General features: G+C 43.4%; 1 protein-coding gene across 1 annotated transcript; it reads left to right on the forward strand.

Annotated features, from left to right (window-relative positions):
- Nucleotides 1-13,085: 13,085 nt before the first annotated feature.
- LOC124619794 lies at nt 13,086-70,676 on the forward strand. The gene is made up of 6 exons (XM_047146421.1): nt 13,086-13,094; nt 18,906-19,000; nt 27,701-27,818; nt 41,654-41,828; nt 60,869-61,067; nt 70,442-70,676. The coding sequence occupies exons 1-6, from the start codon at nt 13,086-13,088 to the stop codon at nt 70,641-70,643; spliced, it is 798 nt and encodes a 265-aa protein (XP_047002377.1). The 3' UTR covers nt 70,644-70,676.
- Nucleotides 70,677-144,179: the final 73,503 nt, after the last annotated feature.

Below are 144,179 nucleotides of genomic sequence, written 5' to 3' on the forward strand. Positions count from 1 at the left end.
ATACTAACCAAAACGGCTGTGCTGTGCTGGTACTGCGAAAGCCTGAAAGCAAAGGGAAACTACAACCGTAATTTTTCCCGAGGGCATGCAGCTTTACTGTATGGTTAAAATAAATGGTTCAAATGGCTCTGAGCACTATGGGACTTAACATCTCTGGTCATCAGTCCCCTAGAACTTAGAACTACTTAAACATAACTAACCTAAGGACATCACACACATCCATGCCCGAGGCAGGATTCGAACCTGCGACCGTAGCAGTCGCGCGCTTCCGGACTGAGCGCCTGAACCGCTAGACCACCGCGGCCGGCTACTGTATGGTTAAATGATGATGGCGTCCTCTTGGGTAAAATATTCCGGAGGTAAAATAGTCCCCCATTCGGATCTCCGGGCAGGGAACCGCTCAGGAGGACGTTGTTATCAGGAAAAAGAAAACTGGTGTTCTACGGGTCGGAGCGTGGAACGTCAGATCCCTTAATCGGGCAGGTAAGTTAGAGAATTTAAAAAGGGAAATGGATAGGTTAAAGTTAGATATAGTGGGAATTAGTGAAGTTCGGTGGCAGGAGGAACAAGACTTCTGGTCAGGTGAATAAAGGTTTATAAATACAAAATCAAATAGGGGTAATGCAGGAGTAGGTTTAATAATGAATAAAAAATAGGTTTGCGGGTAAGCTACTTTAAACACCATAGTGAACGCATTATTGTGTCCAAGATAGATACGAAGCCCATGCCTACCACAGTAGTACAAGTTTATAAGCCGACTAGCTCCGCAGATGGCGAAGAGATTGATGAAATGTATGATGAGATACAAGAAATTATTCAGATAGTGAAGGGAGACGAAAATTTAATAGTCATGAGTGACTGGAATTCGATAGTAGGAAAAGGAAGAGAAGGAAACGTAGTAGGTGAATATGGAATGGGGGTAAAGAATAAAAGAGGAAGCCGCCTGGTAGAATTTTGCACAGAGCATAGCTTAATCACAGCTAACACTTGGTTCAAGAATCATAAAAGAAGGTTGTATACATGGAAGAAGCCTGGAGATACCGAAAGGTTTCAGATAGATTATATAATGGTAAGGCAGAGATTTAGGAACCAGGTTTTAAATTGTAAGACATTTCCAGAGGCAGATGTGAACTCTGACCACAATCTATTGGTTATGAACTGCAGATTAAAACTGAAGAAGCTGCAAAAAGGTGGGAATTTAAGGAGATGGGACCTGGATAAACTGAAAGAACCAGAGGTTGTAGTGAGTTTCAGGGAGAGCATTAGGGAACGATTGAGAGGAATGGGGGAAAGAAGTACAGTAGAAGAAGAATGGGTGAAGGCAGCAGAGGATCAAGTCGGTAAAAAGACGAGGGCTAATAGAAATCCTCGGGTAACAGAAGAGATACTGAATTTAATTGCTCAAAGGAGAAAATACAAAAATGCAGTAAATGAAGCAGGCAAAAAGGAATACAAACGTCTCAAAAATGAGATCGACAGGAAGTGCAAAATGGCTAAGCAGGGATGGCTAGAGGACAAACGTAAGGATGGAGAGGCGTATATCACTAGGGGTAAGATAGATACTGCCTACAGGAAAATTAAAGAGACCTTTGGAGAAAAGTGAACCACTTGCATGAATATCAAGAGCTCAGATGGTAACCCAGTTCTAAGCAAAGAAGGGAAAGCAGAAAGGTGGAAGGAGTATATAAAGGGTCTATACCAGGGCATTGTACTTGAGGACAATATTATGGAAATGGAAGAGGATGAAGATGAAATGGGAGCTATGATACTGCGTGAAGATTTTGACAGAGCACTGAAAGTCGAAACAAGGCCCTGGGAGTAGACAAGAAATATTCCATTAGAGCTATTGATAGCTCTGGGAGAGCCAGCCATGACAAAACTCTTCCATCTGGTGAGCAAGATGTATGAGGCAGGCAAAATACCTTCAGACTTCGAGAAGAATATAATAATCCCAATCCCAAAGGAAGCAGGTGTTGACAGATGTGAAAATTACCGAACTATCAGTTTAATAAGCCACGGCTGTAAAATACTAACACGAATCCTTTACAGACGAATTGAAAAACTGATAGAAGCCGACCTCGGGGAAGATCAGGTTGGATTCAGTAGAAATGTTGGAACACGTGAGACAATACTTACCCTATGACTTATCTTAGAAAATAGATTAAGGAAAGGCAAACCTACGTTTCTAGCATTTCTAGGCTTAGAGAAAGTTTTTGACAATCTTGACTGGAATACTCTCTTTCGAATTCTGAAGGTGGTAGGGGTAAAATACAGGGAGCGAAAGGCTATTTACAATTTGTACAGAAACCAGATGGCAGTTATAGGAGTCGAGGGGCATGAAAGGGAAGCAGTGGTTGAGTGAGACAGGGTTGTAGCCTATCCCCGATGTTATTCGATCTCTATATTGAGCAAGCAGTAAAGGAAACAAAAGAAAAATTCGGAGCAGGAATTAAAATCCATGAAGAATAAATAAAAACTTTGAGGTTCGCTGACGACATTGTAATTCTATCAGAGACAGCTAAGGACCTGGAAGAGCAGTTGAACGGAATGGACAGTGTCTTGAAAGGAGGATATAAGATGAACATCAACAAAAGCAAAACGAGGATAATGGAATGTAGGCAAAGTAAATCGGGTGATGCTGAGGGCATTAGATTAGGAAATGAGGCGCTTAAAGTAGTAAATGAGTTTTGCAATTTGGGGGGGCAAAATAACTGATGATGGTCGAAGTAGAGATTATATAAAACGTAGAGTGGCAATGGCAAGGAAAGCGTTTCTGAAGAAGAGAAATTTGTTAACATCGAATATAGATTTAAGTGTCAGGAAGTCTTTTGTGAAAGTATTTGTATGGAGTGTAGCCATATATGGAAGTGAAACATGGACGGTAAATAGTTTAGACTAGGAGAGAGTAGAAGCTTTCGAAATGTCGTGCTACAGAAAAATGCTGAAGATTAGATGGGTAGATCACATAACTAATGAGGAGGTATTGAACAGAATTGGAGAGAAGAGAAATTTGTGGCACAACTTGACTAGAAAAAGGGATCGGTTGGTAGGGAATATTCTGAGCCATCAAGGGATCACCAATTTGGTATTGGAGGGCAGTGTGGAGGGTAAAAATCGTAGAAGGAGACTAAGAGATGAATACACTAAACAAATTCAGAAGGATGTAGGTTGCAGTAGGTACTGGGAGATGAAGATGCTTGCACAGAATAGAGTAGCATGGAGCGCTGCATTAAACCAGTCTCTGGACTGAAGACCATAACAACAACAACAATAATTCAAGTGCACCAGCGGAATTTTCTGCCTTGTGGCCGTTTGTGTTCCGGTTACCTGCCCTGGCCACTAACGTAATTTCACGCAGTGTCCTTTCCTTACCTGTTATCGCCGTCCAACACGGTGCGTAGTTTTCACAGCTTAATACATATACATATTTGATTGTGGATAATCACGCCCGTAACATTTTGTGTTTGAATTCTCATGTACCGTTTGGTGGCAAGCAAGTCGTTTGTCGGTCGGTCCGTGGCTGTCCCTTGGTTGGGTTCCGACAGATCAAGTGAAGTTGGGCTCATCACCTGTCTCACCTAAGTGAGCGGGGACAGACCGATCACCTGGGGGCTTCTGAGAGCTGTCTTTACTGTCTTTCTCACCGGTGTTTAATTGTCTGTTTATAATCTATTATAGCCAATGATAAAAGAAAAATTCTTGGTTTTACTGTGTTTTATGTAAGTAAGTTTGAATTCCGGCGAGTGGATATTTGCTAAAAGGTTATTGCCATTGTGTTATCTTTTCTTTTAGTCCGCTTTGAGCTACTTAAAACTTAAGGCTTATGGTTATATTTTTTTAAAATTTTGGAAAATTAATTGTGGGCCTTCAGCCTTGGAACCTTATTCACAAAATTTCCTTTCAAGCTTAAACATTGCGGCTTGGAACCTTATTCTTAAAATTACCTTCCAAGTTTAAACATTGCGACCCTCTGCCTTTGAAAGGCTATGGTAAATTATTTTAAAAGCTTGAAAATTTTATTGTGGGCCTTCAGCCCTTTTGTATTGCATCTTGTTTATTTTTGTCTAACCATCCTTGCCTTGAGGCATATATATATATATAATTGTAACTGCCTGTTTTCAGTCACTTGAAACTTACCTTGTTGATTTTTAAGATTTCGTGTATGGAGGCCTTCAGCCGTGAAAGATTTGGTGTTTGAAACTCGTAGTTGTATAGGTTCGGCTATGTGCTGCTTTGGTTGTAAATGTGTTATTAAATTACAATAAATTACAATTTTAAGGTGAAACTGACCCCAACCTTTTTTGGCCCTTTCCAAAATCCTAATCACCTGTTCTGCCCAGCGGGTTTCCAGGCAGTGCATTGGTGGAACTGTTATTTTTCTCAGATGATTCATGTGAAAAGGTTTTCGACATAATTATGGCAGCACGACGGGAATTAAAAGTCTCTGAACACGGAATGGCAGCTGGACTAGACGTATGAGACATTCCATTATAGAAATCGTTAGGGAATTCAATATTCCGAGATCTACAGTGCCAAGAGTATATCGAGAATACTAAACGTCAGGCTTACCTCTTATCACGGACTACACAGTGGCCGACGTCCTTCACTTAACGACCGAGAGCAGTGGCGTTCGTGTAGAGTTGTCATTGCTAACCGATAAGCAACACTGCGTGAAACGACCGCAGAAATCAATGTGCGACTACGACGAACGTATTCGTTAGGACAGTGCGGCGAAATTTGACGTTAATGGGCTGTGGCAGCAGACGACTGACGCGAATGCCTTTGCTAACAGCACGACATCGCCTACAGTGTCTCTCCTGGGCTCGTGAACATGTCAGTTGGATCATAGACGGCTGGAGAGTCGCAGCGTGGTCGGTTGTGTCCCGATTTCAGTTGGTGGGAGCTGTTGGTAGGGTTCAACTGTGGCGCAGACCCCACAAGACCATGGACCCAAGTTGTCAACAAGGCATTGTGCAAGCTAGTGGTGGCTCCATAATGTTGTGGGCTGTGTTTACATGGAATGGACTGTGTCCTTTGGTACAACTGAGTTGGTTGGAGAACATTTGCAATCTCTCATGGACATGTTCCCAAACAATGATGGAATCTTTATGGATTAAATTGTGCCATGTCACCAGGCCACATTTGTTCGCGACTTGTTTGAAGAACATTCTGGACAACTCGAGCGAATGAGCACACTACCTAGCTCTCTCGAGATGAATCCCATCGAATATTTATGGGACATTATGGAGAGGTCAGTTCGTGCACAAAATCCTGCACCGGCAACACAATCGCAATTATAGCCGGCTATAGAGGATCAATATTTGTGCAGGGGCTTCCAACAACTCGAAGTCTGTGTAAAGTAAGGATATTTGCGCGTCATGGATTACACTAGTTTTCACTCCCACCCCCATCCCTTTGATAAATAGGTGGTTCTTACCCCCTACAGTGATTCTTTCCAGACATCACATGATATGTGTACTAATTTTGGCTGAAATCGAGTCTGTGGTTTAGTAGGATATGTGGTAGAAATATACATACACATGTACTCGTACATACATAAATAATTATATACGTCCATCCATATTTATAATACGTATCGCTCCTTCCAATGAATCCTAGCCTGTCGTCTGTTTTTCGTACTATAGGTCTTATGTGTCCTTTCCACTGTAGGTCATTCCGGAGGGGATACTCCTCAGTGTTGTAAGGTAGTTGCTGTTTCGGGCGATTTGGCGCCAATAGTGTGATGGGACAGTAATGGAGTTCTTCGCCTATTAATGCCCAGTACGTTACATCTACTTCTTCAGGATCAACTGCCGGACGCCGCACCAAGTCAGTCCTCTGTAGGCCTTCCTGCATTTCGCTACGATCTTCTGGCGTTTGAGCCTTCGTAAGGGCAACACAACTGCCTGGGAACAGCCTCGCGTCACTTCCGACGCTATTCCCTGCAAAACAAACGTATATTGTAAACAGTAGCGCCGCTACAGCACTCCTCTGGAGTAATCTCTAAATTACCTGTCGTCGACTGATTTTGTCCCATTAACGACGACTCCATTATTGGCCGCCGAGTTTTTCGCTTGATTTAAGATCCATAGTTTTTTTTTATATATACTTCGTGGCATCTATAAAGTGTTGTCAAATGAAAACCAGAGAGATAGGAAAAAGTAAGTAAACTTTTTATTATTTCAAAACTATTCGCCATAACTGTTAATACATTTATCCCAGTGTGAGACAAGACTGTCAATGCCCAGGCATGCACCTCGACGTCCAAAGAAAATCGACGGCCTCAAATGTCTTTCTTCAGGTCTCCAAAAATACGGAAATCACGTGGGGAAGGATGGGCACTGTATGGAGAATGTGTAAGGGCTTCCCAGCGAAACTTCCGCATCGTAGTCGAAACAAAAAGCATGCCATCTCCTGGATGGAAAATCATGATAACCTTTTCTTTGACTGCAAGAGCCCGCTGCTCACTGGCTTTCTGGAGCACGCCATCACAATGAACGCACAGTAGTACGTGAACACGTTGCAAAAATTGAAGTCCGAACACCCAGATATGTTGACGGTCGGCGTCATTCTGTTGCAGGATAATGCCCGCTCACATGGTGACATCATTGTTTCGAGTATGCTGCACGCTGGTAAGGCCTTGCACGTCCTCCATACATTCCTGATCTCTCCCCATGCAACTGCCATACTTTTGGAGCCCCGGAGGAAGACATTCTTGTCCGTCGGTTTGCTTCGGACGAAGAGATGTAAGTCTGGGTACAGTCACGGTTCCCTAGGTAACCCCAGACATTTTTCCACGAAGGCATTGACCTTCTTGTGTCACAGTAGAATAAACGTATTAATAGCATTATGAACAACAAAATGTTTCCAGAATGAGATTTTCACTCCGCAGCGGAGTGTGCGCTGATATGAAACTTCCTGGCAGATTAAACTGTGTGCCGGGCCGAGACTCCAACACGGGACTTTTGCCTTTCGCGGGCAAGTGCTCTACCAACTGAGCTACCCAAGCACAACTCACGCCCTGTCCTCACAGATTCACTTCTGCCAGTATCTCGTCTCCTACCTTCCAAACTTTACAGAAGCTCTCCTGTGAACCTTGCAGAACTAGCACCCCTGAAAGAAAGGATATTGCGGATACATGGCTTAGCCAGAGCCTCGGGGAGGTTTCCAGAATGAGATTTTCAGTCTGCAGCGGAGTGTGCGCTGATATGAAACTTCCTGGCAGATTAAAACTGTGTACCTGACCGAGAATCCAACTCGGGGCCTTTGCCTTTCGCGGGCAAGTGCTCTACCATCTGAGCAACCCAAGTACGACTCACGCCCCGTCCTCACAGCTTTGCTTGTGCCAATATCTCGTCTACTTTCCAAACCTTACAGAAGCTCTCCTGCAAACCTTGCAGAGTCTCGGTCCGGCACACAGTTTTAATCTGCCAGGAAGTTTCAACAAAAAGTTTACTTACTTTTTTCCATCTGTCTTGTTTTCATTTGACTGCCCCTTATACGTTACTGAACGACTAAAACGGTCACCTGATCACACGTACAAGTTGCAGGATGCCTATCTAGCGTCATTCAGGGGCAACAGAAATTTAATTTTCAGTATTTCATATAGTTATTGAACGAATAAAAAAATCCAAGGTGCTGTCATAAACTACTCATTAAGAGGTGTACTCTTACGTTAAACGTTTAACGCAGTAAGTCAAGTATTAAAGTTAAAAACTGTGTATAGGTGTCGAGGCAGTCTAAACTCGGAGTACACAAATTATTGAGTCTAAATTCATCCTTTATTTGAGAATGAGAGCATTAGAGACCTCCAGTATACCTTACACATAATTTCAAACTTTTTCGAAACATTTCTCTCTGATACCGTCCAAAATAAATTTAAAGGAAAAAAGTTTATCGCTTACTACATCTTCGCTGATCGTGCAAGCATTACAAACTATTCACTACTAACTCTCGTCGTAATAAATTTTACGTGCAGTATCCATGTATAACATTGAATCTATCTGCAATGTTATATCATTGTACGACACACAGTTCAGGAGACGAAAAACTATCTTTCTTAAAACGGAGCGGAAATTATCCCAAACTGATCTAATTCAGTGACGGATAATAAGAGCACTTACCGACCTCCAACAAACTTTTAACATTATTTCAAAGCTTTTCTAAACTTTTTCTCTCGTACAGCCGCGCAAAATAATGAAAGGAAATTAGGTTTTCGCTTTTATTGCGTTTTTCGCGAGGTAAAACTTCAGCATCAAGTTTGATGTTCTAGTTTATTATGTCTTTACTTCTAGCTCTATTCGCTACACATTTCGGAGACAGTATCCACTTATATCATTGAAGCGGGTTTGCATCTTCAACCATAAACGTTAAATATTTAAGACATTAACTTACTTCTAAACTAATCAGACGTTTGATGCTGTGTTATGCGTGAGAGTTCGAGTCTTTAGAGCCCCCTCCCCTCCCCAATTCCCTCCCCCTCCGGCTTACTAGTGTACTGAAAAAAAACAACATAAAAGACACTTCTCGCAACCAGACAAACATTATTTTTATGAAATTTATTTTCAGTTGCAGAATCTTCCTGCCATTCCCAGAATGAAGTTTTTACACTACAGAGGAGAGTGCGCTGATATGAATCTTTCTGGCTGATTAAAATTGTGGGCAGGCCATGAATCGATGACTCGATTTTGGAGCCAACTTCTTTTTTTTTTTGCATTTCGTTCGTTGTGTTTGGTCGTAGCGGACGTCACATGACATCCGTTGAAGTTCGTTGTTGATCCCTTCACTCAGTTTTTTATTACAGAGAGCAGCCAAATCTCCGACCGAAGCGACTGAGCTACCCAAGCAGGGCTCGCGACCCGTTCTTACAGCTCTACTTCTGTCAGTACCTTATCTCCTACCTTCCACATGTCACAGAAGCTCTCCTGCGAAACTTGCAGGTCTAACACTCCTATAAGGAAGGACTGGCTAAGCCATGTCTCCGCAATATCCTTTCTTCCAGGAGAGCTAGTCTTGTAAATTTCGCAGGATAACTTCTGTGAAGTTTGGAAGGTAGAAAATGGGGTAATGGCAGAAGTAAAGCTGTGACGACGAGTCGTGAGTCGTACTCGGTCGCGAATCGCGCTTAAGTACCTCAGTCGGTAGAACACTTGCCTGCGAAATGCAAAAGTCCCGAGTTCGAGTCATGGCCCGGCACACAGTTACATTCTGACATTAGCCGCAGCACGTGTGAAGATGTTACCCATCGATGACGCATGAAAATTTGTGTCGGACCGGGAGTCAAACCCAGATTTGCCACTCGACACCAGTGCTCGCCTTTGCAACTTCGGCTATTCGATCATGTTTCCACGACCGACTCCAACTTCCGCGCGTCATACTGCCTACGACCCCATCGTTCGCAACTTTATTTGCTTTCCCGCCACAGGGTTTGAAGGAGACAAACATATTCAACGGTAGTATTACAATTGTCATTTAACCTATCCAGGCTTCTAAATTTAGTACAGATGCAAGATTGTCGCCAATGACTGTTTCTTCAGATTTCGTTAACAATAAAACATTATTTTATTTTGTAAGATACACATGATGCAGTGTGGGGCGATATGTACGGTTGGCAGTGAAGAACGCATTTCGTAAGCCCTGATCGCTGTGTTGACATTTTTATTGTTCAGAGGAGACCAGTTTAAACAGTCTAATGCTACCATCGACTGATCGCATGGAATGTGTTATAAAATTATCATGTTACATTACATGAAGTCAGAGCACAAAAGACACTCCATTGGTGCACATACGAGAGGCGTTTGAACGTGCAAAGTCCCAGAGATGGCACCACCGACGCGTATCGAGATCATGCTTAGTTAGTAGCATCTCTGGAAAGAACGCACACCAAGTTTCAGCCATATTGATCTATTTATTTGTGTTTGGCATTCGTGTGAATCAAGGAAGTCGAATGATTGTCAAAGAATGGACGAAAAAGAATTTAGTGTGGTGATTAAATATTACTTTATGAAAGGCAAATCGCCTCAGGCGACTAAAGAGAAACTTGATAAACATTACGGTGACTCTGCACCTTCGATTAGAACAGTTTATAAGTGGTTTCAAAATTTTCAGAGTGGCCATATGGACACAAGTGATGCTGAACGTTCCGGACGCCCTGTGGAGGTTACGACTCCAGAAATCATTGATAAAATCCATGGTATGGTGATGGGTGACAGAAGAGTTAAGGTGCGTGAGATTGCTAGTGCTGTGGGCATCTCGAATGCCAGGGTACATAATATTTTGCATAAACATCTGGACATGAAAACGCTATCCGCAAGATGGGTTCCGCGATTGCTGACGACCAAGAACGGAATCATGTGAAGTGTTGCAAGGATGGTTTACAGCTGTTCAGGAAGAATCCGCAGGACTTTAAGCGTCGTTTCGTCACTGTGGATGAAACATTGATACATTACTATACTCCTGAGACCAAACAACAATCTGAACAATGGGTTACCAAGGGAGAATCTGCACCAAAAAAGGCGAAAACCATTCCTTCGGCCGGAAAGGTTATGGCGACTGCCTGTTGGGATTCGCAAGGGATAATCCTCACCGACTATCTGGAAATGGGTAAAACTATTACAGGTGCATATTATTCATCGTTATTGGACCGTTTGAAAACCGAGCTGCAAGAAAAACGCCGACGATTGGACCGCAAAAAAGTCCTTTTCCATCACGACAATCCACCAGCACACACCTCAGCAGTTGTGGTCGCAAAATTAATGGAAATAGGATTCCAACTCGTTTCACATCCCCCCTATTCTCCAGACTTGGCTCCCTCGGACTGCTATTTGTTCCCCAATTTGAAGAAACGGCTGGCGGGATAATGATTTTTTTCAAACGAGGAGGTGATTGCAGCAACTAATAGCTATTTTGCAGACTTGGACAATTCCTAATATTTGGAAGGGAACAACAAATTAGAACAGCGTTGGACGTAGCGTATAAGTGTAAAAGGAGACTGTGGAAAAATAAAAAAAGGTTTACCCCAGACACGTAAGTAGTTTTTATTTTTGCACGGGCTTTTCAAACGCCCCTCATATTTGGACAAAAATGCAGTTGTTAAAATGCACGCATTTTGTAAAATGGACACAGTTCATAACATGCGCGTAACATGCATGCATACCAGCGACGAACATGACACTCCAAAACTCGCCTCACGCCTGTAACCACAGAAAATGATCAGTTCGCTTGTACTAGTGCATTACGCCATCCAGCACCGAGATAGGTAACTTTGTAGCGGGTCCGACTTTGTGTTAACACTCGCCAGCAGCTGAGTGCCGTGCGGCAAGCATGGGACCGAGCATTTTATCAACTGTGTCCATTTTAACAACTGGGACACTTTTATAAGAAATCAGATGATGGCAGCAGAAGAGTGTTGAAACCGGTCATCTTTGAACAACAAAAGTACACTACTGGCCATTAAAATTGCTACACCACGAAGGTGACGGTTACAGACGCGAAATTTAGCCGACAAGAAGAAGATGCTGCGATATGCAAATGATTAGCTTTTCAGAGCATTCACACAAGGTTGGCGCCGGTGGCGACATCTACAACGTGCTGACATGAGGAAAGTTTCCAACCGATTTCTCATACACAAACAGCAGTTGACCGGCGTTGCCTGGTGAAACGTTGTAGTGATGCCTCGTGTAAGGAGGAGAAATGCGTACCATCACGTTTACGTTTCCGACTTTAATAAAGGTCGGATTGTAGCCTATCGCGATTGCGGTTTATCGTATCGCGACATTGCGCTCGCGTTGGTCGAGATCCAATGACTGTTAGCAGAATATGGAATCGGTGGGTTCAGGAAGGTAATACGGAACGGCCTCGTGCCACTAGCAGTCGAGATGACAGGCATCTAATCCGCATGACTGTAACTGATCGTGCAGCAACGTCTCGATCGCTGAGTCAACAGATGGGGACGTTTGCAAGACAACAACCATCTGCACGAACAGTTCGACAACGTTTGCAGCAGCATGGGCTATAAGCTCGGAGACCATGGCTTGGTTACCCTTAACGCTGCATCACAGACAGGAGCGCCTGCGATGGTGTACTCAACGACGAACCTGGGTGCACGAATGGCCAAACGTCATTTTTTCGGATGAATCCAGGTTCTGTTTACAGCATCATGATGGTCGCATCCGTGTTTGGCGACATCGCGGGGAAGCGTGTATTCGTCATCGCCATATTGGCGTATCACCTGGCGTGATGGTATGGGGTGCCATTGGTTACACGTCTTGGTCACCTCTTGTTCGCATTGACGGCACTTTGAACAGTGGACGTTACATTTCAGATGTGTTACGACCCGTGGCTCTACCCTTCATTCGATCCCTGCGAAACCCGACATTACAGCAGGATAAATCACGACCGCATGTTGCAGGTCCTGTACGGGCCTTTCTGGATACAGAAAATGTTCGGCTGCTGCCCTGGCCAGTACATTCTCCAGATCAATTGAAAACGTCTGGTCAATGGTGGCCGAGCAAGTGGGCGTCACAATACGCCAGTCACTACTCTTGATGAACTGTGGTATCGTGTTGAAGCTGCATGGGCAGCTGTACGTGTACACGCCATCCATGCTCTGTTTGACTCAATGCCCAGGCGTATCAAGGCCGTTATTACGGCCAGTGGTGGTTGTTCTGGGTACTGATTTCTCAGGATCTATGCACCCAAATTGCGTGAAAATGTAATCACATGTCAGTTCTAGTATAATATATTTTTCTAATGAGTACCCGTTTGTCATCTGCATTTCTTCTTGGTGTAGCAATTTTAATGGCCAGTAGTGTATTTAGATTAGTGACATCCTTTAGCTATGACTGTGGCGTTATTTAACCACGGCCGTTGGACGGGCGCGTTGCGTGACGCGGAGAGGCGTTTGGCCTTTCTCCTCCCCCGGCAGAGAGCAGCATCCGCTACGCAGGAGCACGCGTGCGTAAAAGAACGCAAGACAAGAGGAGGCGGCGTGACGCGTCCCGCGACAGCCGCGGCTATAAGTGGGGGCCCACGTCCTGCAGCCGAGCACTCACACACCGCACCACGGCACCTCAGGACGGCGCGATATGGCACAGGTGAGTCACACAGCTTGCGCGGCCTTGACAGTAGGATCACCTTGCTAAAACACAATTTATATTTATTCCATTTTTGACCTTTGATGTAATCGCAACACCAAAAAATAATTAATGTAGAGTAATGTGTGGTGCCACCGCCAGACAGCACACTTGCTAGGTGGTAGCCTTTAAATCGACCGCGGTCCGTTAGTATACGTCGGACCCGCGTGTCGCGACTATCAGTAACTGCAGCCCGAGCGCCGCCACACGGCAGGTGTAGTCTAGAGAGACTCCCTAGCACTCGCCCCAGTTGTACAGCCGACTTTGCTAGCGATGGTTCACTGACTACAGACGCTCTCATTTGCAGAGACGACAGTTTAGCATAGCCTTCAGCTACGTCATTTGCTACGACCTAGCAAGGCGCCATATTCAGTAACTATGAATGTTTTCTGAACAGATAATATTGTGAATCATGTACCGTCAAGAGCGACGTTCATCATTAATGGATTATAGTTAAGTATGAAACTAATTACGTCCGCTTTCTGAATTCTAATTCCTTGTCATGTTCCAGACCTCACGTCAGTATAGTCCTTCCCTCCTCACGCCTGCCTGCGTGAGCTAAAACGCGTGCATTTCAGCCTCCTCTAGTAACACGGTGTTGGCTCTTCTGCCAATACAACATAATGAAATTTGGGGAATAATTTGTCTAACAAGGGAACCTCCCCATAGCACCCCCCTCAGATTTAGTTATAAGTTGGCACAGTGGATAGGCCTTGAAAAACTTAACACATATCAATCGAGAAAACAAGAAGAAGTTGTGTGGAACTACGAAAAAAATAACCAAACTATACAAACTGAGTAGTCCATGCGGAAGATAGGCAACATCAAGGAGAACGTGAGCTCAGGAGCGCCGTAGTCCCGTGGTTAGCGTGAGCAGCTGCGGAACGAAAGCTCCTTGATTCAAGTCTTCCCTCGAGTGAAGAGTTTAATTTATTTTATGTTATTTATGATTATCACATCCACAAGAACACCTAAATCGGAAAGGTAGAAGAATCTTTTTACCCATTCGCCAAGTGTACAAGTTAGGTGGGTCGACAACATATTCCTGTCATGTGACGCACATGCCGTCACCAGTGTCGTATAGAATATATCAGACGCGTTTTCCTGTGGAGGAATCGGTTGACCTATGACCTTGCGATCAAATGTTTTCGGTTCCCATTGAAGAGGCACGTCCTTTCGTCTACTAATCGCACGGTTTTGCGATGCGGTCACAAAACACAGACACTAAACTTATTACAGTGAACGGATACGCCCACGAACGAACGGACCGATCATAACTTTGCGAAAATAAAGAAAGTAAACTTTTCACTCGAGGGAAGACTTGGACCAGGGACCTCCCGTTCCGCAGCTGCTCACGCCAACCACGGGACCACGGCGTTCCTGACCTCTTATTATCCTTGATGTTGCCTATCTTGCGCATGGACTACTCAGTTTGTATATTTTACTTATTTTTTTCATAGTTCCTGTTTTCTCGATTTATATGTGTTCAGATTTCAAGGCCTATCTACTGTGCCAACTTACAACAAAATCTGAGGGGAGTGCGATGGGGAGGTTCCCTTGTAAGTAACACATTTAAATCATTTACATTGCAAGATCGCAGGTTAATGTGATCGAGAGATGAGCCACTGCAATTGTGAAATGCTGATACATTAATAACAGATGTAACCGCCAGGATGTTGAATGCGAACGTGCATGCATTGTGTTGTGCAGTTGTCGTATGTCAGTTTGTGGGATGGAGTTCCGTGCTTGTTGCACTTCTTGGTCAATACAGGGACCGTTAATGCTGTTTGTGGATGACGCTGGAGTTGTCGTCCGACGACTGGAGACAAATCTGGTGATGGAGCACGCTAAGGCAACATGTCGACGCTCCGTAGGGTATGTTGCTTTACAAGAGCGGCGTGTGGGCGAGAGTTACTTTGTTTGAAAACGTCCTCTGGAATGCTGTTCATCAATGGCAGCACAACAGGTCGAATCACCAGAGTGACGTACAAATTCGCAGTCAAGGTGCATGGGATAACAATGAGAGTGCTGCTGCTGTCATAGAAAATCAAACCCCAGATCATAAAACAAGGTGTAGGTCCATTGTGTCTAACACGCAGACTGGTTGGGTACTGAAACTTCCTGGTGGATTAAAACTGTGTGCCGGACCGAGACTCGAACTCGGGACCTTTGCCTTTCGCGGGAAAGTGCTCTACCAACTGAGCTAGCGAAGCACGACTCACGCCCCGTCCTCATAGCTTTGCTTCTGCCAGTAAAGTTGCCTATAAGATGTGCGACTATGAGCCGCAGACATTATTCAAACCAGTTTCTTTTGAGCAGTGAATATTTTTTGTCTAAGTGTTGAGTTACCCCAAAATATTATTCTGTGTGACAGCAAAGAGTGAAAGTATGCAAAGTATGTTATCTTGCTAATTTCTATATCCTCAGAATTAGCAATTATTCTGATTGCAAAAGTTGCTGAGCCTAGTCACATTAGGAGATCCAAAATACGAATTTTCCAATCAAGATTTTCATCTATATGTACACCCAAAAACTTAGTATGCTCTACTCTGGCTTGCGACTTCTGTTGATGTGTTATATTTACTCAAGGAACTGTACTCCTTGCAGTAGAAAATTGGATGTAGTGTGTTTCTTCAAAGTTCGGAGCAAGCCCATTCGCAGAAAACCAACCAATAACTTTTCCAAAGACATTATTTGTATCATTTTGTATTGGAGTTTCTTTTACTGGATTAATAATGATGCTTGTATCATCAGCAAACCAGTGTCAGTTTAGCTCCTTGTTTAAGACAAGAAGGGAGATCATTCACATATATCAAGAACAGAAGGGGACCCATGATCGAACCCTGTTTGATGCCTAACGTAATATCAACCCAATCAGATGAAATGTACTGTGGAGTACGAATATGAATATGAATGGTGAGTTCCATGTGGTTCCCAAGTCGTGCAGCGACCGTAAACCATAAAATTACCAAATATGCAGCAACCAGTCGCAAAATCATCTTTTATTCATTCGCTTTTGGAAATCGATTTCAGCTGATTAACAGCCATCATCGGTACTTTAACCTGTATGTCCCGTGAGTAGTAATACTGTCTTAAACAGAGGTCAAACATAAAGTCAATAAAAGTGAATAAATAAAACATGATTTTGCTACTGGTTGCTGCATATTTGGTAATTTTATGAATATGAATATGTTGACATCTGAATTTTGTTGTTGTTTAGATTACTTATTGTGGCTGTACTTTTCCTTTTGTTACATTATATGTAACCTGTGGCTTTCAAATGAAATGAGTCACAAGTCTGCATCAATACGAGATGTCATCTGCAACACAGATATGTCTATACTCCATTTTTTTCCTAGAATATAACCTCAAAACTATGTTGTTGTAATGTTCAGTTCGAAGATTGGGTTGATGCAGCTCTTCACGCTAGTCTACCCTGTACAAGCCTCTTCATCTCTCAATAACTACCGAAGCTCACATCCAGTTTAGCCTGCTTCAGGCCTAGATATCCCTCCACAATTCTCACTTCCCATACTTCCCTCCTTTATCAAACTGACCATACCTTGATATCTCAGGATGCGCCCTATGGACCCATCGCTTCTTTTAGTCAAGCTGTGACATAATTTTTTTTCCTCAATTCGATTCAATACCTCCTAATTAGTTGTTAAATATGCCCGTCCAGTCTTCAGAAATCTTCTGTAACACAACATTTCAAAAACTTCTGTTGTCTTCATATCTAAACTGCTAATCGACCACGGTTCATTTCTGTTCAAGACTACGCTCCAGACAAATACTTTCAGAGAAGACTTCCTAATAACGTAAGGTAAATTATATACTGATGTAAGAAATCTGGCATATGCTCCATTTTAAACTTACCAATGTTCCAGTTAATATATTCCGAACCGTACTTGATTTGTATTTGGCTGCTAAATGAATTGTTATTGTTAATCTTCTATATAAAGTTACCTGCGACCGTCAGAAAAAAATGATTAGTTTTTGTTATGGAACACTGTCTAGTATGCTGTGCTATTTTAGACAGAGTTGTGGATTTGTAACTTCATTTACTTACGTTTTCTCGTGCTGACTGGCGAATTGCGGTTCATTTCTCTCTGTGTGGCTTACTCGAACTCTCACTACATATCTACAAATAAGCTATTGGCAGTCATCTGTTTCCCCGTTTTGTTTACGACCGTCGCCAGTGTAGTTCACTTGTCTCTTGACAGCTAAACGATGCAAGGTCCAAGTGCCGATTGTGAATGTTGAAGGCGCCTTTTGACAACGTTCCAGCTAGGACTCTACATCACTAGATCGAGAAACATGTGTTTTGTCTAACTGGCAAATCAATACCTTAATAATGTAATGATCACTCGCTTCCTTCTTCACCCCGATTATTATCACGTCCTGAATAGCACGCACCTACGAATCATTAATTCATTAATGTTCTCTGTACGTTTCATACACTTGACGGAGGCAGTCCACTATAGTCAGCTCCGCGCTTTAAAAAATCGAATCCCGTGGCCATTTCGAATCTGTATAAAGGTTTTACAGGAAAATACCTGAAACTGTTATAATGTTGTGCGGGACGGCATATTAATCCTTTTACAAGAGGGGACCTCTGACAGGAAATGCATTCTTTGAGCCCTGCGGGGCGTCAAAATTTGAGAACGATTCTTTCAAATTTTCTTTCGCTTTTTTTTGTCGTACCATAGTTGGTTATGCAGTCCAGTAGCCATCGGTATAAGGTGGACGCATTGAGAGGGTCTAATAGCCATCCTGCACCTGTTTTGCATGTTTCCATAGACCACTGTTCTCATTATAATTTGGTAGTTGTAGCAATGATCTTACAGGCATCAGCAAGACATGCACTATTGCATTTTTTTGTTTGTCCTCTTTATCAGGTGCCATCGATGGTGGCCTGTATGCCCAAATACCGGTCTTACAATTAACTGTTTTTCATGCAGCTCATCGTGTACAGCAATACGTCTTTTAACAAACACTTAGAAGCTGCGGACCACCGAGCACACAAGATTTTCAAACAGGTGGTTCTCCATACCGCAGTGAGACCACTAGAGGACCGAACATGATGCAGGATAGGGGTCTGCCCTGCCACAACGGATATATACCGATTGAAATGAATCACTGACAAGTAGGTAGAGCTAATGGGAATGAAATCAATGCATACGCGAAAGATATGAAATGATGACAATAAAATAATGATAATAAAACCTTACTGCCAATGTAATGAATATTTCGTGATAGGCGGAAGCAATGATAATGAATGCTGAATCCGGCCTGGAGGAGTGCGTTTAGGCGACTGGTCATGATACGAGGGTTCAAGTCCTGGTCATTAGCCACAACAAATTCATTTCCAGCATCTGCTTACAACTGGACTAGCGGCTTATCAGACGTCACTTGATTGTTGTGAAGCTCACAATCCTCAGATTGTGAGCGCGCTTGCATAGTTCGAACTGCCTGATTGTCAAAGAATCTTCATACAGAAACTTGTATTTCGACCCGACTATTCGTTGCATCAATTAGTGCGAAACCTTTTAAATCTGCTTGTATACGCTCGCGGCAAACCTGAACGAAGTCTGAGATGAGCCTACATTTCATTCAGCTGCAAGTTCTGCGCGATCACTTACAGACTGCTGCGTACATAGTTTCATTGGGATTTTTGAAAGTTTGACGTTCTCCAAGCTCCCAGAATTCTCGAACTTAGCTGCGAATGAAATTTAAGACTGATATGCCCGGTGTGCTTGCGTTTTTTTGCAGAATAAGGCGTTCGCCTCGGTGGCATTAACGGCCATTGTGCTGGCGCTTCTTACTCAGGGAAGCAGCGCAGGGCCCAAGAAGTACGACTCCCACAGGTAAGTCTGCAAATCAAGCAAGCTGGTTTTTTATAACAATAAGTTCTGACATGAAATCACTTTTAATCGCAGATTAATAGCATACCCGTGTAAAAAAATGGTTCAAATGGCTCTGAGCACTATGGGACTGAACTTCTGTGGTCATCAGTCCCCTAGAACTTAGAACTACTTAAACCTAACTAACCTAAGGACATCACACACATCCATGCCCGAGGCAGGAATCGAACCTGCGACCGTAGCAGTCGCGCGGTTCCGGACCGAGTACCCGTGTAAAACATTCATCCAAACCGTATACGAGGGAGAAGAACTGTTACACTGCATAGCAGAATTACAGAAAGAGGTGGACGTGGAATGTACAGGAGGAAACGTTGTTTAACGTCCATTCGACAGTAATGTCATTAGAGACAGAGAACAAGCGCGGATTTCGAAAGGCCGTGCCGTTTTCAAAGGAACTGTGGTGGGCGTACTGTAAGACCTTCAGTACACACCCTATCAGATTATTTGACTTGTCGCTCTAACGAAGTAGGCGAGTGTCAGCAACATGTCTCGTGGTCTTATCGTGGCGTGTTTATCTTCTGCTGTTAGGTCAGACGGTAGAAAAGCCACTTGCACGCTTAGAGTAGCAGATTGACGGTGACCAACTTTACACAGAACTTGATTAATTTTCGCACACATTTATTACAATAATACCAAGCCTAAAAATTACTTAACTTGGTTCTGGGTGCTATTTACTTTGGTGTCGGTACGTTAATCTTAGTCTCACATATATCTCCGATACTTGACAAAAGTGTCTATACATTTATCTTCATGGCTATGTACCGGAATATGGTAATCTTATTAGGCGCAGACTGAAACTTGACAATAGACTGGTACAGACAAATGTAGAACTCGTACAAACTGGTACAGACTAATGCTGACTGACTAATCGGAGATCTGTACAGTCGTTATAATACCTGGCGCATTCATGTATCACTGCGCAAGTGTGATCCGCGAGGAGAAAATGTTCTACGTGAGCAGCAATCTCATTGGCTGCGTTACATGTTAATACGCGGATTGGCGGAAGCAGAATTTGGTCCGTCTGTATAGCAGCGCCATCTCGTAGTGCGGAGACGGACGATCGCTGCGCCTGCGCTGTTGTGCTTAGCGGGGTGCGCTCTATTGGGAAAGTTGTGTACGCGCTGACTACGCGGAACTATGTACACAACAGGAACCGTCCCGGCATTTTGCTGGAGTGATTTAGGAAAATCACAGAACACTTAATTCTGCATGGCCGGACAGGAATTTGAAACGTCGTCCTCCCAAATGCGAATCCAGTGTGCTAACCACTCGGCCAATTTGCTCCGTTGGAATGTTTATATGATCTACAGCGGTCTCTAAAATGTGACATGACACTGAAATACGTAAGCTCAAACGAAGAGGTATCGATAAAACACTTCCGAAATTACTAAATCTAAAACATATTTAAGGTTAACAGGTACTAGAAAATTTAGGCCTGGAATTCAAATTGTGAGGAGAACGTCACGCTGTTGAAGCAAGCATAGGCGGATAATGGCGAGAACTGAGGTGCGGTTGGTTAATATGGCATTGATGTGACTACAAAGCACATTTGGGAATTCACATTGGAAAAATAAGTCAAACCTTCGATAATAAAAGTGTTGAAGTGCAAAGGTAGAGGAGTGACGACAAGTATCTAAAATAATTTAAGTGAGAAGTCTGATGAAACGTCCCCTTAGAAAAATTATTGAATTTCTGTGCTGGTAAACCCCTTAATACGTTATTTGATTTTCAAACAGCTGAGCAGAACTGAACGTACTCAGACATTTCTGTCTTTACATATTCTGATCATCACTAAATTGACACACAATATTTTTAGCGCAACGCAATCTGACTTTCAATAATCCCTACAAAAGAATGGCCCTGACTAGCAATAACCTATACCTTTCATGAATCACTTGCCTCACAAAAATCTTCGTTACTCGAACTACTGCAATACAGCGACCGCCACTACTGCCAGCTAAATAAGAGATTCTAACTACTGAAGGGACTAACTACTGATAGGCATAGTTAGCAAATGAAAGATTTTGATAAAGAACAAACAATGTATTTACCTTAATAGTGTTCAAAAGTCACAATATATATATATCAGTTCATGACATCAAGTCTTACAAATTTACTGTCTCTGATGGACACACGTCCAGATCATCCACTCTCAAAACTCCGCCATCTCTCTCCCCACATTACCACTGCTGGCGGCTCACCTCCAACTGCGCAACGCTACGCGCTGTTAACAGCCGACTGCCCAACACTACAATAGCAAATGCCAACAATGCAAACCAGCCACAGACTGCACACAGCACAGCCAGTGATTTTCACACAGAGCGCTACGTGGCGGTACCAACATAAAAACCTAAACAGCCTACTCACAAGTCGGTCGGTAAGAATAACTAGCAGCACGTCTAAATGCATCAACGGCCACCTACCAGTTGTCAACCACGCTGGTGAAGGAATGGAACGGCCTGCCACAATAACTCCTTACCAAACTCGTGACCTGCTTGGCAACAAGTTGCAGAGCATTCACTGAGATGACAAAAGTCATGAGATACCTCGATACCTCCTAATATCGTGTAGGACCTCCTTTTGGCCGATGTAGTAGAGCTACTGGACGTGGCATGAACTCAATTACTCGTTGGAAGTCCACTATTGAAATATTGAGCCGTGCTGCCCCTATAGCTGTCCATAATTGCGAAACTGTTACCTGTCCAGGATGTTGTGCACGAACTGACCTCTAGATTATGTCCCACAAATGTTCCATGGAATTCACGCTGGGCGATCTGAGTGGCCAAATTCATTCGCTCCAATTGCTCAGAAAGATATTCAAACCAATCGCGAACAATTTTGCCCCAGTGACATGACGACGTTGTTTGCGAAGATACAATCAATTGATGGCTGCAATTGGTCTCCAGGTAACCGAACATAACCATTTCCAGTCAGTGATTGCTTCAGTTGGACCAGAGGACCCAGTCCATTTCATGTGAACACAGTCCACACCATTATGGAGCAACCAGCAGCTTGCCTAGTGCCTTGTTGACAACTCGGGCGTCCATGACTTTTTGGGGTCTGCGCCACGCTCGAAGCCTACCATCAGCTCTTACCAACTGAAATCAGGTTTTCCAGTCCTCCAGGGTCCGATTAATATGGTTACGAGCCAGAAGCAGTGTCGTGCTGTTAGCGAAGGTACTCGCGTCGGTCGTCTGGTGCCAGAGCCCATTGACGCCAAATTCTGCCTCTCTGACTTAACGGATACGTTCGTTGTGCGTCACACGTGGATTTCTGCGGTTATTTCACACAGTGTTACTTGTCTGTTAGCACTGACAACTCTGCGGAAACGCCGCTGCTCTCAGTCGTTAAGTGAACGCCGTCGGCCACTGCGTTGTCCGTGATGAGAGGTAATGCTTGAAATGCGGTATTCTCGGCACACCTCTGACACTGTGGATTTCGGAGTATTGCATTCCGTAATGATTTCAGAAATGGAATGTCCCATGGATCTAGCTCCAACAGCTATTCCGCTTTCAAAGTCTGTTAATTCCCGTCTTGCAGACACATTTTCACATGAATCACCTGAGCACAAATGACAGCTCCACCAATGCACTGCCATTTTATGTCTTGTGTAAGTGACACTAATTCATCGGAGGTGAGGGTATCATCTGGAGTGCCCCAGGGAAGTATGGTAGGTCCGCTGTTGTTTTCTATCTAAATAAATGGTCTTTTGGATAGCGTGGATAGCAATGTGGGGCTGTTTGCTGATGATGCTGTAGTGTACGGGAAGGTGTCGTCGTTGAGTGAGTGTAGGAGGATACAAGATGACTTGGACAGGATTTGTGATTGGTGTAAAGAATGGCAGCTAATTCTAAATATAGATAAATGTATATTAATGCAGATGAAAAGGAAAAAGAATCCCGTAATGTTTGAATACTCCCTTAGTAGTGTAGCGCTTGACACAGTCACGTCGATTAAATATTTGGGCGCAACATTGCAGAGCGATATGAAGTGGGACAAGCCTGTAATGGCAGTTGTGGGGAAGGCGGATAGTCGCCTTCGGTTCATTGGTAGAATTTTGGAAAGATGTGGTTCACCTTTAAAGGAGACCGCTTATAAAACACTAATATGACCTATTCTTGAGTACTGCTCGAGCGTTTGGGATCCCTATCGGGTCGGATTGAGGGAGGACATAGAAGCAATTCAGAGGCGGGCTGCTAGATTTGTTGCTGGTAGGTTTGATCATCACGCGAGTGTTACGGAAATGCTTCAGGAACTCGGGTGGGAGTCTCTGGAGGAAAGGAGGCGTTCTTTTCGTGAATCGCTACTGAGGAAATTTAGAGAACCAGCATTTGAGGCTGACTGCAGTACAATTTTACTCCCGCCAACTTATATTTCGCGGAAAGACCACAAAGATAAGAGAAGAGAGATTAGGGCATATAGGCAGTCATTTTTCCCTCGTTCTGTTTTGGAGTGGAACGGGGAGGGAAGACGCTAGTTGTGGTACGAGGTACCCTCCGCCACGCACCGTATGGTGGATTGCGCAGTATGTATGTAGATGTAGATCTGTACATGTGCATGTCTCTGTCCCGCGATTTCTGTCTCCTCGGTGTACATTGCCGTCCGTGGGAAACACACACCGTACTAAAAACCACATCCCGCCATATGTAATGTGCAGGGGACCATCATAACTCGTGGTGACTTCAGTGTAATTGTTGTCTTTGAACAGAAGTGTAATTTCTGTTTGTCTCATGGCGTATTTCTTTCAGTTATGTTCTGTAGCAGATCTTTCTATCTTCTGTAGCAGATCTTTCTATGTATAGCTGAAGTTTCGTCGAGCTATGTTACTCGGCAGTGACACCTCACGCGAAAGTTAGTTTCGTCACTGAGTTTTGGGCACCAGTGTACATCGCGACTGAATGTTTTATAGTGTGACTGGACTGTAGCCGCGCGGGGTAGCCGCACGATTCGCGTGGATCCCTCCGTCGGAGGTTCAAGTCCTCACTCGGGCATGGGTGTGTACGTTGTCCTTAGCGTAAGTTAGTTTAAGTTAGATTAAGTAGTGTGTAAGCCTAGTGTGACGTCCCTTTCCTCCTTCTTCACTCGCCGGAAGGAGACGCGACTCGTAACAGTGTTCGTCCCCGTCGGGGTGACGTGGAACAGCACCTGTGACTCTCGTAAGAACACAACTCCTCGCGTAGTTTAGAAACGTTCTGTTATCTGTTAGCAACAGTCTGTGCGAACTGGTAAACTGCTTCCGTTTATTTTTATTTTTATGCCCGGTTAGTTCCGTGATGAAATAAAATATTGATTCTTGATTTCATCATTACGGTCGTTTTTCACATCATACATAGCGAGGATAAAAATTTGCTGTCTACTATTCCGTTGCTATGCCGTTGCTATGTCCAGTTATTAACAACGGTCCGACGTAACTCCAGAGATAACTTACGTTGGAGTAAATGTTCCTTTCTTATGCGCCGTAATACTGGTTAAACTACTCACTCTTCACTGTCCATTATTCATGTATTCACTTAGTCACTTAAAATGTTTAAAGAATTAGGCGACACGTATGATTTACCTTTTGACTCAGATTTTATTGTTCTTCCTGTAATTAATTGTTTGTCCCTACAACATACGCACACCGATATGTCATTCAAGATTAACTTCAGTTCAGGAATCGTGACGCTGACGACAACTTTTGACTAATCGGCGTACTTGTCTTTCTTCGTGCCTTCGTTTTATTGTGTCCTACTCAAGATTAGGAATTGTTTTTCTGCCCTTGATCCATTGCTCTCAAAGTTTGTAACTGTTCATCAGTACGAAGGCTAAGTCCGATAAACTAATATCACTCAATATCGTAGCGTTGAGAACGGTAAAGATTAACTTTCATCAGTCGAATGACTGAGGAATACTTCAGCTCTACCTCACGAATTATTAAACTTCCAAAACTGAAACAATCTAACAGCGTTTGCGTCCAGACAACTATCATAAAAGTACTCTAGAGCGACTCAAGAGCAACTAACTAACTAACAATTCCATATCCGAGTTGCACTGTAGTCACATTGCATTTCCTTTTCGATGCGGTTACAACTCTCTTCCGTGGTAAATGTTATCTTTGACTGAATTACTTTCTTGCATTTAACCTTCGTTCATATGATTATGAATTTATTCTATAGATGTTTAATAAAGAATCTATGATAATCTTTTCCTTTTATCTCCCCTTTTTGTATTCTATTCTCAGTATTTGAATAATATAGGTGTCAACATATTAGCAGTGTAGATTTTATCGTCAATAGTTACCGTCACTGTGTGGTGTGCGTACTGTAAGACCTTCCGTACACACACCATCAGATTACTTGACTTGTCGCTCTAACGAAGTAGGCGAGTGTCAGCAATATGTCGCGTGGTCTTATCGTGGCGTGTTTATCTTCTGCCGTTAGGTCAGAAGAATTCATTGTCCCAGGAAGGGGAAACTTTATTGACACATTCCTGGGGTCAGATACATCACATGATCACACTGACAGAACCACAGGCACATAGACACAGGCAACAGAGCATGCACAATGTCGGCACTAGTACAGTGTATATCCACCTTTCGCAGCAATGCAGGCTGCTATTCTCCCATGGAGACGATCGTAGAGATGCTGGATGTAGTCCTGTGGAACGGCTTGCCATGCCATTTCCACCTGGCGCCTCAGTTGGACCAGCGTTCGTGCTGGACGTGCAGACCGCGTGAGACGACGCTTCATCCAGTCCCAAACATGCTCAATGGGGGACAGATCCGGAGATCTTGCTGGCCAGAGTAGTTGACTTACACCTTCTAGAGCACGTTGGGTGGCACGGGATACATGCGGACGTGCATTGTCCTGTTGGAACAGCAAGTTCCCTTGCCGGTCTAGGAATGGTAGAACGATGGGTTCGATGACGGTTTGGATGTACCGTGCACTATTCAGTGTCCCCTCGACGATCACCAGTGGTGTACGGCCAGTGTAGGAGATCGCTCCCCACACCATGATGCCGGGTGTTGGCCCTGTGTGCCTCGGTCGTATGCAGTCCTGATTGTGGCGCTCACCTGCACGGCGCCAAACACGCATACGACCATCATTGGCACCAAGGCAGAAGCGACTCTCATCGCTGAAGACGACACGTCTCCATTCGTCCCTCCATTCACGCCTGTCGCGACACCACTGGAGGCGGGCTGCACGATGTTGGGGCGTGAGCGGAAGACGGCCTAACGGTGTGCGGGACCGTAGCCCAGCTTCATGGAGACGGTTGCGAATGGTCCTCGCCGATACCCCAGGAGCAACAGTGTCCCTAATTTGCTGGGAAGTGGCGGTGCGGTCGCCTACGACACTGCGTAGGATCCTACGGTCTTGGCGTGCATCCGTGCGTCGCTGCGGTCCGGTCCCAGGTCGACGGGCACGTGCACCTTCCGCCGACCACTGGCGACAACATCAATGTACTGTGGAGACCTCACGCCTCACGTGTTGAGCAATTCGGCGGTACGTCCACCCGGCCTCCCGCATGCCCACTATACGCCCTCGCTCAAAGTCCGTCAACTGCACATACGGTTCACGTCCACGCTGTCGCGGCATGCTACCAGTGTTAAAGACTGCGATGGAGCTCCGTATGCCACGGCAAACTGGCTGACACTGACGGCGGCGGTGCACAAATGCTGCGCAGCTAGCGCCATTCGACGGCCAACACCGCGGTTCCTGGTGTGTCCGCTGTGCCGTGCGTGTGATCATTGCTTGTACAGCCCTCTCGCAGTGTCCGGAGCAAGTATGGTGGGTCTGACACACCGGTGTCAATGTGTTCTTTTTTCCATTTCCAGGAGTGTAGAAATGCCACTTGCACGCTTAGAGTAGCAGATTGACGGTGACCAACTTTAAACAGAACTTGATTAATTTTCACACACATTTATTAAAATAATAAAAAGGATAGACATTACGTAACTTGATTCTGGATGCTGTTTACAACTGACAATCTTAAGTCCCTTTGGTCTTGGTATATTAATCTTATTCTCACATATCTCTGATACTTGATAAAGTGTCTATACATTTCTCTTCATGGCTATGTACAGGAGTATGATAATCTTATTAGGCGCAGACTGAAACTTGACTATAGACTAATGCAGACTGATGCAGACTGACTAATCGGAGGTCTGTACACTCGTTATAATACCTCGCGCGTTCATGTATCATTGCGCGAGTGTGATCCGCGAGGAGAAAAGGTTCTACGTTAGCAGCAATCTCATTGGCTGCGTTACATATTAATACGCGGATCGGCGGAAGCAGAATTTGGTCCGTCTTTACGGCAGCGCCATCTCGTAAGCGGAGGCGGACGACCGCTGCGCCTGCGCTGTTGTGCTTAGCGGGGCGCGCTCTAGTGGGAAATTTGCGTACGCGCTGACTACGCGGAACCATGTACACAACACACTGTCAAGATGACTCACTTCCCTACTATACGTTTCCACAAAGTTTTTTTAAATCGGGGTTTTCTGTCCTTGGGGCGTTACACAAGGGACCGATTAGCTCAGCAGTTCGGTCACATAGGAACTTACTACAAATTTCCCCAAAGTGTGACTGTATTTTGATCTACTACATTTGAACCCGTCCCCAATATTTTCCAAGCGCCGTGCCTCAGCGAGTTGTTTGTGCGCAGCACGAAGCAGCCGGTGGAGCAGGTGGACCAGCAGGCGATGGAGAGCCAGGGCGTGGCCTCAGTGTCAGCACAGGACCCAGAAGCGCGCTTCGGCTTCGCCACCACCGGGCTGGGAGCGGTGAGTACACCAGCCAAACACTTTGTCCGCTGCAGCCACACACTCTGTAAATTACATTCTTTACAATGCGCTGTATCTTGCGTGCCACGGACAAGGGCGACCGAAACTGCTTGCCGCTGGTGCACGTGGAAAACTCGTGTGCGATTACACCGGCAGTCTGCCGACCTTACAAGCCTGTAATATTTATTTTTCCCAGTAACAGATCTGCTACGGTTAACTAGAATGAATGCTTATATTGCTGTACCCCGTGTATGACAATCAACTTCGAAATCTGACACTGCTCACGTGAGCAGGTTTAATCACATAATTGCCATGCACGCATGCCCTGGATCGTGCCAAACGAGCAACGAAATACTAGCAACTAGACAATTCTCGAGATTTCCTAATAAATTTCGGCTCACACGTCAGCACGTGAATGAGTCGAAAATGGCTCTTCTGGGGACTATCCCTCTAGAAGACTACGACGTTAGTAAAGTTAAATGCCAACTGTTGCATTAGATCTTGTATTGTATAGTATTGTATGTTAACCGGGGGACCTAGAAACGACGGAGAGGCTCCGTCCCCGCCGCAGCCGCAGAGGTCCTCAACCCCACGACGATCACCGCGGTCCACTTCACCCCTCCGCCACCCCACACCGAACCACTCTTTCAGGGTTATTGTGCGGTTCGGCCCCCGGTGGAGCCCCCCCCTCCCCCCCCTCCCCCCCCCCCCCCCCCCGCAGGGAACGTCTCACACCAGACGAGTGTAACCTCTATATTTGCGTGGTAGAGTAATGGTGGTGTACGCGTACGTGCAGAACTTGTTTGCGCAGCAATCGCCGACATAGTGTAGCTGAGGCGGAATAAGGGGAACCAGCCCGCATTCGCCTAGGCAGATGGAAAACCGCCTAAAAACCATCCACAGACTGGGCGGCTCACCGGACCTCGACACAAGTCCGCCAGGCGGATTCGTGCCGGGGACCAGGCGCTCCTTCCCAATCTGGAGAGCCGTGCGTTAGACCGAACGGCTAACCTGGCAGGCCGCATAAGATCTTAGTTGACAACAAAACTGATTTAGTTGAAATCCAGGAAAACAATGAAGCTAACGAAGCTCAACTCAGTCCAAGAGGACTATTACCCGAACATTACTTATGCCTGCTACCTATGACAAGGTTTAAGGTGTGCGAATACACATGTAATTCTATATTTTGATACAGTAAACTCACACCTTACTCTTGAAGATGTCACAGGAGTAGGCGATATGACTGTACTTGATATTTATGAGCCTCAGTTGGCCTTCTAAAGTGCTTCGAACTCTGGATCAGCCTACAACATCTCTGAGGGACTTTAATAGCCATTATGAGCTGTGGAAATGCAGGGACGGTAATGAAAAGGGAAACGCTTCGGTGGACTGGCCCGAAGAGCATGATATTCATCTTATCTGCGATGCTAAGGGTCAGGGAACTTTCAATTGAGATGCCCGGAAAATGGATCATACTTCTGATCTTTGCTTTGTCTCATTTAACAGGAAAAGCTAACCACTTTTAATATCAAGAAAAGTCATTCACGATTTCCCATACAGCGCTCAATTTTTATTGAAATAAGGTTAGTACACATTTAACAGCAGCATTTCCTAGGCCAAGAGAGAATTTTCAAGAGGCCGATTGGGACACTTTCTCAGAAAATCTGGATAAATGTGTAGGATGGATCCCACCAGTAAGTTCAAGCTACACTACTGGCCATTAAAACTGCTACACCACGAAGATGACGTACTCAGACGCGAAATTTAACAGACAGGAAGAAGATGCTGTGATATGCAAAAGATTAGCTTTTCAGAGCATTCACACAAGGTCGGCGCCGGTGGCGACACCTACAACGTGCTAACATGAGGAAAGCTTCCAACCGATTTCTCATACAAAAACAGCAGTTGACCGGCGTTGCCTGGCGAAACGTTGTTGTGATGACTCGTGTAAGGAGGAGAAATGCGTACCATCACGTTTACGACTTTGATAAAGGTCGGATTGTAGCCTGTCGCGATTGCGGTTTATGGTATCGCGGCATTGCTGCTCGCGTTGGTCGAGATCCAATGACTGTTAGCAGAATGCCGGCCAGAGTGGCCGAGCGGTTCTAAGCGCTACAGACTGGAACCGCGCGACCGCTACGGTCGCAGGTTCGAATCCTGCCTCGGGCATGGATGTGTGTGATGTCCTTAGGTTAGTTAAGTTTAAGTAGTTCCATGTTCTAGGGCACTGATGACCTCAGAAGTTAAGTCCCATAGTGCTCAGAGCTATTTAAATTTTTTTGTTAGCAGAATATGGAATCGGTGGGTTCAGGAGGGTAATACGGAACGCCGTGCTGGATCCCAACGGTCTCGTATCACTAGCAGTCGAGATGACAGGCATCTTATCCGCATGGCTGTAACGGATCGTGCAGCCACGTCTCGATCCTTGAGTCAACAGGTGGGGAAGTTTGCAAGACAACAACCATCTGTACGAACAGTTCGACGACGTTTGCAGCAGCATGGACTATCAGCTCGGAACCATGGCTGCGGTTACTCTTGACGCTGCATCACAGACAGGAGCGCCTGCGATGGTGTACTCAACGACGAACCTGGGTGCACGAATGGCAAAACGTCATTTTTTCGGATGAATCCAGGTTCTGTTTACAGCATCATGATGGTCACATGCGTGTTTGGCGATATCGCGGTGATCGCACTTCGCAAGCGTGTATTCGTCATCGCCATAGTGGCGTATCACCCGGCGTGATGGTATGGGGTGCCATTGGTTACACGTCTCGGTCACCTCTTGTTCGCGTTGACGACACTTTGAACAGTGGACGTTTCATTTCTGATGTGTTACGACCCGTGGCTCTACCCTTCATTCGATCGCTGCGAACCCTACATTTCAGCAGGATAATGCACGACCACATGTTGCAGGTCCTGTACGGGCTTTTCTGGATACAGAAAATGTTCGTCTGCTGCCCTGGCCAGTACATTCACCAGATCTCTCACCAACTGAAAAAGTCTGGTCAATTGAGGCCGAGAAACTGGCTCGTCACAGTACGCCAGTCACTACTCTTGATGAACTGTGGTATTGTGTTCAAGCTGCATGGGCAGCTGTACCTGTACACGCTATCCAAGCTCTGTTTGACTCAATGCCCAGGCGTATCAAGGCCGCCAGAGATGGTTGTTGTGGGTACTGATTTCTCAGGATCTATGCACCCAAACTGCGTGAAAATGTAATCACATATCAATTCTAGTATAATATATTTGTCCAATGAATACCTGTTTATCATCTGCATTTCTTCTTGATGTAGCAATTTTAATGGTCAGTAGTGTACAAGTGGTTCTTTGAAGTTCAAATTAGCACAGAAAAGAAGTGTACTCCAAGAGTTATATATTCTTGGGTGGAAAGAAGAGTGTGGAAATCTATGCAATGAAACAGCAGATAAGCTGCGGAGTGACATCGGTACAGCTACACGTATAACATGGACTGAGACCGTTGAATCCGTTGACATCCGCAAGTCTAGTAGAAAAATTTGGTTCCTGCTCAGAAAACTACGTCGAGGCACTCCACGAGATCACACCTATGATTCTGCTACCACCAACCAAGCTGCAGCCATCATCGTATCCATCTCCAAATCTTCTCAAGTCCGAACACACACTATTGCTGCTAAGAAGAAATCAAATGCATTTAAAGCAACTTTATAAAGTTGAAACTGAATATTCTCTGTCACTCGGCATTGAAGAAGTAACGACTGCCTTAAAGGAAATGAAAGCAGGGAAAGCATCGTGCTTTGATGTCATTCAGGCACTTTTGCACTGTGGCAAGTATGTCAAAAAGTAGCTGGGTTAGGTCTTCACAAATATTCTGCAAATGGGTAACATGCCATTTGAATTGAAAGCACCTAAACCACATGACAAGCCAGAAAGTTATAGCGTTATTTAGTATGTTATATAAGCTCCTGGAAAGAATGATTTGCGATACAGTATGCCACAAGATCTTTGAAAGTAAACGGGTTGAGCGGTCAGGATTCAGACCTAACCGCAACCGTGCAGGTGAAGTTCTCTACCTAACAACTGTCACGGAAGCTGCCTTCCAGGGTCAAGAGAAGTCATATGTGGTATTCATCCCACAGCTGCACATGTTCCTGTGTGCAGGCAAGGTGTCAAACTGAAACCTCCACAAGTCATCCGTCATCCCAAACCTAACAATTAATGAAATGCCCAGTAACCGATGTTTTCAAGCACTAACTTTCAACAAGATGAGTTCACAGATGAAGGTAAAATAATGGGCTGCCAGAAGGATTAGTATTGGCTTCTTTGCTGTTCAGTTTCTACACATCAGATGCGCCTGAAACCACATCGGGAATTTTTGGGTATACTGACGATTGGGCATTCACAATGAGGCATACAGATCTTGAAGTTACCGAGTGCGAATTGATCAAGGATTTGGCAATTACTGGTAAATTTTCCCGCAGCTAGAAGTTACAGCCAAATGTGGATAACACAGAAGTGCCAACGTTTCACCTAAACAACAAGTTGGCCAACAAAGACCTGAGGGTCTACTGTGAAGGGAAGCTACTGAGACATAACAGAAGTCCCAATTACCTACTAGTCACGCTTGATAGAATGCTCAGTTACAAACAACGTCTTTAAAGAGCAGCTTCCAAAATCAAAACTCGAAATAACGTTCTTCAGAACCTTCGTGACCCATCATGAGGATCCTTTGCATCAACACTGCGTATTTCAGCTCTGAGATTTCTCTACCCATTTGTGGACTATTGCTTCCTAGCTTGGATGAATAGTGCTCACACAAGACTTGTTGACACACAGCTCAACCATACCACAAGTCTTGTAACTGGCGCTGTCAATCCTACATCTGCTTTCTGGCTACTCATACTTAGCTACAGACTGGAGCTCGGCAACTGGAAACTGCACTAGTATGGGAGCACAGTAAACCACAGAAAAATATTTACCTCTCTGTTCACGCAGACATTCCAAATATCAGTAAAGGGAGGCTTTGCTTTCATCAGGCCCTTGGAAATTGCAAGGATGTTAATTGGCAATGGCTTTAATGCTGATGACTGCTCTAGACACTCACGGCAGATTAAAGCTACGACAGAACATCTTAAAATGTCGTGCACATCGACAAAGCCACCTGCTTTTGAATCTGGTCGGTTCTTTGCCGAATAAGAACTAGCACTGACAGATATGCCGAACAGAGTTGCTGATGATGACAGAGGGATCAATAGAGTACATTCGTGGCCTAGATATTTATTTGTAGTCTGAGGTAATTGTCGGTCTTACTTTTTAGAGATGTAGCCACACGCTAAATAAATAAATTGACACGGATGAAAGTATGCGATGGTAGAAGCAAAAACGGGTCTCCAAACGTGTCGTTTACAAAATAATTGCAGATGTGCAGTGAAGAGCCTCCACTGACTTTAGTAAGTAATATTATCCTACTTAGTACAAATGTAACAAACACAGGCATGCCGTTGTAGGCAATGTACGGTTTTCATCAGACGCAAGTCTGGTGTCTTGCTCCCTGTGAACACTGGTATCGAACCGTGCTTTTACCCCCTAATGTGTTGCTACCAGAACAAAGGTTCTCTGACAATGGTCGCGTCTGATGGGCGACACAGGTGATAAAATCATGCGAATTGTGGTTGTTCTATCTGTATCTTAGTAAACACGTGTTTTAAATGTAAACTCTTCAAACAATTGACCCTCATCGATGTGTTAGGCAGTCTTTTTTCTATGAAACATAAACAGTTGATAACCATGAGTCTCACGTGGATTGTTCGTTCAAGGTCTCATACTGCCTGAACTACTCAATTCCAATAACTGATTACTTATCTCAAAATATTGAATTTAGAAAACTCTGCCTGTAATTTTGTCCCTACTGTTTTGGGGACACCGTACATATCATTTTAGGTGAAAAATAGAAATTACACTATTAAAATTAGCATAGTTGCAGCTAGACTGTAATAATAGTTATAAAAAGAATGATACACGTAGAGACTGATATACAAAAATGTGAAAATCACCGAAGAAAAATTCTAATTTTTTAGCTTCTTAGAATTAGAACGTTAGAAAACGACTAATCTCTGGGTGGTGCACTACAACTTTAGAAACTGCTATTCATTTTAATGTCTTCAAAAGTTTATCCCAACAACAGTGGTCAAAAATTTCAGAGAGAAATCACTGTTATTCAATTGTAAAGCGCAGTAGATCTTCATTGTTTTCAGTACGAGTTTCGTTTAGGCAGAAAATCATCTTCATGTCCCATTGCAAGTAGTGTTGAGATGGCAATATTACCCATATCTAGTTTTGATCAAACTAACCACATGATTTTATCCATTCCAATAGACTACATAGAATTTTTGAGCACATCGTCTAAGAATTGTGAGAATTATTCTGAAAGCTAATAAACAATTTTTTTTTCATTCAAACTCTGTTCCAAAATTTTTTATTGTCATATGTTTTTAATAGTTCCTAAAGATTTATAGAAAATTTGTAGTGAGATTATGTTGTTATTAATGCGAATAGAAAGCATTTATAATTTTCAATGCAATGGATCTGCAGCTGCGATGAATTTTTTGAAAGATTTCGCGATGCCTTCAGCGGCCAGTCTCTTTATTTCATGTACGGTTGTACAATTTCGGCCTTAGGTCATTTTCAAGTATGGTATGAATGATTTTAGTAGTAAATAATGCCATGTATCTCGTTGCTCCTATGACTCCATGTTATGCCCATAAAATAAATCCGATATGTTTTATGCTATTTTAGGAGCACGTTACTTTCGAGCAGTTGTTGCAAAGCTCCTCCAGGAGCTTCATCGAGAATTTTAAAAATGTGTGTCAGGAAGTCGTTTCTGAAAGTACTTGTATGGAATGTAGCCATGTATGGAAGTGAAACATGGACGATAAGGAGTTTAGACAAGAAGAGAATAGAAGCTTTCCAAATGTGGTGCTACAGAAGAATGCTGAAGATTAGATGGGTAGATACAATAAATAATGAGGAGGTATTGAGTATAATTGGGGAGAAGAGGAGTTTGCGGCACAACCTGACCAGAAGAAGGGATCGGTTGGTAGGACATGTTCTGAGGCATCAAGGGATTACCAATTTAATACTGGAGGGCAGCGTGGAGGGTAAAAATCGTAGAGGGAGACCAAGAGATGAATATACTAAGCAGATTCAGAAGGATGTAGGCTGCAGTAGGTACTGGGAGATGAAGAAGCTTGCACAGGATAGAGTAGCATGGAGAGCTGCATCAAACCAGTCTCAGCAACACCCGACTTATTTCGACTACATTCCCTAATCCTCGTTTTGCTTTTGTTGATGTTCACCTTAGAACCTCCTTTCAAGACACTGTCTATTCCGTTCAACTGCTCTTCCAAGTCCTATGCTGTCTCTGACAGAATTACAATGTCATCGGCAAACCTCAAAGTTTTTATTTCTTCTCCAAGGATTTTAATTCATACTCCGAATTTTTCTTTTGTTTCCTTTACAGCTTGCTCAATATACAGATTGAATAACATCGGGGAGAGGCTACAACCCTGTCTCACACCTTTCCCAACCACTGCTTCCCTTTCGTGCCCCTCGACTCTTATAACTGCCATCTGGTTTCTGTACAAATTGTAAATAGCCTTTCGCTCCCTGTATTTTACCCCTGCCACCTTCAGAATTTGAAAGAGAGTATTCCAATCAACATTGTCAAAAGCTTTCTCTAAGTCTACAAATGCTAGAAACGTAGGTTTGTCTTTCCTCAATCTTTCTTCTAAGATAAGTCGTATTGCCTCACAGGTTCGAACATTTCTACGGAATCCAAACTGATCTTCCCTGAGGTCGGCTTCTATCAGTTTTTCCCTTCGTCTGTGAAGAATTCGTGTTAGTATTTTGCAGCTGTGACTTATTAAACTGATAGTTCGGTAATTTTCACATCTGTCAACACCTGCTTTCTTTGGGATTGGAATTATTATATTCTTCTTGAAGTCTGAGGGTATTTCGCCTGTCTCATACATCTTGCCCACCAGATGGTAGAGTTTTGTCAGGACTGGCTCTCGCAAGGCTGTCAGTAGTTCTAATGGAATGTTGTCTACTCCGGGGACCTTTCTGCTTTCCCTTCTTTGCTTGCAAGTGGCTCTCCTTTCTCCAAAGCTCTCTTTAGTTTCCTGTAGGCAGTATCTATCTTACCCCTAGTGAGATAAGCCTCTACATCCTTACCTTTGTCCTCTAGCCATCCCTGCTTAGCCATTTTGCACTTCCTGTCGATATCATTTTTGAGATGTTTGTATTCCTTTTTGCCTGCTTTATTTGCTGCATTTTTATATTTTCTCCTTTCATCAATTAAATTCAATATTTCTTCTGTTACCCAAGGGTTTCTACTAGCCCTCGTCTTTTTACCTATTTGATCCTCTGCTGCCTTCACTATTTCATCCCTCAAAGCTACCCATTCTTCTTCTACTGTATTTCTTTCCCCCATTCTTGTCAATTGTTCCCTTATGCTCTCCCTGAAACTCTGTACAACCTCTGGTTTAGTCAGTTTATCCAGGTCCCATCTCCTTAAATTCCCACCTTTTTGAAGTTTCTTCAGTTTCAACCTAGAGTTCATAACCAATAGATTGTGGCCAGAGTCCACATCTGCCCATGGAAATGTCTTACAATTTAAAACCTGGTTCCTAAATCTCTGTCTTACCATTATATAATCTATCTGAAACCTGTCAGTATCTCCAGGCTTCTTCCATGTATACAACCTTCTTTTATGATTCTTGAACCAAGTGTTAGCTATGATTAAGTTATGCTCTGTGCAAAATTCTACCAGGCGGCTTCCTCTTTCATTTCTTAGCCCCAATCCATATTCACCTACTACGTTTCCTTCTCTCCCTTTTCCTACTCTCGAATTCCAGTCACCCATGACTATTAAATTTTCGTCTCCCTTCACTACCTGAATAATTTCTTTTATATCATACATTTCATCTGCAGAGCTAGTTGGCATATAAACTTGTACTACTGTAGTAGACGTGGGCTTCGTGTCTATCTTGGCCACAATACTACGTTCACTATGCTGTTTGTAGTGGCTTACCCGTACTCCTATTTTTTATTCATTATTAAACCTACTCCTACATTACCCCTATTTGATTTTGTATTTATAACCCTGTATTCACCTGACCAAAAGTCTTGTTCCTCCTGTCACCGAACTTCTCTAATTCCCACTATAACTTTAACCTATCCATTTCCCTTTCTAAATTTTCTAACCTACCTGCTCGATTAAGGGATCTGACATTCCACGCTCCGATCCGTAGAACGCCAGTTTTCTTTCTCCTGATAACGACGTCCTCTTCAGCAGTCCCCGCCCGGAGATCCGAATGGGGGACTATTTTACCTCCGGAATATTTTACCCAAGAGGATGCCATCATCATTTAAACATACAGTAAAGCTGCATGCCCTCGGGTGGCTCCAAACTGTACACAACACAAAAATAGCTGGCGCGCTGCACTCCAAAGGGATGCGATTAGGTTCGATTAGGAAGGAGCTCCACACGGTCCTTAGAGAAGGGTTAAAACTTCCGGTGATATTAGCAGTGTCAAATGTCGTCAAGAACGTTGTCCTACTGCTCGTCGTACGATAAGCTGTCGTTTTCGACCGCGAAATCTGTCAAATCAACGCCCCAAGAAAAGGGGAGATCAGACTGATGCCATTTATGCCACCCCCTGAGGCTCTGCTGTGTCGATTCCGAGCGGCGGTATGTGTGAAATGTTTTCCTCGGCCGCCCACAAGAAAACGGAGTGACTCCAATGCTGAGCGTTGCGGTTCTGACCTCCATCGCAGAGGCGTCAAAAGAAGGTTTGAAATGTGCGTAAGAGGCCACTGACGACCTTCCCATCGTGTGGCTTGGAGCAGAATTGATGCGAAATTTGTTGTCAAGTGACGTCATTAACCCACTCTCTGGCACTCTTTTTCGCAAATGTCGACACCTTGTTTGAAGCGTCTCCTTGGTCGACTGTGAGGTCTCTGGGCGCCATGCTTTTGCCCCGATACAGAGATAGGATGTAGGCATCTTTGAGCCAAATTTCAAACTTCTGAGACAATTTCAGAGTTTCAAAAGCTGATCCTTTAACTCTGTTGCACAATAGTTGCCTGATATGTCGTATCTACATCTACATCCACGTCTACATCCGTACTCCGCAAGGCACCTGACGGTGTGTGGCGGAGGGTACCTTGAGTATCTCTATCAGTTCTCCCTTCTATTCCAGTCTCGTATTATTCGTGGAAAGAAAGATTGTCGGTATGCCTCTGTGTGGGCTCTAATCTCTCTTTTATCCTCATGGTCTTTTCGCGAGATATACGCAGGAGGGAGCAATATACTGCTTGACTCCTCGGTGAAGGTATGTTCTCGAAACTTCAACAAAAGCCCGTACCGAGCTACTGAGCGTCTCTCCTGCGGAGTCTTCCACTGGAGTTTATTTATCGTCTCCGAAATGCTTTCGCTATTACTAAATGATCCTGTAACGAAGCGCGCTGCTCTCCGTTGGATCTTCTCTATCTCTTCTATCAACCCTATCTGGTACGGATGCCACACTGGTGAGCAATATTCAAGCGGTTGGCGAATAAGTATACTGTAACCTACTTCCTTTGTTTTCGGATTGCATTTCCTTAGGATTCTTCCAATGAATCTCAGTCTGGCATCTGCTTTACCGTCGATCAACTTTATATGATCATTCCATTTTAAATCACTCCTAATGCCTACTCCCAGATAATTTATGGAATTAACTGCTTCCACTTGCTGACCTGCTACATTGTAGCTAAATGATAAGGGATCTTTCTTTCTGTATATTCGCAGCACATTACACTTGTCTACACTGAGATTCAATTGCCATTCCCTGCACCATGCGTCAGTTCGTTGCAGATCCTTCTCCATTTCAGTACAATTTTCCATTGTTACAACCTCTCGATATACTACAGCATCATCCGCAAAAAGCCTCAGTGAACTTCCGATGTTATCCACAAGGTCATTTATGTATATTGTGAATAGCAACGGTCCTACGACACTCCTCTGCTGCACACCTGAAATCACACTTATTTCGGAAGACTTCTCTCCATTGAGAATGACATGCTGCGTTCTATTTACAGCATCGTGATGGTCGCATCCGTGTTTGGCGACATCGCGGTGAACGCACATTGGAAGGGTGTATTCGTCATCGCCATACTGGCATATGACCCGGCGTGATCGTGTGGGGTGCCATTGGTTACACGTCTCGGTCACCTCTTGCTCGCATTGACAGCACTTTGAACAGTGGACGTTACATTTCAGATGTGTTACGACCCGTGGCTCTACCCTTCATTCGATCCCTGCGAAACCCTACATTTCAGCAGGATAATTCACGACCGCATGTTGCAGGTCCTGTACGAGCCTTTCTGGATACAGAAAATGTTCGACTGCTGCCCTGGCCAGCACATTCTCCAGATCTCTCACCAACTGAAAACGTCTGGTCAACGGTGGCCGAGCAACTTGCTCGTTACAATACGCCAGTCACTACTCTTTATGAACTGTGGTATCGTGTTGAAGCTGCATGGACAACTGTACCAGTACACGCCATCCAAGCTCTGTTTGACTCAATGCCCAGGCGTATCAAGGCCGTTATTACGGCCATAGGTGGTTGTTCTGGGTACTGACTTCTCAGGATATATGCACCCAAATTGCGCGAAAATGTAATCACATGTCAGTTCTAGTATAATATATTTGTTCAATGAATACGTGTTTATCATCTTCATTTCTTCTTGGTGTAGCAATTTTAATGGCCAGTAGTGTAATACTAACTAGAGTTTAACGTTTTGGCGCCCTTGCTCCTAACACAGCAGCCAATCACAGAGCAGTAGCATTATGCAGGCGGTCTTTCTCACGGGAATGGTACCGAATCTAAGATCTGTCACAGGTGCCTCACACCACATTTAGTCATCTATACAGGGTGTTACAAAAAGGTACGGCCAATCTTTCAGGAGACATTCCTCACACACAAAGAAAGAAGATATGTTATATGGACATGTGTCCGGAAACGCTTAATTTCCATGTTAGAGCTCATTTTAGTTTCGTCAGTATGTACTGTACTTCCTCGATTCACCGCCAGTTGGCCCAATTGAAGGAAGGTAATGTTGACTTCGGTGCTTGTGTTGACATGCGACTCATTGCTCTACAGTACTAGCATCAAGCACATCAGTACGTAGCATCAACAGGTTAGTGTTCATCACGAACGTGGTTTTGCAGTCAGTGCAATGTTTACAAATGCGGAGTTGGCAGATGCCAATCTGATGTATGGATTAGCACGAGACAATAGCCGCGGCGCGGTACGTTTGTATCGAGACAGATTTCCAGAACGAAGGTGTCCCGACAGGAAGACGTTCGAAGCAATTGATCGGCATCTTAGGGAGCACGGAACCTTCCAGCCTATGACTCGCGACTGGGGAAGACTTAGAACGACGAGGACACCTGCAATGGACGAGGCAGTTGACGATAACCCTAATGTCAGCGTCAGAGAAGTTGCTGCTGTACAAGGTAACGTTGACCACGTCACTGTATGGAGAGTGCTACGGGAGAACCAGTTGTTTCCGTCCCATGTATAGCGTGTGCAGGCACTATCAGCAGCTGATTGGCCTCCACGGGTACACTTCTGCGAATGGTTCATCCAACAATGTGTCAATCCTCATTTCAGTGCAAATGTTCTCTTTAAGGATGAGGCTTCATTCCAACGTGGTCAAATTGTAAATTTTCACAATCAACATGTTGGGCTGACGAGAATCCGCACGCAATTGTGCAATCACGTCATCAACACAGATTTTCTGCGAACGTTTGGGCAGGCATTGTTGGTGATGTCTTGATTGGGCCCCATGTTCTTCCACCTACGCTCAATGGAGCACGTTATCACGATTTCATACGGGATACTCTACCTGTGCTGCTAGAACATGTGCGTTTACAAGTACGACACAACATGTGGTTCATGCACGATGGAGCTCCTGCACATTTCAGTCGAAGTGTTCGTACGCTTCTCAACAACAGATTCGGTGACCGATGGATTGGTAGAGACGGACCAATTCCATGGCCTCCACGCCGGCCGAAGTGGCCGTGCGGTTAAAGGCGCTGCAGTCTGGAACCGCAAGACCGCTACGGTCGCAGGTTCGAATCCTGCCTCGGGCATGGATGTTTGTGATGCTCTTAGGTTAGTTAGGTTTAACTAGCTCTAAGTTCTAGGGGACTAATAACCTCAGCAGTTGAGTCCCATAGTGCTCAGAGCCATTTGAACCATGGCCTCCACGCTCTCCTGACCTCAACCCTCTTGACTTTCATTTATGAGGGCATTTGAAAGGTCTTATCTACGCAACCCCGGTACCAAATGTAGGGACTCTTCGTGCTCGTATTGTGGACGGCTGTGATACAATACGCAATTCTCCAGGGCTGCATCAGCGCATCAGGGATTCCATGCGACGGAGGGTGGATGCATGTATCCTCGCTAACGGAGGACATTTTGAACATTTACGCTGGTACGTTCTGTTGCTGTGTGTTTCCATTCCATGATTAATGTGATTTGAAGAGAAGTAATAAAATGAGCTCTAACATGGAAAGTAAGCGTTACCGGACACATGTCCACATAACAGATTTTCTTTCTTTGTGTGTGAGGAATGTTTCCTGAAAGTTTGGCCGTACCTTTTTGTAACACCCTGTATACTTCTTGCATCTCCACTGCTCTGGGAACAGCTTCTTGGAGCCTAATGTGGTAGCTGACTAAGCCAGAAATATTACATGCTTCTGAGATGTGTTGACTGGCATTGAGTTCCTGGAGCTGGCTGGGTTCTTGCAGGTGGGTGCCACTAGTCTCCTACCTACGGTTGGCAGCACGCTGCGACTCGACCTGGGCGGCGTGCTCCTGGGGGCGGCGCTGGGCTTCGGCGTGGTGCTGTTGCTGCCCAAGCTGCTGCACGTGCTCGACGTCCAGCCGCACTCCTACCACGGCTACGACGGCGGCTACCACAGGAGTGAGTAGCCAGCCCGCCACCGTCTCCCACAATGTCACTGCCCTCACTGCCCGTGGGCTGGGCTCACGCCTCTACACTCTCTTTAAGAACTTCTTGTTCTTCGACCGTTTATCGTGGGTCAGTGCTGCATTGTGTAGCGACCCTATTTTCTATCCCGACTTCCGTACCTTGCATGAAAGGAATGCTAATTTATCTATACATTGACTGGTATTGAGGGGTTTTGTTTTATCCCGGCTAGTTCTTAAATTAACCCCAGTGAGTCACTACACGTATTGTCTTTCCAGTTCTGAAGGAAAAAGCCAAAAGTAAATTAATACTAGTGTTTTCAATCGATTCTCTTTCACTTGTTTCAGTTACTAGTCTGCAGTTTATTCTTGGTGAAAATCACGTAACCTAATTATTTATGAACCTAAATCGAAGTAAAGTTCAAGACGAATAGTCAGTTTCAAATTAACACGTTATTTTATTTAACAATAATTATTAATAAATCAGTTCATTCACACGATCGCATTCAAAGGGTTTCTTTGAATATGCATCTAATCTGGAATCCCGTCAATATCAGAGATACTAAACAATGTTCTGTCACTTTCGATAAAAAGATAGTTCCCGTTTAATACCCATAAACTGTCGCGTGAAGTAAAGCTTTTCCACTATCACAATACAAAGTCCGAATCTGTCCAAAAATCGTTAATTCCGTAAAATATTTAAATCTTCACACTAAGTGACGTTAAAGTCAGAGAGATTATTGATCACCTCTCCGTTCCTCTCTTATGACAAAAGTTCTAATTATGATCTGAAATTAATGCTTCCCAAAAAAAACAATCTCGTCGCGATTTATTCTTGCGCCCTGGTTTAATAAAGCTCCTATTGTTGCTTCCTAAAGCTGTACGTCCTAATTGACTTCGAACAGACTAGAGGATAGAGACTGGAGTATCATAATTGCATTGTATGTCTATTTATACTTTAGTAAACGCTATCTTTAATGTTCAAGACCTATGTTCTGTGACTATAATATTGATTTTATCATATATAAGAATAACTAATAATTTAACCATTTCTATCGTTTTTCCCCCCTCTCATGCTTCCAAAATTTATGATTAAAATTCTTTTCTTTTTCTATTATTTTTCTACTATAGATTTCCCTCTATTTGTCTCTTATTTCTATTTCGTAAATTACTACTTCTGGAGGGACTTTTGACATTTTCTGAATTTATATTTTGAGGACATGGGAGCTAATTTGGGAGGTATTTTGGTTTATTAACACCGAGACGCGTTGTAGGTGTTACAATTGCCACAATAGATGTCAGGTGCCTTTCTTTTTCCTTTTTTGTTATTTTATCCCTCTTCGCCCCAAATGGGCTTTCTGTTGGATGAACAGCCAGTGAGGTTTCCACGTTAGCAGCCGATCAACTATTAGTACAGTCAACCTGCTCTTCAGTCAACTGACAAGTAAACTAAATGGAATGATAAACACTAAACGGAAAGGTGAGATACTGACAGTGAATTTAAAAAATTGTTTAAAGTGAAAAGAAATTAAAAGTTTTTATGCACACACCAAAAAAAAGTTTTGCATTTCCTCGATTCCGAGAGTTTCGGAATCTGTACACAAAACTAGAATAGAGATCAATATAAACATCATTTCCACCCTCTTTATTGCTCATGAAAACCACACATTGCACGTTGACCCACCAAAAAATGTTCAAATGTGGGTGAAATCTTATAGTACTTAACTACTAAGGTCATCAGTCCCTAAGCTTACACACTACTTAACCTAAATTATCCTAAGGACAAACACACACACCTATGCCTGAGGGAGGACTCGAACCTCCGCCGGGACCAGTCGCACAGTCCATGACTGCAGCGCCCAAGACCGCTCGGCTAATCCCGCGCGGCGTTGTACCACCATACAGCGAGACCTTCAGAGGTGCTGGTACAGATTGCTGTACACACTGGTACCTCTAATACCCAGTAGCACGTCCTCTTGCATTGATGAATGCCTGTATTTGTCGTGGCATACTATTCACAAGTTCATCAAAGCACTGTTGGTCAAAATTGTCCCACTCCTCAACGGCGATTCGGCGTATCCTTCAGAGTGGTTGGTGGATCACGTAGTCCATAAATAGCCTTTCTCAATCTATCCCAGGCGTGTTCGATAGGGTTCATGTCTGGAGAACATGATAGCCACTCTAGTCAAGCGATGTCGTTATTCTAAAGGAAGTCATTCACAAGATTTACACAATTGGGGCGCGAATTGTCGTCCATGAAGACGAATACCCGCCAGTATTCTGCCGATATGGTTACACTATCGGTCGGAGAATGGCATTCACGCAATGTACAGCCGTTACAGCGCCTTGTATGACCACCAGCGGCGTACGTCGGCCCCATATAATGCTACCCCAAAGCAGCAGGGAACCTTGCTGCACTCGCTGTACAGTGTGTTTAAGGCGTTCAGGCTAACCGGGTTCCTTCCCTCCAAACACGTCTCCGACGATTGCCTGGTTGAAGGCATATGCGAAACTCATCGGTGAAGAGAACGTGACGCCAGTCCTGAGCGGTCCATTCGGCATGTTGTTGGGTCCATCTGTACCGCGCTGCGTCGTGTCGTGTTCGCAAAGATGGACCTCGCCATGGACGTCGGAAGTGAAGTTGCGCATCATGCAGCCCATTGCGCACAGTTTGGGTCGTAACACGATGTCCTGCGACTGCACGAAAAGCATTATTCAGCATGGTGGCGTTGCTGCCAGGGTTCCTCCATGCCATAATCCATAGGTAGCGTTCATCCACTGCAGTACTAGCCCTTGGATGGCCTGAGCGAGGCATGCCATCGACAGTTCCTGTCTCTCTGTATCTCCTCCATGTCCGAACAACATCGCTTTGGTTCATTCCGGGAAGCCTGGACACTTCCCTTGTTGAGAGCCCTTCCTGGCTCAAAGTAACAATGCGGACGAAATCGAACCGCAGTATTGACCGTCTAGGCATAGTCGAACTACAGATAACACGAGCCGTGTACCTCCTTCCTGGTGGAATGACTGGAACTGATCGGCTGTCGGACGCCCTCCGTCTAGTAGACGCTGCTTATGCATGGTTGTTTACATCTTTGGGCGGGTTTAGTGACATCTCTGAACACTTAAAGGGACTGTGCCTGTAATACAATATCTACAGTCAACGTCTGTCTTCAGGAGTTCTGGGAACTGGGGTGATGCAAAACTTTTTTTGATGTGTGTAGTAAGAGACATGACTTCCTTCGCTTTTAGTTAAAAACAATAGTAACAAAAGGTAAAAGCTGAACACAATAAGAGTACATTTAAAAATATGATGCAGAACACTGATGTAACATGAAGCACTTCAATGGCACTAAAAGTTGAAGGACCCGCCCTAGAATAGGTAGTCTGTTGGTGAAGGGGGAAAGGTTGGTCATTGAGGATGGCAGAGGGGTGGTCGTATAAGGATGGAGGACTAGTGCGTAGTACCAATGGGACAGGAGTGGCTCCTTCGATACAAGAGCAGTTGGAATAGAGGGAATATCGGTGAGGCTAAAATCTAGTGGGAAAAATGGAGGTAGGGAAGTAAGGGTGAAAGGGAAAAAAGAGGGTAGGGAAATATGGGGAACACAGAGAGAGGAAACGAGACCTTTAGAGTTGGAAAGCTTCGAATTTGTTTAAATTTGATAGGATGGATAACTGTAGGAACAGATTTCATGTTCTGGGAGGGGAAGACATTTGAAGTGTCTTTGGGAGAGTATGTGGAGGGTGCATTTGTGTAGGGTAGGTGGAAGGTACTGGTAGAGCGGTGGCAGCATACAACGATTGGAAAATAGAGAGCAAACTATGGGATTATTGAAATTATTTGCAGATGGTATAGGTTGTTCAGAGGTGTTCAGTGTGAGTGGGGAGAAGCGAGAATTTAATGATTTGCTAAAGGATCCTTGTGGGGGCAGGTAATCGGATGTGGAAAGCGAGACAAAGTTCTCTGCGTTCAAGGATATGGAGGGACTTAACTTGGGGGGGGGGGGGGGGGGGGGGTCTGATATCAGTACAACATTTGCATAGCAAAGGATGGGCTGATCAAGGTTCTGTAGGTGTGAAGGACAGTCGAGCGATGCAATCCCCAAGTTCGACCAGTTAGTAGTTTTAGAAGTTCTGCGCTTTCTGTTAGAAAATTAGTAGGTGAAGTTTCAACATTAGTTCCAGACCGAGCGAGGTGGCGCAGTGGCTAGCACACTGGGCTCACATTAGGGAGGACGACGGTTCAATCCCGCGTCTGGCCACTCTGATTTAGGTTTTCCGTGATTTCTCTAAATCACCCCAGGCAGATGCCAGGATGGTTCCTTTGCAAGGGCACGACCGAATTCCTTCCCCGTTCTTCCCTAACACGTTGAGATTGATGACCTCGCTGCCTGGTCTCCTTCCCCAAAAACAACACAACAACATTAGGTCCAGGTCGATGCTTAGTCCAAGTAGGATGGTCATAAATCCGAAGTTAGAAGCCACGGAGACAGAATGTGTGGATGGTGGATCCTATAATTGGAATGGTTGGAACGCCACACGTCAAGAGTGTCAGCACTGTGCAGTCTATAACCTCCTAGCTCCAATAGAATTGGAGATACGGGAAAAAACATGTTATCCAGCCTCTGTCATGTGGAATGTCTTACATAATAAGCATCTTGTATGGGAACAGTATTGGTGTGCCACATCAACCTGATTTGCAGGACAGCCTAAATTTCAGGGTCAAAAAATTGGTTTTCTGGCTCCAACATGTAGTGTGGCCTGCGTTACAAATGTGTTGTTTCAGAGTACTACGGGCCTGCTCTGTATGGTGGCCTTTACATCAGAGACAAATAAATAATTTTCAGGCCCCTGATGTGCAGCATGCCCTCTCTCACAAGCATGTTGTGGGAAAAGTTCTGACCGACTTTAGCCAACTGTATTGTGGGGGCAATCAAATGAACGCAGTTTATCAGTTTGTAATTTGTGCTTTACTTGTAGCGTTTCGAAATAAACATACTCTTAGACATTAGCAGCGTTGTAACATTGGCATGTCTGCACTTGTTCATAAGTCGTATCAGAGAAATTATTGTTTTCCTGGTTACACACGGAGGTAAACTGATTGAAGTGAATTTGGAGAGATTGTTGTGATTTCTGTAATATAGGATAGAGGGTAAGGAAAGCGATGTCATGAGCCTACTGAAGGAGGTGGATTGATTTAGTTGGTTTGGCCATATCAGGAGTGTAGAGGAGATAAAGGAGAGGAGGATGGAGTTTTGGGCCACGCCTGCAATAGGATGGTGTTGTTGTTGATGATAAAGGATGGGTCATTTGAGAGGAAGGATGCAATAAGGCTGATAAGTTAATTATAACTGTATATGTCTGGAGTTTGAAGAGGAGACCAGAATGTCATACACATTTGTAGGCTTTTTCTAGGTCAGGGGAGATGAAGATAGTGGATTTTGAGGTGCAGGAGCTGCTCATCACAGGAGAAGGTGGGAGAAAGCCACACTGTTTATTGAGAAAGGGGCGGTGTAGGTTCAGGTGTTGGTTAATGCATCTGGGTAGGATGGATTCGAAGACCTCGGTAATAGTGAGGTAAGACAGATGGGACGGTAGGAGGAGGTATCAGTATGGGGTTTGTACAGCTTGAGGAAAAGTACGATTTTGGAGGTTTTCCATAGTTAGGATAGTATCCTGTGGAGAGGATAGTGGTTTAAAGGGTTGCAAGGGTGACTGGAAAGGAGATACGGCATTCTTTAAGATGTTGATATGTAATGCAGTCGTTGCTAGGGAATGTTTTGTGTTTTCTGTAAAGTATTTGTTTTATGTTGTGAGCTGTTGGGTGTTCAATTCAGTTTGTGGTATGTTGCCCAAGTACTGGAAGCGGGGAGCCAGAGATAGGATTGTAGTATCTGTGTTGGTATTTCTGTATTCATGGATGGTAGGGAAGGGGGAGTAATCAAAGTGAGGGTCGTTGGGGATTGAGAAGATGTCAAAAAGAGAGTATGAAAAGTGGTTAGCTTTGCTCAAGTTGTCAGGAAAGGGACAATTGTTGTGGAGGAATGGGCAGTAGCCGGCCGGCGTGGCCGTGCGGTTCTAGGCGCTACAGTCTGGAACCGAGCGACCGCTACGGTCGCAAGTTCGAATCCTGCCTCGGGGATGGATGTGTGTGATGTCCTTAGGTTAGTTAGGTTTAATTATAAGTTCTAGGCGACTGATGACCTCAGAAGTTAAGTCGCATAGTGCTCAGAGCCATTTTGAATGGGTAGTGAAGGATGGAGTGACTGTCAGATAGTTAATGGAATGTTTTGCAGTACTTGGAAGAGTTAATGGGGAATGTGGCGTTGAATTTAGTGCACGTCAGGCGCCAGTCCCGGTGATTTTCAGCGTTGAGTAAATTACTGAAGTGTCTCTGTATTTGCCACTGGAGTACGAGTGTATCCCAGTCAGAAGCTGCAGGCTTCTCAGAGAAGGAATAGGACTTGTGGGCAGGAGACTGGGATAAAAAGATATATGATCTTAGTAGGGATGTGGGCAGTCATAATGCCCGACAAGGAGTGCTGCAGGAAGTTCGTGGCATGGGGAGCATAGTCATGTTGCTGGAAGATTAGGGGGTGGCTTCCAATCTGGGCATCTATGGATTCTCGGTAGGCATTTCAGTTGGTGCAGGAGTAGTGGTGGATAACTACAGGACAAAAATGGGATGGGTGCTTGGGCATAAGGTAGTGTGTACGAGGTAGTGATTAGGATAGGTAGGTGTCACTTCCAGTGGTATGGAGGACTTCTACACTGAGCCATTCAAGGAGGTTGGAGATGCTGGGATGACACGTGGGGTGGTGTTGCTTTCAGAATAGTTGTGCTGTAAGATGGAGACAGTGTCATCTTGGAGGGGGTGGTAAATTGACGCCACCGCTGGAGTTCTGCAGGAGATCGATTTTGAAATCAGTGACAATAATATAGGTGGAAAAGGTACAATATATGTGGGTGAGAAAATCGTAGGGGATGGGATGTTTTTGCTTACTTTGGCTGCCAAAGTGAAATGGGTTGCTAGCAGTGCTCAATAATGATTATAGGCGTGGATAGCAATATGTGAGTACTAAAAGAAACCCCTTGGCTTCATAATAGATACATAATTATTTTAGAATTGACTATATTCAACAAAGACAGCACTCTAAATATAATTTTTGTTTCAGTTTTTACAATGTTTTGGAGAAACACTGCAATTTTACTGGTGGGTCTGCTTCTTGTGACATCTCGTGGTCAGTTTCACATTGCAGAGGGTTGTCCAGGTGCTTTTAGTCACTTAGTGTTCAGTGAGTGGCCAAAGCTCATAGGAAGGCGATAAATTTGATGTTAATAGCGTGTCTCTCCTCGGTGAGCCTTCAAAACTGCAATAAGACGTCGATATACGGGCTCTACGAGGTATTGAACTTGTTTTGGAGAGATCTTGCAGTTCCACCTAGAATCGTTCTTGTGTAACTGATGCTGAATTCATCGAGCATACACAGGCATCGGCAACAAGAAATAAAAGCTCAATTGGGATCAGACAGGGTCACCTGCAGGTCCAAACTAACCATGATCGTAAGTTCAATGGACTGTTCATGATGCAATCTTCGTGAAGCCAAAGAGCGACGACATGTCGCATTATTCTGTCGAAATGTGACATATTACTAGCTACTCTAATGCAAGAAAGGGATGCAAATGGTCAGCAATAATGTCCATATAACGTGCGCCTGTGTGTGGTTCCTACAGCCAAATAGTGATGCCTAACTGCGACCATGTGAACGTAGCTGACCCCATAATTGAGCCACTTTCTGCGTAGAGAACAGAAGTCGTAAAGTAATGCAGCACGTGATACATTCTTGTGTGCACAGCAACTGGATCCAAACGAAACTGAGATTAATTGCAAGTGCAGGATTTGCTTCTGTGGGGTCACAGTCTGCCATTCCCTCTCTCTGCCCAGATATAACTCGCCGTCACCCCCCCCCCCCCCTTTAAAAAAGTACAGATTTGTACGATTTCCGTAACAATAATGTCCACAGCTAGTACGATAGAAGGGAAAAAAATAGTGATCAGCCTTGCTGCCTCTATATTGCAGGGTCTTGGGTTCGATTCCCAGCTGGGGTAGAAATTTTTCATGCGAACATTTCATTTTATCATGTGATAATTAAATATAATAACACAGTAGAGCCCCGTTAAATCGAGCTTATTGGGGGATGAGGCTACCATGAATTACTAAAAACTCGGATAATACGGAAATATCACTAAATCAATGGGCAAATCATGAATAAATGTTTATTGAGCACAATAATGATTAAAAAATAAATAAAAACAATGTAATATATACCTGGGTTATGTGTACATATATGGCTACACATTTACAAGTTGCAAAAATATAATATACATTTTAAAAATTGTCCGTAGCTTTTTGTTTTAAAAAAGAATCTCGCTTTTTAGCAGCAATGTCGCGCCATCTTCTAAGAAGCATGGTCTCAGTTGAAGTAGCTTCCGTTTGCTGCTCTATATAACGTAAGGCCATACCTAGCGCTGCCAAACCCTCGGCGTGAGTGGTCACTGGTACAGTTTCTCCAGGCAATTCCTCGTCGTCACTGTCTTCAGCGGATTTCGCTAACCGTTTCAACAATTGCAAAATCGGTCACTTCAAATTGTTCATCACTGTTCATTCATTCTGAAACATCACTCGCGTTCGCATTTTCACATTCAGTAAGCTTTTTCATCAGTTCTGCCAACTTCATCTATACCATAGGTGTCCCTTTCATTCCGTAAAATCTGGTTCCAAGACTTTTTTAGTGTCTCCGCCTTTATATCAGACCACAAAACGGCTCTCCAGTAAACTACATCTTTTATCGTAGCTTTTTAGAAATTCTTTGATGGTTCCTTCACTTTCTGTTGTTTGTAGAAGCGTGTGAAGCAAACGACGACAATTCCTTTTTTTTTTCAAGCACTGTAAAACGCCTTGGTCCATAGGCTGTATTAAACTCGTCAAGTTAGGGGGTAACAACAATGCACGAATACCACACATAAAAATTATTCCTCATCAGGGTGTGAAGCAGCGTTGTCAAGCGCTAAGATTGCTTTGGAAGGCAAGTACTTTTTCTTTACTTATCCCATGGTCTCTGGAACAAAACCGTTGAAAATCCACTTCTTAAAAATATTTTTGTCCATCCAAGCAGATTTTTGGTGGACTTGTGTAACAGCCAGTGCAGAAGCAGTGATATTTTTTAAATCTCTAGGCTTAGCAGACTTCCCTATTACCAGCAATTTCAGTTTATGGTCTCTTCTTGCATTCGATGCAGCAAGAAGGGGTAACCTCTTTTTACATTTTTTGTAGCCTGGAGCAGCCTTTTCTTCTTTTGAATCTAGAGTTTACACAAGCACAAGTTAGCCCTGTTTCATCGTAGTTATACCATTGGTCAGCAGTAAGGATTTCTTCTTGTATAATTTTTATTTAATTTCTCACAAAATTATGTAACAGTTTGAGAATCCACAGAAAGTTTTTCACCGCAAATTTCAAGCTGCCTTACGCCGTATCACTTCTTCCACCTATCCAACCATCTTGAACTTGCAGTGAAATCGTCTCACCTCCCATTAACTCATTTCTAAAAAGACAGAATACTCCCTGAAAGTAGATTTCCTTTTTGTCTTTGTTGAATAAACCAAACGAACAGTGATTCACTCGTTTTTTCATACTCAGATATCTTCACTCGCAGAATACTCTACGATACTTGTTTGATAAAAACTTCTTAATTTTGTCTCTGTTTCTGCACCAGCTCCAACTGTCACTTCACCAACTCCACAGTCAGCAGCAATTTTTTAATGTCTTTCATTTCTTTAGCCTTTTCAGAGCCTCCAGTTTCACATTCGACGGTACAAATTTTCTCTTACTCCTACCACTCGTAATGATGAATGAATTAAAAAATTAAAAAATACTCAGTACATATGTACAGTACACTATACATACCATACAACACTTTCAAATTAACGTGAACACGTGGGCTCACCGCAGTGCAGTTCTCACTACACAACCAATACAGTCCATACAACACGGTTGCTGAATGGGCACAGTAATAGCGTTACAAATAAGGATGCTGTGGACTGTGGATTGTCAGGCGATCCCAGTTAGTGAAGGAAAGACAAAAAAAGAGCAAGCGCGTTCCTCGAAACCTAACAGAACCTGTCCAACTGTAATCGTAATGCAGTAGCCGTCTGAGGCCAAAGTTATTTCTGTGCATTGTGAACGAATACCTTAGTGAGGCAGTTGTACCTGTATTGAACGTGGAAAACTGAAAGAAAGTTCAAAATGTAACACATTCGAAAGAGCGTAAAACGTACACGCAGACAAAGAATGAAAAACGATTTTTACTCCAGTTTTATGTAATGTATTAATTCTCTTAAGACTAGCTCGAATTACATGGAACCTGGAAATACCAGGGCTCAGACTACCAGGGCTCTGCTGCAATCGTAAAATGTGTAAAATGTTTTTATGTAGTAATAATAAATTGCATTATTGCAATAAAATGAATGGATTGTTGGACTGTTCTAGGTACAGATGAAAGGGTTGGTAAAGGACAACGAGACATGCAGACAATTCCAGTTAACATTGGTCTGGAAACCAATAATTTCTCTGATTCGACATATGATAAAGTGCAGTCATGCAAATGTTACACGCTTATAATGTCTAAGGGTGTGTTTACCTCGAAACACCACAAGAGAAGCGTAGATTACAAACTGATAAACTTCCTTCATTTCATTTTATCATCATAGACGGCTAAGAACCGGCAAATAGCGTTCTGACATTAAGTGTGTTTGGTGTTGTTCACTATACCAAGTGTGTAGTTTTAGTGTATTTGAGCCCTGTTGATAGTATCGATGAGCACAATGAGTGCATTAGGATGGCTGTCAATACATTCGGAACACAGAACAGATTTTTGAACATGTGTGGGCGTCGTTGAGACGATGCAATGGAGCCGTCTTCATACGAACAGTGACCACATGGGACACTATTTGTTATTAGTTTGTCCTGGAGTGCACAGCTGCACTTTGTATCCTCAAGAACTGTTATAATTCGATCAGGTGCTCAGTGGTAGTGTGTCGTATTGGGGAAAAAATAATTTTCAGGACCTGTATTTGTTAGGATTAGTAGCCTTATCCCTGCAATTTGCCCACATATGCTTTTGACACACATATTGAGGACACCTTCTGCTCCCCTTCTATGTGTTCACTGCTTCCTCCCTCAGTCTGTCCATCTCATCCTCCCACCTCTCTCTGTCAATCCTCCCCATTCTCTCTGTCTGCCCAGCTCATCTTCCTCCTCTATTTGTCCTATTCTTCTACCTTCTCTCTCTGATACCTTCTCTCTCTGGTCATTTTTTCTCCCCCCCCCCCCTCCCTCTGACCATACCCTCCTCCCTCTCTGTCTTTCGATCTCCATCTATCCTCTTGCTTTCTCACCTGCCCACTAACCCCTTTAAACCTTCCACCTACCTCATGCATCTCCTCCTCTGTTCTCTGAATTCCTCCTCCCCTTACACTATCCATCCCCTACTATATGCATCTCAGCCAGTCAGCACGTGTAGCCTCCATAGTACAATTCAATAAAGTAGGCAAATACTATTTCCACAACTTGCCTGTTATGCAGGACAGGCTACATATCAGGGGCATGAAAATCATTTATTTCCCCTGACATGTAGGCTGCCCTGCAAATCAGGTTGGTTTGGGAGGCTGATACCATTGCACACAACATGCTTGTCATGTAGGGCAGCCTGTATACCAGAGGCTGGAAAAAAGTTGTTGCTTGTATTTCCACTCCTATTGGAACTGGGAGGTTATAAACCACACAGTGCTGATACTTGTGAGACCCAATGTTACTGTGCCAAATTTGGTAGAAATCGATGCTGTGTTACAGGAGGAGAGCCTGGACATACACACATATACTGCTTTGTACACAGGGTGACTAGGAACAGTCTATAAATCTTGTGAAGGTGCTTCAGGTTAGGGAGTCGTGAGAAACAATTGTTAAAAAAAAATTCCATACATTGCCCCATTTGCAAGTTAATTAGCTCAGAAGTTAGTCAATTAGGCAGTCACGTGCATAAATCCATATGGCCCACTAGAAGTGGTGTCACTACATGTGTTTTTTGTTTGGTTTCCTAAAACTGAACAAGAGAAGAATACAAAAGTTGGACAGATGATGGTAGTAAAGAACAAATCCAAGCCGAAGTTTGAGCTATCTCTGCAACCACAACAAACATTATGTTAATACCTTCACTGCCATTTTTTGAGTAAAAGACATTAATTTATGGCTATTTTAATTAATGTCATAGTCAGAAGTCAATACGAGCATTCAGTTTGTGGACACGAATTGTCTGGAAGGCGTGACAGCAGCCCTCTTTGCAAATTTGTTGGTTGGGTTGCCTCTCTACAGACGCGAACTAATTTGATGCGACAATGCAGAGCAAAGTGTTAATGATTAAACTCAAAGACAGTACAACCTATCTGTACAAGTTATAATTATAAGAATTCTGCAAACTATTGACACACTTTTCTTTAAGAGGGGGACATTGATACATAGCAATAAAATGTGGGTAATTCCCACTGTTTCTCAGATAACCTATCATGGGGTGGGTATGGTCCAATGGTAGTGAAAGCGTTAAAAGCGAGAGCTAGAGTTTTCCATGCATATAATTTCTGTATCGAGTCAGAAACAGAAACAGTGACACAATGTATCGGTCACCCCAGTGTTGCCAGTTACCAGGGTATGCAACAGTTGGACTGTGACGCACAGGAAACAGACAGGCAGCACACCGGCGACAGTGGAAAGTATTCTTTATCCCTCTCTGCACAAAACGCATAATGCACCAGACAGGGTTGATAGAAGAGATAGAGAAGATCCAACGGAGAGCAGCGCGCTTCGTTACAGGATCATTTAGTAATCGCGAAAGCGTTACGGAGATGATAGATAAACTCCAGTGGAAGACTCTGCAGGAGAGACGCTCAGTAGCGCGGTACAGGATTTTGTTAAAGTTTCGAGAACATACCTTCACCGAAGAGTCAAGCAGTATATTGCTTCCTCCAACGTACATCTCGCGAAGAGACCATGAGGATAAAATCAGAGAGATTAGAGCCCACACAGAAGCATACCGACAATCCTTCTTTGCACGAACAATACGAGACTGGAATAGAAGGGAGAACCGATAGAGGTACTCACGGACCCTCCGCCACACACCGTCAGGTGGCTTGCGGAGTATGGATGTAGATGTAGATGTAGATGTAGATGTAGATTCAGCCGCCTTCTTACTTGCAACCTACTTTAGCACAATCGGCGAGAGATAATCTTTGACAGTTGCGGTAGACAATGGTCTTGGGGCGGTTATTCCCCAACCAAGCACGTAACACAATTTTGTATTCTCTATGGCAGAGCTTCCCAATCTTTTCAGCTGGTGGACCCCTTCTTCAGTCGAAAATCCATGGCGGACCCCCAGTCAGTCAAGAGCACAGTAACTTTAAATTTCAGAGCGAAAACCATGGGAACTGAAATCTTCTTAATGCAAGTTCCATGTTCCGAATTACCCCCCTCACCCCCCTCCGAAGAATCAATAGTCTTTGGTTTAGAGATGAATGAAAACAACTTGAAGGTCAAAAATCGACTTATGAAACAGGTAGTGCACTGACAAAGCAAGTTTAACATTTAATGATGCCTGGGGTCGCAAACGTGCCAGCGAGCGCTATGATTGGTCGATAAAGCTCGCTCCGCGCATGCGTAAAAGGCTTCAGTGCATCTACCGCCGTGAGCCGGTGCACAAACGACTCCCATATTGTTGCGAAACAGTCGATCAGAGAAGCCGCATTCTCTGGCACTAAACTGTGTATGCGTTCTCACTTAGGAACCGCAAAGGCTGCTTGGGAATACGACCTGAAGTAAAAGTACGCATGTTTTTCACACGAAAAAAAAGTGATGAATTTGATTTTCACATTTTTATTCAATAATTTTACTCATTATTTTACACGATTTGGTGAAGGGTGGCCGCGGAACACCTAGAAAGAGCCGGCGGACCCCTAAGGGGTCCGCGGACCACACGTTGGGAAGCTCTGCTCTTTAGCAATGCCTCAGTTTTGTCGCAACTCTACAGTGTGTTTGACTATTCTATATCCAAATGCAAGGGCGAGTAGGGGGCAATGAAACAACGAAATAATTCCAATAAACATAGGTCTGGAAACCAATGGTTGCCCCAATATGAAGTATGCACAAGTGTTGCCATATCCCCACAACCAAATTGTTAATGTATAAGTTTACAGTTATGGTGCAGGTTTGTTGCTGGTACATTGCTGTTGGTTAGCCGAGTACTTCACTTTCACTGCTGCAAGGCGAAGACTGATCTTGAAGCAACCAATCAAAACTCAAGTTTCGGGCAGTGTGGGCAATGTGCGATTAGTGAGGCTGCAGCTTAGTATGGCCTTATGTTCCAGGGACCAGCTACCACGTGAAAAGCAAACACAATATACACATGTAGCATTTGGAGCGGTTGACACAGTGCCACACACCTTTTCATGTGAAGAAATAGCTCACATTAACTTGTTGTATGGGTATGCTGATAGTAATGCACAGTAGACCTGTGTGTGTATCCACAGAGAAGACAACCAGACAGCAGTGTGTTCGCTGTGTCTCATCAGCACCTTCGTGAGTCAACTTGTTTAAAATCCACCATGCAGCATTCAGGTAGGCCAAAAACAGTGCTGATACCACAAATGAAGATGTATGTTTTAAAAGTGAATGTAATGTCAGAAGCTAGTAGCAGAAGGAATGCTGCAGCGGTAGACATTTTGCCTTCCACCATATGGATGATATTACACAGTGGACAGTTGTACCCGTATAATCATGTGAGCCCTCGCTGCATCTGACTTTCCAGCTCAGGTTGACCTCTAGCACTGGATCCTTACATGCATAGGAATGATCCACAGTTCCTCATAGACAAGTTATTTGCAGACGAAACATGCTTGTCCCGAGATGGTACTATGAACATCTAAACTGAGGAGCCATATGCTTTCATTGAGAAGCACCACTGGAGATTTTCCATTGACGTTTGGGTAGATATTGGTATCAGTTGATAGTGCCACGTTAACTACCTGGTCAACTTACTGGTCATGTGTACCTTCATTGGCAGCAACACAAACTAATCGAGTATTTGAACTATGTTCCTTTTGGTGAAAGGATGCATATGTGGTATATGCATGATGGTGCACTGACAAACTCTCATGTGGCTGTTTTGAAATATGTAGCACAGATCCACGACAACAAGTGTATCAGTCATGGTTCGCCAATACTATGGCTTCCCAGGCTTCCTAAGGTGAACCTGCAGGATTTTTTTTGTGTGGAGGTATTTAAAAGCTTTCGTGTGCTGAAGTCCTACTGATAGTGTTGAGCTCTGGGAATGCTTTCTGGATGGTTGATAATGCGATCAGGATGCATCTGGGATTTTTAAAAATGTACTGGCATCCATGAGGAGACATTCTGAAACGTTCCTTCATAAGAATGGTAGCCATATTTGCTGTAATGTGTTTATTTTCAAACGCATATCTGCAATTTGGATCCTTGGGGATTTTGTTATAAGGTTTCATAAATTCGGTGGTAATATGTAGTACTTGCATTGGAAAAGGTACGATGTGAAATTGGTAATGACAGGGAGATGGATATGATTGGAACTGACATAATCTTGGCCTTTGCCGATGATGTGGTGATTATGGGAGACTCACTTAATCAGATAGTGTCTGACACCACTAGGTTCATGAAAGAGGCAAGCAAAGTGGGATTAGTTGTCAAAGACGAGAAAACCAAATATATGATTCACGACGACAGGATTTCCCTACCACTATCAATATAGATGGACACAATTTTGAACGAGTAGAGAAATCTAAGTACCTTGGACCGATTCTATGTAATAAAAGCGAGGTTGAGAAAGAGATTCAACAAAGAATAATTAATTCTAATCGTGCCTTCTTCAGTCTCAATAACTGATTCAAGTCATGCTTGGTCTCAAAACAGCAAGATCATACTGTACACGGCACTGGTAAAACCGGTTGTGTTATGTGGCTGCGAGACATGGGAGACTACACAAACACTTGAAGAGCACATTTGCGCATTTGAAAGCAAAGTGCTCAGAAAGATCTATGGGCCTACATTCAACAGAGAAAATAGAAGATGGGAAAGAAGGCAAAAAGAGGACTTGTACCAACGTTTTGGGAGAGCCGACATTGGCAGAACCATCAGAGGACGACGACTGCAGTGGTTTGGACATGTCTTAAGAGCTGGAGAATCTGTCCCCAACCGAGTGTTCAATTCCCAGCTGATTGGAAGACGCCCAAGAGGTCGTCCAAGGACTAGGTGGAAAGATAGGGCGATGAGGACGTTGCAGAAGGTAGAACAAACAGTATCCCTGGAAGATGCAATGGACAGAAGAAAGTGGAACAACACCTGCCAGAAATACCTGCAACTGTGATCAGGACAATTCTCCTTCCTGTGTCACTGATTGTGTTATTGATCTCTGTATAGCGTGTTATTCTGGTTTGTAATATTGGTTTTGCTATCTGTCATGGGCCTTTATGGCCTGTTATGTGCAATAAATGATGATGAATATGTAGTACTTGGGAACAATTGGATTCTGGACCTACGTTTCTTACAAGAGAAACTCCCGATCGCAACCCCCCCCCCCCCCCCCCAGATTTGGTGGTGGTAAGAGGGACCAGTTGACAGCCTGTCAAAAACTGGACACAGATCAAGCATGGAAACAGGAGCAGGCGAGCTGTGTTCAAACCTACCTTGAACCATTTTTTTTTCGTTGTCCACTGGTTTTTTTTTTCCTCGCTGTTCGCTATATTCAAATTTGTCTCTGGGTTGTGGTGTAACGTCCGTTTGCAACAGAGAGGTGTAAGGAAGGGACCTATAACGACAATTGATCCTGCACAACTACTGTATTTGCAGCGGAAAGGAAATGCATTTCGAATGGGAACCGCAAACGTTTGATGACAAGACGACAAGTCAACCGAATCTTCCATCGGAAAACACGTCTGTGTGCCATACACGGCATTAGTGACAGTACGTTTGTCATAACAGGAATCTCTTACCGACGCACCTAATTTGTGTACCTGGTAAGTGTATGCCTCCTTGCCCGATTTAGGTGTTCGTATGAATGTGAATGTGATCACTCCCAAGGAAATGATGAAAACATCATAGTTTGCCACATAATCTGCAACAAATGAACGCAACAGCTTCACTATCACACAGTTTCTCTGTGCTGTTTCTCTGTGCTCTGTCGAAACATACAAGGTGCTATCCAAAATTTTCGGGACTGGTACTGCCATCTATTGAAAACCTTACCTTTGGACTAATCTGCACGTACACACCAGTCGGAGCGCTTCTGCCACTGGTCAAACGTTTTCTGGAAGTCCTGTTCTTTGAAGGTGTTTATCAGTGCCAGCGATGTTTCTTGAATCCTCTCTAGAGTGTCGAACCGACGGCCTTTCAACTTGAGTTTCAGTTTTGGGAATAGCGCGAAGTCGTGCCAAATCTGGCGAGTACAGTGGGTGGGGTACAACCGCCATGTTGTTTTTCCCGAGATTCGCACAGAATTTGATACACACGCGCTGTTCTGTTCGCGGATCTATCGTAAAATCACCACACACCAAACACAGAGTATTATTGAAATCACTGTGGACAAGCAACACGACTTCGCAGCTGAATGCCACTCCACACACTGACTCATCAGATATGCAGCTCTCGCCACCTAGCGGTGCAACGATCTACTACTCCTACTTTCCAGATGGCAGCACCAGTCCCAAAAATTTTGCATTCCACCTCGTATGTTTCTAACGTTTCTCAAGTTGCGTTCAGTTTTGGAAGTCATGAGTCTTGAGTTATTTGTTCGCACCCCTTTGTTTTTTCATTTCTGTGAGATGTCTATATGGTATTTCACATCACGTTTACTTACGGTGGTAACATATGCTTACCACATGACTCGTATTCTATAACCAATTTTGTATGACAGCTGCTAGGGCTATAGAGAACGAACATTTCAATGACTGGACGGACAATTCATAATTTTGTGAACAAAAAATAAATAAATAAAAATAAATGACACAAGGGACTTTTGAACACAGCTCGTCTGCTTGCCTGTCCAGAAACGGAACCACTTACCCACGATGCCATGGCTCTTCTTGCTCTTTTTATTTTGCTTATTTTTTTACAGTTTAGTATAGCTTCTTCCTGTTTTTGGTTCAAATGGCTCTGAGCACTATAGGACTTAACATCTGAGGTCATCAGTCCCCTAAAACTTAGAACTACTTAAACCTAACTAACCTAAGGACATCACACACATCCATGCCTGAGGCAGGATTCGAAACTGCAACCGAGGTGGTCTCGCGGTTCCGGACTGAAGCGCCTAGAACCGCTTGGCCACAAGGGCCGGCTCTTCCTGTTTTCATGCTTGATCTGTGTTGACTTTTTCACAAGCTATCCACTGGTCCATATTACCACCAAATCTGAGGGGAGTGCGATGGGGAGTTTCCCTCGTTAGGATTATCTGCCTGCCTTGTCTGCCATTGTCCCCTACACGCATCTTTACTTTGTACGGTCAAACATTCTGTATAGATATTATTTTCGGCAGTAGCCGTTTGAGCTTAGCAATCGCAAGCTTGCAACAGTGTTTCCAATACCAGAGGGCTCACCGACCGAGGTGGCGCGGTGGTTAGCACACTGGACTCGCATTCGGGAGGACGACAGTTCAATCCCGCGTCCGGCCGTCCTGACTTAGGTTTTCCGTGATTTCCCTAAATCGCTACAGGTAAATGCCGGGATGGTACCTTTGAAAGGGCACGGCCGACTTCCTCCCCCATCATTCCTTAATCCAATGAGACCGATGACCTCGCTGTTTGGTCTCTTCCCCAAACAACCCATCCCAAACAGAGGGCTCACCTCTCGCTGACTGTACTGCAGCTAGAGGCTGTCGACGGTCTGACAGTTCGCTGCACACGTGTCGGCAGGTGAGGAGGGCTCGGCCGCTGCCGCCACGGACATGGCACTCTCGCTGCTGTCTCGGGTGGACGCGGCGCTCTCGCGCCACCACGTGGACTCGGCCGCCTGCGTGCAGCGCGCCGTCTGCTCGCAAATCCGCAACTCCGGGCAGCGCGTGGCGGCGGGCGACGCCTCCGCCTGGGATGAGGCTATCGCACAGATGTCCAGGTGAGTCGCAAATTCTACAACCTTACTCCATGTTGTATACAATATTGGCCATTAAAATTGCTACACCAAGAAGAAATGCAGATGATAAACGGGTATTCATTGGACAAATATATTATACTACAACTCACATGTGATTACATTTTCACGCAATTTGGGTGCATAGATCCATAGATCAGTACCCACAACAACCACCTCTGGCCGTAATAACGGCCTTGATACACCTGACCATTGAGGCAAACAGAGCTAGGATGGCGTGTACAGGTACAGCTGCCCGTGCAGCTACAACACGATACCACAGTTCATCAAGAGTAGTGACTGGCGTATTGTGACGAGCCAGTTGCTCGGTCACCATTGACCAGACGTTTTCAATTGGTGAGAGATCCGGAGAACGTGATGGCTAGCGGAGCAGTCGAACATTTTCTGTATCCAGAAAGGCCCCTCAGGACCTGCACAATGCGGTCGTGCATTATCCTGCTGAAATGTAGGGTTTCGCAGGGATCGAATGAAGGATAGATCCACGGGTCGTAGCACATCTGAAATGTAACGTCCACTGTTCAAGGTGCCGCCAATGCGAACAAAAGGTGACCGAGACGTGCAACCAATGGCACCCCATACCATCACGCCGGGTGATACGCCAATATGGCGATGACGAATACACGCTTCCAATGAGCGTTCTCCGCGATGTCGCCAAACACGGATGCGACCATCATGATGCTGTAAACAGAACCTGGATTCATCCGAAAAAATGATGTTTTGCCATTCGTGCACCCAGGTTCGTCGTTGAGTACACCATCGCACGCACTCCTGTCTGTGATGCAGCGGCGCTGCAGTCATGGACTGTGCAGCTGGTCCCGGCAGAGGTTCGAGTCCTCCCTCGGGCATCGGTGTGTGTGTTTGTCCTTAGCATAATTTAGGTTAGGAAGTGTATAAGCTTAGGGATTGATGACCTTAGCAGTTAAGTCCCATAAGATTTCACAGACAAAATGGTTCAAATGGCCCTGAGCACTATGGGACTAAACTGCTGAGGTCATTAGTCCCCTAGAACTTAGAACTAGTTAAACCTAACTAACCTAAGGACATCACAAACATCCATGCCCGAGGCAGGATTCGAACCTGCGACCGTAGCGGTCTTGCGGTTCCAGACTGCAGCGCCTTTAACCGCACGGCCACTTCGGCCGGCCATTTCACAGACATTTGACATTTTTTTGTGATGCAGCGTCAAGGGTAACCGCAGCCATGGTCTCCGAGCTGAAAGTCCATGCTGCTGCAAACGTTGTCGAACGGTTCGTGCAGATGGTTGTTGTCTTGAAAACGTCCCCATCTGTTGACTCAGGGATCGAGACATGGCTGCACGATCCGTTACAGCCATGCGGATAAGATGCCTGTCGTCTCGACTGCTAGTGGTACGAGGCCGTTGGGATCCAGCACGGCGTCCTGTGTTATCCTCCTGAACCCACCGATTCCATATTCTGCTAACAGTCATTGGATATCGACCAACGCGAGCAGCAATGTCGCGATACGATAAACCGCAATCGCGATAGGCTACAATCCGACCCTTATGAAAGTCGGAAACGTGATGGTACGCATTTCTCCTCCTTACACGAGACATCACAACGCCGGTCAACTGCTGTTTGTGTATGAGAAATCGGTTGGAACCTTTCCTCGTGTCAGAACGTTGTAGGTGTCGCCACAGGCGCCAACCTTGTGTGAATGGCCTGAAAAGCTAATAATTTGCATATCACAGCATCTTCTTCCTGTCGGTTAAATTTCGCGTCTGAAGCACGTCATCTTCGTGGTGTAGCAATTTTATTGGCCAGTAGTGTATTATCGAAACGAATGAGTATACGGTAGTGGTAGATAATGTGTCAAGTAACTACAAAGTAACATTCAACTGTTAGATCTCAATGATTACAGCGAGAGACGATATTATCCCTGATTACAGCGGATTAACAATAGATAATCAGGGTGATTCCCTGATGATGTTACAAACTTTCAGTGACGTTGGGCATGGCTAACTGTATCAATTTGAGGTAAGGGACTCTGGTCCAGAAATGAACGACTCGAAAGTTACAGTCCGCAGCCCGTGGTCTAGTGGATAGTGTTGCTGCCGCTGGATCACTGGGTCCGGGAATCGATTCCCCGACGGTTTGGGGTTTTTCTCTGCCCGGGGACTGGCTGTTTGTGTTGTCCGCATCATCCGTGACTGTGGCTATATTGGACGTGTAAAACATTGGAGTGTGAAAAAAATTGGGGCCTTGTATGGGCGCTGATGACCGCGCAGTTCAGCGTCCCATAAACCATACATCATCCTCTGAAGTTACAGGCGAAAATCGTTCTGATTCCTCTGACAGAGGGATACATTTACCGGTACTGTTGTTGCTAAGATTGTAGAGTAGGCATTCCCGATGAGCACAGATGTACAGGTAGGGATGGTTATTCATCTAATCCAATGTAGATGGCGTACTGTCTACTGACATGTGCAGTCTTGGCGTACAGTGCCCGTACAGCAGCCTCCGTTTAAAGGCTGAAGTACGGACATCAATCAGCCCTCACCAGATGGAATTGTACCCGGTGGCGGAACATGCGGGCATCATATTCGTCTATGGGCAAGCAAATGGAAGCAGCAGAGAAACGAAAGGGTTGTACAGGACCAAATATCCTCGAATAAGACACCAGCTCAGACCATGTTTACAAGAATGTTTCAACTATTAAGTTCAAAAATGGTTCAAATGGCTCTGAGCACTATGGGACTTAACATCTATGGTCATCAGTCCCCTAGAACTTAGAACTACTTAAACCTAACTAACCTAAGGACAGCACACAACACCCAGCCATCACGAGGCAGAGAAAATCCCTGACCCCGCCGGGAATCGAACCCGGGAACCCGGGCGTGGGAAGCGAGAACGCTACCGCACGACCACGAGATGCGGGCGACTATTAAGTGAAACAGTGATAATGGTACCACAGTTCGCAGATCGAGGAGGTCGACGAACAACAGGAATTGCCGACTTAGAAGATGCAGTGCTTATTTGAGTGGATGAGGCGCCTGCATTCAACACTAGATCAGTTGCGGGTGAAATTAATGTTTCGCACAGTAGTGTGCGACGAGCATTACGGGAGAGATAGGGATAATAATTCAAGTCATCCAATGCAGATGGTATACTGTGTACTGACATGAGCGGTCCTGGTGTACAGTGTCCGTGTCTGCAGTCTGTGTTTACAAGTTGAACTACTGGCGTCGATCGGTCCTAACCGGATGGAATTGTGCCTGGTGATGGAATGTGCGGACATGATTTTCGTGTATGGGCAAGCAGATGGAAGGGGCACAGAAAGTACACACTGTGACTCTTGCTGACTTGTGTCGAGTGTCAAGTTCTTACGGTGCCTTACAGTCGATCCTCACTTTTCTGCGTGTGTACTGTTTTACCGGTGACAGAAAGCTAAATAGTCGCAATAATCATGTTTGAGAATCCCCATGCAACAGTTGTGAAGGGCCATCAACACAGGTTATCAGTCAGCGTGTTGGAATGCTTAGTCAATGATTACCAACTAGACCGGCCGCTGTGGCCGAGCGGTTCTAGGCGCTTCAGTCCTGCCCAGAATGATGAGTTAGAATGCCTAATTCGATCCAGACCCCAGAGTCCAACAACAGTGATCTTCTCTGGTTTCGGCTCTTGATGAAGAATGGACTGCCATTCTTCACAATAAGGATTATCTAAGTAGTCTCTTTTCAATATAAGATAGGCAGACACAAGTTGCGGTTTTTTTTAAATCTCTTGGTATAAAATTACACATTCTACATTATGGATAACATATTCAACATAAAATAATGATAAATACACTATGTGATCAAAAGTATCCGGACACCTGGCTGAAAATGACTTACAAGTTCGTGGCGCCCTCCATCTGAAATGTTGGAATTCAGTATGGTGTTGGCCGACCCTTAGCCTTGATGACAGCTTCCACTCTCGCAGGCATAGGTGTTGGAAGGTTTCCAGGGGAATGGCAACCCATTCTTCACGGAGTGCTGCACTGAGGAGAGGTATCGATGTCGATCGGTGAGACCTGGCACGAAATGGGCGATCGAAAACATCCCGAAGGTATTCTATAGGATTCAGGTCAGGACTCTCTGCAGGCCAGTCCATTACAGGGATGTTATTGTCGTGTAGCCACTTCGCCACAGACCGTGCTTGATCGTGATGAAAGACGCAGTCGCCATCCCCGAATTGCTCTTCAATATTGGGAAGCTAAAAGGTGCTTAAAACATCAGTGTAGGCCTGTGCTGTGATAGTGCCACGCGAAACAGCAAGGGGTGCAAGCCCCCTCCATGAAAAACACTACCACGCCATAGCACAGACTCCGAGTTTTACTGTTGGCACTACACACGCTGGCAGATGGCGTTCACTGGGCATTCGCCATATCCATACCCTCCCATCGGATCGACACATTGTGTACCGTGATTCGTCACTCTACACAACGTTTTTCCTCTGTTCAATCGTTCAATGTTTACTCTTCTTACACCAAGTGAGGCGTCGTTTGGCATTTACTGGCGTGATGTGTGGCTTATGAGCAGCCGGTCGACCATGAAATCCAGGTTTTCTCACCTCCCGCCTAACTTCGTAGTACTTGCAGTGGATCCTTTGTGATGGTCTGGATAGATGTCAGGCTATTACACATGACGATCGTCTTCAACTGTCGGCGGTCTCTGTCAGTCAACAGACGATGTCGCCCTGTACGCTTTTGTACTGTAAGTGTCCCTTCACGTCTCCACTCCACTACCACATCGGAAACAATGGACCTAGGGATGTTTAGGAGTGTAGAAATCTCTCTTACAGACGTATGACACGAGTGACACCCATTCACCTGACCACATTTTAAGTCTGTGAGTTCCGCGGAGCGCCCCATTCTGTTCTTTCACGATGTCTAATGACTAATGAGGTCGCTGACATGGAGTACCTGGCACTAGGTGGCAGCACAATGCACCTAATATGAGAAACGTATGTTTTTGCGGGTGTCCGGATACTTTTGATCACTTAGTGTACTAGCCTACTCTAACATAGCAAATGCTGATTCTAAAAAATCCTTGATGTTTTTACGAATACTGACTCAAAGGAGAAATTATATCACAAAACATTTTAAGCAGCAATTAACAATGAATTCCTTTTCCATAGACAAAGATTTTTTGTGTAGGAAAGTCTGTACAAATATACTTGTCATGTATTGAAATCTCTAGTAAATAGAGAAATCCACAGTATTTGTCATTTGTTCGATAGCTTCAAATAAATACTGGACAAATAATTGATGTATTGAACACAGAAACATTTGTGTTACATACTCTGTGTGGAATCATTGTTAACAATAGTGAGCCTAAATATCAATACATTAAATTTAACACAGTATGTTTCACATCTCACTATCGCATACACTCTCATTCGCAATTAACTACCACTGCTTTACTCATTATTCCACTTCAAAATGAGAGAAGAATTGTTAGAGACAAAGTAAAACCATCTAACATGTATATATCATTGTTGAGAATTGAGGAGTCGGTTAGGGACGTATCCGTCAGCTAGAAAAAATATGACCAAACCACTGTATCTTTTCTCCCCTAATATTTGACCATTGTTTGGCTTTCCAGACCACTGGTACTGCTCTTCTTTTGTACTTCATTCCCATTTACCTTCCATGGTATTATAGACGGATCCACAGCTGTTTCGAAGTACCTTTCTCTCGAAAGCACATATTGCTTCTCCAGTTGGTGTTGATGTTGCTCAGGTTCCACAACCATATACAATTTCCAGGGGCATCAGTATCATGTACAGCGGAAAAGGCTGAAGAAAAAAAGCCTCATCTCACAAAACGCCTAGCATCCAGCGCACGTTGGTCTAACGGTTATTCATATGGTTTTTAAACTCATTCCTGTTGGTTTTCGAAGATTTTTGAACATATTCTAATTTGATTTCTGAACGAATCATAAGTTGATTTTTGAACTCGTGAATAGTCTACGTGATGACTCTGCCAGGGGAATCCCGTCGCATCTAGAGATGAAAATCCTTTCTGCAGACAAAAGGGGATGGGGCTATACGAGCTGAGTCGAATAAACCCGAACGGTTGAATGCCAATCACTGCTTATTTATGTGATTGATTCGGAGTGTGAATGAGAAGCCTTTTTATAACTACACTCCTGGAAATTTAAATAAGAACACCGTGAATTCATTGTCCCAGGAAGGGGAAACGTTATTCACACATTCCTGGGGTCAGATACATCACATGATCACACTGACAGAACCACAGGCACATAGACACAGGCAACAGAGCATGCACAATGTCGGCACTAGTACAGTGTATATCCACCTTTCGCAGCAATGCAGGCTGATATTCTCCCATGGAGACGATCGTAGAGATGCTGGATGTAGTCCTGTGGAACGGCTTGCCATGCCATTTCCACCTGGCGCCTCAGTTGGACCAGCGTTCGTGCTGGACGTGCAGACCGCGTGAGACGACGCTTCATCCAGTCCCAAACATGCTCAATGGGGGACAGATCCGGAGATCTTGCTGGCCAGGGTAGTTGACTTACACCTTCTAGAGCACGTTGGGTGGCACGGGATACATGCGGACGTGCATTGTCCTGTTGGAACAGCAAGTTCCCTTGCCGGTCTAGGAATGGTAGAACGATGGGTTCGATGACGGTTTGGATGTACCGTGCACTATTCAGTGTCCCTTCGACGATCACCAGTGGTGCACGGCCAGTGTAGGAGATCGCTCCCCACACCATGATGCCGGGTGTTGGCCCTGTGTGCCTCGGTCGTATGCAGTCCTGATTGTGGCGCTCACCTGCACGGCGCCAAACACGCATACGACCATCATTGGCACCAAGGCAGAAGCGACTCTCATCGCTGAAGACGACACGTCTCCATTCGTCCCTCCATTCACGCCTGTCGCGACACCACTGGAGGCGGGCTGCACGATGTTGGGACGTGAGCGGAAGACGGCCTAACGGTGTGCGGGACCGTAGCCCAGCTTCATGGAGACGGTTGCGAATGGTCCTCGCCGATACCCCAGGAGCAACAGTGTCCCTAATTTGCTGGGAAGTGGCGGTGCGGTCCCCTACGGCACTGCGTAGGATCCTACGGTCTTGGCGTGCATCCGTGCGTCGCTGCGGTCCGGTCCCAGGTCGACGGGCACGTGCACCTTCCGCCGACCACTGGCGACAACATCGATGTACTGTGGAGACCTCACGCCCCATGTGTTGAGCAATTCGGCGGTACGTCCACCCGGCCTCCCGCATGCCCACTATACGCCCTCGCTCGAAGTCCGTCAACTGCACATACGGTTCACGTCCACGCTGTCGCGGCATGCTACCAATGTTAAAGACTGCGATGGAGCTCCGTATGCCACGGCAAACTGGCTGACACTGACGGCGGCGGTGCACAAATGCTGCGCAGCTAGCGCCATTCGACGGCCAACACCGCGGTTCCTGGTGTGTCTGCTGTGCCGTGCGTGTGATCATTGCTTGTACAGCCCTCTCGCAGTGTCCGGAGCAAGTATGGTGGGTCTGACACACCGGTGTCAATGTGTTCTTTTTTCCATTTCCAGGAGTGTATTAGCGAAATCCACAGATTGAGACTGCCAGAATAGAAATAAACGACTAAGAGGAATAACAGGTAAGAAAGATCACGTATTATCTTCTCTGTATATCCAGCCAATTGAAATTTTGACTGAATATTTTTACCAGATATTACGTTATTAAGGGCAGTTGTACAGTCCCCGGTTAGCAGCTACTTATGTTCTATTCTTGGAATAGCGCGGAAAACGCATTGAAAGAACACGTAAAACGGATAACTGGAGAATATACGCGGGATAACTAAACTGGTGATTATGGCAGGGTTACTGAAGTTAAGCGTAGAATAAGTTTTGACAGTGGCAGAAATAGCTACAGTATCAGTGATGACTAGATTGGTTGTTAGAACGAGGAAGGAGAAGAAACTGGGACATCACAAAAACTACATGGAAGAGTGTGACGATTGCAAATTTATGTAAAAATTTCGTACAGCTACTACTTTTTGATCTCATTTTTGGGAAACTGAGAGCATATAAATGAAATGTGACACTATTTCCTAACATAAAAACTTTATGCTTGTTGTGGACCTAATAGGCATTTGATATTAATACTTCGTGAATTATATTGTCGTGTTCTTCATGTAAATGAGGTAGATAACAATGACCATTTGTGCCAAAACAGGCTCGCTTACAATTGCTGCAATATTATGAAGACCTATTTCGTTTTACCTAGCAGACAGTGACAAAACAGACGCAATCAAATCGAGAAACCACACAAGTCTTGGGTGCTATTTGTATTAACAGCTTTTTCAGTACTAGACAGCAACAATTTGATTTTTCATGTAGCAAAACGTTTGACGAACTTTCATGAGGTAATAGATTCTTACGCAGAAAGGAAAGCACGCCGCGTAAAACTGCAGCAAACTTAGAGAGAAAAAAGTGCTGGGACCTAAGGATTAAAGAAATGTGTACTATCTTGCTTGTCTCTTATCTTTTCTGGTTTTATGTTTCGTATGTGTAATTTTATGTCACACGAAAGAGAAAGTTATCAGCCAATAGGCAATAAAGGGTGCAAATTCGCCGAAGAATTCTTGTTTTCCTGGTTACAAATAATCTCACCCACTATTAATTGTAATTTTTTTTATGTAGGCTGACTGGGAGAAGAAGAGGCACCACAGAGTATTTTAATTTCGACTTTCCTGAATGTAGGTTTGATGGCTTTCATTACAAAATATACATGATTAAATTCAACAGAGCGAAATACGGTGACTTGTGATAGAAGAATGCTGTGTGAAGAGGCATGACTCTGCGCTGTGGCACACTTAAGACCAAGTAACATGTCTTACATTTTCTCGAACATATATGTTTTATGTATCTAACTCTCCAGAAAAATGTGCACTATAAAATCAATACATTTTTGAAGAATCGATTTTTTTTTAAATTTTTACTCCATATCTCAAACGCTTGAGGGGGAGGAGGAGCGCCTCTATAGAGTTTTTGCCCCCGTTCGGAAATATGGTAGATCCGGGGCCGCAGCGGAATGTTATTCATCTGTGATACTATATGTGACTTGAATAAATCGTTCAGACTAAAGAACATACGATTAGCATTTATTTTTCGTCATTTCATTTTATTACCCAGTATGGACTGTAGGTACCTGAATTCTTGAACTCGTTCAAAGGTACCCGCAACTGCAACAATGGAGGGGAGAAAAGTTTGTTTGTTACCTGTAAAATACGCATATTATTTTTAATTTACTAGCAACCATATCAAATCCAACCGCAGATGATTAATGAGCATTCTTTTATTTACAGTAACTCGTTGACAAGCTTTTTGCTGGACGGAACGAGCATCAAGCAGGCGGTGGAGCTGGGTAGAGAAGGTGGTAACTGCGAGGCAAAGTTCGCGCGTTGCTCGCTCAGCAAGGAGGCGCTGATGGCAGCGGTGCGAGGATTACTGCCAGAACCAGAGCCCCAGCAGGCCACGCAGCCGTCACCTGTGCGCAGGCGCAAGTAGAGGCTGAAACTCGGAAACAGCTCACACGCAGACAAAATGGACGAAGTTTGATGTTATCACTTGATTTTTGTAACGATGTCTTTGTAATAAATGCCAAAATTTTTAGATAATGCTCTTTTTCTCCTAACCATTTCTTATCGTTTGCGTAAAGGACGTCTGATGTCAACAACGACGTGTTCAAGAGAGTATTCATTACCCGAGTTTGGAGCAGAAGAGAGGAGGATTGAGAGATTTCACGACGAATGTGTCTGGATACACATTCTACTATGTCAATATATGTTACACGTAGGACTGAGCCTTTGAACAGGCGATACGCCGCTGCGGTATTGAGCCTGTTCGAACAATCACGTGAAATGTGACTCGCGCGGCGCATGTGCAAGGGATATGTAAGAAACTACGAACCAGCCACAACAGTAAGCTATGACTTGCATGACTTTGACGATTTTGTGAAACAGTGGACGAAACAGCTTAAATCCTACCAATGCACAAACTCCTATTGTGTTTGAACAAATTTGCGATACGACTTCAAGCAGTATCGATATGTGTGGATGCATAAACATTTATGCTGAATTTTAGTAACGTAAGAGACAAAAACGAAAATGTCGTCCTCCAAAATTTCTTGAATGAACCCGGTATAATATTTCATTCGTATGTGAAAAGTGTTACTGATTAATCAAGTAGGTTGTAAATGAGCAGCCGACCTCAGTGGCCGAGCCGTTCTAGGCGCTTCAGTCTGGAACCGCGCGACCGCTACGGTCGCAGGTTCTAATCCTGCCTCGGGCATGGATGTGTGTGATGTCCTTAGGTTAGTTAGGTTAAAGTAGTTCTAAGTTCTAGAGGACTGATGACCTCAGAAGTTAAGTCCCATAGTGCTCAGAGCCATTTTTTTGTAAATGAGCAAAGAAATGTTCAAATGTGTGTGAAATCTTATGGGACTCAACTGCTAAGGTCATCAGTCCCTAAGCTTACACACTACTTAACCTAAATTATCCTAAGGACAAACACGCACACCCATGCCCGAGGGAGGACTCGAACCTCCGCCGGGACCAGCCGCACAGTCTATGACTGCAGCGTCTTAGACAGCTTGGCTAGTCCTTCGCGGCGTAAATGAGCAGTTCAGTCCCTGTTCACATATGACAATAACGGTAAAAACTTTGCAAGATCTTAATCAGTCAGAAAAGACTACTGCACCATCCAGGTGAAACAATCAAGACTACTAACCAAGAATTAAATGCAGAACCACCGACATGTACCATAGTAAAATCACTGTAATTTTTACCTCGATAATAAATTACAGAGGAACGACCCGTTTTGGAGATGATACCATCACACCTCACTAGATCGCGAGACGAGCGAAAGCTCGAGAAATGGACAGAATCATTACTGCAATCTTTTATACATTTATTACCTGCGGCTGTTAAGCATTACCTGCATCCTAGAAGATGCATTCATGTTTCATGTTTCAGTTATTGTTGTTAAAATCTATAGAGCATTAAAAATGTCAAGAAAGGTTGTTGTGATAGTACCAACAAAAGCCATTATATTGCAGGCCTACCAGAACATCTAACAGAAACTATGATCTCCCGAACTGTGACGTAAACTGTTCGAACAGTTCGAGTCGTGTTCAAATACGGCGCTAGTTACACGCACTGGCTTCCTACAAACTACACCTGAACTGATACATTTGTCTGTTTGGCATGGTAGGATGCCGGTTCCATTTGCAAAGATTCTTTCTTATATGGTGATGAGGCATGAAATAAGTATTTGTGGTAGGTAGTCAAAATTTTTCACTGTTGTCAATAGCTTGAGAAACACAAGTATCGTAGTTTACCCATCTTAACTTGACATGGAATGAATCAAATGTACAATACATTTATTTTATTCAGCTGGGGACGATGTTCAGATTATTAACTCTAACATAGCGGCAAACAGGGTTTAAAATAAGTTCCTAAGTTCAGCAGTTGGGCATGAAACAGAGTTTCCAAAGTAAGAAAAAAGATGAAAACTATGGAAACTGACTGTGAGTTTACGAACATAATCAGGGTTTTGTGTGATTTAACTTGTGTGTTGCAGACATTGAACGGTCAGAGAGATGATTTGTGAATCGTAGGTAGAAAACAAGCAGTGTGTGGCAAGAACTAAACTGCAAAGCTAATCTACACTACGCAGAACTTGCATATTTTGTTTTTTTAATTAATTTCTCCACCTAGACTAGTTGCAAAATAGTAATGAGAGATGTAAAGAAACTTAAAATTAGATACATTCCACCAGTCCAATCTACTCAGATGTTGTGACCCAGTTTCGTGGATGTTTTTGGGAAACACTGAAGTACTGATGCGTTGTCCCTCCTGTATAGTCTGGAACGTGAATGCATGTGTGTATGGGGCACAGTGATGATTGCTTTGTATTGCAGTATAGTGTCGCTTTTATGTTGTAATGGATAATTATTGAGCAGAAGGACGAGGAGAGGATTAAAGGCTTCTTGGGCGAACAGTTGATTCCTTTCGAAGAAAAAAGAAGGAAGATTTGGGTCCATAGCCCTATCACCGAATAAGTCATTATCCGCGTATTAGTCAAGGGTGAGGAAGAAAATTAACTTTTTCAAAGAAACCATCCCGGTATTCGCCTTAATCTATTTAGGGAAAACAAGCAAAACGTAAATATACGTAGTAGAACATTAAATTCTGAGACGTGACGCATAGCGGCGGTGTGGTGCACTAGCGCAGTGATTCTCAACCTGCGGGTAATTACCCCCTATGGGGTTAACTGAGATTTTCCTTTCCTTTTTATCTTGATTGATTTTAAATGGGGGTATAGGGTGCATGTAAAGCAAGTGCCGATAAGATGAAGAGAAGTGCAAGGAAGGCACGTTTTACAACGAGTGTCTATTCTCACTTTGGATAGTTAGCTTTCTTATCTGAGAAGAAGTTGTAGGTAGCACTGGCGATGCAGCAGAAATTGCTTAGTTATTTATTCATTATAACACACACACACACACACACACACACACAAACACACTGAGAGGCACCCACTTGCCTTTCTCATACTGTGGCATCAAGCAGTCAGGCCTGCAAGATGAGTGGTTTGCCAAGCGAGTGGAATCTTCCTTAATTTATCGAGCAACATGAATTCTCGTATCTTACTATTTAGTTACAAATTATCCTCCTGTATGAATAATACGCAACGGAAACACGCATCTGACTTTCAGTGATTTATAGAACTCTGACTGTACACTACGCACTGGCAATACCACATTTACCTTTTGTCTTTGATTTAACGGCTTTTATATAAATTCGGGACATTACGATAACATACAATTTAATGAAAAAGGCCACCAATCTCTTTCTTTTCACTATTTGATTTATTCCTAAACACACAAATTCTACAACCTACAACAAAATCACATGAGAAATTCCGCCCAGTGGGCATGGCTTTACGTTAGTGAATCTCTATACTATGGTCTCGTAATCTATTTACCGCAACAGTGCACTCCCTGGATCGGATGGTGGATCTTTTATTATACCTCACACTTCGCCTCTCACAATAATCCTCACGAAACTTTCCTCCAGATCGAGCGATACAGAAGGAACAGGCATACCCACAAATCTTTCGAAACTACCTTGCTACTCCCATGCAAAACACACATACCCAAATTACAAGACATACACAACACAACAATATGAAATATTACACAAAGAACGGTTACAACTTCATCACTTTCCGCTTTCCCACTTCAATCAATATTTATCCCAGTTTCACACGACACTGCCCCACTTTGTAATTTCTACTTTCCTAATGTGAACTCTGGAGATAAACGCACGTCTTCCTGTGCAATGCAAGCCATGTGGCGTTGCTGGAAAAACGGCCGACTCACCTTGATTCTCTCTCAGAGTTTAAATTCAGCGTCACACGGAATGATATTTCTTAAATACTTCAACTTATGATACACACGCTATTTCTTAAATATTTCAGCTTATTGTACACACGCTATTAATTCTTAAATATTTCAGCTTATTGTACACACGCTATTAATTCTTAAATATTTCAGCTTAAGCTCACGGAAGTATCTCAACTTATATCTACACGTGGGCTCTTTGTGACCGTTGGTTTACTACAATCCCCTTAAAATTACCTGCCTCACTTTGTAATTTTCCCCACAAAAGGTCCTGTGAAAGAGAAATTATTAATTCTAACTACTCTTAAATATTCCACATCCATACCATGCCTCCACTCTTTCATTCCGGAGCACAACAAAAAAACAGGTCTTTACAGCAGAAGGTTCAGCGGCAGAGTGCCGAAACATGGCCGTATTCTGATTCTCTCGCACCTCTCTCGAAGTGGGAGAAGCACCTTGCTACCTTATTGGTCAGCCACATTTCAGACGCTCAAAGCTCTGGTAACTTCCATCTCTTTGGTCTCACCAAAGGTAGCCAAAGGATCGACTCAAAGATGATCATATATTCCGATTCACTATCTGTGGTTAGCAGACGACCATACATTCATTCCTTTCACAGATCTCACCAAACTGGATGTAGGGATTTATTTTGAGGGAGTGCACATGTGATCAATTAAATAAATAAATTGTCATTCTTTCCCACACTGGTATCCGGCTTCGCTGTATTAATTGAAATTGAGTTACTTTTACACAAAAAATGTGTTGTTCTGACAAGAATTTCGTACCTATTTTCAATGTTGGGCGGTACTGTACCCTTTCACCACCGGCTACCCATGCAGAAAAAAAATGGCACGGTACAATCCTTGCAATGCGAGGTAGTTCCGAACATTTTTTTTTTTTTTTTTTTTTTTTAAGAAAACAGTATTCGAACAAACGTAGCAAGTCATCAAAGTAACCAGGAGGAGACCTTAGCCCCTGGTGACCTCAAATTGACGACCAAATGTTGTTACTTTACCCAATTGGCAGTTGTTGCATTATTGTACTCTCCACAATCCGGAGTAACGTACACATACTAATTGACAACAATCTACATGACAAATAAAACATCACATCATAGAAATGAAAAAATAATCTTGAGATAAAATTTTGCTTTAGTTACTGGGATCTTCGTTATTTTTATGAGTAATCCAAATTTCAGTAATTCTAAAACAAATAAAAAATACTTTCTCTGTTGTCACACATATAGACGACAAGAACTTGCATTTCGACTAGCCTTCGTTACACTTTAATGTGAAATGTCACCACTGTGATAATAAAAATAAGTGGCTTCAGTCAAAACACCAACAAGATTATTACTATGGACGACATCAAAATACATCAGTTAATTCCGATATTTGTTGTGCAATGCAAACTCTTGTCCCCTGTGACAATCTTACTGATCAATGCTACATGAACCGCTACGTTAGTATTACGTCACTGGCTTATAATTAGAGCATCATTGTACCAAATATTCTAATAAACATGCTACGTGAACTTGATAACCCAGAACAGACAAAAAACAAACACTAACTATTCTAAACACAAATGTTGATGAAATACAATTACACTTGCTGTCCCTTCAGGAATGAAACACATAAAAAAACATTTACACAATTACAAATACATTATTCCCTATCTTGCGAGTCACACGGAAACCTTTCATTCTGTGATTTTCTTGTGGTCAAAAAGTTGCTGATAGTTTTCCTAGAACCACTGTCTCGGTGTCAAAGCTCTCCCATGGTTACCCGGACGAAAGTCTTTGAGTCACTCAAATCGGCATTTTGAACACGCACTGAACAGTAAACTGTATCTCACATTAAACACAAATGTCATAGTCACTGTCAGAGTACCATCCACACGAATCTGTTCGTCCAAAAAAATGGCCCTACAATTACTATTACCCACGGTTCTGTCCTTTCAGTTCATGGTGTAATTAAAAGTCGTAAGTTTCAACAAACAGCACTTATTCCCGCACCAGTTCAAGAAATGTCTCCTACTACAGACGCAAATGTCAATGTCCCACTCTAGTTTCTTGCCTTCATACAATAATTGTTCACCAAACGACAACTGTCCTCTAAGTATACCAAGTGTCCCACATGCAATTCACAAAGCACACTTAACAAGTCACTGCCAAAAGTTTATGGATCCCACCATTCAGTGGTCAAGACAAAACAAAACGATCGTCCTGTCTGCTAAAGACAAAATCTTTTCCACCACTCACAACGTGGAAACACCAGTCCTTCACTTTCCACATTATGGAAAGTCGCAGTCATCTTGTTTCACGGCTCCACAGTCCAGTACTAGTTATTAGCTGCTGGTGAAAAAAATGCTCGCCGGGCTCTGCCGCGCCTCGTCCATTCTGCAGTAGCGCCGCTGCGCGCGCCGTTGAGCAGAAGAAACCACCCGCTGTTGCCTCCGCGGGATACCTCCCCCAGTCGTAAGGGTGGCGGAACTCATGAATGGCCAGTGGTACGTGCGTGTCGCCCCAGGCCGTTGACCTGCTGTAGCGGGCGCGTGGAGTGTACCCCGTCCGACAGTGGAGTGGGGAGTGCCGCGGCTCTGTCGCCTGTCGCCATGGCATCGTCAGCTCGGCCCGCTAGCGGTATGGGCGTTACGACACCCAATCAGTTAGCCTTCCGTGCATCTCGCAACATTACAGACAAAAGGAAATTCTTACATTAAAATTATACACCCTAGTTTTCTACACATACAGCATCAACATTTATCTCTTTTCTATAGACAGCCCACACTCGTTCTATTCATTGTACCTGTCGTCCCTCATACAAAACATGAAAGTGTAAAAAAAAAACAAAAGGAATAATAAACAATCTATACAGCTCATAATTACAATATCAAATAGTAGGCTACTCTAACATCCTATCACAGTGAAAATATTAGAAACTTTATCCTAAAACTACAATATACAATGAACTTTTGTGCTTGTGACACACTGAAATTAATACCCCTTGAAAGTGTTCTAACAAAAAATAAGAATAATCTACATAGCTCACAATTACCTACCACATGTTATTAAATAGTAAACTACTTTAACATCCTAACACAACAAACATTTTAGAAACTGATGACTCTAAATCTACAACCTACAATGCACCTTTGTGCTAGTGACAGGCTGAAATTAGTATCTCTTTATATATTTTACATTTTATTATATATAACAACATTTCTAGGACATGTATGAACCATCCACATGATGTCCAATCCTGACCTGCCATCGAGATTCATTCAAATCAAACAATACACAATAATGTTTTAGTTACAGATCGGTAGCATCCCCTTTACAGGAGAGTGCGCATTGATCACACTACTCTACGACTCTCACTCACCAGACATCACATTTTCCCTCTCATTCAATCCATAGATACACTAACAGAATAGGTCTAGAAGTCGGCTAACCTTAACACCACCACACTCACGACAACATACCATACCTTAGCTCCCTTATACTCAACCACATAACACATGAAGCTGTTTCAGAGATAGCATTCCAGTCTCCGAATTCGTCCTTTCACTCTGGCACCTCTCTCCATCGGCTTACCTCCGCATTCGCTTTACCCATTAATCATTCTGCTAAACACCAACTTAGAATTGCGACATTTCATCTAAGAACAAAAAATACACAAATTAATCAACCTGCAAAATAACTGTACACATTCTTGGTACCGTTTTGATTGGTTATACTGGTACCAGGCTTCAACAACAACAAAAAATATTTTTTTGCCCAATCGCAAATGTTATGCTAAGAATTAGATCTTACACTTATATTACATCTTACGTCAGTGTTCCACAACGTTCACCATCTGGATCTCATACTCCCTTTATGTCCTTTCACATTGTGTAGTTGTCCTCATCTCTTCATTCGTATTTCGGCTCTCCGTCCGTCCATTACTCCATCATTTCCTGGTCTTCCTTCGCCATTCGCATCAATCTCTATTGCAGCATACACAGGTCTCTCTGTAACATACATCTAAGACATCTCCACATTATTCAGTTCTACTCACCTTTATTTACCACTATTTCATCACGTCGAATCTCTATTTATTAATCACACTGCTTCACGTCGCTTCTTCCCTTACCTATCACCTTTATCCACTACTATTTATCACGTCGCTTCTCTATCTACCATCTTTATTCACTCATAAATCATCACGTCGTTTCTGCTTGATCCTTATTCATACGACAAAAAATACGTACATACACCACTCTGTCGACTCCTGTTCATGACTCATCTGACCAGTCTATTCCGTCATACTTCCTGACATCCCGCCTGAAAATTCTTATGTTCGATTTGACTCTGCACAACGTTACACACCACAAATAAATACACTGACTATCTACCATAAATTGCCTACTTTGGATCTATCCTTAACTTTTCCACAATTTGATGTTTGAAATGTGATGAAGCCCACGCGATTGTTTTTCCCTTGATCGTCTCAATCAGTACAGCATTTTCATGGACAATCCGCCTCGCTCTGAATGGTCCACTATAAAGAATTTGCTAGTTAGGAATCTAAGCTTACATGAAAATTAAATGTATGCAGAGAATATACAAGCTGGGAGAAATGGGACAGCCCAAGTGTTAGAAACTTTGGTGCTAGTAGCCTCTTTCACTAACACCAGAATCCGAACAACCATACACAGCACCTCATTATAACTGTCACCACGACTATGACATACTATAGATCAGATGGCATCTAATTTAAAAACTTCGATCACATTACTGATGTTACCTGTAACAGCAGTATAAACGTACCCTATTCCATACAGATCACAATGTTTACTTTTTACATTACGTGTTAAGTACCTGCAATAGTAAAATCGCAGTAATTATACTGGACTCCTTGGCATTATTACATAACATTTTAGCAACTGGTTTCTTTGAAGAAACAGTTCTTTTACTTTACAGTTCGAAATAAAAATTTGCAAATTTTGCTCTGAGAGACCAGCCTAACAGATGCCATTACTGGTGGTTTATTCTCTGATCAGAAGTATGGTATTTGCACTCCTACATATCAGTAGAGTATGTCCGCTACATAGACAATTTTCAGTGCCAGCCGCATGTGTTTTAAGGCAAGATGCTAAGGGCTGATATGTTGGATTTGTTTCTCCTATCCATCAATCTATTACGACAAGAAAGAAATACCAGGATTCCATGCTCTCCTGTCATTCTGATAGTTTCTGCCGTTCCTATCCTCGACTCTGTCTGACCTATGAGTCGTGTCGCCGTTCACAATGTTGCTCTCGTTACCCAGTTCCTGTAAGAAGTGCTGAAATGACGCAGAATCGTTCAAGCCTCTGCCTGCTATCACTATATCTCTGCGCAATCTCACTGGCAACTTCGTTATACAGATCCTAATGAGCTCCCCAGTTTCGTATGGCACATCCAAATACCTGTTTCGTCTCAGCATTTCCTGATAACACGACACTGGATCTCTTATACCACCTTCGTTACAATTTGGCATCATCAATATGCTTTGCTTAACCTGGTCCTGCTTACTTTTCGACCAGAATTCATTTAAAAATTTGTCACAAAACATCTTGTAGCTACTACAGTCTTTAATAACTTCCTGCATTTTCGCTCTAGCCTCGTCCCTCAAATGGTTACACACAAACTTCATTTTTAGGAGCGGTCCCCACGATGAAGGTAATGAATCTTGAAATTGAGACAGCCACAGGCATGGATGTTGGTAATTATCAGGATCCGGAAAACAAGTGTACGTTTGTACCGACACGAAGTGTCTCCTACATTCTTCTTCCGCATTTATGTTTTCCGACCTTGGGCTATACCCAGTTGGGTTTGCCACCTGTTTTATCCGACACAACCGTTCTTCTAACTCTCTGAGTTCGTCATCCTCTTTCTGCCTATTTTCGATTTTTGAATTTATCTCACTCTCCCTCCGCAGTCTACCTGGTGGTGTTTCACCTTCGCTTCTGCACGCTAATTGCAACTGTGCTAGTTCTTCCCTATGTTTCCTATTTGTTTCTAATTGTGCCTCTTTAAACTGTAATAGTGATTGTATCTCCTCCTGGTCGGCATAAACCTCTCGCTGCGTACTGTCAGAGCCTGTTTCGCCTCTTATACTGATCTTTTCTACATCTGCGCTAATCGTATTCATTCTGACCACTACCTCCGCAACTTCATCCCTGTGTTTATTTAGCGCCATTTCCTGCCGTGTGACTTGAGCTTCCACGCTGTCTAATGCCCCTTGTTTATCTGCAAGTAAGTCCCCCACTATCTCTTTGATTCGCTCATCCGGCCACACGCCCCTATGTTCTGTAATATCGCTTTCTATTGCACTTATTCGTACCTCCAAATTATTGGCTTTTTCTTTCACAGCATCACATTCTTGCTGCACCGCATCCAGATTCTTCTCCCCCTCATCTAACCGATTATTAACTGCGGACAGACGCTCATCGATAACTGTGTGTAGCTTCCTCATTGCCTCTTTATTTCCCTTATCAATTGCCTCCAATCTTTCCTTATTTGCTTCCAATCTCTCCTTAGTCTCCCTATCCATTGCTTCCAATCTCTCCTTAGCCTCCCTATCTCTCTCCTTATTATCTCTATTGATTGCTTCTAATCTTTCGTTAGTTGCTTCAAATCTTTCCTTAGTCTCCCTACTCATCGCTTGTAAAAACTGCAGTATCACATCGTTATTTCCTACTTTCGACGCGCTCACCTCGTTCGCCTGAGAAACCGTAGCTTCGCTAAGGGTAGCTGCACTTTCACCGCACACCTGGCCTAGTCTCGGCTCGCCCGCGTCGTCGGGAAAAGCCCGCGTTTGTGGACAAAGCCCACCGCATAAAGGTTCCCCTTGCAGCGGTCCACTGACCAATACAGCCCGTTCGGAGCGTTTGTCTTTCTCGCTCATTAACCCATGGTCAACAGCTACTTCCTGCTGCACTGCTACGTCCACCCCAGAATCGCTATTCTCCATGGTGGCTACACTTTTCGACTGCGACCTAGTTACTACGGACATTACGCAAAAAAAATTATGAAACGATCTTCCAGCCTTGTGCGATATAGCAATTAATTACATAAAATAAAATAAAAGATCCTCACCAATCCAGAAAGAATTTGCAAACACAAAAAATTTTACTTCTTAGCGCTATCACAATACATTCCATAAAAAAAAATCTTAACAGCAAACCCTAACAACAAAATATCCTAACAAAAACGATCCTGGCAAAGGAATCCTGGCAACAAATTAAATATCCTGGTAACAAAATTATCGTGGCAAAGAAACGGAATCCTGGCAACAAATTAAATATCCTGGTAACAAAATTATCGTGGCAAAAAACGGAATCCTGGCAGGGTCGAAATTATGAGAGGCACCCACTTGCCTTTCTCATACTGTGGCATCAAGCAGTCAGGCCTGCAAGATGAGTGGTTTGCCAAGCGAGTGGAATCTTCCTTAATTTATCGAGCAACATGAATTCTCGTATCTTACTATTTAGTTACAAATTATCCTCCTGTATGAATAATACGCAACGGAAACACGCATCTGACTTTCAGTGATTTATAGAACTCTGACTGTACACTACGCACTGGCAATACCACATTTACCTTTTGTCTTTGATTTAACGGCTTTTATATAAATTCGGGACATTACGATAACATACAATTTAATGAAAAAGGCCACCAATCTCTTTCTTTTCACTATTTGATTTATTCCTAAACACACAAATTCTACAACCTACAACAAAATCACATGAGAAATTCCGCCCAGTGGGCATGGCTTTACGTTAGTGAATCTCTATACTATGGTCTCGTAATCTATTTACCGCAACAGTGCACTCCCTGGATCGGATGGTGGATCTTTTATTATACCTCACACTTCGCCTCTCACAATAATCCTCACGAAACTTTCCTCCAGATCGAGCGATACAGAAGGAACAGGCATACCCACAAATCTTTCGAAACTACCTTGCTACTCCCATGCAAAACACACATACCCAAATTACAAGACATACACAACACAACAATATGAAATATTACACAAAGAACGGTTACAACTTCATCACTTTCCGCTTTCCCACTTCAATCAATATTTATCCCAGTTTCACACGACACTGCCCCACTTTGTATTTTCTACTTTCCTAATGTGAACTCTGGAGATAAACGCACGTCTTCCTGTGCAATGCAAGCCGTGTGGCGTTGCTGGAAAAACGGCCGACTCACCTTGATTCTCTCTCAGAGTTTAAATTCAGCGTCACACGGAATGATATTTCTTAAATACTTCAACTTATGATACACACGCTATTTCTTAAATATTTCAGCTTATTGTACACACGCTATTAATTCTTAAATATTTCAGCTTATTGTACACACGCTATTAATTCTTAAATATTTCAGCTTAAGCTCACGGAAGTATCTCAACTTATATCTACACGTGGGCTCTTTGTGACCGTTGGTTTACTACAATCCCCTTAAAATTACCTGCCTCACTTTGTAATTTTCCCCACAAAAGGTCCTGTGAAAGAGAAATTATTAATTCTAACTACTCTTAAATATTCCACATCCATACCATGCCTCCACTCTTTCATTCCGGAGCACAACAAAAAAAACAGGTCTTTACAGCAGAAGGTTCAGCGGCAGAGTGCCGAAACATGGCCGTATTCTGATTCTCTCGCACCTCTCTCGAAGTGGGAGAAGCACCTTGCTACCTTATTGGTCAGCCACATTTCAGACGCTCAAAGCTCTGGTAACTTCCATCTCTTTGGTCTCACCAAAGGTAGCCAAAGGATCGACTCAAAGATGATCATATATTCCGATTCACTATCTGTGGTTAGCAGACGACCATACATTCATTCCTTTCACAGATCTCACCAAACTGGATGTAGGGATTTATTTTGAGGGAGTGCACATGTGATCAATTAAATAAATAAATTGTCATTCTTTCCCACACTGGTATTCGGCTTCGCTGTATTAATTGAAATTGAGTTACTTTTACACAAAAAATGTGTTGTTCTGACAAGAATTTCGTACCTATTTTCAATGTTGGGCGGTACTGTACCCTTTCAACACTACCAGAGTACATGACATCAAAAAGAAATGTAGAATTCACGATTTTTAGATGTGAAAGTAGACTTTGTACTGCGATAGCAATGAAAATATAAATATGGAACTTCGGATTTCGAGAATGATTTGTAATGTGCACTGGCTGAGAAGAACTCAAATATAAAAAAGACTATTAGGCATAAGCAGTATCAGTTGTCTCATTGACTCATTAGTTCGTGACTCACAGTAACTAAATGTCATTCATCTTTCATCATTTTGAAAATAAAAGTGTTGAAAGAAAATTATTTTTCATTCTAATGCCGTTCTAAAGATTAAAGTTGGTATGGTGCATGGTGGGCGGAGCGTCAGTGGTGGTGGGGGATGGTTCTGACTAATATGTAATTGCATTCAGGGGTAACTGTCTAAGAAAGGATAGAAACCACTGCACTAAAGCGCCTTGGTATGGTATCAACGTCGATTAGTGTCGTCTCGGAGAGAGACAGTTTAGTGCATGCGCTGTAAGCATAACTACGATTCTTGTTGTGATGTAGACTTGACTGCGCGCGTCAGAAGTTGAGTGTTTCGCCGTTGGAACACTTTTTTCACAAGACGAGGAGGGAGGCGGGGAGAGAGAAAGAGAGAGAGAGAGAGAGAGAGAGAGAAAGAGAGAGAGAGAGTAAGAGTTTGGACGATGAGGTGCGAACTGATCGTCACAAATGGTCCGACCTGAACGCCAGAATCAAGCGGTTAAATTGTTGATGAGTGCCAAACGCTCGCAAACGGTAGGCGATCTCGCAGCAGCAGTAGGAGTGGACCAGCGTACGTGCCACAAAATTCTGACTAATGACCCGAGCGTGTCGTGTGTTACCCAGCACGGTGTACGCCGTATTGCTCGGCAGCTCGTGAGACATCAAAGTTCTTGTGGGTGCCTACACACCAGGCGTCACTCTCAAAACTCAATGGCCGTTGTAATATGTGTCCAGATGGCATTCGAGTAGGGCTCCTTTCAGAAGCACGTCTATTATCTCAGACAGTGTGTCACCTCACCAAGTCCTGTCAAGCGACACTATGAAACTGCTCGGCTATAAGTTCACATCAGACGGAAGGATCACCGGCAACAGCGTTTAATCTAATTTACACTGGAGGGAATGGTAGCGAACACAAGCGAACTAGTATTGGCAGATAATTTTTGAATGTTACTGACGTTCGCTGGAACCTGAGAACAAGACTGAGACTAGAGCGAACGGAAGAGAACTCTAGATAACGAGTACAACCTTTTACGCTGCGTTATTGTTTTTCGGCGCTAATAATCGGCACACAGCATCCAATCTATACAGGGTGTTTCACACTTCCTTTTACAGATTTCTAGAGGCTGTAGAGGGCACTTAGCAGATACAGTTTTGAGAAGGAGCCCAAGTCCAGGAATGTATCGTTTGGATGTAAAATGAGAATGAAAATAGGATAACTTCCAAAGCTCCTGATTGACAATGCTTGACATTACACACGCAGCGGAGGCCGAAGTTGATAGTGTAAGTAGGCTGTTTAGGTTTTTATGTTGGTAACGCCATGTAGCGCTCTATATGAAAATCACTGACTGTGCTGTGTGAAGTGTGTGGCTGGTTGGCATTGTTGAAATATTCGCTATTGTAGTGTTGGGCAGTTGGATGTGAACAGCGCGTAGCGTTGCACAGTTGGAGGTGAGCCGCCAGTGGTGGTGGATGTGGGGAGAGAAATGGCGGAGTTTTGAGAGCGGACGATCTGGACGTGTGTCCATCAGAAAGAGTAAATTTGTAATATTGGATATCATGAACTTATATATATATATATATATATATATATATATATATATATATATATATATATATATATATGATGACTTTGGAACATTATTAAGGTAAATACAAGAGATGAATACACTAAGCAGATTCAGAAGGATGTAGGTTGCAGTAAGTACTGGGAGATCAAGAAGCTTGCACAGGATAGAGTAGCATGGAGAGCTGCTTCAAACCAGTCTCAGGACTGAAGACCACAACAACAACAACAAAAAGTACACTGTTTTTGTTCTACAGAATGGTTCAATTGGCTCTGAGCACTATGGGACTTAACTTCTGAGGTCATCAGTCCCCTAGAACTTAGAACTACTTAAACCTAACTAACCTAAGGATATCACACATATCCATGCCCGAGGCAGGATTCGAACCTGCGACCGTAGCGGTCGCGCGGTTCCAGACTGTGGCGTCTAGAACCGCTCGGCCACTCCGGCCGGCTGTTCGACAGATTTTTGTTTATTTCCAACTAGTTTTCGGCTTATTAGGCCGTCTTCAGGAAACAACTGACTAACGTCTGCAAGGGACACTGGTTCTTAGGCAGCCAAACGTTATAGGAGAAGAATCAATCACTTGCATAGGGTGTAATGCGTCAAATTTGTTTCTTAATGTTGAAATTACACTTGTACAATGGAGAATGTCAAGCACAATAAATAATTAAACTACGCAGTACTATAGGCTAAATTGATTTTTGTTCTGAGATAAAGTTAAACTGAGTACTTTTCATTTATGTGGTGAACAATCATTTTTTCGCCATTGTAAACTAAACACTAGGCAGTGGACAGTATTATACACAATAATTAGAATACGTAGTCTCACATCATCACATGATACATGGTTATGATGCCATAACTAAGCACTTTCAACTTAAATTGACAAACAAACATGTTTAACATTGTAAATAATATTTTTATGCCTGGGGAAATATGAAACATAGTACATAGTTAAAATATACAGTATTGAAGTATTATACGTAATATTGTTGAAGTTTGTGGGGTAAGGAATAGAAAATGTTATGGTTTAATTTTGTGTAGCAGTATGTGTCGTTGTGGCGGTTTGTAGGTATATGGCTGGTTGATAGCAACATCTGAAGCTTGAAAGTGGGGATGTGCTCAGCTGTAATTATCATTTACAACCAGCTGGGTATTTTGGGTTAACTGTTGGTTTATCGCAAGCGCTTCTAATAGGCTTAGTTTTCTTCCTTTGTTGGCTGTATGTAGTACTTCTGTGTGGATTTGGTATTTGTGTCCTTCCTTCAACACATGTCCGGCAAATGTGGAGTGTGACTTATACAACCTCCAGCTGCGTTTGTGTTCAATCAGCCTAGTTATTACGGCCCCGCCTGTTTGACCAGTATACAGTTTGTTGCAGTCATTGCAACTGATTTTGTGAACACCGCTGTTACTAAATAAACCTGTTTTATCCTTGCTGTTGAATAGGATACATGCTGTACTATATCTTACGTAAACTGGAGTTTTGTAATAGCAAGATTTGAGGGTTTCGGCTAATTTGTCGCCTAACTTTCCTAAATATGGGATAGTACACCAGTTGGTTTTAGAAATGATTGCTGCTCAAAGGGGGCATTCACATAGTGTAACATTTTTCTTTTTTGTGTAAAACGTTATCAGTTAATTCAGGGGTATAGCCATTGTTTGACGCAATAAAAATTTCAAAATTCTACGTTTCAGTGGGACGCAATTACGGGGTTTCGAAAAAGTGCTCCTTTAACAGTGTTGCGCAGTACTGTTGCGAACTTACCAGTTTCTAGCAGACATTGTTGCAGTCTGAAGAATATGATATGTGATGTCAGAATCACAACATGTTCTGACGACGGCGCTCCCTTCTCACGCTTCACCATTTATTCCCCAATTGATCGTCTAGGTTCATTTCTTTATGCCACTACTTTAGATGTTGTGTGGTTACAGTCTATGTATTTTAATCACACACTGCCTTCAGGCATACGTATTTTCCTGTTTTGTGTGGCAGTGTGAGTGAGAGGGTCCAAGGATGGCTGCGGATTACATTTTCTAATTTGCGTTTTGTTGCATGCTTCTCAAAATTCATCTACATCTATATCATACTCCGCAAGCCACCTATTGGTGTGTGACGGAGGATACTTTCGGTACCAGTATCTGATCCCTCCAACCGTGTTTCACTCGTGAATACTGCGTGGGAAGAATGATTTTCGGTAAGCCTCTGTATTGGCTCTAATTTCTCGAATTTTCTCCTCGTGGTCAGTACGCGAGACGTGTGTGTGTGTGTGTGGGAGGGGGTGGGTGGGGGGGCTATGTTGTCTGACTCCTCCGGAAAAGTGCTGTCCAGTAATTTCAGTACTAAATCTCTCCGTGATGCACAACGTCTCTCTTGTAACGTCTCCCTGTGGAGTTTGTTTAGCATCTCCGTAACGCTTTCTCGCCAGCTAAACGATCCCGTGTCGAAACGCGCCGCTCTTCGTCGGATCTTCTCTATCCCCTCTATCAGTCCTACCTGATAGGGATCCCAGATAGATGAACAGTACTCAAGAATCGGTTGAACAAGCGCCTTATAAGCCACTTCTTTCGTGGATGAGATACATTTCCTTAAGATTCTCCCGATGAATCTGTGTCTTGTGTCTGCTTTTCCCACTATCTGTTTTATATGGTCATTCCACTTAAGGTCACTCTGGACAATTACGCCTAGGTGTTTTAGGGTAGACGCTGTCTGTTTGTCATCAGTAGTGTAGCTGTACATAACCACACTTATGTACTGTTAGATGAATATGGGCGCCGATGACCTCGAGGTTGAGCGCCCTATACACGCCGCTACTACCACCATCTCTTCTCAGTTTGTGTGAGTACTGTGAAGCGGAGGTTCGAGTCCTCCCTCGGGCATGGGTGTGTGTGTTTGTTCTTAGGATAATTTAGGTTAAGTAGTGTGTAAGCTTAGGGACTGATGACCTTAGCAGTTAAGTCCCATAAGATTTCACACACATTTGAACATTTTTTACTGTGAAGCGGTAGATGTGATAATGGTCTGCTCTTCAAACTAATTTTATGTTCAAATGATTCACATGCGGACATTTCTTTATCAAAACTTTATCTACTAACTCCTCTTTACAACCTCAGAACTCTGTAGTAGGAACTGTGAAACACCCATTGTTGTTGGAGCCACGATGCAAGACTTTGATATTCAGAGAGGACTATCTTGCATGGCGCGCGGACTGTTTTCGACGAAGCAAAATGGTGAAGGAAAAGAATAATTTAGGTGTCTGAATTTGTACATAAGCGCGAAATGCTTGGAGGTATTGGACTCCAGACTGTACTGCAGCTCCGGCTGTCCTTAGTGTTAGTCAAAGCATTGTAAATACTGTGGTTATGCTTTTTGCTGGCTTCTCATTACTCTAGAGGAGAAAATTTAAGAGCGGAATACTAATTACCGATTGTTAGCAAACGGAGACATTTACATTAGTGACTATTCCGCATTTCAGTAGCTGCTATGTCTCAGATAGTTTCCGATGTCTGCAATGAATAATACGAAGCATTCAAAGATTCTATTAAAGCACATATAAGGAAGATAGTGTCAATAAAATATGATTAATGGAATGTGAAACATACGTATGCTCTGTCACATAGATTAGTTGATAACTATGCTATATAATTTGTTAGAGGGAAAACGGAACTGATTGGACCCGTTTCATAACTAAAGGAGACTAATGGGACAACTATGTGGTCTAAAAGGACGTTAACAACTATAGAAGTATTTCCTGATCGCCTACAAAATCCTTACAAAAATGTTTATCAAAAGAATAGATGTGACCCTTGATAAACAAGTCGGAAGGTATTAAGGAGTGTTCTGGAAAGGCCCCCCTGCACCGAATAAATCCTTAATTTGAAGTCAGTCATCTGTCACAGAATGCAGAATTCCAGTAAAATCGTGATGTCTTTCAAAGACTTCAAAAAGCCTTTTGACTCGGTGGACAGAAAGGCCCTGGACGGGGTCATTACCCAATTCGGTGAAACACAGCTTGGCGAACATAATTATAGAGACTTTAACAGGCACAACCTCCAGGGTGAATTTAGTATGAAAACTGTCTCGCCCCTTGAATTCAAGACTGGCGTGAGACAAGGTAATGGATTAGTGTAAGAAGTTAATGACACTTTCACACTATGTTTTACGCCCTTTTACTTTCCACAAATCCTTTTGGGAATTGTTTTCCTTGAGACTTGTTTGCATGAGGAAAAAGGGACTGATGATCCTGCAGTTTGGTCCCTTTACAGCCCAAACCAACCAACCAAGCAACTTCACACTATGCTGTACTGCACCCCTGAGCGAATACAGGCGAGACGACGTTATAACAATTAAATAAATGTCAAAAAGGATTTTACATGAATTTAAACGTTTTAATTTGTATAGAACAATACTGCATACTGCGTAAACGTTTTCTTTTTGCTGTTTCATGTCGAGAGCTCGAGCGACCAAACACCGTCGACACACAGTGGGGCAACTCGCTTAAAAACCTAGAAATATAGAAAAATTGGTACGATATCCTACAAAAAAAGTTTTCTTTTTCATTGATTAGGAACCCGATGTCTGAATTACAAAATTCAAAATAGAGGATCCGATTTGGAGGGTCAAAAATTGAAAATTTACAGAATTAGAGTGAAACTTCGCATGTAAAGTACTGTGAGGTAGGTGATAATGTATTAGAAGTCGACACTTCCGTAGTGAAACGTTTTATTCGATATTTTAAATATTCTGACTGCTTCCAGAAGGATTACTGTTGAGTTGTGCACTGGGAGATGGTTCGGAAAGCAGACATTTCATTCCACGTGGCATCAGTTTATGTTCTTCAATTAATCATTTTCTGGACTCTCGAGATGATGGGTCAGAAGGTGCCAGAAGACGATTCAGTACGATGTGGACCATCTCCTCACGGGAATATTTGCGTGTAAAATCATCTCGGTAACCCCGGATGTCCTTATTCCGAGCGTACTGCGCATCTTCAGACAGCCGACCAAACGGCAACGAAGCGGCTTCGATTACGGCATATCTGTGCAACAAAACTACGTGGACTGATGTCGGCATCGGACATTATTACAGAATATTGTGTCTGGTAAAGTTGTCACCAGACTGTCGAGAAATGTACATTTTTTCAGTGTTCTAGACAGATATGTTTAGGTTCTGGAATTCTCTGTGTTAAATTTAAATAGGCCTGCAACATTTCGCGAAAAAAATTACTCTGATAAATTTTAATCTTGTAAATAAAATTATTTATCAATTTGCAAAAAAAATTTTGATCACTATTCGGAATAGCTCCCCAAGAATTATGAAGAAAGCCCTTGTGATATTTTTTGTTCAGATAATAGTTTATAAGATAGCTGTAATAATGAGTTATCCATTTTTACCGTGTGGCACTACTGCACGGTAGAGGAATGCCCGTCCACTAAAAACGTGCAAATACGTGCACGCAAATACATTTGAATTCGCTAATTATACTGTTAAGGTAGTAGGAGAGCCATTTACAAAAGTGGAGCCATGCAGAGGAAATTTTATAGCCAGATAATATCTGAAATAGTTGTTCGGTTTTATGTCTGTATACGTCATTACACCGGTTGAAAATGTCATTAGGCATAAGCAGTATCAATTGTCTCGTTGACTCATTAGTTCGTGGATCACAATAACTAAATGTCATTCATATTTCATCATTTTGAAAATAAAAGTGTTGAAAGAAAATTATTTTTCATTCTAAAGATTATTAAGGAGTTAAAGTTGGTATCTGAAATAGTTGTTCGGTTTTATGTCTGCCGGTTGAAAATGTCATAAACATACCTTCTGCAGTCCTACCCATCTTATTTTATCTTAACAGCTCTGCAAGATCACTGTCATATATTAAATAGGCCACGCAAACAATATCTGAAAAAGTGTAGTCGTCCGATTCACTATTTACCGTCAAATGGCACGGCACGAATCATAGTTGGTAGTGGAATGTTGGGCAAGTATGCTCTCGCACAGGATTACTCGGAACGCATACCTTTATTTTTCCATTCACTGCAGGTTTTGAAGTGAGTTGGCCAGCGTGCGGCGGCAGAGTCTTCCTTGCAGCTACCACAGGCACTGACAAGGGGAGGCCGTCAGTTGTGAAATTCAGATTCGATTCATACTGCGCATAATAAAAGCTCATGGCCAGAGGTGTAATGTGGCAAAGCACCAAGATGCACTTCTCAGACGTTGTCGAGAAAATCGACAGTTGACAGAAACCGTTGCGGTAAAATACTCTCTACGATTTATAATTTCATACAGCGTCGTGGCGCAGCGGTAAGCGCTCGGGTTCGTAATGCGAAGGTCGCCGGATCGAATCTCGCGCCATGCTACTTTTTTTTAAGTATATATATATATATATATATATATATATATATATATATATATATATATATATATATATATCGTGGGGTCTCTACTCTAATTCGAACGTTTGACTTACACTATACGTATTCGTCGTGGGGTCTCTACTCTAATTCGAACGTTTGACTTACAATATACGTATTCGTTTCGGAATATCGTTTCTACGTCTTCCGTTAACTACACGTGTAAACATTATGAAGACAATTAATAACATCTGTGAAATTTAACTTTGTTTGCGGAAAACATAATCATGTTCGAAGTCGCCAGTTTTTCCACGGCAAACGACTTTCAACAACTTATTATATGCATAATTGTTGCAACTGATTGCCGGGAATTTTATATATATATATATATATATATATATATATATATATACAGGGTTATTACAAATGACTGAAGCGATTTCACAGCTCTACAATAACTTTATTATTTGAGATATTTTCACAAAAACTCAAAAAGTTTTTTTAGGCATTCACAAATGTTCGATATGTGCCCCTTTAGTGATTCGGTAAACATCAAGCCGAAAATCAAGCTCCTCCCACATTCGGCGCAGCATGTCCCCAACAATGAGTTCGAAAGCATCGTTGATGCGAGCTCGCAGTTCTGGCACGTTTCTTGGTAGAGGAGGTTTAAACACTGAATCTTTCACATAACCCCACAGAAAGAAATCCCATGGGGTTAAGTCGGGAGAGCGTGGAGGCCATGGCATGAATTGCTGATCATGATCTCCACCACGACCGATCCATTGGTTTTCCAGTCTCCTGTTTAAGAAATGCCGAACATCATGATCGAAGTGCGGTGGAGCACCATCCTGTTGAAAGATGAGGTCGGCGCTGTCGGTCTCCAGTTGTGGCATGAGCCAATTTTCCAGCATGTCCAGATACACGTGTCCTGCAACGGTTTTTTCGCAGAAGAAAAAGGGGCCGAAAACTTTAAACCGTGAGATTGCACAAAACACGTTAACTTTTGGTGAATCGCGAATTTGCTGCACGAATGCGTGAGGATTCCCTACCGCCCAGATTCGCACATTGTGTCTGTTCACTTCACCATTAAGAAAAAATGTTGCTTCATCACTGAAAACAAGTTTCGCACTGAACGGATCCTCTTCCATGAGCTGTTGCAACCGCGCCGAAAATTCAAAGCGTTTGACTTTGTCATCGGGTGTCAGGGCTTGTAGCAATTGTAAACGGTAAGGCTTCTGCTTTAGCCTTTTCCGTAAGATTTTCCAAACCGTCGGCTGTGGTACGTTTAGCTCCCTGCTTGCTTTATTCGTCGACTTCCGCGGGCTACGCGTGAAACTTGCCCTCACGCGTTCAACCGTTTCTTCGATCACTGCAGGCCGACCCGTTGATTTCCCCTTACAGAGGCATACAGAAGCTTTAAACTGCACATACCATCGCCGAATGGAGTTCGCAGTTGGTGGATCTTTGTTGAACTTCGTCCTCAAGTGTCGTTGCACTGTTATGACTGACTGATGTGAGTGCATTTCAACACGACATACGCTTTCTCGGCTCCTGTCGCCATTTTGTCTCACTGCGCTCAACGGGCGCTCTGGCGGCAGAGACCTGAAGTGCGGCTTCAGCCGAACAAAACTTTATGAGTTTTTCTACGTATCTGTAGTGTGTCGTGACCATATGTCAATGAATGGAGCTACAGTGAATTTATGAAATCGCTTCAATCATTTGTAATAGCCCTGTATATATATATGAATCACAAAAAACAAATACTAAAAAAAAAAGCTGCATGGCGCGAGATTCGATCCGGCGACCTAGGATTACGAACCCGAGCGCTTACCGCTGCGCCACGACGCTGTAGAAGGTTATGAATCGTAGAGAGCATTTCACCGCAACGGTTTATTTTTAACTGTCGATTTTTCTCGACAACGTCTGAGAAGTGCATCTTGGTGCTTTGCCACATTACACCTCTGGCCATGAGCTTTTATTATGCGCAGTATGAATCGAATCTGAATTTCACAATTGGCGGCCTCCCCTTGTGAGCTGCCCAACCAAAACTTTGCGAAAGTCTGCGGTCGTAAGAAGATCCCGATGTCCATTGTTGCCGAACTCTGCCTCCACTGTAAATGATTGTCAAAAGCGAAAGAAACTAAGGGATTTATGTATCTTTAATGTTCACTTCAGTCGTCATGAAGTACACTTGCTCTGGAATTATGTGCTGTATTGTATGTGTGCAGCTGAACATATGGTGACACTAAAATACGTTACAAATAAAATACGCTGCATGGAGACTTATTTATCTTCATTCAAGATACTTCTTAGGGAGTTGTTGCAATTTTACTTGAAAGATGATTTAATCGACAAAATACACTCCTGGAAATGGAAAAATGAACACATTGACACCGGTGTGTCAGACCCACCATACTTGCTCCGGACACTGCGAGAGGGCTGTACAAGCAATGATCACACGCACGGCACAGCGGACACACCAGGAACCGCGGTGTTGGCCGTCGAATGGCGCTAGCTGCGCAGCATTTGTGCACCGCCGCCGTCAGTGTCAGTCAGTTTGCCGTGGCATACGGAGCTCCACCGCAGTCTTTAATACTGGTAGCATGCCGCGACAGCGTGGACGTGAACCGTATGTGCAGTTGACGGACTTTGAGCGAGGGCGTATAGTGGGCATGCGGGAGGCCGGGTGGACGTACCGCCGAATTGCTCAACACGTGGGGCGTGAGGTCTCCACAGTACATCGATGTTGTCGCCAGTGGTCGGCGGAAGGTGCACGTGCCCGTCGACCTGGGACTAGAGATGGGGGATGCACTCTTGAACTAATTCATAGAGTTGAATCTTTCAAAGGAGTGAACAATCAGTGATTCAGAAAAAAAGAACGGTAGCTCCAAACGTTTCCTACGGCAGAGAGAGAGAGAGAGAGAGAGAGAGAGAGAGAGAGAGACGGAGCATATCAGCGGCGCCTCTGCTGGTCACAGCACAGTGCACGCCACACAACACAGCCAGCGCCGGCCTCTGCCCTGCTTCTACCTTGGCTGCCTCCATTGTGCAGTGCCCCATTGGATTTAGTGTTTCACATATGCCGTGCCGTCTCTGTGCGTCGTCTGCCGCGCGCAGTGTCTGGCGCAGCTTGACTTCGCATCGCACTCTGTCGGCGATCGTTTCAGTCGCACGTCCTGCCCTCTGGGCAGTTGATGCGAGCAACAGGACAGAGAGTCACCTAGCGGATAACATAGGAACTACTTGCAACAACCTGCTCGCAAGAGAACAGACGATTTGTCTCGGAGCGGGTGAGTTCACCGCACCCCCCACCCTCGGAACTCGCCCGCTCAACGCTCACCCCACCGTCTCGACTCTAGCCAGAGCGTTGAGCAAAGCGACTCAGGTGTCACTCTGGTCTCTGCGGTCTCGGCTCACGCAGTAATACAGCTCGCGGCTCGACCTGCTCGACTCAGCGGCTCTGCATCGGAGTTCGTCTCTACTGGATATTGTTCTTCGTAGTAATACCGCTACGTATATTACATTATTATGTTATGTATACATCATTTGTTTTTATTTTATTTTTATTTGTTTAAACTGATTAGATTAGGTTCCTGACGACTCCTCTTACTATAGGATTTTTATTATGGACACTCGAATTTACGCTTTAATTACGAGCGAACCGATAAACGTATCGCAAAATGTGATACACCAATATTTTCCTTGTTTTATTCTGCGCAAGGCTATATGCAGCACTTTCGTTTTACAGTCAAATTTATAGTTTTTTTCTTATTCTGGTACGGATTTTGCGATTTTAGGCGTCTTCGGAAGGAAACGTTCACTTTAAAAATATATGGCTTGCGATGTATTTGTATGAGGTTAATGAAATTTTAATACATTGTAGCCAAATATATTGTTAATGTAAATCTCAAGTTACAACATTTTCCGATCACCCAAAAAACCACGATAGTGCAAAATAAATCAATAATCAAAAACTGTCAAATCGTGGAAATTTCAGTAAACAATACAAAATTCTTACTCATTATCTGTTTACTTCAAAATAGGATCAAATAAGATCAAAATACAGGTATAGTACTGGAATAAACCAAGTTTAAAGGGCAATGTGCTTTCCATTTATTTTCTATTGTAAATGAGTGGTGAGTCATGAAAAAGAGCTAATTCATTTCAGGGAGTGAACAGTTCTGATCCGATCTCTGAAAAGAACAGTTTTGCCCATCTCTACCTGGGACCGGACCGCAGCGACGCACGGATGCACGCCAAGACCGTAGGATCCTACGCAGTGCCGTAGGGGACCGCACCGCCACTTCCCAGCAAATTAGGGACACTGTTGCTCCTGGGGTATCGGTGAGGACCATTCGCAACCGTCTCCATGAAGCTGGGCTACGGTCCCGCACACCGTTAGGCCGTCTTCCGCTCACGCCCCAACATCGTGCAGCCCGCCTCCAGTGGTGTCGCGACAGGCGTGAATGGAGGGACGAATGGAGACGTGTCGTCTTCAGCGATGAGAGTCGCTTCTGCCTTGGTGCCAATGATGGTCGTATGCGTGTTTGGCGCCGTGCAGGTGAGCGCCACAATCAGGACTGCATACGACCGAGGCACACAGGGCCAACACCCGGCATCATGGTGTGGGGAGCGATCTCCTACACTGGCCGTACACCACTGGTGAGAATGGGAGAATGGGAGAATAGCAGCCTGCATTGCTGCGAAAGGTGGATATACACTGTATTAGTGCCGACATTGTGCATGCTCTGTTGCCTGTGTCTATGTGCCTGTGGTTCTGTAAGTGTGATCATGTGATGTATCTGACCCCAGGAATGTGTCAATAAAGTTTCCCCTTCCTGGGACAATGAATTCACGGTGTTCTTATTTCAATTTCCAGGAGTGTATAAATGATGTCTTGAAAAGGAAAGGAAACAGAATTATCTGCGAATCGCTCGGGAAGCTCAATTAATACCTTCGCAGTATGCAACAAAAATTTATTCTCTGAAAAAGAAAAACAATAGAAAAGAAGTAAACGCTATAGTCTACGCAAATAGTTTATAAAAATACGTCGTGGTTCAAATTACTACCAAAGAACCTTAAAAATTAAAATGCAAAAGATTTTTGCTTCATTATAAACCAAGAAAATCAGTGTAGCTCGAATTACTGTGCAAAACTTTTAGGGACCAGATTGCAAAGCATCAATGGGCTATGGGCGCTACTACTCAACTGTGCTCTAGAAAAGACTGCGACAATTTGGAAATAAGAACTGCCTGGCCATTGTGGATGACTCTGCGATACTCTCGGAAATCCTAGACGAAGCGACCATCTGGATCAACCCTCTAGAAAGGATCACGAATAGTAAGGAGCTGAGGATCTCGATAAGAAAAACCAATGTCTTGACGAATGACAACTATTGACCGAATTTATTTGAAACAGAGATAGGTCAGATTACGAGGCTAATTAAATTAAAGTACCTCAGAGGGACAGACAAAAAAGACTGGAAAAAGGTTCGAAAGGCGATAGTGTCTCAACAATGAAGAGAATATGTAGACTGACTAAAAACTTTTGTAATAGAAAGTGCACCTCCTGGAATGCTAAAGTATGACAGTGTAGTACTATGGTCATAACAGAATGCCTGTAAACCAGTGAATGCCTCTTGATTAACTACAAGCTAGAGAAGTTTGAGGTTCTGGGAAGAAGAATCCTGTGAAAACTATTGGTTGCAGTCCAGATGGAGTCCGGCTGGAAACTTCTGACGCTGGAAACTTCTTGGACGCCTATACAGAGTGGACAAACTAATCTCAACAAATAATTTATTTACCTCTGAAATGACTTGGATTAAAAAACTTGGGAATACCTTGAGAGGGCCATCATCCGGGAGCCCTCATGTTAGAACGAAGCGTGTTTCGAAACAGTAGGAGTGCTAGTTCTGCAAGGTTCGCAGGAGAGCTTCTGTAAAGTTTGGAAGGTAGGAGACGAGGTACTGGCAGAAGTAAAGCTGTGAGTACCGGGCGTGAGTCGTGCTTCGGTGGCCCAGATGGTAGAGCACTTGCCCGCGAAAGGCAAAGGTCCCGAGTTCGAGTCTCGGTCGGGCACACAGTTTTAATCTGCCAGGAAGTTTCAGTAGATACAAGTTTGGAAGTATCTCAGTTCGAAAGGACAACAAAGACTGAAAGAGGATGGACAGAAGAACAACAGCAACAGTATACCGACGGTATGAAGCATTACGAGGGTTGACTGAAAAGTAATGCCTCCACCTTCGTAACTCTTCAACAGTTGGCAGCATTGATATGCGACAGGTACTGGCTTGTTCCGTAGCCTTTTCTCTACAGCTCCAGTTGGTGGGAAGCCTTAGAATTGAACGTTTGTGTTGTTACAGTGTAAAGTATGGAACCCTGAGCAGACAGTCAGTCAATGCGATTTAAGCAACGTGCAGTCATTGAATTCTTGACAGCAGAAGGTGTCACCCCAAAGGAGATTCATCAGAGAATAAAAGCAGTTTATGGTGACTGTGCTGATGTGAGTACTGTGCGTCGCTGGGCGATTAAGATTAAAGATATTGAGGCGGGAACATCTGTTCTGCGTGACAAACAAAGAGTTGGACGTCCTGTGACAGCAACCACCGAGTTTCACAAGGAAAATGTTGACAGATTGATTAAGGACGATCGTCGTATCACTCAGAGAGAAATTGGGAGCACAATCGACATTTCACAAGAACGTGTGGGTGACATTATTGCTTTGGTTGGCTATCGGTACATCTGTGCACGATGGGTACCCCGGATGCTGACTCCTGAAATGAAAGCGCACAGACTTGAAATTTGCCAGGAGGTCCTCTCGCGTTACGAGAATGAAGGTGACGCCATTCTCCATTCAACTATGACAGGAGTCGAAACGTGGGGACACCATTACGACCTGGAGACGAAACTTCAGTCTATGGAATATCGACACGAAGACTCGCCCCAGAAAAAGAAATTCAAGACGCAGCCCTCAGCTGGAAAAATCATGGCCACAGTGTTCTGGGACGCAGATGGTGTTATCCATGTTGATTTCCTTGATCGTGGAACAACAATAAATTCAGAGCATACATCACAACGTTGCGAACTCTGAAACGACGGCTAACAAGGGCCTGAAAGGAAAAGGAAAATGTTTCCCTGCAGCATGACAATGCGAAAGCACACAATTCACGTGTCACCACAGCAGAACTTCAGAGACTGAATCTCATCAACGTACGGCATCCTCCATACAGTCCAGATACAGCACCGTCTAACTTCCATCTGTTCCCGATAATGAAAGACGATCGGGAACATCATTATGCTTCTGATGAAGACATTGAGAGAACTGTGAGACTGTGGTTGCGGAAACAGTGTCGACTTCTTCCGTGACGGCTTCAGAAAACTTGTTAATCGTTGGCAGAAATGTATCCAACTGGCTGGTGATTATGTGGAAAAGTGAATATTGGTAATTAAAGATCACATTTTAAGGATTATTTCTGCGTTTCATTTATTAAAACCCAATTAACGAAGGTGGAGGCATTACTTCTCATTCAACCCTCGTAATTGAAGTAGATCAAAACTCCAGACAAAGAGGACAAACTGAACTTGTAGTGTGATCCTTAGTGGTCAAAAAAATGGTTCAAATGGCTCTGAGCACTATGGGACTTAACTTCTAAGGTCATCAGTCCCCTAGAACATGAACTACTTAAACCTAACTAACCTAAGGACATCACACACATCCATGCCCGAGGCAGGATTCGAACCTGCGACCGTAACGGTCGCTCGGTTTCAGACTGTAGCGCCTAGAACCGCTCGGCTACCCCGGCCGGCCCTTAGTGGTCAATGCGCCAATTGAAAAAGTTGGTTGAGATATGAACTTAAGCGGCCACATAGGCTTAGTTGTCTAATATGGTGCAGGAAACCAGCTGTCATTCGAAGCAGCTTCCACTCGTCTCGGAACGGATAAGTACAGGTAACGTGTGCTTTATAAAGGAATCTAGTACCAAATGACAGGCTGCGATTCATTGGTGGGTAGCTGAAAAAAAATGCAGTTTTACTATAAATGAGATTGCACATAAAATGCTGGTACAACTAATGCTTGAAGATCAATAATAAAAAGAAGAGCGACGCAAATGCTCGCACTATTAAGTGGGCGAGAGGGCGTTAATAGAAGTGTTGAAAAATCTGAAAATGACGAACACACGAAGAAAGCCGCAGCATTCCTCGCGAGACTCTGCTTAGGAAGCAGGCAGAAAGTATGAATATTCTTCAGCCCCCAATATATGTATTTCGTAGTGATCCTATGGACGAAATTAGGCAAACAAGAGAGCCCACAGAGACTCAGAGGCAGACGTACGTACTTACCACGCTACTTCCCTGAATGGCACATAAATAAATATTACTATTTAAAACAGTAAAAAGTACACTCTGGCACGCACCTCACAGAGATTCGCAATATATGCAGTCAACGCTAATTCAACAACCGATTATGACCTGATCTGTGCGGAATTAATGTGAAGAACGTGCAGGGGGTGGACAAAAATATGGAAACACCACGAACACAACATATTGCCATGGTTAATACGGCGCAGGAAATCAGATGGTATTCAAAACAGCTTCCAGTCGTCGCGAATGGATAAATATGGGTCCTGTATGGTTTTCAAAGAAATCTTATCGATTTAAGCTCAGGTACCGACGATGGGGGTGGACATCCATCGTGCATCCTTGTCTCCAAAGAATACGACAAAGACTCAATAACATTGGGATCTGGGGACTGTGGTGGCCAGGGGAGACGCGACAGTGAACCCTCATGCTCACAAAAACTGTCGTGGACGATGCGAGCTGTATGAATAGGGCTCTGTCGTCTTGGAAAACAGGATCATCTTGGGGAACAAACATTGTACCATGAGATGCATACATACATACATACATACATTAATCCTTGTTCCATAGATCATGAATACGACATTTCGTAATGATGTGGAACGTGTCACTTTAACATAAGTTTTCTTTACACAAAATAATTAATTAATTAATTGTTTTACAGCTACTACTTCATATCTAAGAATTCATATATTGAGTAGAGGGAGTGGTCATTCAGAAATTCTTTTAATTTGCTTTTAAATGTTGGTTGGCTATCTGTCAGACTTTTAATACTATTTGGACAATGACCAAAGATTTTTGTGGCAGCATAAGTCACCCCTTTCTGTGCCAAAGTGAGATTTAATCCAGAATAGTGGATGTCATACTGTCTTCTAGTGTTCTAGCTATGCATTTCGCTGTTATTTTTGAATTGGGATGTGTTATTAATGGCAAATTTCATAAGTGGATATATGTATTGCGAAGGTACTGTGAGTATCCCGAGTACCTTAAATAAATGTCTGCATGGTAATCTTGAGTGGGCTCCAGCTGTTATTCTGATTACACGCTTTTGTGCAACGAATACTTTCTCTCTTAATGACAAAATGCCCCAAAATATGATGCAATATGAAAGTAGTAAATGAAAATAGACATAGTAGGCTAATTTACTGATATATTTATCACCAAAATTTGCAATAACCCACAGCATAAGTAGCTGAACCTAACCATTTCAGCAGATCATCGATGTGTTCCTTCTAGTTCAATTTCTCATCAATGTACACACCCAGAAATTTTGAGTATTCTACCTGAGCAACAGACATCAGTTCATAGTCTGTATTCATCAATGGTGTTATGTCATTTACGCTACAGAATTGTATAAACTGTGTTTTCTCAAAATTTAGTGAGAGTCCCTTTGCAGAGAACCACTTAACAATTTTCTGGAAGACATTATTTGCAATTTCCTCAGCTCATTCTTGCTTCTTGGGTTTGAATACTATAATTGTATCATCAGCAAAAAGAACTAACTTTGCATCTGTAAGTAGGCTGTTTATGTTTTCTTATTGGCAACGTTACGTGGCGCTCTGTATGAAAATCACTGGCTGTGCTCTGTGCAGTCTGTGGCTAGTCTGCATTGTTGTCTGCGATTGTAGTGTTGGGCAGCGGCAGCTGGATGTGAACAGCGCGTAGCGTTGCACAGTTGGAGGTGAGCCGCCAGCAGTGATGGATGTGGGGAGAGAGATGGCGGAGTTTTGAAATTTGTAAGACTGTCATGAACTGCTATATATATATTATGACTATTAAGGTAAATACAGTGTTTGTTCTGTATTAAATTCTTTCATTTGCTAACTATGCCTATCAGTAGTTAGTGCCTTCTGTAGTTTGAATCTTTTATTTAGCTGGCAGTAGTGGCGCTCGCTTTATTGCAGTAGCTCGAGTAACCAAGATTTTTGTAAGGTAAGTGATTTGTGAAACGTATAGGTTAATGTTAGTCGGGGCCATCCTTTTGTAGGGATTTTTGAAAGTCAGATTGCGTTACGCTAAAAATATTGTGTGTCAGTTTAAGCACAGTCTTGTATAATTGTTCAAAATGGGGACGTTTCACATCTTCATGAATATAGAGTGGCAAGTCGTTAATATATATTAAGAACAATAAGGGACCCAAGACTGAACCCTGTGGGACACCATTCTTGATATCTCCCCAGTTAGAGGACTCTGCTGGTTTTTGTAGACTATCTGCACTGTTAATTTCAACCTTCTGCATTCTTCCAGTTAAGTATGAATTAAACCATTTGTGCACTGTCCCACTCATACCACAATACTTAAGCTTATCTAGAAGAATTTCATGACTCACACAATAAAAAGCCTTTGAGAGATCACAAAATATTCCAATGGGTGATGTTTGGTTATTCATTGTATTTAATATTTGATCAGTGAAAGCATATAAAGCATTTTCTGTTGAAAAGTCTTTCTGAAAACCAAATTGACATTTTGTTAGTACTTCATTTTTACAAATATGTGATGCTACTCTTGAATATATTTATTTTTAAATAATTTTGGATAAATCTGTCAGAAGTGAGATTGGGCGGTAGTTGTTAGCATCAGATTTATCCCCTTTTTTATGCAATAGTTTAACAATAGCATATTTCAACCTATATGTGTCTGAGAGTCCTACTTATTTGTTGGGAACAAGCTTTTAGTACTCTGAGGGAAATGCCATCAATTCCATGTGAGCTTTTACTTTTGAGTGAATTTATTATTGACCTAATTTCAGTAGGAGTTGAATTTCAATTTTATCAAATTGAGTAGGTACTGCCTCTTCCATATACTGCTATGCATTTTCTAATGAATAGCTGGAACCTATTTTCTCCACAACACTTAAAAATGATTATTAAAATTGTTTTCTACTTCTGACTTCTTGTTTACAAACTTTTCATTGTGTTTCATTGAAATACAGTCTTCCTGTGTGCTCAGTTGCCCTGTTTCCCTTTTCACAATATTTCAAATTGTTTTAATTTTATTATCAGATGTGCTAATTTCAGACATAATGCACATACTTCTGGACTTTTTAATAACTTTTCTTGATACAGTGCAGTGGTTTTTATAATGTTTCATTGTTTCGGGATCATTACTCCTCCTAGCTATAAGATTCATTTCTCTTTTTCTGTTTACAAGATATTTTTATCCCTTTATTAAGCCATGGCTTTTTACATGGTTTCTTACAATTATAGTTCACTGTTTTCTTAGGGAAACTGTTTTCAAATATACTCACAAAGGTATCATGAAATATGTTAAATTTTAAATTAGCATCGGGTACCCTGTACACCTCATCCCAGTCTAGCAGTTGCAAGCTTTCCCTAAAATTTTGAAGTATTAAATCGTTCATGGAACGCACTATTTTGAAGGGCTGTTTTGCATTACTGTTTGGAGCTATATCATATACTGCAACTAGCTTTGCGCCATGATCAGACAGACCATTCTTAACAGCAAAAGTTTTTATTTGATTAAATTTATCTTGGTCTATGAAAACGTTATCTATCAGTGTGGTGCCTTCCTGCACCACCCGAGTAAGAAAGTCAATAACTGACGTCAAATTGAAAGAACCAAGTAATACTTCAAGGTCAAGCTTTCTGCCTGATTCTTTCAGAAAATCTACGTTGAAATCCCCACAAACAATAATTTGGTTTCATTTGGAAGACAGGTAGCACAACAAAGAATCCATGTTCTTCAAAAATAGTCGAAAATTTCCCAGTGGGGACCAATACACGGCTACAATTATACAAGTGCCTTTATTTAGTTTAAGCTCACATGCACATGCTTCTATGTTTTGCTATACGCAAAAATTTTTAGTTTCCAAATTTTTCACACTATGATTGATTTTAACATACATGGCAACTCCTCCTCTCTCTGTAGTGTCTCTGCTTACATGTACTGAAAGCTTACATCCACCTACATTTACCATTTCCATACCTGTGACTATATGATGTTCAGACAGGCATAGCACATCTATTCCACCCTCAGTTTCTAAATCTTCTATACAAACAAGAGCTCATCTACTTTATTTTTTAACCCCTGATATGCTGATGCAATATATTAACATTATTTTTTAATGTGATTTTATGTGAATCTTGTGACATACTAACATTATTTTTTACTGTTCTGTTATGAGAATCTTGTGATATTTTCATATCTCTGGTACCTGCCTGTCTGAACTTTTCATTAAGCTTAATTTCAATCAATGTAGGATGATTGGATACTGATCTTAGCCTAAAAAAGTACTCCTACGAGTTCCAGTGCCCCCCCCCCCTCCCCTCCTTAAAGATTATGCTATCATCCCAGCCAGTTTACCCTTCCATTTGCTACTGAGAGTCTGATCAGCCATCGTCACACAAAACTTGGCAGTAACGCGACCTTGCAAAGTAACCTTGGGGCTCGTGGAAAGTTGGAAACAGTGCGCAACAAGGCTCGTCCGACCAAATGGCTCTTTCATTGCTCCATAGTACAGGATTTATGGCTTCGTCACCAAGTTTTCCTGTTGCAGGCATTTGCAACACTGATCAGTCGTTTTTGAATTTCAGTTCGGCCTGCTATTCCCTACTTACGGAGCTCTCTTCGTGTTGGTTTGGTACTGACAGGATTCGCGAGTGTGACATTCAGTTCTACAATTGTAGATGCCATCTTCTTACTTATCGCCACAATCCTCTCCAGTGACCGTCTGTCACTATCACTCAACACACACTTTCGTATGCTTTGTGACTAAGCAGAAGATATTTTTACGCATTCCCTGTGTGAATCTTCGACACGGAGCCTCTTCAAGCACGAAACACTTCGGCTACCTTAGCTACGGAAGCTCTCACCATACGAACACCAACAATTTGCCCACGTTCGAACTCACTTCGCTCCGACATAATGATTTACATAATGAAAACTGCACCAATTACTTACGTTTTGATGTTTAGCATAACGCGTTTCGAGATTTTATTCTCATTTTCAAGTGAATTTTTGCATTTGTTCACACGAATGTGCTTGGTGACGTTTGCACGTGTGATTATCTGCCTCTCTTGTGTCAAAACGTGCCGGCCGCAGTGGCCGAGCGGTTCTAGGCGCTTCAGTCTGGAACCGCGCAACTGCTACGGTCGCCTCGGGCATGGGTGTGTGTGATGTCCTTAGGTTAGTTAGGTTTAAGTAGTTCTAAGTTCTAGGGAACTGATGACCTCAGATGTTTAGTCCCATAGTGCTCAGAGCCATTTGAACCATTTGTGTCAAAACGTGATGTCAGCACAAGGCGATCGATCTCAATGTTTAGTGTATAAACACAGTTTTCCGGTGATATAAACATATCAACACTATTACAACAGCAGAAAACTAAGTTTTAGTGTATTAAGAGTGGAGGATAAATATTATTTTGTTGCTTATTTGACTTCGCATTGTGACAGAGGAAAGACCTCAGTGCGCTCAAACACATTCATGTAAACCGATGCAGAAATGCACTTGAAAATGAGAATGAAATGAAAGTATGGCATTTATTAGCCGGGGTATCCCCTACAGGGTATTGCAAGTCTTCGGCGACTTGCGTGTCAGTGATGATGGACACACAACACCCAGACCCCTGCCAGTAATCGAACCCGTGCCCCCTTGCGTAGTAGACGGTAATGCTACCGCTGCGCTACGGAGGCGACCGAAAAAGAAGCCTGTTTCTGGAAACCTGTTGTGCTAGGTATCAAATCATAAGTAACTGGCGCAGTTTTCATTATTTAAATCATGAGTGACACAGTTGCAGACTTTTCCTGAAACATCTAATCCGACACAATACACACTCAGCTACACAGAACATTGTTGTGACCACGACTGACAGTTGCAACGCATCGAGGACGTCGATTAAGTGCCGTTCGTCGCACATACAAGAGCGTAACATTCAGGCTTGGCTAACATCTGCATTTAGACGATATTTCAGTGCCTGTTTTATTCCAAATTACGACGCAAAGTTCCTTCGGACATGCATGTATGCATGTGTTGTGAAACACATGAAATTTATTAGCAGCTGTGAATGTGGACAACCGTCAGCTGTATTATAGAATGACGACAATGAAAGTTTGTGCCGGACCAGGACCTGAACGTGGATTTCTCGATTATCGCGAGCGGTCGCCTTACCATTTGGCTATCCGTGCCGATACACGGTTAGACCCAAACATCCATATGTTGTCAACCATGTGTCTTCAACCTGTACTCGTTCATCCACTGTGTGTATCCCCGTACAGGCAAGACATTTTACTTGAAAATCGCGTAGCCCGTGTCCGTGGATGCATCTCCGAAAAAACCTTTGCATCGTAATTCAGAATAAGATAGACACTGTAATATCGTATATTATCCGCCAACTCCGGGCAAGCGACTTTCAAGTAAAATGTCTTGCCTGAACGGGGATATACGAGGGTTGGAACTTAAATAGTGGCAACTATTTTTTCACAACCGATGCAAAAGAGTTACATGTTTGCGCCTGTTACTGTCCTTCAAAGTAGTCACCAGCGTTGTGTAGAACCCGTTGTCAGCGATGTGGAAGGCGTAGTATACCGTTAAGAGAGCCTGTTCTGTTGATGGTGCGAATGGAGCGGTCTACTGCCTGTCGAATCTCTGCAACAGTTCTGAATCGAATGCCACGAAGTGGCTCCTTCGTCTTCGGAATTAAATCAAAGTCACAGGGATTTAAAGTCCGGGGAGTAGGGTGGATGGTATAGTCCTTCCCAGTCCCATCGACCGAACAGAGCAGCCACAGCTTGCGCTATATGCGCCTGCGCATTCTCGTGCAAAATAATGGGCGGGTTGCACAGAAAGTGTCGCCGCTTCTTTCGCAAACCCGGTTGCAGGTGATGCTCCAAAAACGAACCGTAATACTGTGCATTGACGGTCTGCCGTGGAGGAACGTAATGCTTTAAGATAACACCATCACAGTCGTGATATTGTTACGTTAGACCGCTCGCTCACAAGTGACTGTTTCGCTCGATTATGCGCGCGCCGGCGACGTAGGACGAGCGAATCCATTTGCTCGGAGGTAAGGTAGGTGCCAACAACGTGTGCTATGAGCGACAATAGTATATTCCATTGCATAGTGTCTCCACAGCAGTGTTGCCACTATTTAAGTTCCGACCCTAGTACATATTGGATGTACGAGAACAAGTTGTAGACCAGGTTGACGACATTTGAAAGTTTGGGTCTGACCGTGAGATGTGTTCACATAGCCAAATGTGAACTGAATATATTTCATCTGCCGGCATCAGCGTGTTCGACCAGAGGGCTGGTTGCCTTCTGTAATAAAAAAAAGTAAAAAATCAACGATCAACTTGAACGGATGTCATGTTATGTCCGCCCAGACCGAACGCAAGGAAAAATACCGTACAAAAGTAAGAGACGTAAAAAGAAAAATAGTAAGGCGACCGTTCTCTATAAGCGGGATTCGGGTTCGAGTCCCGGTCCGACACAAATTTTCACTGTCGTCATTTCATTATACAGCTGATGCTTGCACATATTGGCTGGCCATTGTGGCCGAGCGGTTCTAGGCGCTTCAGTCCGGAACCGCGCTGCTGCTACGGTCGCAGGTTCGAATCCTGCCTGGGACATGGATGTGTGTGATGTCCTTAGGTTAGTCAGATTTAAGTAGTTCTGAGTCTAGGGGACTGATGACCTCAGCTGTTGAGTCCCACAGTGCTTGGAGCCATTTGAATCATTTTTGCTCATATTCGCAACTGCGAATATATTTCATCTGTATTTATGGTCAGGTATGCTTTTCTCGCGCTGTTAGATATTTCTGCCTTTGCATGAAAGAATCAAGACTAAATCCAAGATAGAGAGGTGGATGCATTTTATTTTAACTGCAGAGAGAAGAATTGTTACATATTATTCAGCTTCATATTAAAGAGATACGTTACCGTAAACATTTCAGAATTTCTTACAGTTGAATTTTTGGGACCAGTCGATATAACAACTGACTTCCTCTAATCAGGTTTATCAGTGTGGAATAATTTCGTCTCTAGCAATACTTAGAAGAGAAAACGTCTTAATCAGACCATTAATTACAATTACCATTGCTAATTTGCGAATCTTTGATAAAATATCTGATCGCAAATAATGTAGCTATTGATTTCGTTCCTCGAGAACAGGTGGAGCTACCGTCTTGCAAGCCAGTTACGGCATCTATATGAGTGACGAAATAAATTCAACAGCTTCTTTTATGTTATTTTATCCATACGTTTATTTTCTATGACCCCAAACGAGCGTTTCACAATGCGTTGTCGACAGAAAACGCTTGAAGCAAATTCTGGTTCAATTTGATGATGAACACCTGCCGGTCGAAGCCAGCAAAGATGTGATACACTCATATGGTTGCGTCGTAAAAATTTTAAAGATATACGGGAATACGGCAATAATTTAATTACCAAGACGGCATGTTACTTCTTCGTCCGCAGCTCGTGGTTTCGCGGTCGCGTTCTTGCTTTCCGAGCACGGGGTTCCGAGTTCGATTCCCGGCGGGGGCAGGGATTTTCATCTGCCTCGAAATGCGTGGGTGTTTGTGTTATCCTCATCATTCATGAAAGTGCCGACATTGGACTGAGCAATTGTTGGGAATGTGTACGGGCACTGTTGAGCGCAACAACATAGTCATCAAATTATCTATTCCTGATTCATCAACATCATGATTACGAAGTGTGCAACTAATAAAGGTATGTACAGTGAACAGAAGAGTGTGCAGCCAAATTCATGTATAATCAGTAGTTGGGATAAATGGCTAGAACTGTAAAGGAATAATTAAAAATCATCTTCCTGAGGTTAGGAACTCTTGTAGTCGCTCTTCCGCGTTTCCAAATCAAGGTTAAGTTTTTGAAAGCTCGCCGCCTGGGAAACAAAAAGATTTCCTCTTTCTTATTTTTTGGGCAGACAGTTTTCGATACCTGTGCGTCAGCTTCAGTTGGCCTCCTTTCACTTCTGTTAAATGTTACACAAGGCGTTTGGTTGATTTTCTGTTTTTGGCTTAATAATCCAAAAGGCATAACATGCCCATTACATTTTGTTGCGACTGGTCTACTAAAACTGCAGTGACTTTAAAGACAGGATTGTAAAAATTAGCCTGCTTTTTTGGCCTGACAACACGTCCTCTTAAAGCAGTCGGAAAAATATGTTTCTTTGTTAAAAAAGTAACTGTTTATGTGCACTGTTTTAACAGCAAGTTCGTCGAATGGATCCCTAGAACTACATTGGCAGAAGTGAGAAGGCTTTGGCCGTTAGCCATTATTTTTGGTTACAGCGAACATTACCTGATATAGCCATTGTTGTTTTCCATATTACTGTTCATTGTTCGCTCTTCTGAGTGTTTATTACTGTGTAATGCATTTTACAAACTGTAATTGTTGCAGTTAGGCTCTTTATTAAAGATGTCCATATATAAGACGACTTTAATTTCGATTACGAACAACACTTACACGATTGTTACAGTTATTCGTGGCTTCTGCTTTCGCAGAAGCTTCAAGTACAGGTTATGGTGGATGCACAGCAGCGAGACTTAAAACCTGTTCTTCACCCAGTTACGCTCCATGTGGGATCCGAGGCTTCTTCTTCAGCTATATTTTTTTGTGAGAGCATCGGGTGAATACTCTTTCCTTAAATTTTTCGTCATACTATGCATACATTGGTTTGTTTGGTGGTTTGTAATCATGCGAATGGCGAAGCTCTTCGGAGGCTTAGCCTACTCAAAAATTTTAAGAAAATTAAGAGTTGAAGTTAAAATATAACAATACGTTGAAAACAGTTAAGTTTGTTTTGTATTAATTACCGTCTTGTAGTATGGGTCCAGAGCCCGCCAGGTTGGCCGTACGGTCTAACTGCTTTCCGGGCGGGAAGGAGCGCCGGTCCCCAACACGAATCCGCCCGGTGGATTTGTGTCGAGGTCCGGGGAGCCGGCCAGTCTGTGGATGGTTTTTAGGCGGTTTTCCATCTGCCTCTGCGAATGCGGGCTGGTTCCCCTTATTCCGCCTCAGCTAGATTATGTCGGCGATTGCTGCGCAAACAAGTTCTCCACGTACGCGTACACCACCATTACTCTACCACGCAAACATAGGGGCTACACTCGTCTGGTGTGAGACGTTTCCTGGGGGGTCACCGGGAGCCGAACCGCACAATAACCCTGGGTTCGGTGTGGGGCGGCGGAGGGGTGAAGTGGACTGCGATAGTCGTCGTGGGGTTGCGGACCACTGCGGCTGCGGCGGGGACGGAGCCTCTCCGTCGTTTCTAGGTCCCCAGTTAGCATAACATAACATGAGTCCAGAACTTTTATAAAATATTTAAGTGGTGCCATCAATTTTATTTTACGGTTACAGTTTCGGCATTAATCCTTTTTCAAGCATAAGAGTTTTAATATACAGGTTTAGTGAAATTTCAATTTCGGCATTCAGCTATTTCAGGCATAAGCTTTTGACATCTTTTTTAGTAAACCTATATGTCAAAATCTTATGCGTAAAAATTCCCGAATGCAGAATTTGCAATCATAAAATCAAAGTCTAACAGCTGAAAGCAACGTGACACCATTTAAAAAATTTGTTTTGTATGTTACTACAGTTTCACTCGATTCATCCGTCAGTTGAGAGGTCGCCATGTTACGCAAAGTATCCAGTTAAACAGCTCACTGGAGGTTTCTAGAAATAGCCTATGTTTTCATGCAGAGGTCTATATGATTGCAGGCAGTCACATGTGTCTTACGAGTGTGGCAGTGAGGTTTACCTGAGCCGTGAACTTGTGTGTTATTTCGCGCGCTGTTCAGTCCTCGCTTAACAGATTCGAGAGTACATGTGATTAACTGATTACATCATGGCTTCTGCAGAGGAAACACTTGTGTCTTTATTCTGTGAATTAGATGAAAAACTATTTGCAAGCTAGACTTACGAAACAAAGTGCGCGTTTACAGATAAATGATTCACATCGCACTTAGATATTAAAATGACCGATGGGAAATTAAATTGAAATATTCTATTTTCTTGGTACAAAAATTATACTTGGCTTGCATGTTGCTCTATAACAAATTTTTTGTTGCACATTTATTTTGTTTGGTGGGTCTGGGACTTAATAAGAATGGACGTTAGCTTCTTCCGATGTGTGTGTGTGTGTGTGTGTGTGTGTGTGTGTGTGTGTGTGTGTGTGTGTTTGTGTGTGTTGAATCTGAACTTGTTGTACCGTTCTAATGTTTTATTACATTGCTAGCACACAGAAATTATTAGCAAGAGTTTCTTCTCTTGCAGGTAATACCTCAGCTGGTGTCCAAAAGGAGAGAATGGACTAAACAGTGTTATTTATTGATTTTTTTGTGTTGTGTACCACGTTTCCCATTTTCCTTTCCTTTGTGCGGCCTGGACGGTATAAATGAGTGAGTGTGTGAACTAGCAGAAAGCTTTAGGTACAGGTACTGCATGAATGGTCGTTCTGGGGTAGGATAGTACCAACCCCCCAAGCGTGAACAAGTTTAGCAGATACCAAGTTTGCAGGTCAGGGCAAAGATGACACGTAGGCGCGCGTATTGGCTCTGTCAGGTTGGCGCGCCACCCCCACCACGTTTGTAAGCGGAACGGTTAGGCGAATTCGGTTGGAAGAGCACTTGTTCCTGGGTCGTGGTGCTGGACAGACATGGAGACGCAGCTCTCGTTTTGGTCATGTTAACATAGGTATTAGATGGTCTGAAATCTGCTCTGTAATGAAGTCCAGATGTTGAAATCAGGTGCGAAATTACCACTGATCCCCATAAGGGAACTGATTATCGTAATTTACTCGAATTTCAGTAGACCTTGCGTTAGTGCCTTGTTCAGGCAACGCACCATGTGTCTTAAGCTCACGGTCACGTTATTGCTCTGTGCTTAATGAAAATTCACTCATTCAATGTATTTTAATCTGCTTTTCCATTTACAGCAAAATTTTGGGGATTTTTATTTATTTATCTATATACTGCCTATTAAGCCCTGTATAGGTGCCTTCTGTAGTGGTTAAAAAAAATGCGTTATCCGTTGCGTTCAAATTTCTACCGGTTCGTTAAAACCTTCCGCTAGAAATTATTAATACCCAACAATAACTCGCAGGGGCCAGTAATTTCGTGGACCACACGAATTTAAGAAAGCATTTACTACAGACGGTAGCTGGCAGGAGCGGTAGGACATGTCAAAGCGATGGTAATCTAGCTACAAAAAAATGGCTCTGAGCACTATGGGACTCAACTGCTGTGGTCATCAGTCCCCGAGAACTTAGAACTACTTAAACCTAACTAACCTAAGGACATCACACACATCCATGCCCGAGGCAGGATTCGAACCTGCGACCGTAGCAGTCGCACGGTTCCTGACTGCGCGCCTAGAACCGCGAGACCACCGCGGCCGGCAATCTAGCTACAAATCTACCTACTTAGGTATACTTTTACCACCACCAGTACTGGAAGCTTACGTTGCAGTGTGTGTGTGTGTGTGTGTGTGTGTGTGTGTGAGAGAGAGAGAGACAGAGAGAGAGAGACAAACACTTTTGAAACAAAAGCCGTTAGAATCAAGAGCGTCTTCAGTTGTTGGATCTTGGACGAATTGAACGTTGAATTTCTAAAGGAACCAAACTTCTAGCCATAAAGCATAATGCGACTGGGAAACAAAGTAGATTCGTAATCGAGAGACTTATTGATGTTTGGTTCTTGGGCACGCAAGAGCTTGCGTTCAGAGGACAGTTTGAAGATGAAAGTTCCGACAACAAAGGACATCACCATGAATTATTGGAGCTTTTGTGTGTACACGAACAGTTTATTCGTGATCATTTGCAGACCACTTCAGGGTTCATCAAGCACAGTTCAAAAAGAATTAATTGAATCGGTTACCGATTTCATTAACGATCACATTAAAGAAGAGTTACAGTCACGTGAGTTTGTTACTGAGAAAGCAGGTGAATTCCTGCATGTTTCTTGTAAGTCACAAATAAGTATTGTTCTCAGATTTTGTACATAAGGCAGCCCCATAGAGATATTTATTGGTTATCACAATGTTTCTAGTGACAAAGTTGTTCAGGGTTTATCAGAAATTGTACTCAATGCTTTTGCTGTTTGCGGAGTTCTAACAAAATCGTGATCGCAACGTATGATAAAGTCTCAATAATGGTAGGTAAACATGGAAATGTCCAAAAATTTGTTGCACAAAAATGTCCACGAATTACATATTTGCACTGTTATGGTCATAAACTTAACTTAGTACGGTTGCAGTGTTCTAAAAAAAAAGCAGTTGGGATTTTCATTAGAATATTGAAGTATATTCCATTCACTTTCAGCAATTTCTCAAAGAGAAAACAACTCTTAGAAAATAAACAGGCCGGAATTTCGAGTCAATATATTTTAAAATCATGAGTTGAAAGCCATTTTCCATCACCACAGATGACGAAGATGGGGATGCATAGTCGTTCAACAGTGATTCTGGCTTTCTTAGTATTCTTAATAAAACTCGCTTTGCCTTTACAAAGAAATATTTGTGTATATTGACCACACAAATCGAAAAAGTGGTCCAACTAAAACATTCATATTTCTTTACTTACTACACGAATATGTAATAAAAAATGGGGGTTCCTATTTAAAAAAACGCAGTTGATATCCGTTTGACTTATGGCAGCGCCATCTAGAGGGCCAACCATAGCGCCATCTAGTTTCCTCCTTCAAGCTAGACAAGTTTCGTTCTTTGCAGTTTTTTCGTTTGACGCTTATTTCGTGAGATATTTGGACCGGTCACGATCAATGGACCATCCTGTATATTTCTTTTGTGTGTGAGAGAGATACAGAGAGGGGGGTGGAGGATGGAGAGACAGGAAGGAGGGGAGTGAAGGAGAACAAAGGAGAAAGAGGGGAGGGGACTGAGAAGCAGCTGTTTTAAGACAGCAGATGAAGTTTTTATTACTAGTGTTTCTTTGAGAAAGTGGTTGTGTATAAGTCATTAAGTGTGGCAAAACGTTAGTATAAGTCGTCGTACTTTTCTCCGAGTAAATTGACCGGATTATCAACTTTACTGAATGAGGATATCACGTAGACGACATTTGTGTGGAACTTCGGCGAAGTAGGCTGGCACAGTGTCAATATTCTGTTATAGCTTACTGCACCTTGTGAGATTTGGAGATCGGACAGATCCGGATCTGACACGTGCTGCGGATTAAGGACCAACAAGTCTGATACATCGCCCAGCCTACGCGAGGTCTTAGGTGGTTTTTCACACTCATTTAAGAAAATGTGGGGCTGATGGGGATCAGTAAGTGTTATAAACAGTTAAAGTACACAACACATAGTGCAAAAGTTTAGCACGATGCACAAGCAGATGACGCATGTATCTTCCCCACGTTATGTTAACTGAGGATTGTGGCGACAAGAAGAGCAATAGACCACAAAGTTAAAAGTACAACATATTTGCCAAGTCATGAATAAAGTGAGCCACAATCGAGAAGATATAGCCTAGGAAACGGAGAGACAGTGTAAGGACAGGGCAATGAAAACAGCAGGTCAAAGAGCGGAAGAAATGAGCAAAGCAGTTTATGGTTGCTTAACAGGCAGCGGCACAGCCAGCTTTAAAACATGGCTAAGAGTGGGCAGGACTTGCACACTAAGGGTACCGTAGAAACTTGATTATACAGGGTGAATTACCTAAAACATGAGTCACTTCTGGGATCTAAGAAATCCGCAGCACAAATGTCCTCGTAGATATCGTACGTACCACTAGGATGCAAGGGAGCCAAAGTACAAATGCCAAAGGAAAAGAAATGAGATTGGCAGAAAATCTCCGAGGCACTCAATGTTCCTACTGGAGATGTGAGAGAGACGCTAGATTCTTTAGACGCTTGAACCAGGAGGGAACGGAGTTAATAATGGGAAGCTCAGTATTACTTTTCATTAAAGAGGAGGGACAACAAATTTTCCTTGTAAGTAAGCGAGTGCGAATATATATCTGTTATGCTGATTGAAATGGAAAATTTACGGACACCTAACCATTCTCTTTCTTTATGTTCATGATATCCGTAATTACATGCCTCATCATCATTGTTAAGTTAGCTTGGTGGCAAATGAAACCAGTTCACAAGGAATTATGCTATTTACGCTCCAACAAACTGCATAGAAAATTTTATGTAGCAGCTATTGAAATGAGAAACAACCACTAACGCAAACGTCAAAAATGGTTCAAATGGCTCTCAGCACTATGGGACTTAACATCGGAGGTCATCAGTCCCCTAGACTTAGAACTATTTTTTTTTAAATCTCATTTTGTTCCCTTTTGTTAGTTGCATCTGCTCGGGGCGGACGTAGTAAGACAACCTTTTAAGTTCGTTATTGATCGATTAACTCAGTTTTTTTTTATTACAGAAGGCACGTAACCCTCTGGCCGAACACGTTGAGCTACCGTGACGGCATAGAACTACTTAAACCTAACTAACCTAAGGACATCACACACATCCATGCCCGAGGCAGGATTCGAACCAGCGACCGTAGAGGTCGCGTGGTTCCAGACTGTAGCGCCTAGAACCGCTCGGCCACTCCGACCGGCACGCAAATGTCTCCGGTTGCAAAAAATTAAAGAGAGATCATGTTGGTTGAAGGTAATTGCTGATCCGCTTTTAAATTTTCTCCTCCATTGTAATGAGAAGCCAGCGAAAATCGTAAACCGATATATGTGCAAAGTTAGCTAAGAAAATCGAGAGCTGAAGCTCAGTGTTAAGTGTATTACCTACACGCTTTTCACGTTTACGCACAAATCGAGACGCCTAAATTCTTCCTTTCCTATGCCATTTTGCTTACTTCGTCAAAGGCAGCGCGCTCACCAGGCAAAAAATACTCCTTGAATATGAAGGATTCGAGGCTCAACTATACAGTATATAGTGTTGCGTTGTGTGTGCCGACTGTAAGCGCCGAAAAACAATAACTCGGCGATCTGCATCTACATACATACTCCGCAATCCACCATACGGTGCGTGGCGGAGGGTACCTCGTACCACAACTAGTATCTTCTCTCCCTGTTCCTTTCCCAAACAGAACGAGGGAAAAATGACTGCCTATATGCCTCTGTACGAACCCTAATCTCTCTTATCTTATCTTTGTGGTCTTTCCGCGAAATATGAGTTGGCGGCAGTAAAATTGGACTGCAGTCAGCCTCAAATGCTGGTTCTCTAAATTTCCTCAGTAGCGATTCACGAAAAGAACGCCTCCTTTTCTCCAGAGACTCTCACCCGAGTTCCTGAAGCATTTCCGTAACACTCGCGTGATGATCAAACCTACCAGTAACAAATCTAGCAGCCCGCCTCTGGATTGCTTCTATGTCCTCCCTCAATCCGACCTGATAGGGATCCCAAACGCTCGATCAGTACTCAAGAATAGGTCGTATTAGTGTTTTATAAGCGGTCTCCTTTACAAATGAACCACATCTTCCCAAAATTCTACTAATGAACCGAAGACGACTATCCGCCTTCCCCACAACTGTCATTACATGCTTGTCCACTTCATATCGCTCTGCAATGTTACGCCCAAATATATAATCGACGTGACTGTGTCACGCGCTACACTGCTAATGGAGTATTCAAACGTTACGGGATTCTTTTTCCTATTCATCTGCATTAATTTACATTTATCTATATTTAGAATTAGCTGCCATTCTTCACACCAATCACAAATCCTGTCCAAGTCATCTTGCATCCTTGTACAGTCACTCAACGACGACACCTTCCCTTACACCACAGCATCATCAGCAAACAGCCGCACATTGCTATCCACCCTATCCAAAAGATCATTTATGTAGATAGAAAACAACAGCGGACCTACCACACTTCCCTGGGGCACTCCAGATGATACCCTCACCTCCGACGAACACTCGCCATCGAGGACAACGTACTGGGTTCTATTACGTAAGAAGTCTTCGAGCCACTCACATACTTGGGAACCAATCCCATATGCTCGTACCTTAGTTAGGAGTCTTCAGTGGGGCACCGAGTCAAACGCTTTCCGGAAGTCAAGGAATATGGCATCCGTCTGATACCCTTCATCAATGGTTCGCAAGATACCATGTGAAAAAAGGGCGAGTTGCGTTTCGCAGGAGCGATGCTTTCTAAAGCCGTGCTGATGCATGGACAGCAACTTCTCTGTCTCAAGGAAATTCATTATATTCGAACTGAGAATATGTTCGTAGGCATGCTCGTAGGGCATTCTCGTTATCTTGTATTCTCTGTCGTTCCTCTAGTGTCATCCCTTGTTCACAGATACAAGCGAATGGTAATGAGCACCAGCGAATTGTCTGCGAATGCTCGTTCGCTCCGGAATAAGCTAAGCTTACTGAATCAGTTCAGTCGTTAACTGGCGACTATTATGCCAGATGTTACGCGGCTACGGTGGACGCGTTTCAGCGATCAGCCGTATTGGGGCGTCCAAAGAGTAGGGAGAACAGGGCCCCCAGAGGACTGCCAGGCTAATGAAAGCAGTAAGTAGGCTGTTCACGTTGCAGGGCAAGTGATGTGTGTGCTGACGTCACGGCACCCGGCGCATCGTAGACACCTGCCTGCTCGCGGTGACTCAGCTCCGCTCCCCCATTCACCTCGCAATTAACCTGCTGCTCTTTTCGCACGGTCATCCGCACTCTCTCCCGTACCCGGTTCAACTAGCAGACGGACGCACCGCGTTTGGTCATGTTCTGTGCAGTACGAATAAGACATTAGAGCCGGGAAATGAATTATTTAACGAACGCAGTAACATTCACATCTGTCTTATTTCCTGTGTGTTGGATACTGTAATGGTACTTGAATTACGTAACCATTACGGCACCTCACCTCAACCTCTCGATACCAGCAATATTCTACTGTGTTTCTGTAAAGTAGTTCGCATATTTCTGAGACAGTATTCAGATTTGATTTCATTAATGTAGAGGTACTTTGATACATCGATATGTTTATGGTGCAATTATATTATTCTTATGTATATTCTTTCTTTTGTCACTATGATCTTTGACGTACTTGGAACTCTGATTTTTGGGCGCGTAAGCGGTTATTAGAGAGTCAAGTCTTGGTCTTCATGTTGAAAAGACGAAAACTGTAGTCAGTTTATGTAATGTGAACTTTAACAGTGAGGAAGATATTTTCAAGTATGTTTTATATTGTGAAGTGATGTTGCAACAAAAATAATAAAAAAGAAGTGTAACTTAAATTCGGAGTGCTGATTACTTTTTTTACGTCACCATTGTGCTAACTTGCAAAAGTTTAATTTTCGAGAATGGTGTATGAAACACATCTATAAAACTTTTGAATATCGCAGAATAACAAAAATGGCTCTGAGCACTATGGGACTCAACTGCTGTCATTAGTCCCCTAGAACTTAGAACTAGTTAAACCTAACTAACCTAAGGACATCACAAACATCCATGCCCGAGGCAGGATTCGAACCTGCGACCGTAGCGGTCTTGCGGTTCCAGACTGCAGCACCTTTAACCGCACGGCCACTTCGGCCGGCCGCAGAATAACACCTAGGCCTCTTTGCATCCGAGCTTGGAATCATCACTACCTAGATTTTTTTACGATTATGCCATGAGTTCACAACGAGACCAGCGTGGGAAACACGAAAAGAAAGTGCGTAGTTTATCCATTATTTCATGAAATGGCCTATTAACTGTGCTCTAATGACACCTGACACATAATATAACTTTGTTGTTGCCCGAAAATGCAATATTTAGCAGCGTGAGCAACACTACAATCATAATTAATTTTTTACTTTTGTTGTGGTAGGGTTGTTAGACTACGAAACACCAACACTTTATGAATAGGGGGTACGGATGGACAGTAAATGAAGTGAGCTCCTGGAAACAGAAAATTGCATCTGTCATTTCGATAACAAAAACGAAGGATAGAAGATTAGGGTTTAACGTCCCTTCGATATCCAGGTTGCTAGAGACAGAGCACAGTTTCGGACTGTTTCAGGAATGGAGAAGGAAATCGGTTATGCCCTTTAAAAAGAATCATTCGGGCATTTGCTTGGAACGACTTAGGGAAACGATGGAAAACTAGGTCAGGATGGTCGGACACGGATTTAAACCATCGTCCTCACGACTGCGAGTCTAGTGTGCTAACCATTGCGCCACGTCGCTCGGTTCCGATAACAGAAGGTCTTTCCCGATTTAGTATTGCAGCGCTGTGTCGTTGTCCTTTTGTACAGAGCGATGTGCCCAGTGGTCAGCACAATGGACTGGCTCTCGGGAGGACGACGGTTCAAACCCGCTGAACCGTAAAATTACTGCCGGTTCACCAAAGGTTATTAATCTCAATCAATACACAAAATGTAAAGTGGAAGTAGGCGCCAAGGAATAACTGGTGAAATTACTCATAATTTCCAATAACACTCTTTATTTAAATCTGGTGCAAGACTTTACGATATTTTTTTTAATAAAAAGACCAATCATTTAAAAAATAAGTCACAATTTACGATAGGAAAGGACTTTTAAATTATTAAATTATTATTAAAAAATTTCACGCCAGTAAAAGGCAAGTACAGGCAAGCAATTTAACGTATACAACGCTGCATAATATTTCAAGCTCAGCTAAATTACAGGTGAATTTCACTCCATTCATTAAATGGCGCGGAATCTAACTTATCTGCAACATATAGAGACAAAAGTTCTCAAAAGAGAAAAAAACCAAAACGCATGAGTCATGCACACTGGGGGGAACCTCACAGTTCCAAAAATATTAAAAAAAAACAAATTTTACAAATTTCTGCCAGTCAACTTACGGCAAACACACACGCTCGCCAGGTAGGTCTCGCGAACTTTTAGAACATTCTCCTTACAAGGCAACAATTTCTACCCGTAATGAAGTGGCAAACTTTTGCATGGCAAGAAAACACACTAATAACCAACTACCTGTATAAAACACATAAGCACGTTGAGTAAAAGCCTTAAAAGGTATTGAATTGAAAAAACACACAACAGTTTTTGCTGACTAGAAACAATATAAAAAATCTACTACGGCGTACATTAACAACCTTATTATAGCCAAATATACATAAACACAAATTTACGTAAGTTACAGCTTCCAGATGAGCAGGAATTCGTTATGCAATTGACTAGTTCCTACCACGAGGCAAAAGGAATTTTTCTTTTTTCTTAGAGTACCTCTTACACGTGAGTCTAGTAACACTAGTTATGTCAGGCGAGAGAATGTATCAGGTCTCAGTGCCTTGCATTTTAAACAGTACAGTCATTGCGCCTTAGACTTTCACAGACATGGCAGAGGCCAACAGTCGAATAAACCCGCAGGTAAGCTGGGAGGGGAAAGAAGCAATCCGAACCACAGATTTACTCTGACTCCCCCCCCTTTCGTCCTCAAAAGGGGACAAAGGGACCAACCTTTCTAATATTACCACCTTCGCACGGGTGGACAGACGAGAATGAATGACGAGAATGAATGGCGAGAACCCCCCCCCCCCCCCCCCCCCGAAAAAAGTACGGCTGGTTTAATTAACAAGAATAAGTAAATTGAATTCAATTGAACTTCATAAAATCTGTTAACAATCAATACTCAACTACTGGTACGTTACGACTCCCAGGACTGAACCAACTCAGCCGTGCGGTTCTAGGCGCTTCAGTCTGGAACCGCATGACCGCTACGGTCGCAGGTTCGAATCCTGCTTCGGGCATGGATGTGTGTGATGTCCTTAGGTTAGTTAGGTTTGATTAGTTCTAAGTTCAAGGCGACTGATGACCTCAGAAGTTAAGTCGCATGGTGCTTAGAGGCATTTTGCTCTGCAGAGCCGCCCGCTGCCAGCCGTTTCAGCGGACGCAGGAAGGCGCGCCGATTTTCAGAACCTCCTCGCCGGTCGACAGCATACGGCCGAACTGCAGATTAGGCCCCTCGCGGACCCACGCTCAGGAAGATTCCCTTCGCGACGAGCAGTTAACGCCCCATACCACGGAGCCGCTGCTCTCGTCCCTTACGCTGATGCCGCGATCTGCGTGCTGTCCCTGTAGCACCGGCAGAGAAGTCGCTTCTTGATGCCTCGACTGCCAACTCTCCACGAGAGCCCATACAGCCACTTCTTAAACCCACGCGAACAGCCCACTTTTCCCCTTTCCCGCTAGAGGGAGACACCGAAGCCTTCAATTGCGACAACGGAGCCACCGCCAGAAAACGGAGGGCAACTGCTTCACGCTACGCGCTGCGGCGCGCTTTTCAAAGCTAACTTTACTACGGCTCACCCGCGTCCGGCCATCCTGATTTAGGTTTTCTGTGATTTCCCTAAATCGCTTTAGGCAAAGGCTGGGAAGGTTCCTTTGAAAAGGCACGGCCGATTTCCTTCCCCATCCTTCCCCAATCCGACAGGACCGATGACCTCGTTGTTTGGCCCCCTCCCCCAAACCACCCAATTAACCCCTCTTATGTTTGTCTTAATCTTCATTTCCACATTATAGCACATTCTTTATAACTCAAAATCTGCTGCATGCGTGACATTGTCCTTCCGTGAATAGCTCCTCCCTTTCTTTCAACTATGTTATAGCATCTTAAAATGTGTTTCTCTTCTTGTCCAGATGCTGTTTCAGTGATGTGTCTGAATGTCTGTTGTAACTTTCCTGCCTAAAAATAAACAATAAATTGAAAATTGTGTGCTGGACTGGTTTCCTATTCTTTAACTTGATGTGTGTATTTTGTAATCCTGAACAACGTATGTGATGTAATTACGAAACGCAATCTGATGAACATAATCTCAAAAGTATCTGAAACTGTATTACTGTACTTTAATTAACTTTTATCAAAATAATTTGAAAACATAAAAATGTCTATGAAATTAGCTATTCTGTGACATTCTTATTACACAGTGCGGTGAACATGCTACAGTGGGTGATGTCATAGTATGTTATTTACATTTTCAGCACAGAAAACTAACAGAATATAAATTCTATATAAAACTGCAAAAAGAATTTTGAAAGAATAGCTACCCAAAATGTTTCTATAAAAATTATCTTAAAATTTTCTTTCGCAAACTAAAGAAAATTCCAAACATTAGATAATACACACATTATGGGACACTGCACTATCTCCACAAGAAATGAGATCTGCACTTAACTTTACTTAAACTTGGACTTGATAACAATTTTGAAACGCAAAGCTTACCTGTGAATGATTTAACTGTATCATGACTGTGATTTTAAACTGGTCCTAATAAATTTATGTGGCTTACCTGTGGCAATGGAAGCTCGGTACTGCTCTAAAGTGATGAGCATAAAAAATGCAGCGCAGCAACAAACTAGCTAAAAAGGAAAGAAAACTCTGCGCAATGCTGTGCTAGAATATGCAACTATTCTAAGTACATTAGGCTTTAACTTTAGCCAATACGGCGACACACAACAAAAATCCTTATTTCCACGATGAGACGGTGGAGGATATTACATTTACTAAACAAGATTATCACTCAAAAACTACATTGAAATACTTATATTTTGACAATTGCAGCCATTTTTACAAAAAATGTATTACTCTGCCATGATATTAGTTACTGGAGCGGCAAAGTAGTGATGAATTTGCAACTCTGAGTGCAATCCCTGTGAACAGACTTTACTTAATCACGTCTTAACAATCAAACTGACTCCAACCAATAAAGAAAAATTCCACTAAAACTTTCTAATTTTCGAATACATCATAAATTACGCGCAAGCAAGCAGTGTAGCAACAACATTACCCGAAAATCTTCACACTCCTCGAATTGATCTTTAGCTCGTCATATTTCCAGAATTCTACATCTTCTGTATCTTTATCTCTGTGCTCTGCAAGCTATTTCCAGACCTTTCAGTAGGGTGACCAACAACAGAATGCTACAGCAACGGCAATGACTCGCAACCAAAGATCACAGTGGTTGAACTCAGAACAACAGTGGCGTGACATTGACCATTGAAAACTAGTGTTTGAAAAATATCCAGAGTACATACACTGATGAGCCAAAACATTATGACCATCTGCTTGATATCTTGTTGGTCCCTCTTTGGAACGAAATACATCACTAATTCGACAGTTTGTTGGCACGTTTGTGGAAGTAAATGGTTCAAATGGCTCTGAGCACTATGGGACTTAAATTCTGAGGTCATCAGTCACTTAGAACTACTTAAACCTAACTAACCTAAGGACATCACACACATCCATGCCCGAGGCGGGATTCGAGCCTGCGACCGTAGCGGTCGCGCGGTTCCAGACTGTAGCGCCTAGAGCCGCTCTGCCACCAAGGCCGGCTGTGGAAGTATGTGGGAGTAGATGCCTACGCACAGGATTTACATCAGACGAATTTGGTCGCTGAGACATCAACGTGAGTTCACTATAATGCTCCTCAAACCACTGTAGCACTTTTATGGCTTCGAAACACGGATAGTTATACTGCTGAAAGCTGACATCGCCGTCGGGGAAGACATCAAGAATGAAGGGATGCCGTAAGCGCAGGAGAGTATCTCCCTTCTACTGTTGATACGAGCTTGCATCCGTGGCGTGCTGCACGCTCACCTTGCTGACTGCGTTTGTGGAGGCGACCATCGACCTAGCGTAGCAAAAATGTTATTCACCCCAAGAGGCTTTTCCACTGATCGACGGTCGTATCCCGATGGTCTCGTGCCCACAGTAATCGTAATTGGCGATGTCGTTGGGTTGGGTTGGGTTGTTTTGGGGAAGGAGACCAGTCAGCGAGGTCATCGGTCTCATCGGATTAGGGAAGGAAGTCGGCCGTGCCCTTTGAAAGGAACCATGCCGGCATTTGCCTGGAGCGATTTAGGGAAATCACGGAAAACCTAAATCAGGATGGCCGGACGCGGGATTGAACCGTCGTCCTCCCGAATGCGAGTCCAGTGTTTAACCACTGCGCCACCTCGCTCGGTGGCGATGTCGTTGCATCAACATATGAACACATAGAGATAGTCTTTTGCGGAGCTCCATTTTCAACAATGCACGATGAACAGTGTGCTCTGCAACTCTTTCGGCAGAGATGCCACAGATCACCATCTATCCTACTTGAGAATGTCTCCATACCAGTACACGTCATCCGCTCTATACAATTTGAAACGAGACTCGTCCGACGAGGCAACTTGTCATCAACCGTCCAATGTTGACGGGCCAAGGCGAGGCGCAAAGCTTTGGTATAGTGCAGTCATCAAGGGTACAAGAGTGGGCTTTCGGCTCTGAAAGCCCATATCGATGATGTTTCACTGAATGGTTCGCACGCTGACACATTTTGATGACCCAGTACTGAAATTTACAGCAATTTGCGGAAGGGTTGCACTTCCGTCACGTTGAACGATTATCTTCAGTCGTTGTTGGTGCAGTTCTTGCAGGATCTTTTCTCGGCCACAGCTATGTTAGAGATCTGATGTTTTACCGGACTCCTGATATTCTCGGTACACTCGTGAAATGGTCGTACGGGAAAGTCCCCACTTCATCGCTACCATGGAGATGCTGTGTCCCATCGCTCTTGAACCGTCTCTCTTAAATCTTGATAACCTGCCACTTTAGCAGCATAACCGATCTAACAACTGCACCAGACAGTTGTCTTATAAAGGCGTTGTCGACCGCAGCGCCGTATTCTGCCTGTTTACATATCTCTGTATTTGAATACGAATGCCTATACCAGTCTCTTTGGCGCTTCAGTGTAGAAAGACTTGCATTAGACGGCCCAACAATCCCAGATGGGTCTCCTAGCCAATAATGATCATATCACTTCACAATGAAAGAAACACGATATTTTCCAGACAGAGTTTTTTTAACAAAAAAATGAGCAACATTTATGGTGTAAATGTCTTTCAGCTACTTGCCATAAACAAAAAAGGAGACAGATATTATCCTAACAGAAAATGAATAATAAAGAAAAAAGTCTGAAAACTGTCTCTAAAATTGTATACGTAATGGTGACGTTGATTGCCGTTCATAAAGCTGCAAGAATGTTTTTTAAAAAAAGAAGACGCTTATTTTAGAGGAGTGAGACGAGGGAGTGGCAGCGCATGTACCGGCGCGCGAGGCAACGGTTTCGTGCCAGAAAATTGATTTTCTGCCACGGCAGCCGTGAGTTAGGTAGGCCAGTCGCGAGCTTTAGGCTGCAACAGCTGTTCCGGTTACGACAGGCAGCCACAATAGAAGGCAGCCCTCGCCTTGATGACCTCAGTAGACGTCCGCATTAATGCCCTACGCTGCGTGAACGCCGCGACCATCCTGGATCGCTCCGAGTTAATTGTTATGTCTGGACAAATGTTGTACAGGTGACAGGAGATATCAGTATTCTCTGAACAGATTAGATTACACCATCGCGGTAGGAAGCGGAAATTAAACACACAGCTCCAATGACTGGGCAAAAAAAAAAAAAAAAAAAAAAAAAATAAAAATATATATATATATATATATATATATATATATATATATATATATATATATATATATATATATATATTCTAAGAACAAGGGAGGGGAAAAGAGTACAAATTCGAGTCAATTTACGAAGCTCTTGGCAGCATCAACCCACTTATCGCTATGACGCTGTACCCCATCTAGCCCGGATACAGGCATTGATTCGGGTTGGGAATGATGTCATAAGGCCATTGTATCCTCTCTTGAGACAAGTTGGTCCACAAGTGTTGTAACTGGTTCTTCATATCTTTGATACTGGCACCAAGCCAGAGTTGACATCCGAGATGGCCCAGACATGTTCTATCGGCAACATATCTGGGTATCTCAGTGGACACGAGAGTACCTCAACAGCTCACACCCAGTTCATAGAGACAATTTGTGGATCAGCATTGCCGTGCTGAAAAATGGCACCACGATACTGTTGCATGAGAGGTAACACACAACGACGTAGCATGTCTGCGACGTACCGCTGTGCCTTCATAGTTCCCTCACTCTACATCTACAACCATACTCCGCAAGCCACCTGACGGTGTGTGGCGGAGGGTACTTTGAGTACCTCTATCGGTTCTCCCTTCTGTTCCAGTCTCGTATTGTTCGTGTTGTCAGCTGTGACCTGAAGTCATACTCGATGTAAGGAATGACACTGCTGCGATCTCCAAAACACTCCAGAAATGGTACCTCTCTCCAGATCACCGCCTTAAAACGAAGGTTATCCGGTGTAGTAGACAACTGCGATTCATCGCTGCACGCAGTGAGATGCCATTCCTTATTTATATAAATGATATGCCCTCTAGAATTACGGGTAACTCTAAAATATTTCTGTTTGCTGATGACACTAGCTTGGTAGTAAAGGTTGTTGTGTGCAACATTGGCTCGGTTTCAAATAGTGCAGTACATGACCTCAGTTCATGGCTTGTAGAAAATAAACTAACGCTAAATCACAGTAAGACTCAGTTTTTACAGTTTCTAACACACTATTCAACAAAACCTGACGTTTTAATTTCGCAGAACGGGCATATGATTAGTGAAACTGAACAGTTCAAATTTCTAGGTGTTCAGATAGATAGCAAGCTGCCGTGGAAAGCCCACGTTCAGGATCTTGTTCAAAGACTTAATACTGCCATTTTTACTATTCGAACGGTGTCAGAAGTGAGTGATCGTTCGACACGAAAATTAGTCTAGTTTGCTTATGTTCATTCGCTTATGTCGTATGGTATTATATTCTGGGGTAACTCTTCCCATTCTAGAAGGATATTTTTGGCTCAGAAACGGGCGGTTCGGGCAATAATTGGTGTGACTTCACGAACCTCTTCTCGACCTCTGTTCACGAGTCTGGGTATTCTGACATTGGCCTCTCAATATGTATATTCCTTATTGCCGTTTCTTGTTACCAATATTAGTTTATTCCCAGAATAAGCAGCTTTCACTCAGTTAACACTCGGCAGAAATCAAACCTGCATTCGGATCGTACTTCCTTAACTCTTGTGCAAAAAGATGTGCAGTATACTGCTGCATCCATTTTCAGTAAGCTGCCATTCGAATTCAAAAATCTTAGCAGTAATCCACGCACTTTCAAATAGAAACTGAAGAGTTTCCTCATGGGTCACTCCTCCTATTCTGTCGAGCAGTTCCTTGAAAAATTAAGCTGATTCTTATTGTATTGCTGATAGCGTTTACTTAAACTTACGGACTCACTTTTTTCAGGTTCATGAACATTTATTTTTAACTGTTATTACTTTTATGTTGTAATTTCATGTACTGACACGTTCCATGACCTTGGAGATTTGCTCCTCAATTTAGTTCCACGGAACTTGACGTGTAAAGAAATAAATAAATAAAATAAATAATAAAAGCAGTCCATGCTTCCCGATCACTGCACCACTACAAAAGCAGCCATTTGTGTTGTGGTGTTAACGATAATTCCCTAGTCTGGTTGCTGCTAGCCTCCGGCCGATAGCGTGGGATGACAGAGAATGTTACAAGGAGCCAATTTCTTGTTTTAGGACTGCAAGTACATATGTCAAGCGATTATGACGTTCTTGGTGCACAGTAAGGAGGTCGTTCCTTGAGATAGTCAGACCACGTCGACCTGAAACTTGACGAGTCTACTTACCCATACATTCCCACGTGGTTCAACATCGGGTCCAGGTCACATCCGAATGTCCTAAAAAACTGGATATCACACGGTTCGACCACCCGGCCAAATAGAGACCCACAATGAGGCCTCTTTCAAACTCTGTCAGTTGCTGATAACGCTGTCTCACATGTCTACACGGCATCTCCAAGTCCATGTGACCTCTTAGCACCTGACATTCACGGCTTTTATATACCTACAAGGCCAACTGACAACATTAAACGCAAACAACACTAATGCACTCACTGGACGTTTACCTGTCAGAGAGGATTGCAATTCTAATCAGTTACGTACCTGCCGATAGGAGTGTACGTGTACGAAGTTACATTGACGTCCAGCCATATCTCACCTTTTTTGTCAGGCACTGTATATTCTGTTCGGCCAGAGAATACCTTGACAGGATAAAGTGGACTTCGTGCGGTTTCTTTCGCGCGTCTGCCACGACCAAACGCCTAATGAGATTTTTGTTTAAGTTTCTGTGGCAATGCCTCATTGTTGCTGCAGATGTAAGCAAACATGGTTCTCGCACAGAGACACGGCTACCTTTTGCATTTCGTAGTTGAAACCTGGCAACAGTATTGCCAGATATCAACAATCTTGTCTTTCGTATGGAGTATACACACTGAGAAGACAGTGTCATGGGAGAGTGATATGCACATATACAGACGGGGTAGTATCGCGTACACTAAGTGTAAAAGGGCAGTGCACTGGTTGAGCAGTCACTGGTACTCAGGAGATCCTTGTCAAAAGGTTTCAGACGCGGTTAAGGCCGCACGACGTGAATTAACAGGGTTTTAACGCGGAATGGTGGTGGGACATTCCATTTCAGAAATCGTTAAGGAATTCAATATTCCGAGATCTACAGTGTCAAGAGTACGCAGAGAATACCAAACTTCAGGCGTTACCTCTCACCACGGACAGTACAGTGGCCGATGGCCTTCACTTAACGACCGAGAGCAGCGGAGTTTGCGTATCAAAAAAATGGTTCTGAGCACTATGGGACTTAACTTCTAAGGTCATCAGTCCCCTAGAACTTTGAACTAATTAAACCTAACTAACCTAAGGACATCACACACATCCATGCCCGAGACAGGATTCGAACCTGCGACCGTAGCGGTCCTCACTGATACCTAACTGGACCCATATGACACATACTGGGAGCTTGATCCAAAGTGCATTAGAAACAGACGCTGAAATTATTCAAAATTAACAGGCACTACGCATCGCTTTCACCATCTGAGTCTTGAATCAACTTTCGTTCAACGTTGTTCAGTTCGCCTTGGCATTATTTTTCCATTCATGTCTTTTCCATTGCAAAGCAGTCCCATTTTTTTGTTTTTTCTTCGCACTTTCCTCAACTACAAGACTGTTTTTGTAAGGGCTTTTGCACGATAGCGCAATACAACTTATCTTACGTCCCTTGACCACATATTTGGCATCAGATATGTGTTGAAACAAATAACAAAAAAAACGGAAGGAAAAAAAGTATTACTTCAGGGAGGGTGTACTGGACACAGAGAGTGCCGTACTGACCATTCAGCCCGCCAAAGCGCCAATCCACAGAAGTTGCTTGTTGGCGATGGCTTCTTATGATGCATTCGTTGACATGGGAATTTGTCGCTAAGAAACCAGTCTTTCAACGAAATTATGTTAGGAGAACCTAATCTGTTACGTAAAGTTGTAATAATTACATAAAATGAGGACTTACCTTCGATCAGACAGTCTCAGACACACAGAAAACGTGAACGCCTGATACCGAAATATCCTACGTCCTTCAAATGACTATGCGATACTGAGAAGGTTTCGAGTGACACATTTCTGTAGCTTCTGCGTAATGTTTACACTCACGAATTCAAGTGGCCCGTGTGTCTACACTGGTAACTATGTCGCCCTTCCCCTTTGTCTCTGTACGAGCCCTCATTTCCCTCATTGTTTCCTTTACGACGGCCGGTCGGTGTGGCCGAGCGGTTCTAGGCGCTTCAGTCTGGAACCGCGTGACCGCTACGGTCGCAGGTTCGAATCCTGCCTCGGGCATGGATGTGTGTGTTGTCCTTAGGTTAGTTAGGTTTCAGTAGTTCTAAGTTCTAGGGGACTGATGACCTCAGAAGTTAAATCTCATAGTGGTCAGAGCCATTTGAACCATCCTTTACGACCTATGAGTACATGAGCGGAGAAATCGGTAGAAACGATATGCGGTCTGTCGCATACACTGATTTTCTGAATTTCCTCAATAGTGTTTCGTGGGAAAACGTTTTTTTTCCTCCAAGAAATCCCATCTATTCTCACAGAGTTTTTCAACAACTCTGCCGTACTGATCGATCCAGCCGAGAGGAAATTAGCAGCACACGTCTGAATTGCTTCGGTATCTTCCTTTAGTCCAACCTGACGGGGATCCCAAATGCCATAGCGCAGTTCAAGAATGGCTCCCGTATATCTTTTGTGCAATGTTACGGGGCCCTCACACGTTCAATATTTTTGCGTAGTATTGAGTAATGTGCAATAATATTGACCGTCTGAGAGCGGAAATTGACCGTTTGCTCAATATACTGAAGGAGACAGTAAAACTATAAAAATATTGACGTCCTTTCAATAGTTCCTCCCGAGACCGAGAGAAATTCCACAAAGAACTGAAACAAGTAAATGATAGAACATCAGGGAGTGTGATGGAGGGTGTACGAGAATACTAAAGCTCCATGCGGTACTCTGACAACGGATGCTCCCCACCGCGCGGCAGCACCCCCCCCCCCCCCCCCCTACACACACACACACACACATGTAGTCGTAAAAGGGCCGCGTGGACAGCCTGTAACAAGTTGAACACAGCTCAGGCATGAAAACGGGAAGAAAGTGTACTGAACTACGAAAAAAAAAAACATAATAGGAACAGTCAACGGTCCAAGGACAAGAAGTGTTATATGGAGCACCCCGAAGTACGAACGGCGTCGTGGTTATGCAGTCGCGGTGTTGGACTGCCACGCAAATCAGTCGTATTCAATCCTCCAGGGTGGCAAAACAAAACAAAAAAGAAGAAAAATTTGTTTTCTGTTCGCTATATTCAAATTCGTGCCTGCGTCGTGGCGTAACGTCCGTCAGAAACAGCGGTGTGTAAGGAAGGGACCTATAATGAGAATTGAGTCTGCACAACTACTCTGTTAGCAGCCGAAAGAAATTGGCTTTCGAATGGGAACCACCGCAAATGTTTGATGACAAGGCGACAAGTCAACCGAATCCTCCACCGGGAAACATGTAAGTGTGTCACACACGCTGTTAGTGACAGTACGGTTGTCATATGATAGGACCTAATTTGTACGCCTGGTGAGTGAGTGAGATATGCCTCCTTGCTCGGTTTAGGTGTTCGTATGAATGTGAATGTGATCACTCCCAAGGAAGTGATGGAAACATAATAGTTTGTCACATAAGCTGCAACAAATGAACGCAACAGCTTCACTCTCAAATAGTTTTTCTGTGCTCTGTCAAAACATATCTTTTTAACGCTTTTAAGCTGCGTTCCATTTGAAACTTTTGACTTGAATTCCATTGTTGCTACATAGTTACACCCGTTTATTTGTTGTTTCCATTTCAGTGAGACGTCTGTGTGGTATCTCGCCTGCTCTCACTGTTCATCACGTTTACCTGCGACGGTCACGTATATTACTACTTGACTCATACACTATAACCAATGTATATAGTATGACAGCTGCCAAGACAACAGAAAGAGAACAAACATTTCAGCGAGCGGACGGACAGATATTATGAAAAAAGAAAAAATGGGACGAGCGAGTTTCGAATACGGCTCATCCGTTTTGACAGCGCAACACCCTGTCCACTTTTTTTTAAATCTCATTTTTGTTCGCTTTCGTTCGTTCCATCTGCTCGGAGCGGACGTCGTAAGACATCCGTTTAAGTTTGTCGTTGATCCACTACCTCAGTTTTTTTTATTACAGAGGGCAGCTTAACCCTCTGACCGAACACGCTGAGCTATCTTGCCGGCATGTTAGCGGTATCCGAATCGTCGGCTCATACACGTTTGTCTTACGAAGCTCGAACGCTTTTTTTTTCTTTCATTTTGTTCGACATAGTTCGTTGCGTTTGGTCTGGGCGGACGTCACAAGACATCCGTTCAAGTTGATAGCTGATTAGTTTACTCAGGCAGGCGTTGTGGCCGAGCGGTTCTAGGCGCTTCAGTCCGGAACCGCGCTGCTGCTACGGTCGCAGGTTCGAGTCCTGCCTGGGGCATGGGTGTGTGTGGTGTCCTTAGGTTAGTTAGGTTTAAGACGTTCTAAGTCTAGGGGACTGATGACCTCAGATGTTAAGTCCGATAGTGCTCAGAGCCATTTGAACCATTAGTTTACTCAGTTTTTTTTATTACGGAGAGCGAACAGCCCTCGGAGCGAACACGCTGAGGTACCGTGCCAGCAATTTTTGTTTTGCTTTAGGTCTCATTTTGTTCGCCATGGGTCGTTGGATTTGTTCGAGGCGGACGCCCTATGACGCTTGTGCAGGTTTATCGTTGTTCCAGTAACTCAGTTTTTTTTTTTTTTATTAAAGAGGACAGCTAACCATCTGACCGCACATCGGTTTCTCGATATTGCACTTTCTAAGCTTGGACCGTTCACTGTTTCTACTTTTTTTTTTCGCAGTTCAGCACACCTTCTTCCTGTTTTCATGCCTGTTCTGTGTTCAGTTTTTGACGGGCTATAACTGGGCCACCTTACCTATAAATCTGAGGGGAATGCGATGGGCAGTTTTGCCGTGTGAGAAATTAAATTCCTGACTGTTAAGAGACGCTAGATACTTCGTACTTCGTTGTCCACAATAGCAGAGGAAACTGAAGATCACAGTGTCATGACGGTATGCAGAAATGTTTATTTTATTTTTGGCAGTTTTCACTTAGCTTTAAGGTCCCTCCACTTTTCTGCAGTTGCCCTGTGTTCCCATTCGCCAGCTTTCACTGTCATGGCAGTCTTCCTCTATCAGATCTCTCTTCCTCATCATTCTTTTACTCCCGCTCTCCATGTCAATCTAGTACGTGCACGCTTCCTGCTTCCTCGCGGCGACCATTCCAGGATTGCCTTTAGCCATCGTGCTTGCCCCATTCGCCGTACGTGGCCATGCCATTGTAGGGCTCTATTCTTACTTCTTTGCACGACTGGTTGTTACATATCCATTATCTCCCTAATTACCTCATTTCTTCTCCACTCTGTTCTGGATATCCTGGCTGCTCCCCTTGTTACATCTATGTCTACTGCCTGTACTCTGCTACTCCCCCAGGGTCCACCCTTCTGCAATGTACGTTAGTATACCTTCCTCTACTGTTTGTAGAATTCTCTTCATTGTTTCCTTTGATATTGCCCGGCTCCACAGAACTCTATTTATCATTTTAATTCCTCCTCTTTCTGGTTAGATCCTGTGTTCCACATCTGCCTCACAGCTTTCCGAGGATTGGATAGTCGATCATAAGTATTTAAACTGTTTTACAGCTTTAACAGTTCCTTGCGGCAATACTACATCCCTTCAATCTCCTCCCAGTACTAGTTTTCTGTTTTACTCATATTTTTTCTAAGCCTTCTTCGCTCAAATTCTTCCGTTAATATCTCTGTTATGCATTTGACACCCTCTCTACTTTGTGCTATCGATCCATCGTGTACAGATTCTAGGGATTGGTCGGTGAGAGAATACGTAACAAAAAAGGTCGAATAAACTCATGTCCGGAAATGCATGGTTTCCATGTTAGAGACCATTTATTCAAGCATACATTGTTACAGAGACGCACTGCACCATGTAGCCACAGTTAGAGTATGTGTTGAAAATGGTTTTCATGTGCCTCAACGCTAGTGTGTTCGCGCAGTAGCATGTTCTGTCTCACACGCTCACATCGGCCGGGCTGCATCCGAACAGTGTTGAAGGCAGCATGAATGCGCTGCTCCAGCGTCTCCACACCTGGAATGGTCTCTGCATACACGACACTTTTGAGGTGGCCCCATAACCAGAAATCTCACGGGTTGATATCCGGTGAACGAGCAGGCCATGCAATTAGACCTGCTGCGCGGAGTGGCCGTGCGATTTGAGGCGTCATGTCACGGACTGCGCGGCCCCTCCCGTCGGAGGTTCGAGTAATTATTGACGACGGCTTTGGCACAGTTGTTTTATTAATCTCCATTGTATGATGCAATTTTAGTAAGTAACTAAAGATTTTATGCCTGTATTACTCTGGTAATTTCACTATTACTTAAGCTTTTGTGTTTCTCACTTCCGATGCTAAGGCTTTTCTAATGAAGGTGTCTTCCTGTTCAGGATTTTTTACTTCTGATGAAGGTATATTTATATGTACCGAAACCTTGGTCAAGAATTTTAATAAATTTTTATCCTGCAACTGTCTTTGGCTGTCATCCTTTATTGTGAAGAATTTCAACAGTTGCTGTTGCAGCCATGTTTAAAATCTTGACCTATGAAAGTGTCTTGATTTTTCTTTAGCCTTGCTTCCATTATTAGCCGTAACGTCAGAATTGCCTCTCTCGTCCCTTTGCTTTTCCTAAAGCCAAACTGATCGTCACCTAGCGCATTCTCAATTTTCTTTTCCATTCTTCTGTATATTATTCTTGTAAGCAGCTTCGATGCATGAGCTGTTAAGCTGATTGTGCGATAATTCTCGCACTTGTCAGCTCTTGCCGTCTTCGGAATTGTGTGGATGATGCTTTTCCGAAAGTCAGATGGTATATCGCCAGATTCATATATTCTACACACCAACGTGAATAGTCGTTTTGTTGCCACTTCCCCCAATGATTTTAGAAATTCTGATGGAATGTTATCTATCCCTTCTGCCTTATTTGACCGTAAGTCCTCCAAAGCTCTTTTAAATTCCGATTCTAATACTGGATCCCCTATCTCTTCTAAATCGACTCCTCCTTCTTCTTCTATCACATCAGACAAATCTTCACCCTCATAGAGGCTTTCAATGTATTCTTTCCACCTATCTGCTCTCTCCTCTGCATTTAACAGTGGAATTCCCGTTGCACTCTTAATTTTACCACCATTGCCTTTAATGTCACATCACGGAAGTTGGGAAGGAAAACATAGGTACAAAGAAGGTAGCTGCGAATAAACCATGGGCAACAGAAGAAATACTTCAGTTGATTGATGAAAGGAGGAAGTACAAACACGTTCCGGGAAAATCAGGAATACAGAAATACAAGTCGCTGAGGAATGAAATAAATAGGAAGTGCAGGGAAGCTAAGACGAAATGGCTGCAGGAAAAATGTGAAGACATCGAAAAAGATATGATTGTCGGAAGGACAGACTCAGCATACAGGAAAGTCAAAACAACCTTTGAAGATACTACTTCGCGTAAAGGTAGCCTCATCTGTGAATAGGATGGATGACACAAATCCCGGAATCGTCGTTGCCTGGTGAAGAAACACGCTGTAAGTGATATGGGTAGTAACAATTGTCATGGAGAACGTTCCACATGGTCGTCTGGCTTACCATGTACTGGCGGGCCAACTGCCTGGTACTGACACGGCGATCGCCTTCCACCGTTTTAATCGCATTTTCCTTCAAGTCTGGTGTCCGAACATTTCGGGTATGTCCTTCATTATTTCTTGCTTCCTGAAATGACCCTGTCTCAGACAAACGGCGAAACACTGTAGCAAACTTTGAATACCGTGGTTGTTGTCGGCCGGATAGGTCTCCTGATACAACCTTGATGTCCGCCGCCCGTTGCCATTCGCCTTTCCGTAAGTAAACACCATGTCGGTAAGCTCTCGATTCGAAAACGGAACTATTGCGTACAACGCTGTATCACATCCACTACAAAGTGAGTCAGTACGAGAAGCGAATCGGACACAACATTACCAACTACTATGGTAGGAGCGGGCGCTGGGACATGATGTACGAGGAACAGTGCCATTCTCTAGGAGGAAACCAAGCATGCTGTAATTATGACTGTATGGTGCAGGGCGTATTAGACCGCGGTCTCCGTAACAAAATGTCAATGAATAAATGATCTCTAGCATGGAAACCATGAAGGTCGTTGGGGCCGAGCGTTTCTAGGTGCTTCAGTCCGGAACTGCGCTGCTGCTACGGTCACAGGCTCGAATCCTGCCTCGGGCATGGATGTGTGTGATGTCCTTAGGTTAGTTACATTTAAGTAGTTCTAAGTCTAGGGGCTGATAACCTCAGATGTTAAGTCCCATAGTGCTCAGAGCCATTTGAACCATGGAAACCATGCATTTCCGGATATAAGTTCTTTAGAAGTTTTTTGTTCCGTATCCTCTTATCGATCAATCCCTAGAGTATGTACACGATGGAACAAAATCAGCCTGAATATTTTAAACAGGGTCGGCAACATACAGCAGTCCTGTGGTACATTCTTTGAATCAGGGATACCTGTTGTGAGAACTTTCAGCATTGCAGCGCGTCAGCAATCGTAAGTAACGAAATAATTATGAAAAATCCTCCTCGATTGCACAAACTACCTGGTATTTACCCAGGTTTCAGCGTGGGTAACCGCGCTTTCTTCAGAACAAATATAAAACAGCTTCCCTAAATAGGCATAGTCAAAGGCCGCTGTAGGTGTTGATTTTAGCCTTTGACTATGCCTATTTATGGAAGCTGTTTTATATTTGTTCTGAAGAAGGTGTGGTTACCCACGCTGAAACCTAGGTAAACACCAGGTAGTTTGTGCAATCGAGGCGGATTTTTCATAATTATTTCGATACCTGTTGTGCTTTTACACCTATATACTCGATCGCTTCCCATAGTCTGTTAATGGCTCCAGAATCATATGCTAAGGCTGAAAATATGATCCGTACAAGATCGTACAACTGTAAAACCTGCCTATTTCTCTTGCACCTTTCCATCTCATTCTGCAGAATCTTCAGTACAGCACTGAAAAGTCTGTTGATAGAAGCCATAACACTAATCTCCCTGTATTTGCTTGGGTGCTTCTTGTTTCCTTTTTTGTAGATAGCGGTTAAGTATGATACACGCCACTCTCTTGGTATTTCCTATCCCTCTGTTGTGGGTTGGCAGGAGAGCCAACACCGGGTACTAGAGGAAGCCGAAAGGCACGCGTTTTAGCTCACGCAGGCTGGCGTGAGGTCTGGAACAGACTTTAGAAAAACGGACGTAGTTGGTGGAATACTTAACTTTAATCCATTAATGATGAGCGTCGCTCTTGACGGTATCAATAGTAACTGGTACTGGCGCCTTGCTAGGTCGTAGCAAATGACGTAGCTGACGGCTATGCTAACTATCGTCTCGGCAAATGAGAGCGTATTTTGTCAGTGAACCATCGCTAGCAAAGTCGGTTGTACAACTGGGGCGAGTGCTAGTAAGTCTCTCTAGACCTGCCGTGTGGCGGCGCTCGGTCTGCAATCACTGATAGTGGCGACACGCGGGTCCGACGTATACTAACGGACCGCGGCCGATTTAAAGGCTACCACCTAGCAAGTGTGGTGTCTGGCGGTGACACCACACCCTCCACAATCTGATTGACCAGTTTACACAGAAGACTTAGCATTTGAGGGGGCCCATATTTCCACAATTCCATTACAACTCCTCCCAGTCCACTTGAATTTCCATTTCTTGCCTTATTCAGCATCTTTTTTACCTCCTCCTCTAGATAGGTTCTATATTACCTAATGTTGTAGTCTTCTGTCATGTGGTCTCTTCTTTTTTCTACCAGAAGTTCTTCAAAGTGATTATCCACTGTCCAATAGATATCATGCGATGGACCTACCTGACGAGGCTTCCCCCATGACAAGGCTTGCCGTGAGGCAAGATATAGGCTGTATTGTGGGTACGTGATTGCTTGCAGTTTTCACCTTCCTTATCATCCTCCATCCCATTCCTCTTCCTTACACTTCGTTGTTACTTTCTTTGTCCTCTTTTTATATGCCTTGTACCTATCCCAGTTCTCTTCAAATGGCTCAAATGGCTCTGAGCACTATGGGACTTAACTTCTGAGGTCATCAGTCCCCTAGAACTTAGAACTACTTAACTAACCTAAGGACATCACACGCATCCATGCCCGAGGCAGGATTCGAACCTGCTTTTGTGGACTGGCAAGACAGCCAATCCACGAGGACGGGAGGCCGAAGGGCACGCGTTTAGCTCACGCAGGCTGGCGTGAGGTCTGGAACAGGTCAAGGTCTTATAGTAGCAAAAATAGTACGTAGCTTCTGGAATACTTAACTTTAATCCATAATTGGTGAACATCGGTCTGACGGTACATGCATCACAAGATAAATAGCAATTGATAATGGCGCCTTGCTAGGTCGTAGCAAATGACGTAGCTGAAGGCTATGCTAACTATCGTTTCGGCAAATGAGAGCGTAATTTGTCAGTGAACCATCGCTAGCAAAGTCGGTTGTACAACTGGGGCGAGTGCTAGGAAGTCTCTCTAGACCTGCCGTGTGGCGGCACTCGGTCTGCAATCACTGATAGTGGCGACACGCGGGTCCGACGTATACTAACGGACCGCGGCCGATTTAAAGGCTACCACCTAGCAAGTGTGGTGTCTGGCGGTGACACCACACCTGCGACCGTAGCGGTCGCGCGGTTCCAGAGTGTAGCGCCTAGAACCCCTCGGCCACTCCGGCCGGCAGTTCTCTTCACTCCCAGGGCTTAATCATATATGATATACTTTCTTCTTTTCCTGAACCACCTCCACCAGCCACCTCCAACAACTCTGTGGTCATCCATTCAGTTCTTACTCTTCTCTCAGTTTCGCTTCCTAAAGCCTCCTCCGCTGAGTGTTTCAGGAAACAGTAGAACTCAGTAACACTCCAGTTCTCCTCCACTGCATCTAATCTTAGACTTAATCTTTGTTGATACAAATTTCTCTATAGTTCTCTTCCAGCATCCTCCTCTTTCTCCTTCTGTTTCACTTGGTCCCAACCGGAAAAACAAATTTTGAAGTAACTATAAAACGATTGGAGTCAAACTCAATTTCTCTTTTACCCTTACATATGCACCTTAATTAACCGATGCCTCCACGTTATTACATGGCCTATAATTCATTTTAGATTCCTTGACGAATTGGCCCAAATATACTTACGTATTTCTTTATGCGATGTTGGCCAATCATAGCGGTACACTTATGAAACTTACAGAAGCTAATAAACCTCCTCCCGTTATCGTTTTATGCACCCTCTCCCCACGGTCCTACAGCATCATCATTTAATATTTTTCCAATTCGTCCATTTAAAAAAATCCCCCATCATTAACAATTTATGTCCACCTTGACATTCGTGAACCACCTATTGTAAGTCATCGAGAAAATCCCTCTTCTTCTCGTCAGGTGCATCTTCGTTAGGGACATACACCCCAATTAATTTAAGTGTTATTTCATGAATTTTTAATATTATATTGATATCCTTTCATGTAATTCTTTCCAATTAATTATTCCTCGTTTCAATTTGCTTTTTATAAGAACTGCTACTCCAGAGTTTGCTCTTTCAGTTTTTTTTTCCACTCCACTCCAATACAGTTTCCGTCATTACCTGGATATTCATTTTCAGTACTTCCATTTCTTTAATTACAGTCTCAGTTTTTCCTGCTAACTCCTGTACATTCCGTGTTCCACAAATCAGGTCCTTGTTCTTAACCAGAGTCGATGTCTTTTTTCAGAATTGGTAGATAAAGTTCGGTCAGCTGTACAGTGAGCATACGTGTCTTTTTTCCTTGCAGCAGTTGTCACGCCACTGACATACGATTATGCAAGGTTTCAGAGTAACCAATAAATAATTGTTCTGTTTCGTTTGCAACAGTTGTTACAGCAAAGAAATGCCTAGAAAACAACACTTGTATACGACAAATTACAGGTTTACTTGTTTAATTTTTAATTAGTTGTTGTGGTTTACGAATCTATCCTGCTGTGAATAAGCCCCTGGTCCATTGAAACGCTTACTGGAAACTTTCCAAACTGATTTCGTTCGTTCCGCATAATTTCTGCTGGTGTTTTGCAAGACAAGCAACTCAGCCGCAGCACATACGAGCTCCGACAAGTTCGTTACAAACTCCAACTGCGGCGTTCCGGCCATAAATATTGCATAATAATATAGTGCCATTCCTGGTCTCGCACTTTCGCGCAATACATTTACACAACATTACAGCGCAATGAATACCGAGTGTGTGAGAGCGCTGTAGAGTTTGAGCTCTATCCGGTTGCCCTGATTGCGTCACTGCCTCAGCCCACAGCAGACACCGACGAGCGGATGTTTTTTTTCCGTAGCGCCAGTCGAAGAAGCATCGCCTGAAGGTGCCTAAAGGTGCCACTTCTGGCAGTCTCCAAGCGTCATCAGGTGACCAACAGAGAATATGTTTGAATAACAACTGAAAGAAAACAGCCCTCGGTCACTATTTTTAACGAATTAACCGGGTTTCAACACTGCTGGAACTGTCTTCCACAGAATTTAAATCAAAGAATGATCTATAACATGGTCACAGAATTATGACTAAAAACGTATGATACAGAGTGTAAGTACGGAATCATCGTGAAAAACTGGCAGTACTTATATGTCATTTATAAAATAAGAAATATGCCAAAAGGGCATTAGTCACAAAGATATTTAAGATAACAAACTGTGATGGCAAGCCACTAAGGGCTGATCGTTACTTGCGCGGTTACACGTTGCAACCTCTTGCCGCGTCAAATTTGTGTCCAGTCTCAAGTTTCTTCCTTTTCTGTCATCGTCAGGAGATTTACGAGGGCAGTTCAATAAGTAATGCAACACTTTTTTTTCTGAAACAGGGGTTGTTTTATTCAGCATTGAAATACACCAGGTTATTCCCCAATCTTTTAGCTACACAACACTATTTTTCAACGTAATCTCCATTCAATGCTACGGCCTTACGCCACCTTGAAATGAGGGCCTGTATGCCTGCACAGTACCATTCCACTGGTCGATGTCGGAGCCAACGTCGTACTGCATCAATAACTTCTTCATCATCCGCGTAGTGCCTCCCACGGATTGCGTCCTTCATTGGGCCAAACATATGGAAATCCGAGGGTGCGAGATCGGGGCATGAGGAAGAACAGTCCACTGAAGTTTTGTGAGCTCCTCTCGGGTGCGAAGACTTGTGTGAGGTCTTGCGTTGTCATGAAGGAGGAGAAGTTCGTTCAGATTTTTGTGCCTACGAACACGCTGAAGTCGTTTCTTCAATTTCTGAAGAGTAGCACAATACACTTCAGAGTTGATCGTTTGACCATGGGGAAGGACATCGAACAGAATAACCCCTTCAGCGTCCCAGAAGACTGTAACCATGACTTTACCGGCTGAGGGTATGGCTTTAAACTTTTTCTTGGTAGGGGAGTGGGTGTGGCGCCACTCCATTGATTGCCGTTTTGTTTCAGGTTCGAAGTGATGAACCCATGTTTCATCGCCTGTAACAATCTTTGACAAGAAATTGTCACCCTCAGCTACATGACGAGCAAGCAATTCCGCACAGATGGTTCTCCTTTGCTCTTTATGGTGTTCGGTTACACAACGAGGGACCCAGCGGGAACAAACCTTTGAATATCCCAACTGGTGAACAATTGTGACAGCACTACCAACAGAGATGTCAAGTTGAGCACTGAGTTGTTTGATGGTGATCCGTCGATCATCTCGAACGAGTGTGTTCGCACGCTCGGCCATTGCGGGAGCCACAGCTGTGCACGGCCGGCCCGCACGCGGGAGATCAGACAGTCTTGCTTGACCTTGCGGCGATGATGACACACGCTTTGCCCAACGACTAACCGTGCTTTTGTCCACTGCCAGATCACCGTAGACATTCTGCAAGCGCCTATGAATATCTGAGATGCCCTGGTTTTCCGCCAAAAGAAACTCGATCACTGCCCGTTGTTTGCAACGCACATCCGTTACAGACGCCATTTTAACAGCTCCGTACAGCGCTGCCACCTGTCGGAAGTCAATGAAACTATACGAGACAAAGCAAGAATGTTTGAAAATATTCCACAAGAAATTTCCGGTTTTTTCAACCAAAATTGGCCGAGAAAAAAATGTGTTGCATTACTTATTGAACTGCCCTCGTAAGTAAGCCAAATGGCTCAAATGGCTCTGAGCACTATGGGACTTAACATCTGTGATCATCAGTCCCCTAGAACTTAGAACTACTTAAACATAACTAACCTAAGGACATCACACACATCCATGCCCGAGGCAGGATTCGAACCTGCGACCGCAGCGGTCACGCGGTTTCAGACTGAAGCGCCTAGAACCGCACGGCCACACCGGCCGGCTTTAAGTAAGCCGTTAGGTACTTTATTTAATTGACCGTATTACACAATCGAGACGACACGAAATCACTGCCTTCCACATTCGACGATAGATTATGTTGATGTCTATGACTGAAAAACATTGGTATCTATGTTACAGGTGGACGAAAAATTTACAAGTGCGTAAATCGCTTTAAAAGCTTGAAACGAGTTCGTTGTTTCCGCACATACTTCATAGTTTATTATGAGCTTATTTAACGTCTCTATTAAACATGTACAGAACACCTTCAACGACTAGAGACAGGACGTTCATATTCATAGGTCATGTACATTAGTATGCTGCAGAAATGATTAGCATTTCAGTCACCTCGCTTCAGTATGTGTCCTGTTTCCTATTAAGCATAGGATCCGCCATGTGCCCTGATAACGTGTTCCATGCGTGTATAAGCCGGGAATGGCGTCCTGTGGTATAGTTAACCATGCTGTATTTACCTGGTTCCAAAGTTCATCTGTGGTGGATGGAATTGGGTCACAGCGCTACACCCCTCGTTTCATCGCATTCCACACATTTTCGATTGGTGACAAGTCTGGTAGCCGGCCGTTGTGGCCGAGGGGTTCTAGGCGCTTCAGTCCGGAACCGCGCTGGTTGATACTGGCTAGTAGCATGTACTAACCATTTCTGTAGTAATGCATGTCTGGGAATTAATTAGAGCTGAGCACTAACAGAAAGGGTGAAGTGTGCTACACATTCCTCAGAAGCCACTATCAGCTAAAGAGAGTTGTGTTCTGCAAGGGCGCCGGCCGGTGTGGCCGAGCGGTTCTAGGCGCTTCAGTCTGGAACCGCGCGACCGCTACGGTCGCAGGTTCGAATCCTGCCTCGGGCATGGATGTGTGTGCTGTCCTTAAGTTAGTTAGGTTTAAGTAGTTCTAAGCCTAGGGGACTGATGACCTCAGATGTTAAGTCCCATAGTGCTCAGGGCCATTTGAACCATTTTGAACAAGTCTGGTGATCTGGCGGGCCAGGGAAAAAGTTTAACATCGTTTGACACCAAGAAGGCACGTCTTCGTGCAGCAACATGTGGTCGTGCGTCACAGCATACACTGCGTAACAACATTGTAGCTCATAGCAATTGTTCAAAGCGGCGATAGACAGTCTCAATGCACGTATGCTGTTCTGCCGCCCTCTGGCAAAGATTTTGGGTGTCTTTTGTACACTAGAACAGCCAGCAGCGTACACCACTGACCACCAAACAGGCATACTGTACACAACTTACCTCATAGTACGTGAGTCATGTGACGACCACATCCATCGCACAGGCGCACTAACCTGTGCCATTGCTGCCAACAGTTTGTGATGTGTCCATCGTGAGGTGTGTTCCTGTGTACAGTGCATGACCCGTGGTCAAAGATGGAATGTTAATCGTCCCGAGAATTGGCTGATATGCATTTAACGTACGATGCGACGGTGTACAGTGGCCGTAAAGCAGCACGAATGTACAGAGAACGCTTTCGTGACAGTCGTCATCTTAATTGGAAGAAGTTTATCTCCGAGGATGCACATTTAAGAGAGATGTGGTCGTTCACACCACAGAGAGCCAACGAAGGTTCTCTCCAAAGACATAACTAAAAACCAGGTTTTCACGAGATGGTGCTGAAACGTTTCTGATCACAGTTGATTCTTTCTCTGTTGGTGGTAAACAGCATTTTATCAATACAGTGTTGGCTATTTGGAAGGTTATTGAATACTGTGTATCTGAAGAACCATTATTGGTTTAGAAATAGCTGGAGACGAGCCAGCGAAAAACGATGTTGTGCAAAGTGAAGTAAAATATGTAACTTTTGTAGTTAGGAACAGAGTGTATATGACTTTTTGTAAACGCAAAGGTACGGTCACATTCTAAATAAAGATTATTCTTTACAGCTAATGTCTGCGCTGGAATTTTTTTATGGAAACCGGGACCATATCAGAAATTACCCGGACGACCTGCGCCTGGCCTTCCTTGTTCCTACCACACAGCAAAGAATCGACGATTTAGCTTTAACATTTTATGGAAATAAGATTAATTATGCAGCTGCTGTAATAGTATTAGAGGAGTTGTGGTACTACAAGCCTAATTTGCAGCAACTTATAGATAGTTTTCGAGATGCCTATAGGGAGTTTGTATTTATGCCTAATGGTGTGAGATGCGCACATAGGTACTACTATTTTAGGCAGGGTAGATATAGACCATTGTGGTACAATTATTAGAACCTGTCCAGGACTTTACTTTAGTTATGTCTGCACTGGTCTCTGGCTTTGAATATGTAAC

The sequence above is a fragment of the Schistocerca americana genome, chromosome 1, assembly GCF_021461395.2.
Source record: "Schistocerca americana isolate TAMUIC-IGC-003095 chromosome 1, iqSchAmer2.1, whole genome shotgun sequence".
NCBI lineage: Eukaryota > Metazoa > Arthropoda > Insecta > Orthoptera > Acrididae > Schistocerca > Schistocerca americana.

Bases quoted from the DNA above. Each gene is read 5' to 3' on its own strand.
- LOC124619794 (XM_047146421.1), top strand. The intron at 19,001-27,700 runs GTAAGTCTGCAA...GTTTGTGCGCAG, and splicing joins AAGAAGTACGACTCCCACAG to CACGAAGCAGCCGGTGGAGC. The intron at 41,829-60,868 runs GTGAGTAGCCAG...ACGTGTCGGCAG, and splicing joins CGACGGCGGCTACCACAGGA to GTGAGGAGGGCTCGGCCGCT.